This window comes from Cavia porcellus, unplaced genomic scaffold, assembly GCF_034190915.1.
Source record: "Cavia porcellus strain 051 isolate PalLab524CR breed Dunkin Hartley unplaced genomic scaffold, mCavPor4.1 scaffold_26, whole genome shotgun sequence".
Lineage (NCBI taxonomy): Eukaryota > Metazoa > Chordata > Mammalia > Rodentia > Caviidae > Cavia > Cavia porcellus.
In genome coordinates, this window is record NW_026947509.1 from 7,364,124 (window position 1) to 7,508,302 (window position 144,179).

Here is a 144,179-nt window from a genome sequence, read left to right on the forward strand (position 1 = left end):
CGAGTCCCATGCTGTGAGTTTTCATCTTAACACGTTTCTTTCTGTTGTAGGATAGACAAACTGGCTGACCACCTAAAGCCCACAGGAAAGGCTTCTGCCTCTCATGGATACCTCCACCCAATTTTTCAACTTCAATAATTTCATTGGCAGAAGAAAGCATACCACGAGTTGCCAAAATTAATATGTCAAGTAACTAATATATCAAGTGTATCTCTGGTTACAACTGGATAAGCCAACAACTGAATAGAAAAACTTGGGGTGGGGAAGACAGAGAGATGCAGAAAAAGAAAACATTGAACTTTAAAGTAATACTGTCCCCTTAAGAGTAGGTAGTGAACCAAAGAAAAACAAAATAAAACAAGACTCTCATCATGAATTAGTCACAATAAGCAAAGGATTGATTAATAAGCTATTTTGAAATCAACCCTAAAATAAATTTAAAATAAAATGCAAAAGCATCAAACTTTCCCACCACTTCTTTAAAAAACCCCAGAGGCTCTGAACTAAACTATTGGCAAAAACATGTGTCTTATGGGCATTTTGCCTAAAATATGATTTCTTCAAAACAGGATGTCCGTTATTCATCATAGAACATTAATTCTATTCCCAATATAAAAATCTCATATGGCTTTCACAACCCATCCAAAACAAAAAGCCCAAATAATATCACAAGACAATGAACATCACTAGACAACAGCGTGAAGAAACTGTGTTTTAAAAGAATATCTTACATATTGGTAAAAATCCAATAATTTAAATGCAATTTCATACTCATTTTCTACAGCACTGAAGTATTAGAAAGGAAAGAAAGAAGGCTTTGCAGGGACAGTCACAGGATTGGAAGGAAGTCCACGGAAGATGTTATTAACATGTTGAACAAATTGTGAGGCCTTCCAAGCTAGAGATAGTTTCTCACCTTATTTCTCCTTAATGGGAACAAATTAAGGAGGTGATTGTCGATGGAGGGAAGAGGTCCAAGCGAGCATCTAACTGGTGTCATTTGTTGTTTATTCTCCCCAGGGTGGGAGGCCGTCCATCCCACCTGGAGGGGCAGGTGTGGCTTGAATGTGTGTGTCCCCTTGGAATTCCTATGTTAGAACGTTAACCCGGGCTTTGCCCTCTCCACTGCAGCCAGGAACCAGCCTGAAGCAGAGAGAGAAGCCTTCCCCAGATACCAAGCCTGGATGCTTTTTCTAGAACTTGGAGACGTCTGCTTCTGATTTTTATAAAGGAGCCAGTCTGCAGTATTTTGCTATAGCAGCAGGCACAGACTGACAGATCATGCATGCACCTACTTTGAGTATTAAATTGGGGGATTCACTGTCCTGGGAAGCAGAGACCAGCAAATTATTGCACTTCTGGCTGGTTCACCGGGAAGATGAGAAGGGCAGAGTGCAGGGCACGCTGGAAGGAAAAGAGCACCAGTCCCGTGTGAGGAGGGCAGCAGAAGGACCCGGGCTTCATTTTGTTTTACGTTTCCTTGCCTGCCTTCAGGGAGTTTTGGCCATGAGAAATTTCTCTGAGTCAGACAAAGAACAGATGGGGCATCGACTAATATTCAGGCCTTTCCTGTCCTGTCTTGAGTTGCGGTGCAGATAAGGCTGGTCCTCCACACAGGGGGAAACCGGTGTCCCCCAGTCTAAATTAATTCTTGCAAGCAGCTGCCACAGAGCTCAGAAGGGCCATGTGGCTCCTGAGCCTCCCTCCCTGCCCCACACTGCACACCATCCCTTCTGCTCTCACTGGCCTTAACTGGGGTAGCTCAGGGACAGGGTAAAGCTTCCCTGCCCAGGGGGATTAAAAGCCAGCTGTCTACTGAATAACCTGGGAAGCCAGCGAAGGAAGGGATGTAACTTCTGCATCTCTGTGAGTACTGGCAGGTGTGTTACTGTCCCTCTGAGCCAGGCTCAGTGACGGTATGTCCAAATTCACCTGATAGGAGGGGGATGGAGTTTGGAGTGAGGGAGGGAGAGAACCAAGGGGACCCCCTTGCTGATTCACTGTGTTGTTGTTTTGGTTTCTACAACTGAAATTGTAAATGGTGTTGGTGCTTCACATGAGAAAGCTTGTAAATACTAAAAGGAATTTGACTGATTGGGTAAGAAACAGGTGTGGTGCTACATCTGGGGCCCCATATCTCCCATGACCCTCTTGAGCTGCACCTCTACAATGGTAGGTGGGGCTGCTGAAGGCTGGGCAGAGGTGCTGTCCACATGGAGGTGGCCCTTTACATTTGACACGGGCCCAGTTGCCTCTTCAGAAAAGCTGCTATTTGCTGCTCCTGGTGAGACAGAGTGCTTGACCCTGGGAGGAAGAACTGCGGCTCTCTAGCCTCATGCCCCGTTTGGAAGATATCAGCTCAGATTCACTGAGGAATAATTTAGAAAGTGTCCAAGAAGGCCTAACTGTCCAATGGGAATGGCAGATTTAGGGACCCGGCCAGCCTGGCCCTGGGGGCATCTTGGTGAGCTGGAAAAGGACAGATGTTCTGGACCACTTGCAGCAAAGCGGCTGGTCCATGAGATCCCTGACTCACAGAGGGTCTGTTTTGCTTGTCTTGACTTGTGGGTGGCTTGGCTAAGCTGAAGTCCCACTGGACTCCGCAGGTGGCTGCAACTGTCCAGCCTCAGGGTCAAAAGAACTGAAAATGCACACAGTCATTCCGTGGACAGGCCGCAGGGTGTTTGAAAACACAATCTTAATGAACCTACTGAATCTACTGACTCTTGAGTAGTGGCCACAACCTGGTTATTTGGATTGTCGCTTGAAAAACTAATAGTCTGGCAGATTGGAACACATGCGCCTTGGACACTGCCAACAGGAAACCAATGGTGGCTGAAGACTGGAACACCTGGGTCACGTGTGCAGAGGACGCATTCTCTGCTGACACTGATCAGAGTTAGGCAGTGGATGAAGCCCATCCTCCCCACACTGTTTCCACTGGTCACTTGGACTACCATTGTACCAGACGTGGCCACATGTCCACCTCATCTTGGTCATGGAGTAGAAGACCCTGTATTTTTGACATATAGCCTACTACTAGATGCTTGACCCTCCCGAAAATTAACTCACTTGTCTACAGCAAGGGCTATCGTATAGCACAGGACATTTCCTGTACCTGTTTTGGACACATTAATCGCACTGACCTTTTATTTCTTTTAGGCATACCAAGCATGATTAAATATATGGTAAATATTTAAGTATTTAAAAATTATTACAGTAAAAGACACATTTCCAATTAATCACCTTCAAAATCTGTCCCTTTGCTTCATACGGTCATAATACAGTTCTTGCAACCTTCTGCAGCAGTTCTGAAAGTCCTCTCTCCTATGTGTCTATCGTTCTGTTCTCATGGCTGCCCAATGTCCTGAATCAGCTGAAAGTATTTCCCTTTCTCGGTAGTCAGAAGTCGCACGGTGCCAGCTGTGGTAAGATGACTGAGGTGCACTGTGGTATTTTCATGAGCTCACCTTTCCTTTGGAGGGTGGTTGGCGGCAATATTCACTGTATTATCATGTTTCATGAATGCACTCACAAAAGAGGAGCTTGAAATCTGCTCCAGAAAGTGACAAGGATAATGAAATAAGTGTGTTTGAAATGAAAGGAAATATTCTGATGTGTCTATAACAACATTTTAAATGTAAACATTCACCATGTGTTTTGGTCATATGATCTACAGGTGTCGTAGATAGAAATATTAGGCCTATGAAGTGTTCAACTCTTACTTACCAAATATAGTATAATTTAAGAGAAAGAAATACTAATTTTTAATGAATGCTTGTTCTGCCATTTAAAAATCACATATTTGGTGATAAATCTCAACCTTCGGGGCAGTATACACTTCTGCAGAATTGCTGTTTAAGGATCTAGTTAAATACCATGTATACATAGCACATGTAAAAAGCCTTTAAGAATACGTAAAGTTAAACAAATTCAAGGTACAGCTGTATTGTTTGCCAGAGTTGGAGAAGTGTGTTTGTGTAACGGTCATAAATCTTTCTTCACAGACTTGAGTAATGGGTGGAAGACATGACCAAATATTTTATATAGATAATTCTAGCCCCTCTGTCACTTGATAGGCTGTCTACCATCAGCTTTGTAGCTCTTTTACCTCATTGCTAATCATGCCAGGTCTGGGGCCCTTGTGCAGGACACTGTGTTCAGAGTGGCCTTCAGGTATTCAGTGCTCACTGATTCAAGATGTCTGTTCGCCATGTCAGTGTGTGTGTGTGTGTGCTTGGCCTTGCAAAACCGGGTGTGTTAGCCTCAGATATCACTGCCAAGTTACAAACAGCCACACTGTACGCCTCATCCCAAAATTTCCTGTTGCTTTGCCCATAAACATATCGCAAGGCTGGGAGTCAAAACTGCCCAGTGTGAAGGAGTCTTCACAGCAAGGTGAAAGCGTACGTCAGCAGACAATAAACTGCGTACTCAAGGTCAGGGGGCAATGGAATTCCGCCAAGGAGGAGAGACAAGGTTGAGATGCTAGCAGTGGGAGGTTTTTACTTTTTATACTATATTTCTGTTTGAATTCTTATAATAAGCACTATTACTTTTTTAATCCTTAAAAATAAATGATTTGTTTATACATATTTTCCTCAACTAAAGATTGAATAGGAAAAAATCATCACCAGAGGTCAGGAACTTAAATATATTTCTTATAGGAAATAGAGAATTTAGATTGCAGTACAACAAAATGAACAGAATATCAAGTAAATTGGTTACGGCTGAGAGCTCACAGAGTTTTGAGATATAAAAGAAAATGTCCAGTTATCGAACTTTAATGAAAAATCTTGCTAATATAAAAAGAACTTGATATATGTTAAGAAAACAGAATTACCAATGTCATGCAGGCATTTCAAGAAATTGTCACAGGACACAAACGTTTCAAGAGAATTCAGACTGTATGGTTATAAACAGGTTCACCAGACGGGTAACTTTCCCTAACACGGAAGGAGGAGCTTGAGCTGTGTTTTCAGGGAGCTGCGGGTGTGTGTGCTTCCGTCCTCTGTTCCAGTGCACCCTCTGGAAGTGTTTCACTGTGTCCACTTCTCCGCAGGGGAAGAGTAGCCTTCATGTACTCCTGCACTGAGGATAGGGGTAGGCGTACACTCACCTGCGGTCTGTTTGCTAATTCTGCCATTTAGCTGCACGTGTGGTGAGCTGTGGCTGCTGAGCACCCAGAGCAGACCATCCCCTGGCCTCTGGAGCTCTCCGTGTCACACGCTTTTCCATTCCGAGAGGCCAGCTGGGGAAAGAGCTGCCTGAAAACACCAGCAGGGAGCTGCTTTGGTCTGTTCTGAAATGTCCTCCATGGTCTGTGTGTCAGCAGGTTGGCACCCAAGCTGAGGAGCCAGTGAAAGGGCCTTTAGAGCAAGGTTTAGTAGAGGGTGTTCAGGACACTGGGGACATGAACTCAGAGTGCACGCGGGACCCTAGCCCCGTCTTCTCTCAGATGTAAGGCAGCTGCTTTGCTCCACCATGTGCTCCTTCCATGAACTGCCACTTCACCACAGGTCTAAAAGACTTGGGGCAACAGTCATGACTGGAATCTCCAGACATGTGGGCCAACAGAAACTTTTTCTCTTTATAAGATGCCTATCCCAGGTGTCTATTATACAGTAAAGGAAAGTTAATACAGAATGCTAGGCACAAGAAATGTGAATATACCACAGTATGTCACGGTCAAATTGCTTTAAGTTTGGAGCAGGAACTACTAAAACAGTAAAATTATAAAAGAAACAACAGACAGGAGAGAACAGTGATAGACTATTTAGTGCATAGAATAATTCAATGGGAAGATAATGGAATAAGTTTACAACAAACAGTTAAAGAAAGAAATGTTCATCTAGAATTCTACACCCAGTGAGAGTATCTAAAACAAAAGCAAGCTACAGAGTTTATCAGACATAAAAAAGCTGAAATTCATCAGCAGCAATTTGCACTTTGGGAAATACTGAAGGATTTCCTTTAGACAGAATAGAAATTGATACCAGAAATACAGACAAATACAACACAAGATATTACCAAAAAATTGATAAGCACCAGAATGTAATTACATGAATAGGTCCTTGTATTTATTCTCCTAATTTAAATCGCTTTGCTGGAACATTAACTTTAAATAAATTAGTAACAATGTATTATAGTGTTGATGGCATATGTTCCTTATATTTGAAAGTGAAGTAATCAAAACAGCTACAGGCCAGGGAGGGGAAAACAGAAAGTTACACTACATGAGAATTGGAATGTCATCACTTAAAGGTAGGTTATGAAAAGATATCATAAAGAAATCTCCAGGCACAGGTGGCTTTTTAGAAAGTTCTGTCAAAACTTCAAGAAAAAATTAATACCAATCCTATGCAATTTTTCCCAGAAAATACTGCCCGATTCATTTTATGAAGCCAGTAGTGCCTTGATACAAAAACTAGATAAAGACAGTATGTACAAGAATATAAATGCTACAACCTAATATTGTTCATGTACACAGACAAAAGCATTCTTAATAAAACATTAATGAATACAATGCAGCAATATGCAAAAAAAAATTACACAACAAAACTAAGACAGCTTATTCCAGGAATCAAACTTAGATCATCATAGTAACAAATCAAAGAAAAACATGCTTATATAAATTATTACAGAAAAACTATTGAACAAAACTCAACAACCATTCATGATAAAAACTCTTAGGAACTAGGAATAGAGAGAAGCAATGAAGGACATGAAGAGAAAAACTGTGTCCAGCATCACAGTTCATGGTGAAGGATTAGATGTTCATCCCACGACCAGGAGAAAAGGAAGGAAGCCTGCTTTCACCATCTTACTCTGTGCAGCTCTAGGAGCTCCAATCAGTGCAATGCGCAAACAAAAGAAAACAAAAGACACACATCTATAAAGGAAGATCGAAGTGTTCCAGTTTGCAGAGGACATGATATCATTTCTACTGAAAATTAATAGCATCTCTTCTAAAATTAATAATTAAAGCCACCGAGATTAATATCAACATATAAAAACTGTACAGTGGTACCTCGGTTCACAAACAATTTTTTCATGATTTTGGTTTCAAATTGTTTCTGGATGACAACTAAACCAAATTTTCCAATAAGGGCAACACTGAACCTAAAAATTGAATTCATTTGGTTCTCATTATATTTGGTTTGTGATAAGAATCAAGGAAATAATTAAGTTTGTGAACCAAGCTATCATTGTATTTCATTAGGTTAGTGATGAACATTATCAAATACTATACAACCATTTACAAACACTCACAAAATGAAATGCAAATTATAAATCTAACATAACATCTACAGGATTTGCATGCAAAAAGATAAATAACACTGATAAACCAGAGATTTAAATAAATGAAATCTGCTAGTGAACTGGCATATTACTCAGAACAATAAAACTGTCAATTCTCAAATTGAAACCCAAATTTTACACAATTCCTACCAAAACCTAAAGATTTTTTTTGATGCTGTTGGGGAGTAAAGACAAGCTTATCCTCAAATAGGAATAGAAATGGTAGAAACAAAAGTGACTAAAACAATTTTGAAAAATAAGAATACGTTGGGTGCGTTAAACTTTGAATTTAAGAATTATATGTTATATTTTAGACCTAAAACATCTCACAAGTCTTGTTTCAGAGTTAGTCCTGGTAGGAAGAGACAGCTACGTTGGGTGTAAAGAATATACTCTTGCCCCCAGCTCTGCTTCTCTTCCCTTCGTTCCCTGACCACCAGGCAGTGAACAGCGTGCCGCTGCCTCACCCTTCTGCCTTGGAGCCAGCTCATCATGCACTGAATCACTAAAACTGTGAGCCAAAGTAATCCTTCCCTCCTAAATTGTAGGTGTTGGATATTTTGTCCTAGGTACAAGAAAGTGACTAATACAGAACATTAGTACTAGGAGTGGAGTTGTTTCAGTGATTATACTTGACTATGTGATTCAGAAAGTTTTGGAAATGGTTTGCAGGAGGAGTTTGAAAAGTTTGGAGCTGTGTGCTAGAGAAGCCTTACAATATTATGTGCAGAGATTGATGAGTAATTTTGATCAGAGCTCGGAAGCCCAGGATACTGATAGAACTGCAGGCAGTAAAGGCCAGGCTCAGGAACTTTTAGCTAGGAAGACAACTGAACTGGCAGTTGGACAAGAGGACAGTTCCAGAAAAACTGTCCTTATTTTACCCATGTCCTGAGACTTTGCAGGAGTCTGAGATTAAGGGCAGAAAACTAATTAAAGTGACAGGAAATTTCAGGGCAGCCTAATGTTCATTCAGCTGTGGCATGGGACCTGCTGACTGCTTTCAGCCTAATTTATAATGAGATGCAAGAACAAAGGGCAGAGGTGAATGGTGTGATGCTTAGACAGGAAGGACGCACTTGTAATGCTGGGGCAAAGAAGTGTGGCTGTCTTAGCACTAAAAACATATTAGCATTAAAAACAAGCCAAGTACTTTATATCAGGACAATAGACACCTCAGGAATTGTTCAAATCCAAATCTTTTCAGGCTGAAGGGTGAAAACTGTAAAGTGTTCTATTTGAGAAAACTCCATGACTCCCTGTTTGAGGGCACTGGTTCCCTCAACCATCCAGGTACTCACTGGCCGCTGCAGACTTGGCTCAGTGTGGCCTACCTATTGCTCCAGCTGGTGGGAGACTTCAGCATCATCCACACTACTGTAAGAGTTGTACAATCACAGGGGTACAATCCACCTGGATGTGAGGAGGCCTGGGCCAGGAAGTACGCCTGTGAGACACCAGCGTGTGGAGCTCTGAGAATGAAATTGAAGGTGTGGTGAAGATCCCATGAACTTGGAGATTCCAGGAACATGGAGTGTCTGCTGAGAAAAGCCACAGGCAGTGAGCTGGCAGAACGCACGGGAGAGGTGATGCAGACCATAACTGGCAAGGGCATGAGAGTGAGTATCCCCCAGCCCTTTGGAGTTGTCACTGATTCTAGGTATAGAGTTGCAGGATTTAATGTCTGCCCTGTTTGGCTGTGTTCTGATTTATTTCTGTTTCCCTGTTGCTTCCATTTAGAATAGGAATGTTTACTCTGGGCCACAGCACATTCGAAGCATTTAACTTTCTTTTTGATTTTTACAGATGCCCATAACTAAGGTTTGTCTTGAGTCTCCCGGGAGACTCTGGGTTTGAACTTCAGCACTGCCGAAACTTTAAGACTTTAGTGACTCAGTTAATGACACACTGAATTTTACATAAGGAGACAGGCATGAGCCTTTGGCAGGGAGTAAGGGTAGAATGTTATGGTTTGGATCTAAAATGTCGCCCACAAGTCTTGAGTTCAGAGGTGGAACCTGTTAGGAGGAGGCAGCTCACGGTGGTGAACTAAGTGATGTATTCTATCTCTGGCTCCACTTTCCTTCGCTCCCTGACTCCCAGCCACCATATGGTGAACAAGTTTCCACTGTTGTGCTGTTTTTGCCTTTGGGCTACATAACCATGGACTGAACTCATTAAAATTGTATGCCAGATCTGCCTCCTTTACGTTTCAGGTTTTGGACATGTGTCTAAGTTATGGGAAAGTGGCTATATAGTATTTAACTTTAGTAAATGACACAGTGGTTTTGTTGACGACTGGACCAATAAATACATTAATGTCACAGAAGAATCCAGAAATAGATCCATGCAAGTAAGATGAAGCTGATTTTTGACATATATACAAAAATAATTCAATGTATGAAGTATAGTTTTTTCAACAATACTGCTGGGGCACTATTCATAAATACATAAAATTAACATTACTGGCATTGACAAAATGTAAATTAAAGCACAATGCAATACCACTATATACCTACTAGAATAAAGTTAAAAAGACTAGATGTATCAAGTGTGGCAAGAATCTGATATACTCCTGATTAGAACCCAAAATAGCAAAACTATTTTGAGCAACAGTTGAGTAATTTTTGGTTAACAATGTATATATAAATATATTTTTAACAATATGACCTAGTCATAGCCAATTGTTTATTTCTCTAAGGAAAATTATGACACATGGATTTATAGAGACTTTTGCATGAGTATCCACAGTAGTCTTATACATGGCCCTATCTGGAAAACTACCTAATGTTAGTGGTGAATGGGTAAACATAGTGTAGAATATCCATACAATGCAATACTACTCAGAGATAAACTACTGATTCATACACTATCAATGATTCAAAATAGTATGATGTGAAAGCTGGCAGATACTGCATTTATGCAAAATTGGGATGGTGCTTGTTTTACGAGGTGTTTTTAGAAGGATAACATACTAGAAGATTAGACTATTCATGCATGAGATATTACCAAGGAATACAGGACATCATTGAAAGCATTTTCAATGAAGTCATACAATTTCATTTACCAGCCATTATTTGATTAAATATTATGAAACTAGACCATGACCATCCTTATAATTAGTGCTGAGTACTTACTACATGCTAGCCCATTGGCCCAACAAAAATAGCACCACTGAGAGTCAAAACCTTGGTTCTGGTGGCCTGAGGCTGTGGAAAAATCTTTTAAAAGGTGCTATGGTTTGGATTACTATACCCCACAGGTACATATATGACAGCTTAGTCCCAGGGTGGTGGTATTGAGGGGTGCCAAGTACCTTTAAAAGATGGGGCCCAGAGGGAAGTCCTTAGGTTATGGAATACACTTTTTTTTAAAAAAAAATAAAACCATATGAGAAAAACAAAACAAAACAAAAAACCCCAAATGGGGTCATTCAAAACAACAGAATGGACATAGTACATGATTTAAAACCACAATACGAGGTGATCTACAATGGTTATCATGACATCTCTTGTTATCTTCAATAGAATTGCCCATATCATTGGGTACAATAAAATTGAACATAGCAGTACAGAACAAAATCAATAAAAACAAAACACTGGAGACATTATAAGACTTCAAAAGAAGGTAATAGTCAAACCAGAATGGGTATCATGGTGAATCTTATTGTCGTCAGAGTGGTTGCCTATATACTCAGACTTGATACTAACAAACATAACAGATTTGAATTAAATCAGTCAAGATAAGATAGTGATCAAACAAAACAAATTCAGATAAATCAGTCAAAACAAGGCAGTGAAAGCAATACAGCATTTCAGATTAAGTTTATAGAAATTAAAAATGGTTACTCTAGTATATTCTACTATCTTTGGAATAGCTGTCTATGCCCTCAAATCCAGTATAAGTAGACAAACTGGAACAGAACATAATCAAACTAAACAGAGTGATGAAAGCAATATAGGTTTCAAATCATGATACAAGATTAACAATGTCCTCTGCCTTCCCTATTTAGACAGTTCCTCCCCTTTCAGTTTCCCAGGTACATTGTACATTTTGTACCCCACTAACTCCTTTAGTTTTTAGATTAGGGAGGCAACCCACTATTTACCTAAGTGGTTCTGAACTTTTTTACCCTTGCTTGAACCAACTGCTCTCAAGTTGTATCTACTTACCTACCGGAACCTCAAGATTTTCTTTTCTTATAGCTGAGTAGTTCTCTATTATATTAAAGTATTATGTCTTTCCAACCAATCTGCAGCTGGTAGGCGAGCTACCCCCACTTTTTTCTGGTTCCCTGTCACATACAGCATTATTTTCTCCTCTTTTTCAGTCCATAAACCTGCTTTCAGGTTAAACATATTTCTTATATATAGCATCTTGATGGACTCTATCTCCTGATCCACTCTGCCTGTGCTTCTTTATAGTAGTGTATTGAGGCCATCCATGTTGGTGATTATGGCCAACCTTCTCAGACTCATGTCTGCCATGCTATTTTTCTGCCATTGGTTGTCTACTTTTCCCCTTCATTCCACCATCTGCTGTGTTCAGTGAGCCCCTCTGTCACTGTTCTTGAAACCATGATCGTTTTTCTCTCTCTAGCATTTTCTTCAGTATTTTTTGTAGGGTTGGATTGGTGGTCATGAACTCCCCCAGATCCTCTTTGTCATGGAAGCATCTTGTTTCTCCATTAATTTTGAGAGATAGTTTTTCAGGGTACATCAATCTGGGTTGGAGGTCATTTTCTTTCAGGGTTTAGAATACTTTGTTTCAAACCCTTCTTGACTTGATAGTTTGTGTTGAGAAGTTTGTTATGATTCTGATGGGTTTTCCTTTATAGGTGATCTGTTTCTTTTCTCTGAAAGCTCTTAATATTCTGTTCTTGTATTGAATTTCTGGGATCTTGATTATTATATGTCTGGGTGTAGATCTATTTTGCTTATAGCTGTATGTTCTGTATGCCTCATGTATCTGAATATCATTTCCTTTTCCTATGCTTGGGAAGTTTTCTTTAATTATTTCTGTGAACAGCTTTTGCATTTCGTTTGTGTTTACCCCTACTTCTTCACTCACAATTTTATTAAGTTATAGATCCTCTTGTCATATTCTAGCCTTTGTATTTTTACTTCTTGTTTCCTTGTTATTTTTAAGAGATCTTTTCTTTCACAATTACACATTGCAAAACTGTTTTCAAGGTTTGCTAGTGTATCTTTGGGTTTTTTTCAAGCAGTTTTGCCAGCTTTCAATGGAGATTTTAATTTTCTGGTAAGCTCTCTGAATCTATTTTGTGTGTTTTTAAAAAAAATTTTCATCGAATGTTTCTTTCCTTTTTCTATGCTCCTCCATTCTTCCATCTGTGTCTTTTTGAAAGGTACTTAGCATTTCTTTTTTCTTATATCTTCCTTTATTTGTATTAGAATTTCTGTTTTGAGTTCTTTTATAATGCCACAAAGACATTTCTTTATGTCAGATGCTGTTGCTTCAGAAACTGTAGGTATACAACTCCCAATCTCTTCTGTGTTTACCTCTCTTGGGCCAGTACTTTTGGGCTGGAAGCTGTAGACTTCCTTTTGTTTCTGCCTCTTGTCATGTTTCTGGTTTCTTGCAGACAAGTGGACAGTGGGGTCCCTGGTACTTCCTGTATTGGCTATAATTACTCTGAAGCATGCTGGCTAGGGATTGCTCTCCAGTCTGCTGATGACAACTGAATTACAAGCACAAGTGGGGCAGGCTGGCCTCTCCCTTCTGAGCTGGTCAACCACTGGGAGACTTCACCACATTAGTGTGTGCGGATGGGGCCAGTTGGGGATAGCTTCAGGGAGAACTTATGCTTGGCTGTTGGATCGCTCACAGGGGCAGGACTCAGTTCAAGCAGTTCTCACCAATCTGCTCTGCACTAGGAGTGGCTGACTGAAGCCACTGCAGTTCTGGTTCTGAGCTTATCCTGTCCAACTCCAAAATGTCGCCTGGCTAATTGCCCACTCCCATGGGAGGACTGAGCTCCCTACACTCACCACAAGCCAGTGCAGATCTCCAAGTCAGCCCTGGTCTCCGTTCTGCTGCTCCCCTCCATGACTGAGTCCTCCTGCCAAGGCCCTTGGGTTTGCCAACTCCCAACTTCACCACAACTACACATCTTTGGATTCCAGTGGCGTTTTGTACATACTGGGACTGGCCCCAGTGAGAGCGCAACTGGCTACAGCTTTCCATCCATGTTTTTCTTTTCTTTTTTTTTCCCTTTAGTTTCTTCCTGAGAGGATCCATCTCCTTCCTTCTGGTCTTCTCCAGGATGTTTTATTCCAGCATCTGAGCTATTTCTCTCAGAGATGCTCTTTATTTTGCTGCTTATTGATCCGCCATCTTCCCAGCTTCCAGGAAAAAAATTCTTAATATCTAAATAAGTACTGACAGCTGTGGTGCCACATGCCTGCCATCCCAGCACTTGGGAAACTCAGATGAAGAGATCACCATGAACTTGAAGTGAGCCCAAATGGAGCTCCAGAAGTGAACATGGGTGTACTAGACACCTAGTGTGTTAGCTATCAATTGATCAGTGACACAGCAGCTGATGACAGCAGATAGGACTTTAAAAAGCCCAGAATACACTTTTGAAGGAGACTCTGGGACTCCAGTGCTTCTCACTCTGCTTCCATGCTCATGGTGTGAGCACTGGGAGCTCTCACTGGCACTGTTGCTGTGATGCATTAACTCACCAGAGGCCCAAGCCAGGAGCCCCCAGGACCATGAGCTATATTAAGCTTCCCTAAGTGGCCTGGCTCAAGCACTTTGTTACAGTGATGCAAAGCTGACTAATACACACTTCTAACTCTATCATAAAAGCCCGTAATTCATATTTTTTTAATATGAAACTTGATAAACTTGAATTAATGAAATTAAGTTAAAAATAATTATGTAACTATTTTGGGATTGAAATGTAAAGAAAATGGTAAGAAATATAAAGTAACATCATGTTAATTCCTTTCATGTTTTCTCATTACCTTGCAAATACTAAAGTAGAATGCTGTTATTTTTTAAGTTGGAATGCTCAACTACTCCAAAAGTCATCAAATATTTACAAAACTTTATGTGAAAATTAAGGCAGAATGCAACCTAATGTTTACCTTTAACAAGATTATGTTTCTCTCTCTTACTAAGCATTTCAATAATTAAAAAGTACCTAAGCGGGTAAATCATCTCTCAGTGTTTTATTTATCATTATAACTTGGCAGTAAGAAATCACTTTCCAAAATGACAGCACATGTGTATTAACAAGTCAGTCTGAGTTCATTCATTGTGTTTTCCCGTTTCTCCCGGCAGCTTTGTAAGAATCCATGACTTTAGTTGCTCCAGCTCTGTTTTGCTGAGTTCATGGTACATACTGGGGAAGCTATGAAACTTTGTGCTCACTCCTAAACTTTTTAACGCTGAGTTTGTCTCTTCGCCCCAGGAATGAAGAACCAACTCATCTGCAGTGCCGTGACACTGAAATAGTTCTGGAAGCACACCATCACTCTTCTGAAGGGCCTAGATCAAAAAGTAAACAGGAAAAGTGTAAGAAACTGTACTTAAAAGGTCATTCTTAGAAATCACAGAGGAAGAAAAATTCCAACTTCACCAAAGCTTCGGTAACTAACGGGCAAAAGGAATACAAGGAGCACTGTGTGAGATGTCCACAGGGGCTGAGCCGGTGGCTGGCGCAAGCCAGAGGACTTTCCCAGTGGCCAGGGCATGTCCTGAAGGCACCAAAGGACGGGGAAGATGCTGGGCAATGGGGAAGGCAGTTCCTTTACGGGGGCAGCAGGGGAGAAGTTCAGAGCTCAAGCTCACACTAGCAAAAAGATGGTATTCTAGACCACAAACTGCTACTTGCTCTACTGTTTTTACTTCTGGGAAGGAAGCTGCCACAGTACACTGTACCATCTTCGTAAACTAGGATTTTGCTGCAAAGTTAAGTACCAACTTTGTATGTGATTTTTTTGTTCTGAGTATGCTCAAGGTGGAAAGGGCAAGCCTGGCTATAGTCATCTAGATTTTTAATATGTACAAAATATACACATACTATCAGGCATACACACACTCTGATTCTTTACTCCTCAAAACTCTGCTTGAGAATATTTTCTGTACAGGGCAGTTTCTAAAAATTATCAGCTAGATCTAATTCCTATAACTCAATGGGCATAAATTCCTAGGAATGCTGAATTTGTATCAGCTGTGCATCAACTTTAATTGCTTAATTACAATTTTATTTTGGTTGTGTGTGCTTCATGGTTTTTTTGTTTGTTTGTTTTGTTTGCTTTTTAATCTGGAACTTACCTGGTAAACAGCAGATGCTTTATTCAGAAAACTAGATAGAGCAAATACCCCTGCCACATCTCGATGGTTCCTGTATGCTAAGTGCATGGCCATACATCCTCCCATGGAAAATCCTCCTAAAGAAGCAAAAATTTGGCAGAAAAAGAAAAATACAGGCATTAATTCACTACAAGATGTATCTATGCGAGTCTTCTTTAGATATTTAAAAAATATTCAAAAACCTTTAAAGACATTTGTGCTAAAAAGGAATTTAATTTTAATCCATATGAGGTATCCTAGAAAAAGACTTGGTAAGATCAGTAAGTAATACTTCCCCCATCCAGTCATCACTTCTGAAGAGATCGGTGCTGTGAAAGCAGCTAGGACTGGACAAAGAAGTCAGGCTCACCAAGTCAAAATACATCTCATAACTCAATTATGAGTTATAGTTCAGGCATTACTCATTTAAATTTCTAATGTCAACTTCTATGTCACTTATAGAAAGTCCTCACACTGCAGCCATGATTAATATTATGCACCTTTTTGTTTTATCTGCCAAGCTGTGAAGTGTGTGTGGCTTTGTGCTTCCAGTATCCACCACATCATGGATACTTAGCAATTTTTCAATTAGGAAGGATGACCGAAACTTTGGTGAGCAGGTTAGAACAGTTTTGGATTACGGTTTTATTTTGGAAATGGCTTTCTGATGTCATAAGGAAGGTCAGTGGAAACTTAACCAGCTCTTCGTGGTCTTGTATGTGCCAAATGCAGTGGCAGTTCCCAGAGACAGGGGGTGAAAGGACATGGACCCCCTTACTCAGGAGGCTTTGATGAGGAAGTACACACACCGCGGAACAGAGAGATAATGAGGTGACAGCAGCAGAGAACCAGAGACCCCATGCCTGACTGTGGGCTGGAGACGCCTGTGATATCCCCAAACCTGAATGAGACTACAAAGAAGCTGAGTTTCCACTTCACAAGAAAATGAATATTCAAAGTAACCAATGGACCACATATTCATGGGATTCTTTATAGAATTCAAGTTTTATAAAATTCAGATTTTCCAGTTTCCAGCCTACATTATTCCAATCCAGATACATGTGAATTAACTGCAATATACGTCTTTTACACATGAAGCAAACGGAACTTGCCAATCTGCCTGCCTCAGCCTCTCAGGTGCTGGGATTACAGGAGTGTACCACCACGCTCGGCAGAAGTTTAGATTTAGTAAAAGAACATAGTTTATATAATAACCAGACAGAGACAATAGGGTCTCACCAGCAGCAGGAGACCACCTCGGATGAAAACCACCTGAAAATGCTTTTCCAAAATACTCTCGCTGACACCTCTAAAGGCAGACACTTGTGAACAAAGCAGTGGAGGGATAGACATAATAAATACCCTAAAGCTGCCTGTAAAATTTGCATGTGTGAATCAGTCTGCTCACAGCTGGATTACCCACAAATCTGTGCAGTGACTAATCTTTGATGGGGAAAAGCTTACCAAGAACAGATTATCACTGCCTATTGTTAAGTCTTCATCCTAAATGTGCAGAAAGAACACCAAGCTTTATTTATATATTGTCACAATTCTAGTTACAGACTTCTCCTTGCTGCTGAAGTTTTTCTATAAAATAACATTATGTGAGGTAGAAAGCAAACACATTTTGAGGTCATTGGGATTTTCTGTTTGTTTGTTTGTTTGTTTGTTTGTTCTGATGACTTGAGAGCCCAGAGCCTTGTATTAGGTAAGTACTCTACCACTAAATCACATGTCTACCCTGCAGAAATAGTATTTTTATCGAGCCTTGATTGGCCGGCTGTTAATTAGGTGCCTGAACTTTGAAATTTTCAACAGTCAGAAGCAGCCTTTTGCATCATAGAGCTTTGCCGACTAGCTGAGCAAACAGCATCCACCCCGTGCACCCCGGGCTAGAGAGCTGGCTTCCTTCTCACAGGCTCAAAGGTGTGCCAGTGAAATAAAAGGCAAGTGACAGAGGATTTACAGATCCCGCCGCATTTATCAGAGAGACACACAGAGCATTTTCCACCCTGACATTCGGTGAAGAGGGAATTCAGCTGAAAACAGGAGCCTCCCTCCTGCCCTCCCGGGACACTCCCTGGCGGTAAGCCTTCGTGTAAATTTCTGAAACCCAGGATTTCATTTCTAGTATGATTAGTCAGCTGGCGTGATCTCTGGGGTCTCCGTCAAACTTTTACACACAAAAACTTAATAATCAGTTATTAAAGCTGAGCTCACAAAGGCTTTCAAAGCTTGGGAGTAGGAATCCATTAGCTCCCTGAGTCCCACCGAATCAGCCTTCCCCAGGCCCCGCTTCCTTGCTCTCTCCCATTTCCCCGTCTTCCTTGCGGCCTATGTGACTCACAAAACGAATTCTGTGTTGTCCACAGCAACACGCACGGTTACCAGTAAAGCTGGGCCTCTAAAACTCGGCTGAGCGCAGGAGGAGCAGATGGCGCAGGCAGGGGTGTGCGAGACTGAGGAGAGCAAAGCAAAGAGCCTGGCGAGCGCGGTCTGGACGGGAGTGGCGAACCGGCGTGAGCAGCATTGCAGGGTTTCTTTAGAGCAAGGCGGTAAAGCTTTTCCTAGCACTGAATTCCTTGGGGAGTTTAGTAAGTAGATTTTCACTAAATATAAAACCCAAAGCCAGACACTGTTTTATATTCCGCAACTTTGTCTACTGATAGTTTATTAAAATCAGGACACAAAGGCCTAATATTCACTGGAGAGTAAAGGTCCCTTGAGCCTTGAACAGTACCTGGCATACACAAGGAGCTTTATAAATATGTGCTGGCCAAATGTACTAAATTGAAGTGCAATACAGATATTTCCGCAAGGAGACAAATTTCTCACCAAGAAATGCAGCTTCTGAGTGATCTGATGAAAGCAAGCTTGGGAACTTTAGGACTCCAGCATTGGTGTGCTCTAGGCCAGCCACTCCTGGTCTGGCTTCTTAAGGACCTAGACTCGCACCCTGGCCTGCTAACAAAACGCTGCCACCTATGTCTAATTTTAAAAAGCTTTTATGCCACAGTTGGATGTGATAAATGGGCCAAGGGTGCAGCCTAAATGTTAAAATAATAATGTTTCACTGTGTTCATTTTTCTTTTCGGTAACTCATGAGGACTGAGATGCAGGTAAATGTCTGCAGGACACATTTACGTGTGGCAAAAGTTCACAATTAAGTACACTGGGTAGGAACAAACAGTGCAAATACAGTCGTAGTTGAAATCCAGACACTACGAGTACAGTTTTCTGAGACAGTCGAGTAGCCTGAATTATGGTTTTGTGCACAAACATTTGAAACATAATTACATATAATAGTGTCATTGAGAAATTAGATTTAAATTTCATTCATTTTTAACTAGTTTCAATTTGAACTTAAAAAGCCAGAGGAAAGAAGGGGCTATATTGGAAAAGGGGTATCAAACTGTAAAAACGTCAGACTTCATCAGTGGAACATAAGGAGTGTCAATATTTCATAAAAAGATAATTGTGATGGTATAATAAAAATCATTAAGGGACAATGTAAAATCAGGGCAAAATATATAAAAATGGTCCGCAAAGTACACCTGTTAAGAATGTTTTATGCATCCAGTTACTCCAAGACCTCATTCCTTTGGACCAGGGAACCTACTCACGTCAGGACCTAACTAACTGAAAGGGGAAAAGGGAATATCATAGTGAAACGCCACTGTGAGTACACAGACACAGGAGATGTGGCCTGCAGACCCTGACCAGTACATTCGACTCTCCTAAGTTACTGAAAAGAAAAATGAATGCAATGAAATTCCATTATTTTAAGATTTAAAATTTCTTTCCCCATTTATAATCTACAATCACCATGTCTTTGACAATGCAATCACCTTTACCGTGGTACACCACTGTGAAAGGGGATTTTGTGTATTTTTTTCTAAAAGAAGAAAACTCAACACAAAGGTCTAGTCATCTGAATTAAATTTTCCACCTAAGTCTAAAATCTAATATAAAATACACTGTTCAATAAGTAAACAGCAAATAGTAAATTCATTGTAGGTAATAGTTATAATGGATATTTATAGTTGCTGGTAAAGTATTTAAAATGTCAGACTTAACATTTCAACATACACTTAAGATTAACAAGCTGAGTAAAACATGTTAAAAATAATAAACTTGGCTTTATGAACTCTTTATGTAAAATAAAACAGAAACAATCTATAAAAAAACTATATTGGGAAAATTAAGAGAATCTGAAAACAAAATCCTAAGTGGGAAAAACAATTAAAATCTGCTATCAACTAAACAGGATTTAAAATTGTAATAAAGTCCACCACTGCATGAATTCAAACAGATCTTCTACTTCTTCAGATTAAGCGTGATAAAGTCACAGAAGATCTGGGGCTGTGCAACTCATGCTTAACACATGTATTTGTGTATTTCCTCTCATGCTAAACCTGTAGGAGAAACAAACTATTTATTTTCCTCTACTTAAAACTTACAACAGTCCCAAGGTTTTAAAACCTTGGAAACTGCTGCTGAAGAAACACAGGCTGTGTAATAACTAAGGTTTTATAAAGCAGAAGCCGTCACCCCCAACGTTTAGCTTCCTGAAGACACTGATAAGGTCCAGGAGGAGGCAGCCTATCAACTCAGTGTTAGGTTCCATTATGAGAGAACCAAGGATCCCTTTGTTTTATTTTAAATCCGATTATGAAATTAATAAATTAATATGATCTACTCTGTCAAGTGTCTGTACCCCACAGATGTGAATGAACAAAATAAGTCATCCAAAATCTTACCACTGGTACATAATTTGGATGTGTTCTTTTAAAATTCATTCTAGCAGTTAAATTCATTCTATGTGTACAACTTAATACATTCTTTTCCTTCATGTAATACTGGTATATAGTGACTTCCTACAGCATCATAATTTTAAAGTAAATGCAGACTCACTGAGTGCTGGTATTTGTGCAGACACACAGCGCTTCGGAGGTAAAGGCTGCCCAGTTGTAGAAGGACCCATAATCTCTCACCCAGTCCCAGGGGTGGGTGTGGAGATTCTCCATGTGACTCAAGTGTGATCCCAGAGCACTTGTTTGTCCCTGTCCCCAAATTCTGATAAAAGGCTCATACTGTCAAAATATGGGTGATCTCTTCATGTCATGTGTTAGGTTCTATACATCTAGATCAGAATTAAACCTAAATTATGGTAAATAATTTTCTCTTGATAACAAGTTATCACCACCTAGTGGCCAGAAAAGGAATTTGATCATGGTTCAAAGTTCTTAGATTAAATCAAGGGACCTGGGTTCTAGTCCCAACTCTGTATTAGCCAGAAATCTCCTTGAATTTTAGTTTTCTCTCTGGAAAGAAAGTAATTATAACTTGTTTTACCTGCTGAATTATGAAAACAATTTCTTAACTTATACAATACATAAATACAAAACATGGCATATTACAGTCAAAACTGCCAAGTGTAATAGAAATAGCAGCTAATGTTAGAGTAGTATATCTCATGTACTTTCTAAGCACAGAAATAAACACTTTTTCCTTTTTCATTTTGGTTCCTTGAATTATACCAAAAATACTAGAAGGAAATGAAGTTTCAAGATAGACTTTGAGGGAGAGAGACAGAAATAGAGAAAGGACATACTTACTATGAAATATGCTTGTATCTGTATACTGGACATTTTCAAAACGTTAATAAGCCAGGCTAATTTAATATTACTAAAAGTCTTCTTATAATACAGCATTTAATCTTGGTTTTAGCATTGACCTCCCTGACATCTGTCACAAAGCAATTTAAAAGTGCATATCTCCCTAAACTTTATCATAACATCACAGAGCCAAGAGGTACAAACACATACAACTAAACATACCTTACATCCTTAGCATCTAGATGATGACTCAGGAAAGTAACCAAGAAACATCCTCTCCTCGAACACTTTCTACGGATTAGAGATGAAACAGGAAGGGAGCCTTTGCCCAATTCCTCCTACTCTCACAGAAGTTTGTGACAAACTATTAAGAAAGCAACGCACAGCCTTTGCACAAAACTGAGATGACAAAGAACATTCATGCCACACTGTAGTCAACTCTAATTTTCTTAGTGTGGTCTGACTCATTCCTGTGTCTGAAAGTCCCACAGTAGGGTGTGTCACTTAGACTTCACTTGCTCTTGTGAACCTCCTGGGTTTGTGTCCTTCCTGGCCCCTCTCTGCAGGTCACTCGGGTCCCCTCGTCCCATCTCCATCCGTGCCAAGTGAGCTGGGGTACGTACCAGTACACCAAGCGGCCACTTCCTGGAGAACCTGGCTCCTTATTACCTTTGAGGAATGCGCTTCTCTTTGTTTAATTTATGGTTAATTGACTGACTGATTGCAGTTCTGGGGATGGAAGCCAGAGGCGCTATGTATCACTGGGTTCCACCCCAGCCCTTGTATTTTGAGACAGGGTCTCCTTAAATCACTGCGGTATTCAGGTGTTTAGTCCTTCTGCCTTGGCCTCTGGGAGCCTGGGATTGCAGGTGTGTGTGCTGCTGCTGCCTGGCTCTCTCTCCATGCATCAAACTCTTACTCATCCTTGGAGACCCAGCTGCGGGAGGGTCACCTGTTCTTCAGAGCAGCTCCAGAAAGGGCTGGGGACCTTCTCATTGCTGTGCTCGCGCCCTGTACCCTTTGCATGCGCACTATGACAGGAAACTGGCAGAGAGGTTTCTTGGCACTCCAGCACTAACACCTTGGAGATAAACCTTAGTGATGGGAAGCATCATTTCCAGGGGACCAGGTGAGCTAGGCTGCCCGTAGGCTCATGCAGGAATCAAAGAAAAGAGCAGTAATTAAACTAAAACCCCAGAGGAAAAATGGGCTCCCACCGACATCAAACACAGACGGAGCTGTCTTCACAAAACTCCCTGGCTGCAGATATGACCTCAGAGACATGGGCCATTAGCACGTACTGTCAATGGTAAACTACAGCTTTGTCCACACAGTAAGCAAAAGGCATAAAGTTGACAAGTTTTATACCAACAAATCAAGTTCTCTTTTCAACCTTACTATTTTGAAATTTTTCCCATTATAATTTTTTAAAACACATAACCTCAGTATAGAGAATGCGTATGCTTTTAATATAAAGCGTAATCTCAAATGGAACTTTCCCTTGATCCCCCATGGAATCCTTCTTTCATAACAATGTTATGAAGAGCACTTAAATCTTACCTAGCAAATTAAATTGTACTATTTAGTGTAAAAATCAGCAGAGAATACTGTGTGGTAAGTCCTGTGTAAACGGTCCACGAGCGGTGACAGAACGACACAGACACAGGCACCAGGGACAAAGCGAGCGTCCAGAAGGAGGCAGAGTAAGCCACCGCAAGCCTCCAGGGGTGGCACGGGTCCAGGTGGCCTTTCTGCCATCTGATTACTGGCATGGGGTGGATTGGAAAGTATGGGAAAGTAAGAACGCTTTTACAACATTACACAGCAGATGCATTTCTGAGTCAAGCATTTCACAGAGGTGGACTAAGTTACAAAACTCCCAAGGGGCATTAGTGTCACAGTCCCCGACCAGAAGGTGCGGGAAGCAGTGCACCTGTGAGTGGTGAGCCAGGACCAGCAGCCTGAGGCTGTGGCCTGGGTCTTCACTTCATTACCTGCTACTGCCTGCCTTCCCACGTTTGCAAGGATGCTCACAGCTCAGGAGGTGGGGGTCTACTACCTCTAAACAGCAACGTGGAATAAGTAAGTAGGCAGTAACACCTCTTGTGTCAGATCTTCAAATACAGAAGAGATTTCACTAGGCCAGGAGAACTAAAAACAACTACGACAAGAATTCCACGGGGTTGTACAGCATTCTCTATTTGTTCTATGTGTCAACAGCTAATATTGATGAAGAACCCAGCACACAAAAGGGGGGCGACACAAATCACCTTTATAGTGAAACAGCACGAGAGTCCTGCCTGCATATTCCACAGCACATGCATGACCACGGAGAACTGTTACTGCAGACGGTTTTCGCCACCCTCAAACACCTACGACCGGGAAGGCAAAGTGCACGGAGGCTGACACCTGCGCCTCTGCTGGCCCCTCTCCCATCTCAAGCTAGGACAGGGAACTGCAGAAAGGAATGATTCCCCTACAAACTCTAAAGACATGCATTTTCCTATCTCACTTTCAGACTTGACAATACTTATACATAAAGCTATATAGCAGAACTTCAAATTTTATGATTTTCTAATATAGCAGTCTGCAAGTCTTACAAAAGATTATTTTCTTATAAGTCAATGGAGCTTTGATAAAATCAACTGGGTCTGTTACTGATTGGTTTATTGTAAATAAGATTACCTTCTTACAAATTTCTCTTCATAGCTCAGAAAATAATTATTCACTATATGGAAGCAAAACATGAATAACAAAAAAACACACACACCAGAAAAAGAAAAGAAATCAGGTAATTAAATAAATAATAAAGAAAACAAATACACGTTGTAGAAAAACCAGTTAAAAAAATCCAGTTGAATATTCATCCAAGCTCTAGAGAGAGAAAAGCTTTTTAGAATTAGAGATTATTTGGATAAACAAATAAATGAAAAGACTAACAGATTGAACTTAAAAAGGCCTTCAGTGTCAGGCTATAACTGGATTAAAAATCAAAATAGCATACTAAAATTAGTTACATTTCTTGGCTCCCTATTTTTCCAAAAATTTTTTTAAGACTGTTATGCAATGCAGATGCAATTAAGGACCCTCTAACATAGGCAGGAGAAGTATCCACTGCTACAAATTGTTTTGAAAGGAACTTGACAACGCGTATTGAGAATCTTAAAAAGATTCCATTTAATGGGAAAGGCATGGAGTGTGAAAGGAAGTAGTCCTAGGTTCAAAATTTTTCTGGCTCTCTGATCTTAAGAGAACCCGTGGTCTTTTTCATAGCCAAAGATGAGTCTGATGAAGTACTGATCTTGGGGTGTGCAGGAGACCGGGGTTCCACCGGATGTGATACCTCTTTAATACAGGCTCCATAAGAGAACCAATCTGTCTGCCTTCCACAGTTTTAATTGATGAAGACTTTGTAATTTGACCTTAAAGTAATTTCTCCTCCTAATTTCTTCTTTTCCTACTTCCACCACATTTTAGTCTCTAAATCTTGTCCTGACGCATTCAGGGGCTGTTTTTCCCTTGATCAACTTTCAATCCTTCAGCCAGATTCGCTCTCCAAACTATAATTCTAATTAAATGTATGACTTAATAGCATTCTTCAGTAATCCTTCACTGATTACTTGGTACATAATTATATCACAGGATGGGAGAAAGGGGAACCAAAGAAAATAGTGTCTAGGGACCTAGAATGAAGCAAGTATTTTATAAGCATCATTTCTACTTTTAGCAAAATTGCAATGCAGGTAATTAAGTGGTGGGTCAACTGGGCCGTGGCACACTTCAGATTGGACCAGCCTTTGTGAACTCCACACCGTCTGGGTCCCCAGTCCCTCAGGCTCACCATCACAGTCCACGGAGTGCTACTCACAATGAACTTTCCGTGATATCCAAATCATGTGTAGGATTCCGTAAAACCTAGTCACCTTCTCTACTTCCAGCATGCTATTCACATCACTCTGTGTACCAGCCCTCCCTACTGCACTGTCTAACATTCTAACAACTTATGCATCTCAAAAGCCATCGCCCCTTTCTATTATACCCTACTCTAACAGCCTAAGTATCTATGACTCCTTCTTCCTCTAAACTCCTAAGGTATGTAATTACTGAAATCATCAGTTTACTCACTGGTAATGATACTCACTATGCTATTTACTGGAGATTTCCTGGCCCTAAGTTCTGTGGTGGGCACAGTGATGGATTCTGGGAGCTAAAGCAGAATACGCCTGACTGATTCTTTTGTAGATCTAGTGGCCACACCATGCTGGGACACTGCAGCCTGGCTGGGGCACAGCCCTCACCAGCCCTTGCTGCTGTCAGAAATCTGGAAACAGAACCTCTCCGATTTATCTGTGTCCCTTTGAGCACCTTGCTCAGCACAGTTAGGACTTAAAATATACTTGCTAATGAGTGCAAGATGGAATCTGACAGATACTTACACATTTATAATTCTGTCTCCTAGGCCCTGGGGAGTGTCTGGTGCCCTCTCCCTGGGCCCTTCCTAGCACTCCCAGCATGTTCCATGCTTGTACCCAGTAGAGTTAGCCCTTGATGTCAAATTTAAAAATGTAGAGCAGATGAGCAAACCAAGCCCCAGAAAGCTGACACTGCTGCACGGGAGGCTGCACTGCTCTTAATCAACTGAAGTGGAAGTCGCAGCCAGGACAGAGCAGATGGACTCTATCCCTCCTATCACGTCACCCCTTTAAATCAATGGGCAGTTAAGCACGTCAGTACACACAGAGGAATTTCATAGTCTGCCCACTAATGTATCCAAATCTTGCCTATTTAGGCCATCAATATGTATTTCCATGTTACTTAGAACATAATGCTTTAATTTGGTTTATAACTTCATCATGAAATACACTTAGGTACTTATATTTGGAAAAACATTTTTCACCCGACCATACCTTGAATCCCATATACTCACTTCACTTTTGTATATATTAGAGAAATGGAGATTTTGTTAGCTTGTGTATTTGATAAGTACAGAAAAAGCATTAAACAAGGTAAATGTCCATAAAGTGGTATTATGTTTTCCTGGCAACATGGCTCCCTGAAGACTTATTTAATTCATCCGTATGAGATTTACCCTAAAGTTTAATTTTCATCACTCTGATGCTATATTTTGATTTCTATTATGTCTCAATCACAGAAATAGTAGTTTAATCTTATGCTCATCAGACTTAAGCTAATTAAAATATTTTGAAAAGTGAAGCAAATCTGTTAATAATTAAACTGAACAAATTTAATTGTTATTAAAAATGGCAAATTATGCTACTACTCAAAAACAAAGTCAGAATTTCATGAGCAGTTATTTCTGATTCTAGTATTTCTCAAAGCCATACTACATAGTATATCTAAAACAAGGAACGAGTCAAATGATATACAAGAGATTCTTAGCAAGATTCCAAACAATGCGAAGCTGATGTGCAGCACTAGAGGGGACCGAAGACATGAGGTGCTAGATGCTACGGTCCTACCCAGCAGTATCCGCCTCTTGCTGATGCCGCCGCTGACTTCCTCATCGATGAGCTCGGTCAACTCCCGGCACATCCTGTCAATGGACTCCAAGTGCTCGGGGCAGTCATTAGAGATCTTGAGTCTGTCAAACCACACATTGGAGATCCTGCCCCTCATGGGAGTGTACGGCCTGTGACAACAGACAACAGGAAGAGGAATGAGGAACAGTATTAAAAAAGCTTCTTGAAAAACTAATGTTTCGCATGAACAATTTTAATTTTCTGAGTTTCATGTTAAAATAATTCACATAGCGCATTCACCTTCCTATACTTGATTTCATGTTTACTAAAGCTAACTGGTCAACTTAATTTTCCACCTTTCACATGCTGGCTATTAAAGGCCTAATGAATCTTAATCCATTTTGTTACAGGTTAGTGCTCTGGAATGCCACTCAAATACATAAACACATACGCATCATTCTGCTTTTAGCCAATGACAGTCGAATCCAGCAGCTCTGTGTCCCCTGTTGACAAAGGTAAATGAAAGGTGAGAGAAGCAAACCTAGAGACCCTTGTGTGTAAGCAGAGAGAGGTGCATGGGGGACACACAGGACAGACGTGAGAACAAAGGCCGCCCACAGTACGGGCTGCGGGAGCCTGACGAAGGCGCTGCCTACACTTGGGAATTCCTAACTTCTTACTGAGGGTGAGAAACTGGGTTTCTCTTATACATGAGAGCACCATGGAAAATGGCCAGGGACGAGAGCCATCATGACGGAAAGAAGTCTACATCGAGGACGGGTGACCTTCCTTCTGAGGACCAAAGACAGGTCTCTTCTCACCCCAGCACACTTCTCAGACTCTGTCGGCCCAAATCAGTGGTGTAAAAATATGAAACGTGCAGCTAGACAAAAACACCCCCCCCAAAAAAAAAAGAAAGCAAAAAGCCAACAAACAAAGCAGAGGGCTGGAAGGCCCCAGCTGAGGTCCAGACGTGATTTCCTGTCTTCTCCAGTGACAACCCGAGGAAGCTGCAGCAGAGCCACGGCGCTGGAGCGCTGGTCCTCAGGGCCACACCCCGTGGTGTGCTGGGCCACCCTTTCTCCACTGGTTGCAGGTACAAAGCAATTGGGGATCCTGCCGGGAGCTTGGGGTCAGGAGGGCTGTGTCTGCAAAGTGTCTCTCAGAAACTGAAGCAAACCTGAAAACCAAAAGGTCTCCTGACTTCAAGTGAGCAAAAACTCATACCTGGGGAATCTTCTGTGTGTTCATAAGACAAAATCACATTATAAGTAGCACTTGCAACAAGTTTTCTAAAATTTGAATATATGAGATAAATATTCACTTAAGGCAAAGCCTGAAAACCTACCGTCTCCCCAAGTCATGCAAACATTCCACAAAGATGGGGTGATATGTATGAATTTTAACTGTCATCACATGTTAGTTTGATGCTGTCCTATCCATTTAATTGTTTGCTCACCTCTGTCCTTCCTGTCCCCTCGCTCACACTTCTTATCCTCTGTACTATGGGAAGACAGCCTTGCACTGTGTAACACACACTAACATATTTAAAGGACTTTCTGGAGTACTACCCTGCCATTCTGAGATGCAAATGCACCCTCCTTACATATGTCGTGTTCTTTTCTACCAACACTGCACAGAAACTTCCCATCTCACTCAGTTCTCACCCAAGCTTTGAAATGACCCTATCACATTCTGAGATAAAGATCTGCACAATTTCATTCCCTTCCCCATATCATGGAGCTTCCTTGGTTCCCAGGTGCTGGGCCTTAAGAACAATGCTACATTAAACATACACGCATACAGGGCTTTGTGCACTGGAACTTTTGTTCTTGTGGAACAGAGAAGATGACATGGGATCACTGGATTGCAAGGTGCCATCCTCACCTTACGTTTCAAAGCTGCTGCCATAAAGCTGTAAAAACACACTTTCCAAAGCCCAGGCAGGACAACACCCCTCCGCTGCAGCACTCATGGCCAAGGCATTAACGTGCTTTGAAAGGTCTTTTAAGAGGATCAGCTAGAACTTTAAAATCAACCTTTTTGAGGTATAGTTTGCATATACAAAGGTATGTATTTTAAGTATAAAGGCAAGTATTTTTGATAATACAACCACAGTCTCCACAATAACATAAGACATGCCCCCCTGCAAAAGCCCGTCATGCCCCTTGGCAGGCAATTCCCATAGACTTCCTGGGGCTCCCCTTGCAGGCTTCCATCAATATTTAACACTCAGCTGCTCTAAAACTCCAGGAAAAGACAGATGCTGACTGACTGAGCTTTTGCTATTGGGGTTTTAACTTTTTTCTATTTAGTGCAGAGGAGCAGTTTCTCTATTACTGATGACCATCTGTCATCTATTTTTCAAGTACTGGTCTCTAAATTTATTTTTGAACACTGACATGTATTTAAGCTCCTTTTTTTTTTTAACCAGATAAGACTACATTTTATGTGATTTTTTGTTTCCAAAAATTGAATTTCTGGTTCTCCTCCTTTGTTTAGGAAGTTTTCTCCAGCCCATGGCTTTTTACATCTAGAACCCTGGATATTCTTTTTAGTTTTCTGTCTGGATTTTAAAATCGTTAACATGGGGGAAATTTTTTTTTTTTTGTCTTTTTCCTTTTTATTGGTACTGGGGATCAAACTCACAACTGCCTGCTTGCAAGGCAGGTGCTTATGCCGCTGAGCTAAATCCCCAGCCCCTGGAAATTTATTTTTATGCACAAAATGATCTAAGGATTCAAATCCATTGTACACCACCTGGACAGGCGACTGTGCTTGAGGAACGGAGACAGCCACATCCCTTCTCCGAGGGAAACCCTATCTCTCCAAAGGCTTAATTTTGTTCTCCGTAATTTGGTTTCTCTCTGCCTGGATTCTATGGGAGAGTCGACACTCACACCTAGGACATATACTACATGTAGCAGACTTGATGCATCTAGTGCTGTTAGACGGGACTGCCCTGGAAAAATGGAGTAATCTTATTCTGTGTTTTGTGATTCAGATGAGGAACTGTGACTGAGAAGACTCTGCTTTGTTCCAACCATCTGTTTATGAATTAGTGTTGTATTGACCATTGTTCTAGTATACTTCTGTTCTGAGGTTGTGAGAAGTAAATCTCTCTTCTATCATTAATAATATGTTTTTTCGTACTTGTTCTGGTTATTGTTAGGTACCCACTATCCTTCACCACTGACCTAAAAAATTAACCTGAACATTAGCAAACATTCATTTATTCATTCGGTGGTGCCAGTGATGGAACCCAGGGGCAACTGCTCTACCACTGAGTTACATCTCCAGCCTTTCTTATTTTTTTTTTTTTTGATTTTGAGACAAAGTCTCACTAGGCAGTGCAGGCTGGATTTGAACTTGTGATGCTCTTGATTCAGCCTCCCACGTAGCTGGGACTACAGGTGTGTGCCGCTACATACGTAAATCAACCTTTAAAATACTTTGAAATACTTCTCTTTTTTACAAAAATGTTTTTGGAATTCTAATTAATGTTTTATTGTAATTGGAAATTAACACTTGAGTTTTGCAGACAGAGCTCTCAGGCTTGTGTTTTCAGCGAGGCTTCCCTCTGGTGTGGCAAGGATAAAGTCGGGCACCTATCTCTAAGGCTCTAGGCCTAAACCTGCCACAGTTCCTTTTTACTCCCTGACCCCAGAAGCTGCTCAGCTCCAGGAAATAGGTAAGCTGGGAGTGGGAAGAGCCAGAAAGCATTCAAGCCTTTCCCAGGAAACATCAGGACAACTCTCTTAAACACTGAAAACCAAAGCAGGTGCTTTCCACTGTCCTTCTCAGCCCAGATAAAGCCCTAGACTGTATTCGGGTTGTCACTGAAATTGCAGTGAAGTTCTAAATCAAATCTGAATGCACAGCACTCTAAAGTTCAAATTAGATTGTTACCCTTTTGAATTATTTCTACTTCCTTTCCCATTTTGCTCTGCTCTTTCTCTAAGTGTTTATTTGTCTGTCTAAGCACTTAAATAAGGATGATATCATAGGCTAAAAAGTGAATCATTCTGGGAACCGAGCCATTAATGGGAAAAAAATGACATTCACTTTACTTCTTCCTCCCTCCCCCACAATACCTTCTTTAATTAATTAGAGATAGACGGTCTGCAGAAGTAAAGTCCTAATGTAAGCATTTTACTAATTTAGCGGTTTTTAGTTCTCTCACTTCTCCAAGAAAATTAAAATTTTCTGTTCAAAGGAGATAATTAGTAAAATTTAATGAGAAAAAAATAATTTAGAACTACTGTGCTAAGAATGATAATCAAGCATGCATAAGTCTCCTAAAATGTTAGAATAACCTTTAAATACAGCATAAAAGACAGATTTTTAAACAGCTAAAAAAAAAAAAAACCTGGCACATATGTTATACTCATTCACCTTCTTCCTCAAATAAATCACTTTATGAGCTGGTATAAAACAGCTCAGACATTACCACAATAAATAAATATGTTTGGCAAAGAACATCTGTGTGGCTCCTAAATCAATCAATCAATCAACCCATTACACATGGGTAAAATATTAAGCTAGAAAAAAAAAATGCCCAAGGTTTTCTAAAGCTAAAAGACACTTAGCTAGATAGCTATTTTTGTTTTGATCTTGGTTCTCCTAAAGGCCTAAACACAGAAGGCCATCCATTAGCCTGAGGCTAGCAGCCTGGCTCCTCTTCCTCTAGGGACTCCCCAGTGCCCGTGGGCTCTGGGTCACCACCCTCCTAACTTTCCTCTAAGGGACCAGCTCGTAATCCGTGCAGGAGCTTTGCATCAGAGGCTTCTGCACAGTGGAAGCCCAGGCCAAATGTCACCTTCACAAGCGAGCTCCTGTGGCTCTGTCCTGTGACTCCTCCCCACCCTGGGCCCTGCAGCAGTTATTCCAGTTCCCTGCCCTGCTGTTCCACCTAACTTTCTGAGAGTCAAAGTGACCAGGAAAGGTAAATGTTTCGAATCCTTTCGAGACATCAAGGCAGCCACAACAGTGTGACTGATCAGAAAGCGGCAAGACCATGGGACAGTACGTTCACAGGGAGGTAGGTATTCTGAGAGGGTTTAATGGCAATGTGTCTTTGACTGTAGTAAACTGTTTGAAAGACATCATATTTTTTTTTTATCACATTGCCCACATAGCGGATACTGCATGAGCTTTACTGAATGACAGTGTCAATCAGTGATCACTGTGTCACTTGGGAATGATTCGTATCAGCTCAAAATAGCATAATGTCTAAAATTATTTTATTTGTCTTTGAATATCTTTTGGCTTTAGCTGTGACAAAAGCCACATTGAAACTTCTAGAAAATGGTCTAATTTTTCTTTTGTTGCTTTAACATTTTTTCATAAAGAAACCACAGGTTTTTACCTAATAATAGGCACTTAAATATGTTAGTTAAAAAACTTAGCAAAGTAGTGAACTATTTCCTCAAAACAGCTGTTTTTAATAGGACTCCTGCTCCAGATCTGCTGGGACCAGGTAAAGGAATCTTCAAGTGTGCCTGAGATAAGAGAGCACGAGACAAATCCATTGTGTACTGCTTCTAAATTAGTGCCTAGGTCTGGTTTAGAGCACGCATTTAATGAAAAATAGAAACATGTACTTTATGTGGAAAAATGCCGAATCAAAAAGTAAGGGGAGCTACATAAATTCTATTAGTTTTATGATGGTTTCAAACAACAACAGAAATTATATCAACATATAAATGATGGCTAGCTTGTTAAAAAATTATTATCTTTTAAAAAATGAAAGTTGCAATAGTAAACCCAAATTAATTGTAAATATAGTAAAAATATGTCACAGAAATAAAAATGTTTATTGGGTTCCAAATTAACATAATGAGAAAATACATTTCTATGTCCCATTTTAATTAATAAAGCAAAATAATTGATTTTTTTCACTTAATATGTTCCTACTTAGCTGGTTAAAAAGATTTACTAAACATAGCTGAGGAAAAAGAGTACTTATAACCAAAATGGTCATTAAAACTTGAGTCAAAACATAACATTATGCCTTAACAAGCCACAAGTAAGGCAGGCCTGAGGGACTCCGGCTCTTCTCGTATGTGCTTTAAAATACGTGTGGCCATCAAACCAAAAGTTATAAGCCAGTTTTGTAGAGTTTTCAACATAGATAGCCGTAACACACATAATAATTATAAACTGAAAAGCTAAAAGGCCCTGCGTAATTTAAGCCTTCACAGGTCACTAAAAGTGATAAAAATCAACTCTAAGGAGAAATGCCTGCCGTACATATTGTACCACAGCAAGATCAGGAGGAAAAAGTGAAAAAATTAAAATGCAGTATTAAAATGCCCAAATAATTTAAAAGAAGGAAAAAATGAGATTAGAGGAATAAAATTATAGACTTATATTCACACATATCAATTCTATGTAAACTAAATTTATGTGGCTTAAGGAAATCACTTAAAAGACACACTGTCAGGTTAAAGGGAAAAATCAAGGGAAACTACATATTGTCTATATATTTTAAATGCCGTTTGAATACAACTGATATACATATGTTAACAGTGAAAAGAGAAAATCATGTAAAGTAAGCATAGAAAAGTTGATGAGTATTATGTTATTATTAAGCAAATTATACTTCAGGGTATTGTCAGTGACGAAAAGTGACCATTTCTAAAGATAAGAGCAGCTATTAGTGAGGAAAACGATGATCTCCCCAGGTAACCTAATCACATGGCAAAGAATGAAATGTTCTCAAAATAATAAAAAGTACCTCCAATAAAATCCTATAACCTCATACTCAATGGAGACGAACTAAACGCTTCCCTTCTGAGACTCCAGGGAGTTCGTTCCTTCTACTCAACAAGGTACTGGAAGTTCAAACAAAAGCAAGAAGACAAGACAGAAGTAAAGGGCATCAGGGCTGGAAAAGAAACAGCACCACGACTTACTCACTCACCTGTGATACAGCAGTTTACACAAAAACTGAAGAGATGTTCGTCCCTACATAACTACTAGAAACAATGCGTGAATTTAGGCAGAGACTAGGGCACCAGAACAAGACACTAAAATAAAATTTGTATCTATATACGAGCAACAAATAATTAGAAAATATTTAAGACAGCATGAGAAACATAAAGTATCCGTGAAAAAATTCAGAAAAAGTCTTCTGCTATAAGAACACTCAATTACTGCTAAGTAAAACTAATACAGATCTAAACATATAGTAAAACACATGTTTTACTATGCATCTATGGAAGACATTGGTTTTATCAAAATTAAAATTAAGATTCATATAATTCTAGCAACATCCAAATAGGTGTTTTTTAAAATTAAGAAGCACATTTTAAAATTTACATGTAAATGCAAAGAACTTAGAATGATTAAAATTTGCACCACTTGCTATCAAAACATCCTATGAGGCTATAATAACCAAAAGTTTACACTGGCATAAGATGTGAACAATGAACAGGACAGAAGTCAAGAGAGGAAGCCATGAAACTATGTTCACACAAAGGACCTGTATAAGAGTATTTACAGCATCGCTATTCACTTGATCCAAAAACTAGAAAAAACCCAGGTGTCTACCAGCAATGGAACAGACAGCTACTGTGGTACTATCTACCTAGAATTTTAAAAAGTAACTTTTGAGAAACATATACAGGTGAAACACTAAGCGCAGAGAACCAAGCCAGACACAGGGTTAAATGATTTAACAGGAATGGAAGGAACAGTGAAAACTATGCTACAGTGATAGAAATGAGGAAAACTGTATCCTGCGGTCCACTGGGTACAGGACCCAGCTACACAGAGGCAGAAAAACGCTGAGCTGACAAGAACATACTAGGCTTGCCCGAGGTTGACAGGTACACACATGTATCAATACTCCCTGAACTACACTCTTAATGATTTGGTTTGTCACTGTCAACATGTAAAAATGCTCAACAACATCGATATTAGGGAAATATAAATTAAAAGCAAAATGAGCTACTAATACGCATACACGAGTTGGACTATAAATTAAAAGCTCCACAGAGGATACTCAGGTGGATAGGAACAATCGCAACTTGTAAACAATGCTAGCAAGAGTAAATTATCGTGACCTGTCCCAAAACATGTGGCATCATGTATGTAGCCTAATAAAAAGCTTCACCTCTTTTGGCTTTCCATTTGCATTCATTTCCATAAACACTTGGCTTGAGAGAAGCTACATAATACTAAGCATCACTTCATAGACACGAGACTCAGCCCATTCTAGGCCAAAATGGGTTAAGAAACAGGATGTAGAAGCCCACATATCAATTAAATATCATCCATGGAAGAATTTAAAATGCTACATGAGAGATACCTCTAAGATGCAGCAGGTGGTAGGACAAGCATGCTTGGTCAGATGTTATGGTGTGTGTCTAGATGTCCCCCAGAGCCTCATGCAGTCTTGGGGAGGCAGGCTTTTCAGAGGCAGCTGAATCTACAGTTTGTGATTGATTCACGGTCAGTGTTGGACCATGAAGGGTGTGACTATTACACCCACCCTCCGGGACATAAGGGACAGAAAGAGGGTTGTCTTGCTGCTTTGTTACTTTTGCTGTCTTGGGTTACTATGGACAGTGGTCCCTCTGCCATGTGTCACCCTGCCTTGGAGCCAGCTGATTATGGACTGAAATCTCTACAAACTGTGAGCTACATAAACCTTTCCCTATTTAACTTTGGGTGTTGGGTACTTTGTTCCAGCAACAAGGGAAAAATGACTAAGGATTCACAGATGATGAAAGACAAAGACAGGACAATGTAAGAAAGTGTGCAGCAAAGTGTCAATGGATGAAAACTTGACACGCTTTCAAAAAGATTGTTAGAGTGCATTTGTATTAATGGATGAGTACAAAATGTGAGCCTTAGCCAGCACTGTGAGGATCAAAGGCTTGAGTTAATCTGGTCAGTTTTGTGCCTTAATGAAATCCTTTCTCACAAATAAAAAATTTCAAAAAGGGCTGGCAATGAAGCTCTGTGTAAACATCCAGGGTTCAAAGAAAAAAAAATTGAGGGGTTCAGAAGGTGCCTATCTACCTCATGCCTCTCCCAGATGCTACTGGAAAGAGAATTAAACAAGGTGCATGACATAGGAACCCTCCTGTGAGCAGCACAAAGTAGCTCACTGGCCAACAAGACTTCTTACCTGTGCCACCAAATCTCTAAAGCCTTATTAAAACAGACAAAACTGTTTTGACTCCTCCACGTTCCTTTATCATTTTGGTTTTACCTCTTGCAATTCTATCAGTTATGTAAGTAAATTCTTACTAATGAATATAATCCTTGAAGACCTGGCTCTCTCTTCTTCATCCCAAGTCAATGCAGCAAAAAAAGCAGAGCATCCATAGAAGCACACAGTGTGCTTAATAGAAACAAAGCAAGAACTGATACAAGAAATCAGATTGGGTTGCATAGCTCAGCACATTATTTTGCTTAGACAAAACTATTTGCAAACCCCAGTTTACAACGTATGTTCAGAACAAAAGACTATGTGAATGATAACTTAATATTTATAAAACGCAGCTTCTGGCTTCAAAACTGTACCAGTGTTGGCTTCTCTGTCTCTGGAGGAGCCAGCTCTCTGTGAGCGAAGTTGCAAATTTCTCTTTGTCTTGCTGATGCTGTCTGTGGGACAACTAGCTTTGTTTCTTTTCTGTAATAAAACGTTCAGTTAAAAAATAAACCTATCCAAGTGTGATTATTGCGAATTCTGCTAAACAGATCTATAGGTTACATAATTTAAATACTTATTAAGTAGTTAATTCTATATTTCTATTCTTTTTTATGGGCTCAACAAGCATTATTTCTAAACAACCTTCTAAATGCAGAAAGAACATCATAAGACACTCTTTCACAGACTATGAAGGCTGCCTTACCTAAATTGTTTAAATTTATCAAGTTTCTGCTGGGGTGAATAAGGGGAAGATAAAAGGTTTAGAAGACGTGCGAGATACAGGGAATGCTTTACAGGAGGAGAGTTGTTCACCTGGCAGAACTTAGTCCAAAATAAAGAATACATGGTAGAAAAAGATCCTAATTTACAATTTCTTACAAACAGAATTAAGCTTAAAGACTCTCTGACACATCTCTATGTATCTGCACCTTAGAGTTGAGAGGTGAGGTAATCACTGCCTACCTGGGAGGAGCAGTTGGATAGATGATTTTTATGTGCTGGAATGTTAAATCTTGACTTAAAACCTCCTTGATCCATCTCCTCAGTCCTTGTCCAGAATCGCCTGGTGAAATTACATATAAGAGATATGGCATATAAGAGATTCTATAACACCCATGCACAATAATAAGACAGTTTTGTCTAGAAACTCATTTACCAGTGAGTTAAGTGATCAGGTATCAACAGCTAGTCACAATTTGGATGATTTTACTCTTGGCTATATTACTGATCACTTTGAAGGCTCTATTTATTTAAGATTGATTTTAGTTTTCCTTGTTTGTTTAAAGAATATAATTTGAACAAAAATAGATTTTTTTAGAAAAAAATTTATTTCTGTATCTATATCCAATTTTAACAATACTATTTCTTACTCTACTCTTAAAAGTAACAAATTTCTGAAGTGACCAATAAATTCTTGTAGTTGGAACAACCTAATAAAAGTGTGTTGGTTCCCTCTACTATAACAGTAACAGCTCTCTTCCGGGAGAACATGGCGGACAGATAACAGCAACTACCGGAGGCTCTCTGAAAGACTCGGCTCAGAAGCCAGGAATGGTGCGGACTAAGGAGACATAAGTCGGTGGAGATATGCTCTGCTGACTCAGGAACGAACTGGGCTGAGAGAAGCCAACTTGGAATGCAGTCCTGCTGCTAAAACAGGAACAGAAAAGACTCGGTGTGGAGGCTGGAACCACGCCATTGTAAGCCGCGATTTGGGTTTCCCGCCGCGCGGCGGCTGGCTGCCTCTACAGGGTGCGGCAAGGAGAGAGACGCGCGGAAGCTCTGAGAACGGCAATCTGCGAACGGCAGGGAGGCGTGCACTGACTTGTGGTGAGGTGAGTGAGAGAAACTGACACACTACCACAGTTTGACTCCAGCAGAGGACTTTCTGGGCCCGAGCAGTCCTGCGGGAGCAGGGTGCGGTGGCGACTCCAGTCACACATCCCCCTCTCAGGCGGGATTGGTGAAAAGTGCCTGGCCTGCGTGACGCTGCCGGCGGACCTGGTAGACTGTCCCAACCCAGATCGCAGAGCCTGACGGTGGCCGGGAGGGGAGACGCGTAGGCTGCCTGGTCCGTAACTCCCTGGTGCACAGCGGTGAGTGGGAACACCTAACCGGCGCAATTCGATCAGGCTGTGGCTGACGGGGAGAGAAGCTGGGCCTCTTATACAAGCTTGCATATATAAGGAACAGAGAAGAAGAGGCAACATGGGAAGAGGCAGCAACAAGAAAGGCTCCTCGGCCTCCAATTCTGAGAAACAGGCAATAGCAGACACCACACCAATACACATAAGGCACCATATAGAGAGCCTCATAGACCAATTCAGGAATGAAGTTATCAATGACCTGAAGCTAGAAGTATGCAGAATAGTTAGAGAAATGCTAAGTACCACCCAAGAAAAAACAGGTGGTGGAATGGAAGAACAGAAAAAAAGGGGAGAATTGTTTGATGGAGAAAACAGAGAAAGCATAGAATACGTGAAGCAGGTTCAAAGGGACTACCAAGATACTAAGAAGTCTATAGAAGACTGGCATAACAGCTTGAAAGAAACTAAGGACAGACTATCTGAACTGGAGGGCAGACTTGTAATATGGGAGAATGAAATAAAAAACTTCTTAAAAGTAACAAAGAAACAAACAGCAATAATACAAAGACAAGAAGATGATAAGAGGATCCATAACTTAAGGATTAAGAACATAAAAGAAGAAGTAGGGACACAAACAAGTGAACTACAAAAGCTACTCACAGAAATAATCCAGGAGAATTTTCCTAATTTAGCAAAAGGTAAAGATACTCAGATGTATGAGGCATACAGGACCCCAGCTACCTACAACCCAAACAGAGCAACACCCAGGCATATAATAATAAAAATTCCAGAAATTCAATACAAGAACAGAATATTAAAAGCTGTAAGAGACAAGAAACAGACCACTTACAAGGGAACACCCATCAGAATTACAGCAGATTTCTCTGCACAAACCATCAAATCACGAAGAGCGTGGGGGGAAATAATTCAAGCATTGAAAGATAATAATCTCCAGCCAAGATTGAGATATCCTGCACAACTGTCCCTGGAAATTGATGGAAAAACAAGGTGCTTCCAGGATAAAGAGGAACTGGGGGAATTTGCAACCACCAATTCAACTCTACAGAGAGTATTGCAGGATATTCTAAAAAAAGAAAAATACAAAGAATCCAGAAATAATGGCAGAGAGGCCACAACGAATGGAGCAGAGAACAAAATGAAGAAGACAAACTGACAGCTACGGACAGAAAAAGAGCTTAACAGAATTGAGGCAGAGAAGATTAGATGATAGGAACAGCTATTTTGGAGAAAATGACATCTTAATAGGTAATACAGATTTAGTATCATCTTGTTTTGAAGTCTCATCTAGCTTTTGTCCTTCTGTCTCCAATGGTCTAAATAGGCTGTATCTTATTGGATTTTATTATGTACGATAGTATAAGCAAAAACTGGATATTATTATGTATGATAGTATAAGCAAAAACCTTTTAAAGACAAGGAGATTATACAGAAACCATTGTTCATTTTGTTAGTCGATTCTAAATACTCTGTAATGCTGTCATTCTCTTGAATGGTTTTACATTGTTTTGATATACTTAATGCTACAGTATACGAAGTTGTACTCAAGGATTTCAAAGAAAGAAACAATATGGTAACTACTTTTAGGTTAGGATTATCTGGTGGTGAAACACTATTCTGCTTAAATGGTTATGTTTTGATCTGCGCTGTTTCGTTGTTATGCCCTCTTTTATCTCAATCTCCACTCCATTATTTACTTTTTTATCTTTATCCTTTTAATTAAAGGAAAAAAAATAGCAGGATATATTATAGTAACCCACTTTGACTTTTCATTACCTTGATTTAAAGCCCTGTATTACTCTCACCATCTGGTTTTTAACTGATGTTCCCCTATTCTGTTTTGCTGGATAGTATCAGGTTCGAAAGTTTAGGCATCAGCTGTGAAGATAATGAGATTCATTATGACGCCCATTCTTGTTGACTTTTATCTACTTTTGAAGACCTACAATGTCTCCAATGTTTTGGTTTTGTCGATTTTATTCTTTACTGTTTTGTTCAATTGTATTATAACTAATGATATAGGCAATTCTATTAGAGATAGCGGGAGGCATTATGGTAACCATTGTTGATCACCTTGTATTATGTTTTTACATTATCTATTATGTCCACCCTTTTGACTTGACCGATTCTGTTCTGTTATGTCACATTTGGTTTTACTCTCTTCCAAAAAAGTAATAAGAACCGTGGGAGCAATGAAACCCAAAATGTGTAATAGTCATGGTACAAAAGAGAGGAAAAGAAAATGCTCCAAACTATATAACTGCATGTATATTTAAGTGTATAAGATAGAAAATGATATCACAGAGTTTTATTGGATCAATGAACAGAACTGTTTGCAGTATCATTGATGGAATGTCCACTTTACAAGCTTTAATTTTGTGACTTGAACAATTATTTCTAAGATGACAATATGTAATCCATTAACTAGTAATTTCCTACTGTTCATTTTTTTTCTGTAAATCTGTATAACTTGTACCCTTTCCCTGCTTTTTTTTTCTTTTCTCCTTAAATAAAATTTAAAAAAAAAAAAAAAAAAACAGTAACAGCTCTTCAAAAGGGAATTTTAATTTTTAACTTTCAGAAATTAGAAAATTTGGTAACATGTTTACATGACCCCAAATCATGATTATCTACTTCAAAGCTAAAAGAGAAAAAACAAATGCATATTTGCACAAAAAAATGAAGTACAGGTCCAAGTTACATAATCCTAAAATTAAATCTAGTTTAATGTCTTAACAATTTGCTCAGACAGCAATTCGAAAATGATCTATTATTAATGTGCCAGGCAGGCTGTTCACTGGCAGAGGGGTCATCATGAGGGGGGACATGGTGTCCCTACTGTCATGGAGCCATGGAGTCTGCAGCACACAGTGAGAAAAAAACATAGGTCCATCAGTCAGATCATTAGCAAATACATAAGGACAAAGGCAATCATGCCATAGATGAGGGGCGTGAACCACAATGTTCATGATCCTCAGACCCCATTGCCTAAGGGTGCAGGGACAAGTTCACTGGCATGGGCTTTGCAGGGCCATGAGATTCCTTCTGTTTTACCAACTGCGTTGTTCGCTCACTGGAGAACGGCACTGACCCACACTGGGCTTCCAACAGAGCTGAGAGAGATAGAAGGCGACAGCTGAGGAAAGGCGGCAGCTAAGCCTCAAGACAGATGGAGGTGTAATCATATCTGAAGCCCAGTTGCTGAGGACAGAACAGAAAGAGTGACTGCAAGGAGAGACTGGAAAGAAAGTCAGTGCAAGGTGAGGTGGGAACCATACAAATCCTAGAGAACAGAAGCGGAATAAGATGCCTAGCACAATGTTAGAGCACGCGCTGCCTGAAGATGGGACTGACTGAGGACAGGGGTAAACAGGTGCAGATGTGGGGAGCTTATGAGGAGGGTGCTGCCCAGGTGACAGATGCCTGCACTAGGAAGGCAGCAGTATAAACAGGGATCAGTACCGGAGGCACAGAGGAGGGCAAATCAGCAGGCAACAGCATTAGTTATGAGGGCCAGTGGTGACAGGGATCAGAAGGCACTGCTGGGCTCTGAGAGGGACTTGGTTCCAAGACAGGGACACAAAATATCTAAGGGTGGGCTCTCTCTGAGACCCTCTTTCTAATGGCTATAAGGTTTCTTTCTGGGATTGGTCAGGCAAAGACTGGCCCATTAGAAGAGAGGACAAAGCCAGCCTACAGGACCATAAGAGAAGAATGAACTCCAGTTTTAGAAAGTCTTTAGAAAAAAAACAATAAAACAAAACACAAGGGTGGATGGGAAGGAAAGACTAGGAGACAGAGCTCTCAAGTGGTCCCCAAAGCTTAAAGTGCTTACTATCTGGCCTTTATGAAGACCATCTGCTCCTTCCTGCCTGGATGCTATACCCCTGGACATTTCCCCAGACCCCCTTTTCTAGCTCCAGACACCCCAATCTGACTGCCATTCCTAGAGCACGTTAGGGAAACTGCTTCCGGTTTTGTTAGCTTTTCCTGGTCTGTAGTAGCCTAATCCAGTATTCATATAATTTACCCATCTAAGCCTCACTTGTCAAGCAATATTTTTACTGTGAGGCCTACTCCTGATTATGTTATTTAAAACTGTTTCTCCTCACATCTTCTACGCCCTTTATTGGGCTTCTCCTGACTCCACCTCTTGGAATACTATCTTCTACTATATTAGCTATTTCTTTACTAGAATGTAGGCTCCAGGATAACAGTGATTTTTGTTTGGTTAATTCACTGCTATGTATTCAGAGCCTAGAAAAGTCTCTTGTATACAACAGCTATTTGACATATTTTTGAATGGAAGGATTAATGAATGAAATGAGTTTGGTAAATATGTCTTGCACTCAAAGGAGGTAGAAAATGGAGACATACAATGGCATCTACTGTGTATGAGTGACAACAAATCTATGGTCTGTAATTACCCTGGGAAGAAAACGCAAAGCGACAAGCCCTAAAACCAAATTTTGAGGAAGCCCATCATTAATGGCCAGAAAGAGGAGGCTGAGTCTGCAGAAGAGCTAAAAGCAAAAGGATAGCAATTCAAGTCAAAGAGAGGGAAGTTATAGGTGACTTCATCAAGATCCAAGTTAATCAGCTCGCAGTGGCTTACCATATGGGGAACAAACCACAAATAAGACACACAATTTGGGTCTCCTAGACCCTGATACTGCTAGGTTGGACCCAGACATTAAGCTAGGTGGTCACAGTATGAGAAAAACTGTGGAAAAAGGAACCAGAGTAGGGAGCTAATAACACAATGGATTTACCTGATCTGGGAGCAGACAAAGCTTTTAACAAAGCTACCATTTACTTTCACCATCCTAAAAGAAGGTACCATTTTAGCGTTTTAGAAATAGGAAAAGCTCAAATTAAGCCAATAATGTGTAACTGACATTTCCGCGTGTTCTTCCACCTCTACTATAATTTAGCTGAGAACCCCAAGCTTTTAAGATTTTTTTTAAAAAATGAAGTCTTTAAACTTTTTCAGTCTGGAAAATTAAGATTAAATGCTACGAAAAAATACCCATCTATCCATTCAGAAGTACAGAATTAAAAAACCTAGCTCCTTATTTCCAGAGTAAAAAAACTAATACACTCATATTTGGGTTAACCAGAAAAGAAACACCTCCTGTAAAAAAATCATCAGCCTCTAACCTTGAAAAAAGCCGACCCCCATAAGGTTTATATACTTCAATGGAAATTAAGACATGTAAGACTCATATAGTACTTGCACACTCAGCAGAATTATTTAGATGATTTGTTTGTTCAGACATAAAGAGAAAAATATACAAATTTATATGCCTGGATGTCACAGACATGCATTATAGGTTATAAAAATTTCAGTAACTTTAAATTGAAGAGTAAAGATAGTTACTTTAAGCCAAGTGGTTCAGGAAAAGAACATCTAGGAGTTCTTTCTAAATATACTATGAACTAATACATTTATCTATAAGAAAGGGTATAGACTTGGGGAAATTTGTGTACTTATAAACGAATACTCTTGGAATCCAGAATGGTGCACCCCCATTTCCCAGTTGGAAAGCATTTCTGCCATCTTGAACATTGCAAAATCTAAAGCTATTTCATTGATCAGGTCTTTCCCTTTAAACACCACTGCTGTTTTTTCCTGATTTCCAATGATATTCACCTTGTTTAGGGGCTTTCACTCTGGCATACCAGAATACTGACTTTTGGTGTCTGAGAGTTTTGGGCTCAGTCCCGTTTCACCATGACTCACAGTAATAGACAAGTGACCTTGGACAGGCTGTTGGGACCTTCCCGGCCTCATTTTCAAGAAGCCAACATTCCCACTGCTGCCCACATTCAGTTTGGATCCCCCAGTCCCCTCCTGTATCTCATCACCAAGCCCTGGAAACCTACACTCTGGGCTCAAAGACTACTTTCTTAGAAAACTCTTGACACTCTTTGTCTTCCAAATGCCTTAGTAATGCCTAACCACAGCTTTTTCTTCCTTACTGTTCACTTGACAGTGAAATCATGGGCCATCTTGTGATCTCCTGTCCACTGCTGACTCAAAACTAACTGAATTGTTTTTGTTTTTAAATTTAGGCGGGCCCCCTGAGGACATGGCTGTGTCTCATTTTTTATGAAACAAAAACAAAAACATTTCCTGGGGACCCATTCTGGACCAAGTACAGCAGCAGAAAGGATTAAAACAAGTGGCCTTACCCCAGAGGCACTCAGAAGTCAGAAGTAAGCACAGACTGTGCAGGTGTGGGGCAGGCAGGGAAGGGGCATGCACCCTCCCAGGGACTCAAGAGATCTGGTGCTATATTTTGGGAGGCTTTCTGGACAGAGGGGTAAAGGCAAAGGCAGAAAGGGATGGGAGACAAGAAAAAGGAAGGCGAAGCCCTGCAGCCCTGGCCCGGGGAGATTCTCAGTGACGGGACAGCGAATCCCAGGGTGCATTGCAGGTGGGAGACAGGCAGAGAAAGCAACGGCGAATGAGGCACGGCGGCGCCAGGCGCGGATCCCAACACCCGGTGCGCCCTTAGGGCAAGGTGGCCTGGCTCACGAGCCCCACAGGAACAGAGCAAGGAGGGGACTGGCGGCCGCGCAGAGGCCTCCCACACGCACGCGGAAGGGGCGAAGGCCGCGCAGGCCGCCCGGGGGACGAGGAGGAGCAGCAGGCGCCGCCAGGCCGCGCCACCCCCAGGAACACGGGACAGCCGCGGAGGGCGCTTGCCCTGCTGCAAAAAACAGCACGTGAAACTGCGGTCCACCTGAGCCGTGCAGGAAGATCAGCGAGGCGCTGTGTCTTCCGGACGGCGACACCACGCAGCGCTGCAGGCCACCAGGACCCCACGCGGCCGCCATAGCTGGAGAGAGGCCTGGGCCCGGTGGCCCCGCCCCGCAGGGCCTTCCCGCCTCCGGCCCCACCCCGTCCATCTGGCCCCGCCCCCGACTCCACCCCCGCCTGGCCCGGGCCCGCCTCCGGCTCAATCCCTGCGCGGCCGTTCCCTCCTCAGGCTCCACCCCTGTTAGCTAGGCCCCGCCTTCTGACCCACCCCCTTCGGCTAGGCCCCGCCCCGTGCTGCGCTCTCCCCACCCTACCGATTCCGGCTCCTCTTCCACCCTTCCTAACTCCGCCCCCCGCCACAGACTCCGGCCTGCTGGCACGCAGGTGATGGCGCATGCGCAGCGGCAGCCGGTCTCTACCTGGAAAGCTTTTTACAATTTGGGGTTGTGTAAGGTATTTCTAACTGTTGTAAGAGTTCCGTTTTCCCGAGAAAGATATTCACAGGCATCATCCTCCTATAGGCGATGGTCATGAGTAAGGATCTACTTACACCCTAAGAATTTGCTGGAGCGTTTTTAAAGCAGTTTTAAAACTTAAGTTTAATTTCTTATTTGCAGAAATATCAGTGTTGTGTTTGAAACTTAGGAAATATGACCATATTTTTCTTTGCTCTTTGAGACACACAAGATATTTGCAGCTGTCCGCTTGCTAGGCAATTAGCCATGTAATAACTCCTCTTTGTAACTTTTTGTAAGAACAGTTAACAAAACAGACCTAATTCAGTGATAAAACTTAGCCATTTGGGTAGCAATTGTCAAAAAAATTGGAAAGTATCAGTGAAGATGTATAGCAGAAACTGAACGTGTTGTGCACTGCTGACAGAAACGTCAAATAATACGGCAGCAATGCAGAGTCCAGTCGCTCCACAGAAACTTAAACATGGAACTACCACACGATCAAGAAATTCTGCCTCTTGATATAGCCCCAAAGAATTGAAAGAGGGTCTCCAACAGTCTTCAAACACTGAAGTTCATAGCAGTGTTACAATACTCAAAAGATAGAAAGAACTCAGATGTCTCTCTACAGATAGATGGTAAGCAATGTGTGTGCTATGTGTCTACCATGAAATACTCAGCTTTAAAATGGAATGAAATTCTGATTCATGGTGCCATATAGATTGACCTGGAAAACGTTATGCTAAATGAAATAAGCCAGATGTAAAAAGACAAATTACTCAGCCATAGAAAATATCTGGAATAGGCAAATTCATAGAAACAGAAAGTAGAATAGTGCTTGCCAGTGTTAAGAGGAAAGGCAAGTGGAGAGTTATAAAATCTCTGAAAATTTTTTGTTTGGTATAATGAAAAATTTCTGACCATGGATAGTGATGATAGACGTGCAACATTCCTAGATTGAGCACTTAATTTCACTGAACCACATTTAAAATGATTAAAATAGTCAATTTTATATTGTGTACAGTTCGAAAAATACAAAAAGCACAGGAAAGTTGTGTTAAGACTAGTCCTAGCAGGAGACTCTTCCCTCAGGTAAACATAAAGGAAACAGCCTAGTAGAACATTAGCCTATTAAATGACCACTTTCCTTTCATTATAGCTTGCATCATATTTAAGCTATTACAAGTTAGTTTTTGTTTGTTCAAGGTATTGGCTGTGCCCCAAATGACCAAACTGCTTACTGTTAAGGGCTGAATATCAAGACAAGCTCTCATCATTATCCTGCCGATGGTGTTGGAGGGAATGATCTTACATGTCTTCAGTTGATCAGATCAGAAAGAAATGGGGGTGTTTCTTAGAAGCCCCCAGAGCTTCACCATGAGTGCAGGTGGTGAAGTCACCGTGGAGGAAAGGCTGCAGTGGACTGAGTTCCGATAGCCAGGTCTTACTGGGCACACATCTGTCTCTACATCTGCATTTCCCAGCGAGGGCTGGGTGACTTTTGGGCCTATGTGGGAAAAGAGCCCATTCCCCTAGGAGAAGCCACCTGGAGGTGGTATACACCGTGTATATACATGGGGAAGGCTTTGGGTGCTTATCATAGTCTCTCATCACTGGATACAACACCAAACACCCACAACATAAAGGAGGAGAGGTTCATTTTGACTCAGTTTTTATACTATCCAGGCATGGCTGAGTGGCCCTAAGGCAGGAAGGGCTTGGTGGGAGGATCTGGTGGAGGAAAGCCGCTGGCATTCTAACAGCCAGGAAGCAAAGAGGGAAGGGCAGAGCTGGGCTGGAGGGGCTGCATCCTTCCAGGTCACCCCTCAGTGACCCACTTCTTCCAACAAGACCTCACTTTCTAATAGTGTGTCAGCTCGGAACTCTTCTGTGGATGAATCTGCTGGTGAGTGCAGCGCTCCAGCCTGATCACCTTCCAAAAGCTCCGCCTCTGAACACATGAGGCTCTTGGGGGACCTTGTACATCTAAGCCATAACAGTGCCTCTCTTAGAGCTCCATTCTCTGTGAGAAAACCTTGCTAGAGGCCACTGTTGGTTTTGAGATAGCAAAAATCAGGCACATCATGATGTAATACTTTAGGGTGATCATTATTTTTCATAAGTATAACAACTGACCTTCACAGCACTTAACTGTTGTAAGGACCAAGTCGCCTCATAATGAAATTCCATGAAACTGGACTGTTAGGCCTCCTTTTTGCCAGTGAGGCTCTGATGGATGAGGAACTTGGTTCAAGGTCATCTTACAGGTTTGCTGTGTCAGGCCTGACTGCAAAATTCAGGTCCTTAACTGTTACCCACCTTTACATACTGGCTCTCAGAAATAAGGAAGAGCATATCCCAGCTCTTTTTGTTTTTTAAACCCTGTGGAATTTGGATTGTAGCCCTGTATAGTCTCTTTTGGAATTCCTGGGTTTCTTCAGTTATCGTGTTACTCCTGGCTTTTCTTGTCCCCAATGCACATCGCTGTGAGCATCCCAGTAGCCCTGGAAGGTTCCATGTGGAGTTTCACCTTGAACTTCCCCCTTCTAGACTTAGGATCTCTATTCCAAAGAGACAAGTTCTGCCCAACCTAACCAAAGTGCTCTTTTATTTACAGTGGTCTAAATGCTTAGCTATTGCTGCTGTTCCTTTCATCTTTACCTATTTATAGCACAAACAGAAGGTTTCAGATTACTATATTTAGAGATGCCATCTGGTAGACAAGCTACCATTTGAACAAAAATGTTTTGTTCCTTTTATGTGACTGTACTACTTTGAAATGTAATTAAGTTTCAGGATGGCGGTTTGCTTCTGTTTTGGTGGGTCTTGATCATTTGCTGTTTCATATGGGGGGAAATTATTCCTTGGCATATTTTTATTCCCACATTCCTTTACTTCTTAGTGTATCTTCTGCTTTTTTGTTTGCCATTCTTTAGCTTTCAGCCAATCTATCTGCCCATCATTGATACACCCCCTTTTGGTAACTTCAATTCTAAACTAGAAAAAAGCAACTAAATGAAGCTAAACCCTAAAACAAGACATCCTTCCTATTTTTCAGGCTTTCAGGATTTCTTGAGCTCTACAAAGATACAAATGACAAATTGAGAGTTTAGTTTGCCATTCAGCTATGTGTTTAGAAATTCTTTAGGACACATTTGTTGACTTTAAAAAAAAAAACCTTGAACGGTTAGCCATTTCCAGGCAGATATTTGCTATTTTCTAATGATGACATTTAAATAAATTGCATTAGTCATGCAGACAAACAGTTATGCGTTTGTTCTTTTCCTCTTGAACATCAAATTATATCTTCTGCACTGGTTAGTTTTTATGTGCTGCATTATTCAAAGAGACAGAGAAACACATGTATACATTAGAAACACATGTATGATACACAAAATAGCTCACTGTTAGATAATTTTAAAATGTTATAAATTAACAGGCCAGATTTTTTTTATCCAGTTTCATTTATCCATTATAAAATCTGTAAGGAACTTAAAGTCTTAAATTGGTATAAAATACTAATGCTAAACTAAGCCTTATTTTTGAAAATGAGGTTATGAACGTCAGTATAAGCATTGCCTGAGTACCAGGGACATTTAGCTTTCAGTTGTGTAACTCTAGATGCAGAGGTAGGGAGCTCTCTTACCCTGCTCCATTCTCCCCTTTCAGGCAGATGGGTCACCTGGCCCATGGAAAGATGGCCTGAGGGTGGGGGAGAGTAGACACCTGAGTCCCTCAAACAACAAACAAGTGGTTTTGGAGCATTTGCTGATGGCAGTTGCTCTGCTGGATTAGTAGCAGTCAGTTGGATCCACCCCTGAGCAGGCTAAGACCCTGGACGTTTGTCTCTTGAGTGTTGTTATACCTCATGTACTTTGATGGGTGTTCAGAGGTGGCTGCATCTAGGGTGTGAGATGCTAGGATTAAACTGTGTGATGGTAGGTTTGAATTGTAGAAGGCTAAAATTGAGTTCATGATTACTAAATTAGTCCACTTATTGGTTAAGTATCATTCTGGGTGTGGATGACAGGAAGACCCACCGCTGTTATGGATGACGCCACCCAAAGGCAGGCAGGCAGTCTGGAAGTGTTAAAGGGGAGAATCTCCTGCCTCACTGCATACTGCTGGCTTCTGGTTGCTTCCTCATTACTTGGCTATTGTGCTGCCTTCCTGCCTGCCAGCCATGAACTCCTTCTCCTCTGTGATGCCCTCTGCCATGCCATCCTACCTTGGAGCCAGCCAACCATAAATCGAACTTCTACAAACTGTGAACCAAAATAAACCTTTCCTCTTTCAATTTTCAGTGTCAGGTATTTTGTCTCAGAAACAAGAAAAGTAACTAAGACAAACGGGTAGACCAGATGGTCAGGTAATGTGCTCAGGTACCTAAACAGTGCTCTCTCTTCTCTTCCCAAGGAAAAAAAAGATCTCCACTTCAGCATCTCTATGGCCAGTTCTCAGATTCCCAAGTCACTCTGGAAATATTTAATTTCCTGCAAGTCCTTGTGTTAGTACCAGAAATCCATCCTTCCATCTTCTTTGCCTGTGTGCCTTTGGTGGGGGGTGGTGCTGAAGATTTAACTCAGGGCTATACCCTAGTAGGCAGTCACCATATCATTGAGGTACACTGCCAGCCCTTGTCTACATGTTTTAAAGCTTGGTTTGTTCTTCTTCATTGATACATCTTGATGACTTTTCAAACCCAAAGCAAGAATCAGTAGTGGCTCCTGAACAGGTCCTCTTCTGGAGCACCCCTCTGCCTTACCTCCCAGATTGCCTCCTGCAGACCCCAGTCTTGTCCCAGCCCTTTGCCCTGCATGCCAGGGTGACCCACAGGAGCTGCGCTCCTGTCCCTCCCCTTGTCCCTGTCCCCTTCACCCAGGCGTAGTTCTCCCTGCTTCCTCTTTCTGTACACTCTTCAAAATTCAAGTGTGTCTCTTTTTCTTCCCTTTTTTTCAGTCAGCGCTCCACTTGCTCCCTGATGGACAGCTACTGTTTACATAGTATCTGCACATTTGTCCACTCTCATAGCTTTCCCTCCTCCTGCCCATGCTGGGACTTGATAAATAATCATAACATAAATATGGAAAGTTTTCCTCTGGTGTTGCACTGTTTTTAAATTCTTCAGCACTATTCTCTCTCTCTCTCTTTCTCTTAGAAGTTTTGTTTCATTTCTGTCATGTATTTCCCACTAATTCATAGCTGCATTCAGACAGAGTCTAACCACAGGGCTGTCCTGAGAAATGCACTCAGAGGTGATTCTGTCATTGTGTGACATCGCATAGAGTGTATCTGCACAAATTACGTCTGTCACAGTGTACCTTACTAGGCTGTCTGACCTTATGGGACCCTTGTGGGTAGTGGACCAACATGTCATTCCTGTGACTTCACATGGTCACTGTAGAATGCATAATACACTAAAGGCATTCAAAAATACTATTAACTACAGCTGTGTCAGCAGAAAAAATATATGTGATGAGCAATTTACTCAGTGATTACATTAAAAATCCAAAAACCCTGAACATGCCATCAGTTTTGGAACCTTAACTGATGCTCTCACTTGATTGCTTCAATTAGCATACTGATGATCTTTGATAAATTATTTATCCAGGTATTTTCTTTCTGCTGATGATTTTTATATTCTTCTTCTTAGCATTAAAGTCTAAGTGGAAAAGCATTAATAATATTTTACTAATGATAACAAATGAATTGACACTAATACAAATATTGATTCATGTCTTACTTCTTAGAAAGGCCACCCAAGGAGTACGCTGGTGTTTGCTGCTAATCATAATACAATTACAGGAAAGCTGGAAAAGCTGTGTGCCTTCTCTGACAAGAGTATGAATTGTTTGTTTGTCTTAATAGAATATGTAACTTTATCTGAAAACAACTTAGTATCTTATTTTTATCTATGATTATATGAAAACATCAAAAGTTAATATAACCTATAAGAATGTACATTTCTGCATATAGATCACAGAATAAGTTATAAAACATCAAAGCTTTAAAGGATAAGTGATAGTCAGCTTTCATTAATTTAGTTATTTTCAATAAAAGAGAAGTTCATGTATGTTATATAGGCTCCCCTTCCCCAAAAGAAAGGCTCCTGTTCCCCTGGGTGTTTTTACATCATGCAGGTGGAGTTGAGAGATAATAAAGTGGTTTGCATGATTATTAAAATCATCATATGTGGTGAGAACAGTCTTCTGTAACTCCCATCAGATAGTTCTGTTCATCGCATGGTTAACATCTGGAAGTCACTCAAGGTAAAACCGCCACCAGTTTGCTGCCTATTCGCAGACAATGGAGGTACTGAGGGAAAATTCCAAGTCTCCTTTGTCCTTCATTTGTAGACTAAAATCTCACCCTCGCCTTTGAAAGCCATGCAGTGAGCCAAGAAAGAGAATGTTTCCTCTGTCTTTAAACAGACTTCCACAGAACATGACACTGCATGGCAACCGAGATCCCTCGATTATCTCAGTTCACACAGAGTGTGATTTTCATGGTGACCCCACGGCCCTGGCCATAAACACAGGATGCTGAGTTCTCTTCCTACTAATTGTGCTTTGTGTGAAGCACTGTTTCTCTCACAGTGTGGTTAAGTAGACTTGTTCACTTCTGATCACGGAACAAAGGAAGGAAATAGCGTGGTATAAAGTGTTTAGTTGTTTTGTCTGAATTCAAGTGCGATCCTTTCTGACTTGTGTTCCGCAGGTCTCCAAGACATTCTCAAGTAGCACCACGCCAAGACGCACCTCCACTGAGTTCTTTAAGCCAGAGTTTGGTAATAATGCCGTGTTTTCATCTTGGCCCTGTGAATATTTCTATAGAGTGTGTGACATTTAAAATATTCATATGAACACACATACACATAAACACAAGTACCATGGAGAACCACTTTGTCTTTTATGTAGTGATCTTTATTACAGATTAGAAGAAAAATGATTGTTCTTTACAAAGATTATGCTAATCATGGCAGTTACACTGGTAGACCTTTGAGAGTGCTTTCTTCATGTTGTGCTCTTTGCCCTTGACACCAGGAGCTCACAAATGGGTAATTTGTGCCTTTTTCTGTCATGTTGTGGGTGATGAGCATAATATAAGTTTTTTCTTTTTTGGTACCAGGAATCAAACTCAGGGTGTCACGCCTGCCAGGGAGGCACTGCACCACCGAGCTACAATTCTTGGCCCCATAATTTAATTTCAAAGGGATGAAAAATCTCATTTTAATTTCTACAAAATCAGTGACTATTAATGTACACAGGTATCTCATATGAATGCAGAATTGACCACTAGCCAAATGGGAAGTGTTCAGATCTTAAAAACTGTGTAATTATTCCCTCCGGAGTAAAATCAGGAATTCACATCCATTTCTTGAGATGCTGTGGGTGAGCTAGGCTGGACTTTGTGATGAATTTTAGTCCCTTCCAAAGTTCAAAGTGGATACCAAAGATTTAGTGATTTTGCCCCAAAGATTGGTAGTTGCTACCTGAGGACTAGTAGTAGTAACTTTTCACTAAACTTGAGTCAAAATAGTTAAAATATTGGTGGTTTCCAGTCATGTTCCGAGCACTGTGACAGAAAATATCTAACAAAGAACATGAGAGGTCCCCCGCCCCAACTTTGGAGTCTAAAAGCAGAATTATGAGAAAAGGATACAGTATATTTTAAAATTATCCTTTCCATATTTAAAATCTACTACAATTAACAAGAACTTTTGTTTTTACCATTTTTATGAAGTTTGAGAATTAATAACATTAAAAGCATTAATAGTCACTGGTGGCTTTTTCCTGGAAATCATGTGATCCTTGGATAACTTATGTTTGTTTGTGAGGAAAAAAGCTTTGTGATGCATTTTATTCAATTATGGAACATAAAAATGATAACATTACACAGCTCATGTAATTGTATTCTTTAATTGTAATCCATAAAGTATACTCAGATAACTTTGGGACTTTGGAAAAGATTGCTTTTCAATGACTTCTTTATGTAATTCCCCAATTAAAAAGCTGAAACCAGAATTTATTTTACTCCATTGTTTAATCTGCACATGATTTAGACCACCCCAATGGTACTGCTCCCAGATGTGAGTCATGTGTTTTGGATTTCTCATTTGGTACTTGTGTTTTGTCATTGTTTACCACTGTAATAAGTACTATTGTGAAGCTATGAGTATTTGCTTATGTAATGGTTAAATTCATTGAGAACTTATTCAATTGAATAATAATAAAAGATAAATCAGACTTTGGTCTTAATCTTAAAGAGTTTTTATCAAGCAAGGAGAAAAGTGGTGTACATACTTATAACAATAATGAGTATTAAATAAAGTTACTTTATGTATACTTAAGTATACTTAAATAAAATACTTTGCCAATTCAGAGGGGAAAGAATATATTTCTAACTGTGAAAAACCAAGGAAGGCTAAGACAGAATAGATAATCACAGCTGGCTAAAAACTGTGATTAGAAATCTCATGTACTAGGGTCTCATAGCATTTAGGACCCTTGGGGTAGTGCCCAGCTGCATCCTCTCTTACTTGTGAGGCACCAATTTTGCTTGCAGGGAAGACATGCACCCCAATAATGTACCCACTTTTCTCTTTTTCCTGACTTTATCACATTTATGTCAAGCCCCTGCACAAAAGGATTTCTCCTCTGATGAACTCCCAATTTCTCTTGCTGTGGTTTCTGAGATTTGGATACGGATATGTGATTTAGATATAGTAAACCTGGGATTTTGTTTACTGATTGAATGTCGATTAAATAATGGGTAGGTAAGTGAATGGTCATTGTCTGTGAAACAAACAAACCCAAGGAAACAGCTGTCATGATTATGTTTTTCATGCAAATTACACATCCTTCTCTGAACCCTATTATAGTTATTGGGTAAATATTTGTTGAACAAGATGTTCCTCAAGAACCTCAAGTTGTGCACTTTTGCTGCGGTATTTATATTGTAAGGGAGAGTGCAGCCTCCTCGTAAAAGGGGTAATCCTCTTTCACTACTGGGTAAATAGATCATTATGTAGTGTTTCCAACAGTTTTTCCAGAAATGACCCCTCTGAGGTTCAAAAAGGAACCAAAAGTGATTAGATTTTACAAATGTTATGCCACTTCTTATTATATGAAGTATTCAATAAAAAGAAAATCCCATAAGACAGTTCTGCTCGCCCCTTGAGTCTCATACCACGAAATCTCATGCTTACAGCATGGTCATTCTGGCATTTGTTTGTCAAAAATGGGGTGGAGTTAAAAGTATTCTTTTTGCCAGTTTATGTGATGCCATAAAGCAGCATTTTTCATTTTTCAACACTTATTAGCTCAGCTCCCCAGCTGTGTAGCACCACGCCCTGGTGTGAAATCGAGAGGGAGAAGTCTGACAAGTTTATATTGGCTTGAATTTATAGCTTTTCTTTCGAATGGGGGAGGGGCTTTGCTTTTACTTTCAGAGGACATAGTGATTTTGTACTACAGTATCTCTTTACCAAGGACTAACAGCTTGTAGGAACGATTAGCAATGTGTGTTTGACTCTTCTAAAGGGAAACTAAAGCAGTCAACGAGCTAATTAGTCAACGAGCTAATTAACCCACAGAACCTGAGTGCTTTAATATTCTGCAAAATACATAGCTGAGGACCTTGCATGAAAAATACATTTGAAAGTGTGAGCCAGGAGAGAAAAACACAAGCTCAGCTTCCACTAAAATAAAGAGGTTCTGACAGGATTATTCATATAATTGTTTCCAAACACAATTCCCATGATTTTGCGAAGAGCAGTTTCAAGAAGACAAGATTAAACTGATTTCACAGAGGCTTAAAATGCCCACCAAGAAATGGCTGAAACACTTCCTGTAGCACAATATAGCAGCTGAAGAGAAATGGTTCCTACAAGCCAAACGTTTTAGGCTAAACAATTTTGAAACTTGCCTTCTTTTCTGCTGTCGTGTACACCCTGACATGACAAAGAAGAGGGAGATTCTTGTGGCATTTTGTCAACTCTCTCCAGAGAGATAGTATACACAACCTCAGATACAGTTTCTTATATTTATGTTGTATGAAAGGCTTATGCATTAACACGCAATCAGGTTTTTGGATTTCTATTAAGTAATGATTTACATTGAAAGGCAGAGTGGAAGACGAGCTTTTATAAATCCTAAACAAAGCTTAAAACCATAGTTTAGAGGACCCATGACTCAATACTTGCAGGATGCCTGGGCTGACTCTGACAAGGAATTAGCCTCTTTAGGCACTGCCAATAAACTGAGACTTTGCTTTGATAACTTGATTTGCACATGTGACATGCAAAACACAATTGTTAATCTTCTAAAATAATCCTGAAAATCCAGGGTCACCTTCAATTAGGTAAATTTTAAAAATTCCTATAATCATCGTCTTGCAGGCAGAAAGCAAAGGCACTAAATGTCATTATAGCTGACATTTAGAACAGTAACAACGATGATCTTAAAGCCAAATGAAAAGACTGATTGTTAGGAATAAGTGGGACGTCTTTATAAATCTCACAGAAGCCCAGATGCTCTTTCTTAGCCATGGCTGTGAGGTGCAAAGATCAAGTCAAAGCAGGCAGACAAGGCCGGCATTTGGCCCATTTTTGCACAGCAGGAGCTGCAGATGGAAAGATGAAGATTGGTGTTGGAGAGCATGTGGCACTGTGTGTCACAGAGGGAAAAGGGGACATGTCCCAAATGGAAACCGCGTGGACTGATGTTAGCGATAGTGTGTCTTCTTGACGTTCCTTTCCATCCAGACCATACTCCCAACTTGGGAAGACATAAAATTATTTGCACACTAGCTCTTAGAAACTTTGATCCGATGAGAGGCTTCTGTTTTGTTTTTGTTTGACATAGGAGAGACGTGTTCATGTGCATAACAAGCTCACTCTGCCAAACTGAAATAACTTGAAGGGCAACACGCAGGGCCACTGAAAGAGGCTCTCACGGAGGCACTCGTTGGACCCTTGTCGGATGGACTAAGGGAGCAAGCGGGGGACACTGGCAAGGCGGAATGGGTTGGGACCTGGTTAGTCCCTGCACTTGGCAGTGAGGTTAGGAAATAGTTGAGATAAAACAAGTGTTCCAACGTGAAGCTATTAACAAAGACAAAGCATTGAGAGGGAGGGGAACGTGTAAAGATAATCCGTTTGGTGTCTGATGGGTTGTTTGAGTGTCACTGGAAATTGCACAACAGCTGGAAGTTCTGGGTTAAAGCTTAGACTAGAGTGGGAAGTTAATTTTAGAGTCCTTAACATAAATGTGCTAAATAAAACTGCAGGAATTGAAATCATTTTGAGATAAAATTAATTTCTTAGGAGGAGAAAAGAAGACCTAGTAATGCTTTTTTAGAAGACTTATGTAAAGGTTGTTATACCAGGAGAAGTCAGGGGTGTAGAAAGGAATAGGGAAATGGAAAAAAAAAATACAGACGATTGTTAGGATAGTTATACTGCTAGTTTCTCTTAGTTCATTGAAAAGAAAGGCTTGTGCTAATAGTGTTTGGACAGTATTTCATGCCTGTATCTTGTACTCTGAAGATAACAATACACAATGTGTTAATTATTGTTGCTCTCCTACTGGCCTGTTTTGAAACTGTTTATTTTTATTTTTCTCTTTAAAATAAAGTAATTAAATTTTAAAGAAGAAAGGAATAGGGTTGTGTCACAAGAGCAAAGAAGGGGATGGAACGGAAGTGACTGAAGCATTGGAGAGTAGGGCTTGCTCTGAGATAGGAAAAGGAGACCCAAGGATAAAACTGCAAGCGGATTTCAAGAGGACAGCTTATTCCGCACAAGGGATTTAAGCATTTAAAGGGTTTAATCTACATTGGCATCAAATCTGTATTTAAAAAAGAAGCAGAACAAAAGCAATTCACGGATCTTGTATTGCCAGAGCGAGACTGAAGGTCAAGGTGAGTGGAGCCACGACCTGGCCTGGGGAGATTATAGTACCATTTGGGCTATGCTAGGAAATATTTCAGTAATTAAAAGCCAGTAGAACTACCCAGGGAAATTCGTAATGAGCTACAGCTTATGGGTCTCCAGTGCAGTCTCTGAGCCAGAGGAAGTGAGAGAAAGAGGGACAGGATGTTCTACCGAATAAAATTTCCCTGTAAATCAACATTGGATTTAATCACTGAATTTGATTCAGTTCTCAGCCAACTCAGGTTGCCACCAGAATTGTGGAATCAGTTAAATTCATGAACCCAGGTGCCACTATGTAAAGAGGACACTGAGAGTGAGTTATCTCAGAGGCAGGGTATCAGACAGTGTGAGTGAGAAAACCCTTGGGCCAGTTGGACTGAGCTGGATCTTTAAGAGCAGGTGAAGTTTTAACAGTAGAGAAGAGGATATTTTACAGCCAAAGTCAGGGAAGAATCAGGGACAGGCTGAAAGAGTATTCATGAGCCCCAGAGGAAGGGGAGGCCCAGCTGGTGAGGAAGAAAGAGGTGTGAACAGTGATCTGTCCAGAGCCACAGCTGTGCGCTATGGTGTAAAAGACACAGATCCATAGACAGAGCTCATTATAGAGGGTCACAAGGGCAAAGAAGGAGGTGGGAATATATGAAGTCCAGTTGTGGGAAGAGAGTTTTAATCCAGTGGACAACTGGGGATCACACATAATTAAATACCAAGAGAGGAACATGTGAGGTCGAAGATGTTTGTGACACATTTACCTGGACAGAAACCATGGAGGAGCTTGCAGTGAGGAAGGATCTGGGTCCAGGCTATCATCAAAGAGGCTCTAAGATGGAAGACTTGAAGCCAGAGTTTTGGCGCAGTGACCTGAATAGAGAAGGCTTCAGCTGGGAGAGGGCGGCATTTGATGCCAGAGTGGCTGCGGGAAGACAGGAAGGTAGAGGTCAGTGGTTCTGTCTCAGCAACCAAGCAGTCCTGCACTGAGCCATGAGAAGGATCTCGAAAGGAGGAGAGTGTGGGTTGGGGATCGGGAACAGAGGAGCCACCTGAGCTTCTTGTTTGTACTGTGGAAAAAAATAAGTCTTTTATGAAGCCACAGAATGTCAAAAGCACCTAAGCAGAATAATGATCAAGCTTTCTTACATTAAAATGGACCTGAACCAGAGCTGTGCCCTGCGAAAGAGAGTCAGTAGCAGACATTGGCCTGGCAGGCAGAAGTCAGATGTTGGGTGGCTCATTTGGCTGCTTGGACAGAAAACTCCTGGTGAGCAGGCACTGTTAATGATGGCTGTGGTCCAATTAAAAAGCCTTGAAGAGAGGATAATATGAAAAAGACCACTTAATCACACCTTGATTTTTTTCACTCCCAGCTGCTCATGGGTAGCCAGCACCATGCTGGGAACACTAGCTTTGATTGCAAAGCATAAAATTTTTACAGGCTCTTTTTTTTCTACTAAGTTAAAATTGGGGTCTTTTCTATGTTGCATTTGGGTAATAATCCAGGAGAATATAGTTGAAAGTGCATAATTGGATCCAGTTAAAATATTTTTTAAAAAACCATTTTTGATGGTTCCTACTTACTTAGGTTGTGGAAAAAACGCAGATTAATGAATATTTTAAATGAAATTTACTGTGTAATAGATTTAAAGCTGGGCTAGATAGATCAGTAGTAGCTAGAAGTAATGAAAATAATTCTTGAAATGGTTGTTTCATGGCAGAAATGCAACAGTCTTTTATTATATTTTTGGAATTATTTTTTTCTAAAGTATTTCCTTTAACTTTATTTTTGTGGAACTGGAGCATGCCTTTGAGAGTGTGCTGCTTTATAATTATATGGAAATATGCTGCACAGAGGGAAAAGGGCTCTTACTATAAGTAGCTTTTGCTCTAATTATTGGACCATCAAAATGCGAATAAACGTTGCCAGTCGTGGCTTGTGTCTTCCTGTGTGGAATGTGATTCACAGACTCCTTTTACCACGTCGAGTGTGATTTTACCGAAATTTTTATTTTACTTCTATATTTAGAATCTTGATTGCTTGGTGGACTCCAATGTCACTGCAATCCCTTTTCCTCATTCTTAATGTGCTCAGCAGTAGCTGTAGTATATCCGTTTCCTCTAACTGCCTTAACAAATTACCAAAAACTCCGTGGCTTAGGCAGATGAAAACATATTCCTTCATAGTTCTAAAAGGTAAAAACGTGAAAACAAAGTGTTGGAGAGCCACGCTGCCTCCTGAGCTCCAGGGAGAATTCATCCTTGCCATTTGCAGCTGCCCTTAGCTCCTGGCAATCCTTGGTGTTCTTTGGTTTGTAACTGCATCTCTGGTTCCTGTCTCTATCTTCATGGGGTCTTCTTTCATCTCTGTTTCCTCTGTTTCCATAACCAAATTTCCCTTTCTTTTCCTTTGGAAGGACACCTGCTCCTGAATTCAGTGCTCACCCTAAATCCAGGGTAATTTCAACTTCAAATCCTGAACTGATCACATCTACAAAGATACTATTTTAAGGTACAGAGACATTGTAAAGCTTAGGGCTGACATAAATGGGAGGGGGGCAATATTCAACACAGGGCAAGTGGCACTAATAATACCTCAGGCTTATATTATTTTACATCTTGAAAACTGTCAGCCAGGCCAGCTGTGGAGGGGAGGTTCTGCTGGCGTGAGTGGCCAAAAATGTGGAGACCTCAGGACAGCACAGGAAGTGGTCTGGCAGTTGAGGTGTCCCTCCGGCTCCTGAGTGCCATGGAGGATTTGCTGGATAGCCTTGCAGCAAGATCCTTGGCCTTGTGTGTGTCTCCAAGGCCTCCTGGTTTTGCTATAAATGAGAACATAATAATCCCTCCAGTTAGCTAACCCCAGTTCACCACATAGCATGCGGCTGAAGGAGAGAAAGGATGAAATGAATGTGAAGCTTGGAAGCCAAGCAATTTAGCTTTCCGTTCAAATGCGGTTACACGGTCATTAACAGATATTGTGAGTAGCACCTCACACTTGCATGGTCTGTGTTTTCTCGCAGAGCCTCACGCGTGACAGTTAAGTAGGCAGGTGAACCGGGATTCACACGCACGTGAAGAAACACGAGGCTCATCAGAGAATGCAATGTTTTTTGAACATGTGCTTGATTCCAGGTTCTGGCTAGATGGTCCATGAGCCAGAAACAAAGCCAAGGCCTTGCTGACCGCTGGCCCAGTGGCCATCGATGACATCAGCCACCATATGTGGTAGTGACCACGAACAGCTTTTCCATTTACCGTTCAGTGCCTCAAACAGTTCACGTGTATGTTGGAAATAATAATAGTAACTGCTCTGGTGGTTTGTGGGAAAGATTGAGTCAGTTGATGTAAGGAAAGCATTTAGAACAGGGCCTGGCATACAGCGAGTCTCCGACAATACTCAGTCATTACCACTGCACTCAAGGCCCTGCGGCTGAGTCCAACCTCGGGAGGTGGTTAGGGTTAGCAATAATATACTTCCTTCATGCTTCCCAATCTTCTTCTTCTCAGAGCCCGTTTAATTTAGTCAACAGAAAACTAGAGTTGAGAGAAGCTAAGAGACTTGATCAGGCACAAGTGGCAGAGTTGTGCACTTGACTCTCATTTTTCTGTCTCACATTCCATGCTTTATACCGAAGAGGGGAGGGGAAAATCTGGAGGATTTGCCATAACTTTATCAAAGGCTTCAGGGATAGGAAAAACTGAGGCTTTGTGTGCAGACTGGAAAATGCGCTGATTTTGAAGCTCAGAATCTTCTGTTCTAGCCTCTTGTCTGCCATTTGAGCTGGCAAACACGGCAGATGCCTCTGCAGTCAGCTGACTATTCGTGAGAGGACTCCTCACTCCTCACGGCCACGTGATATGTTTCAAGTGGCAGAACTCTGGGTTGTAACATGCACTTTTTTCCTTCACTCGCTGGCTTTGTGTCTTTTGGAAACTGTGGAGTCTGGCCTGTGGGGCAAATGTGTTTGTGTAACATGCTGGTTGCCGTGTGTCAGAGAGATGTCCCCATATGCTGTGCTGGGGATAGGGCTTTTAAATGTTGATACCTGGAACTTGCTTTCTAGTGAATAATTCACATTTCATTTAAATGCAGGCTGAGTTGTATCACAGTGTCCATCCTGGAGGCCACTTTGTTGGTACACAGTTTTTCAAAGACCTTTGTCTATTGTTTTTTGAGGATTTGCTTTATTAGAAAAATCATCACTAAATTGTTGAGAGAAAAGAGAATATTTTTTAAAGTTCTCTATGAGACTTTAATCAGTGTTCAGAATTCATCGCCCAGAAGAATGATCAATTCTGTACCTTTTCTTGAGTCTGTCTTCTGGATCCAGTGACTGAAATCTGCGTTATATCTATACCCTTTGCCCTACTAGATATCCAACACATGCTCCAACAGTGTGTGGTGACTTGGGCTGTATATCCTGCATCAGTGACACAGGCACACATGGCTCTTACCTCCTCTCCTAACTGATCCTCTCCTGGACTCCTGAGATAGAGGTTTCTGGGACCTCAGGTCTCACTGAGATCAAGTAGAGGAACAGGAAACTGACTCAGAAGGACAATTCTGGTATTACTCTTTCTTGCCGATGATAATTAGGTGTCACAATGAGAGCTAGTGTGTTAGTCAGCTCACCATCACCGTAACACACTAGAAATACCTAACTTAAAAAGAAAAAAGATTTATCTTGGCTGACAAGTTTTGGAGGTTTCTATAAAGAAATGTGAGATGATAACCATGGAAGGTTAGCAGAAACCGCTGGCTGGCTGTTAGGGTAACTATTTTCTGACTTCATTTTAACAGTTGAGCCTTTATTTGCTCTCAGTGCGCAGCTGCTAAGATCTTTTCTTCCTCCTTATGCATAAGCTATTCGGCCCCTGCACCCACCAGCAGGAAATCCCAGGCACAGGGAGTTAGTTGCATTGAACATGTACTTCAGTCTCGTGCTGTGGACTTGTGTTCTCCTGGTGGCCTCATTGTTATAAACATAGAAGTAGAAGAAGACTTTCTATTTCTTCTTCCTCTGTTAGACTCCTGGCTTTTGTATGAAAGTTGCATTCATCTTTATTCCCTGCTTCATGGTGCAATTCAAGTTGAGGAGTCTGGCATGCAGCTGTGAAGAGTGTGGTTGGCATTTTCCTGACAGGGACCTCAGGCAGGATCTAATGCAACCTTGAATTGGAAATAGAAATTCAGGTACCTAAGGGAGCTGTGGTCCAGCAAGCATAGGATGGCAGCAGGTCTCAAGTGCCTCAGGGTGATCCGCCCAGGACTTTCTGACAGTGCATTACAGATACCGTTAGTCGTGTTTCCCTCTTAGCAAAGCAATACTAAACCAAAGGTGTTTTGAGCCTGTCCTCCTGGTGTCCTGGGACTGTCTGTGCAAATGTTCACACGTGCAACTGCATTCCTGAATTAGTCATGTTATATCATCTATTTTTAAAGTAAGCCTTTAAAAGATGAAGTTAAAAATAAACAATGGATAGAAGTCCGGACATTTCTTCCGCTCCTCACTTTAGAGTGAGGCCCCTTTGAATTTTACTTAATAGGGTGGAATGATTTGTGTAAAAAGGGGAAGAAAAAGCCCTTAATGGTTACAGGTGAAGGGTAACACACTTCCATCCCAAGTGCCTTATTTTCCACAACACCTTGGCCCAGGAATGTTTATGAAGCGAGGAACTTGGGACCCAGTTCTGCATAGTTTTCGTTCATTCTGGTTTGTGTCCTCAGTTGTATCACCGTAGTTGGGTAAGGAAAAGATCAGAACCTTCATTTATGGAGCTAAGAAGGTAGATTTTATCCCCTGGATTGAAAAGTGCATTTTCCCCCTCTAAATACCATGCATATCTGTTTCATCTCTCTTTAATTCCTGAGAGAGTTGATGAAAGAGAGCTGTTTTTCTCCGTAGGAATTTCCTTTGGATTATTCTTATTTCAGGATGCTAATCCTCTGTTTTTACGTTTCTTCTACAGAAATTACATATATCTCAAAGCCAGAGGATTTTTATTTCTCATTTGCAATGGATAGCACAGGGAAAGGAATGCTTTTAGAGCTTGGATTGTGTTTCCAAAAAAGTCCTTGAAAGGGAGGCTTGGAGTTTGGTGATGATGGAGGCAGTGGGGATGGGTGGAGGAAAGTGGACGTCAGTGTGCGCAGATTATGCCTCGTGTGTTACGGAGTGGAAAGGGTCTGTATAAACATGAACCACGCAGAAACCAGGATCTGACAGCTGTTGGAGGAATGCCTTTGAGGAAGAAGCTGAAATAGAAGCTCTGGTTATTCATTTTTTAAAAAAACAAAATGCCAGCCATTCTGATGAGAAAAATAAACCTCTACGGGATGTTCCATGGCAGACAGCAACTAGCCAGTGGGCATAATGAAGACTCTAACATCTTCCACCCACTGCTCAGACACAGATCTTTGGTGTATGTTTTCCCAAGATGGCAAAGCAAGGAAATGGATGGGTCCCATGTTTTATCAAGAGTTTCAGGGTTAGACCAGACAATTAAGGAATAATTAGCTCTTGAAAATAGTCATTAAATAATTTTCTACTTGTTAACTCAGACCCCAGAGAAACCCATGTAACAATTCTTGTGTCTTTCTCTCTATATAAACAAACTACATTGCGCAGGTCAGGGAAAGATTACTCAATTACACCACTCAGTTCTCTTTGTGTACACAGAGAGAGCTCAGCCTTTCTTACAAGCTCCTTTGATGAGCAGAATTGTGGCAGGTACAGTACTTCACTGGACGTGCAAAAGCAAACAGCACTGATGGCATGCCCCCTGGCCCTGACTCATTCGAGTTCTGCACCACTGAAGGCTTATGTCCTCTAAAATAAAAGTGACACGGAATAAAGAGAACTATCAAAATAATTCCTCCCAGCTGTAAGATTTGGAGCAAGGCACCGTCAAAGGCAAAGTGTGCCCGATCCAGTTAAGAACTCTCATTCTTTATGGAATTTGAGTATTAAGTGAAGGCCCAAGATTTCTGGGTTCAGGTTCCAGTTGTTTACCAACTAAAATAAAAGAGCCCACAAAAACTGTTCATGAGGCTTTGTGCTTCAAATCATTCTTACCAAACATGTTGATGAGTTAAGTATAAATGAATCAGAAACATACGGTTCAAATTTCTGTGGAAATCCACAGGGTATATTAAGGGAATTAAAGGGAAATGTGTGAGGCCAAACATATTTAAGAATTTTACAAAACCAAAATCCACCAGAATAGTTTAACATTTTCTGGTGAGTCTGTTCCAGCTTATTCTTCTTTAGTAGTGTTTTCTCAATTGCTTTGAACTTACATTTTTATATGATGTGATAGATTCACAAATAGTTATAGAATGTAACAGTGAAATTACCAATGTAGCCCCAAGTAATCAAATTTATCACAGCTAATGATGCTAAACTTATAATTCACATGTATTAAAAACCCTAAGGAATTTGTACTACAAAGATACGAAAATTGAAGTGATAAAGTCATGCAGTATATTGAATTGAAATTACGTCAAGTGCATTCGTTTTTGATGGTACTTTGAAATATTTATTCTGATTAGTCCAATCCAGTCCCTTTGAAGAGATGACCAGGTGTTTGTGATGGTTAATCTTCATTATTTAGTTCATAGGCTTGAGAGACACCCATGAGAGGAGTTAAATCACAATTCTGGAGAGGGATATCTAGGTAGGTCATGGGTGTGCCCTTGGGGACTAAATCTGGTCCTCAGCCCCTTTCTCTCTTGCTTTTTTTCCTCTCTCCCTGCTCCTCTGTGCCATGAAGAAGCCTGCCTTCCTCCACTACACCCCTACACTATGATGTCCCTGCCTCATTACAGGCTTACAAGTCATGGCATCCAGCTGACCATGGACTGGGACCTCTGACACCATGAGCCAAAATAAATATCTCCTCCTCTAAGCTGTTTTTTCCGAGGTATTTGGTCACAGTGGCAGAAAGTTGTTTAATACGTGATGCAAATCTCTTTGTTGCTCTTGGAGCTTGAAGAATAGATATACGGCAGCTTTGCAGCCTGGATAAGTGGAGCCCTAGAGTTTCCAATCTGAGTAAAGGGAGTCAGGATGATGCTTCACTCATTATTATTATGGGCACAACTATGAAATGGGTCACTTGGAGGCCCTTTGGAGGGGACATTGAGCGGTGGCTGGGGAGGTAAGTGCACATCAGCAGCTGGTGACTCTCTGAAGGGTGCAGCGCCTCCACTTCTGGCTCATTCGTCCTCAGGACCTGAGAACTTTTTGGTGCATGAGCAAGGGCAAGAGCATAGTCTTCAAGGAACTCTGCTCCGAGGAGGGGTGTGGTGTAGTGTGGTGGGGGAGGGGGAGTGGAAAGTAGTGGGAAGAGTGGCACAAGCTAAATCAAGGTGTCGGATACCCAGTCCCAGGTTCAAAGTGAAGGTCTGCATTCATTCCAGGAGCACGGCAATGAATTACATAGGGGTGAGGTAGGAAGCAAATACTGGGCTAGCAGTGAGAGGTGGCAGGGCAGCTTGGTAGATCTTAGCATCAGTTCTCTAATTCAGTTAATTTATGACACCTACTGTACACATGATTATTAAACAGTAGGTTAGAAGAAGTTCCAAGGCTCTCAGCAAACTATCCCATTAAGACTATATTCTGACATTTGAAATATTAAAAAATGCTGTGAAATCTTTAAGTATGAAAGAAACTGATGGAAAGATTTTTAGTGTCTGTGGTCTAATGTTTCTTAATGTGGAACCATTTCATTATAGTGTTATTTGTATTTCAACTTTATATAATGATTCTGTCAAAAATAGGCTATGTATTGTGGTATTTCAAAACTTTCTAAAATAATTTAAAAACACAGACTGTAAAACAGAGATGTTATATCTGTTGTAACATCAGAGAAAATATAGTATTTTTAAGATTGAATTTCATAGACAGGATGTAAAAAACTGCTTTTCTTGAACTGTCTTTGCACAATCGAGAATAAACACTTAATTGAATCAGATACATTATCTATTTTGCTTTTTGATAGTCGAACACCTGGAATATGAAATGATCAGGATGGAACATTAGCTCTCAGAATGAAATCTATCTCTAGCACACTGATTGAGTGCTCATTTCTTGCCTTCTAAAGTTAATACAAATGTGTACTTGAGGCAGAGTAGACTTTTTAGCTTCAGATTATGGAAGCCATCTTGACTGGATGAACACACATTTCATGCAGAGTAGGTTAACAAGTGTCTGTGACTGTCTATGCTGGGCTGTGTCTGCTGCAACTTGTGTCACGGAGACACTCACTTCCTTTCAAATGCCTGCTTTCTCGCTCCACCATAGATTCATCTCTCTGCAAGAGACATCCTTGCCCTGCTTCCTACCTCAGTAAGTTCCTCCCCATCCTGTAAATTAGCTTTGCTGTGCTTCCCTCCCACCACGAGGAGTAGGACGTTCTCTTTTGCTGTCATATTTTTAACAAGGGGTTTATGTGATGGTGCACAGCACGGTGGTGAAGAGACCGTGGGCAGACAGAGCACTTGGCTTCAACTGAGAGCAGCTTACTCTGTCACTGGACAGGGGACCCAATTCTCGAGGTCACCGCATTTGCACTTATCCGATGGGGCTGATTCCGGTGCAGCCCTGTTATAGGGAATGAATAAAGTATGCAAAGGATTACATTTGTCCTTATTTCTCTTATCATCATTGAATCAGTAGAATTATACACATACAGTATTTACAGATTATATATGTTTATTACATAGTTTGTTGGTATAATATTGCTAACTTTTTTTTTCTTGGTACTGGGGATTGAACTCACGTCCTTGTGCTTGCCAGGTAGGCACTTACACTGATGAGCTAAAACCCCGGCCCAATATTGCTAACATCTTAAATTATTCACCCATATTATTTTATCTTTCTGAAACATGAAGTAATTGCAATACATAATTAATATTATAGGGAGTTAATTTCAATAGTACAAGTTGAACATTATATATATATATATATATATATATATATATATATATTCTGAGGCTATGTTCATTAATCAGATTAAGCAGAAGAATACCAGATCTTAAGTCAATACTGCCTGCCCTTGTATTCTGATTTTTAAATTCTAAACCTTACTTTAAAAAGTAATATTTAAGTCTGTTTTGAAGTTTTATTAATCAAGCCCAGCATAAATGACCTAAACAGGCTATGTCTTAACTACCTTGTCCTTCTTTCCTCTATAACATGTGGAATATGTTTGCTGTACTGATGTAAAGGGTTGTTTTATTGATCCTGTCAATACACAAGGCTCTGATACACAGGAACCGTCTGCTATAAACCTAGCAGCGATGAAGACCTGGTGCGTATCCCCATCAGCTCCAGCCGTCTCCCTGCACTTTCTTTTCTACCATCCCTCTCTCGGACCTTGTCCAGTTGCCCCAGGAAGTGGGCTCCCAGCGTGGTCAACTTTCCTCTCAGTCCGGCTTCTCCAGGAAGTCACAGTCTTGAGGTCATTATCCATGTTGATTCTTCTCCCTCAATGCTAACATAAAATACTACATTTCTAATTAGCATTTTTCAGCTGAATAGCTTTCACCTTTGCTCCTTTACTCTGGGAATGTATTTCAAGGGCCCATTATTTCCAGCTGAAACACTTTCCTGTGGCTTGGCATGGAACCCTCTCACTCATTGCTGAAGCTAAAACCCTTCCCTCGCTTCTCCTTATTTTTACATATGGCACCTTCAGGTCCACTGCACTCAACTGCTTTATATTTTTGAAGGCTTTCTGCATATAAAAGTTTTATATCCCATTTCCCACTTTAGTGTGGAGATCTGTATAAGCCTTTCCCAGGTTGGTTTTAATGTGAAACATTTTCACTTGCTGTATCTTTAGCATTATCTTAAGTGTATTTCATCTACAGTAGGTTTCTTGTAAGCCTTCAAAAAACCAAAATCAGGTACCTTAAAAAGTTAGACCTTCATACATTCCTACCGTGTTCTCAGGTGGCTATTGTGCTATTATTTAGTTAGTTATGGATTTCTTTAAAAGTTAAAGATAAAATGATTTATGTTTCTGCTTTTTGTTATAGTTTTGCAGCCTTACACATTTCTAACATAATATAAAGTGGAGCTCATGAAACCAAGATGTATTTTCTCAACCTAGTTCCCACAGCTATCTTCCTGAACTGTCCTTCCATTGTACAAAAGGATGTGGGCTTATCTCTTGCTCCAGAGATATTTTGAAGTGAAAAATTGCAATCACATGCTGAAAGAAAATGTCATCTTGCACTGAAGGGGCTGAAGGGAACACAGAACACCGAAAGTCGGCTGTAGGTAAGAGAGCAGAGAATCAGGTAGGAACCTAGAAAAGAACTTGAAAATACAGAAAAGATTTTCACACCTCAATAAAAAAGGTCTCCAAGGTTAAAGAGGAAGCAAAATGACAAGCACAACCAAACTCTGTTTCTTCCAGAAAGTCGCATACTCTTTCTGGATTAGTCATGGAGGTTTCTCTGCTACCTCTGTATCTTCACGCCTACAAAAATCTCAGGGCATCATTTCTTTCGCCTTCTTCTTCCCCCTCTACTGCCTTTTTAGTGTCTACCACATGCGGTCGTGCACACATCATTTCACTCAGTCTTCCCATCTCCAACTGAGACATCATTTGTCCCACTTCTCAGATGAGGAAACTGAGGCTTGGAAGATTAATTTCGTAAAGTGTTTCAGCTGGAAACTGGTTTGAAACAAAGACCAAGATGTAGACATCATAGCTATCCTCCGTCTTCTCCCTGGCCTACAAACAAAAATGTATTAGTGCAAAATCCTGCAAGACAGTCAGAGAGACAGAGGCTTTCAACTGATAAACCCCTCAAGTATTGTTGTAGTTCAGTATCAAAAGGCTTTTTATTAAGATTCAAGGATTTAGGACTCCAGAGTTGCTTTTCGTAAACCTACATGAACATAAATTGTCATTAAAAAGTGGTACCAAGTCTTAGGAAAATGACCTTAGGTTGTCCTAGAATCAACTACTCTCTCATCCTGTTTTGAACACGTTCGCTGATGCCACCCAGTACCGACTGTGGAGCCAGGGCCTAGGACTGCCCTGCGGCACCTGCTGTCTTCATGACTAAGGCGGCCTGGATCCATAATGTAGACCAGCAGTGCCTGACTCAGGTGTGCACGCTCACAACCGGTGACTGAGCCTTTGCTGTCTCAGGGCTGAGCCCTGGCGCAGGCAGCTGTGGACCCGCCATCCAGAATGCTGAGTGACCTCAACAGAGCCGCTCGGCACCTCACGTCTTCTTCTGTCCATGAATGTCACCTCGCCACACTGCAGGTTTTTAACCCTGCTGTGATGCCAGATGCTCCCATTCTTAGGGAATACGTGAATACGTAGGAACTAAGATCTTTACATTTGTTGTCAGTCTGTCTTTTGACAATTTTGGACCCCCATGCGGAATTCTAGAGACACTGCTGGTGATTCTGGGACCTTTGAGCACAGGAAATCTGCATCTGTTCTTGAGGTTCCCTGCCTGGCTCACACACCTCTCCTCCTAGCAGGTAGATCAGCTGCTCTTAGTCAGACTCTTCTCTGAGTGAAGGCTCTCTGTGTAAAGGATTCAGCTTCTGAATCCAGGGTTGGTTTTACTCCTTGTGCGAGAGGACCATCTTTTGGAGTTTGGAGTGGCTGATGAATTTCTTGCGGTGGTAGACATCAGGATCAAATGGAAGTATAGAACCTGAACATCACTGCTGATCAAGGGAGCCTCAGCCACAGCTTGGCTGGTGGGCATGGTTTAACGCTCTTTAGTTACTACAGTGACCTGCCACCAAGGAATAAGAGTACTGTGAGAAGCTAATCCGGACACTGCTGAAGTTAGTGCTTACCAACCTCAAGGTGACTCTGTGCAGTGCGGTCCCCTGTTTCAGCCTGGAGGGACCAGGCAGGGAAAGTGGGGAGGGATAAGGAAAAATAATTAAAACGTGTGATACGGATGCACCAGCTCCTCACGATGAATGGATTATGTCCTGCAAATGCGCACTGACACAATTTTAAAAATGAAAAAAGAACCAATGAAGAGGGATCCTTAATTTTTAAAAGGACCAGTAGTAGTCCACCTCCTAAAGATACCTACCTTTTATATCTCCTGGTAGCCCCCACCTTGCCATGCTTTGATTTATGACTTGTCTTGTTCTTTACCATGGCATGAAAGAATGCATTCAGTAGAAACCATACTTGGAGTTTGGAAGTTTGGTCTCCTTCTGGGCTAGCAATTTGCAGTCATGTCCAGTACTCTCTGTGGGTGCTGGGCAGTGGCAGAACCTGCACCTCCCACCAGGCAGCAAGGAGGAGAATCCATACCCTGTGACACTGTGTGTGTCAGTGGTGTATGGATGCAAGAAGTTACACGAGGAGTCAATACTTTATTTACAGGACAAACTGTGTATTGTGAGTGAGCTTGAGGTGGGTGAGGCCAAGTTGCAATGTTTGGTAAGTAGTTAGAGTTTGTGAGTGCATTTTCATCACGGTATTTTCAGCTTAAAATCGGTTTATTAGGAGGTGACCTCATGTATAAAGTGGCTCAAGCAGCGCCTGGCACTTACTAAGCTCTGATGAAGTAGCTATTATTATTACTACCATAACACAGCCACTTGTATAACGAGGAGAAGGAAACCAGTGTGATCAGGGGGTAAGAGCCAGGCGGGATGGGAAAGTGTGTAAGGCAGGAGAGGCTGTGGAGCGCACCGAGGTGCACAGAAGTGTCTTTGTTCCTAACACTGTCCGCACTGCCAGGCTAACTTTTGTGTGTGTTAATTGCACAGCAGTGGTGGATGGGAGGGTGCCTGGTTTATAGGGGAAGGAAGGTGAAGGCAGAGGGTCAAGAGCAGGGAGAAGAGAGCTCACTCAGAACGTGTGCTGGGCTCTGACTTTCCGTACAGGTCTGCTCAGAGTTTGATAGAAGGATAGCTGGTACGTTTCCAGATGTGTGTCAGGAAGAGGAGGAAGGAAAGTAATGACCTAGAAACTGACATCAGGATCACGACAGGGACATGAACTCTGATTTTAAAAAGCTGAACGAGTCTACAAAATAATAATAAACAGTCCTGCACCACTTGGCCTTAACCCTGGGCCCTGGGCCATATTTCTGGTGAAACAAGCTGTTAAGAGAAGATGCTGAGAATTTAAACATGGGAAACTCCATGGCCAGTTTAATCCCATTAGGAGTTTTAAAAGCTGCCTTTATACATTTGAACTGTATCTACTCAGTGCAAACAAAAGAGAAATTTTGCAAACACTTGGTTGGCTTGATTGATTTAGACAGCCAGACTGGATTACTCATTTTTGTATGATTACTTGATCCAAAAAAATCCACTTGGAGGCTTGAATTATCTAGTTTAGCTGTCTAAATCGATCAGATTAATCAAATTTCACTGAAACTTTGGATTTAATTTCATGCAATTCTGATTTTTATAGTCACTCATTTTTGCTCTGTCCAATTGTAAATAACAGTATAATCAAAGAAAGCAAAAAGAATCTGAGACAACTTTGTGCTATTAAGCATTGTATCTTTTTCTTAAGCATTTTATCTTTATTCACCTATTACAAAAAAAAGTAGCAATGATCGTATTTGAAATGTACCCAAATGGTCTTTCCCCGAGATTCTCAAATTGAATCAAGTCGCTATAGGTGGAAATGTTTTCACCCCGGCTGTCTGTCCTCTTTGGCTCCAAGCTTGCTGTGGCATTGATTTTGATGCCCCTGAAACATTTTTCACACACATCTTCATTTTCTTCTGGGGAATCACTTCCTTTCTTGCTCTCACATCTACCCATTTCTGCTCCCAGATTTCTTTCTCTCTCTGCTCATCCCTCGTCCTCTCGCACATCAAGAAGGCCGCTGGCATTCAGAGGCAGGGTAAATACCTAGAGTTCCAGCCAGTACTGCACTCACAAAGCCTCTAGGAAAAACACAAAGCAACTAGCTATTTACTAAGTTTATTGTGGTAAAATGCACATGACATTCACCATCTTCGCCATGTTTGAATACGTAGCTTGAAGGCATGGAAGTATCTTTAGAATGTGCAGCTATCACAGCCGTGCATCCTTCATCTTGTAAAACTGATGTAAGTAAAACTTACTATACCATGTAAGATAGTTTTCCTTCCCTTTCCCCCCATCTTCTGGAAACCACCATTCTATTTTTTGCATCTGTGATTTTAGCATATATCAGGATTTTCCTAAATTTTAAGGCTCAGTGATATCCCATGGTACTTATCTGTCACATTTGTTTATTTACCCATAGGTAGATATTGGAGTTGCTTTTGTGTTTTAGCTATTGGATACTGCCTTGAATACAGACACACAAGTAGCTCTTTAAAATTCTGGCTTCTATTTGGAGAAATTTCTGGATCTGATAGAAATTTTATAACAGTTTTTGAGGACATATCATACATATCATACATATCATACATATCATACATATCATACATATCCTGCAGCATCTGCACCGTTCTACCTTCTCACTAACAATTCACAGGGGTGCTGATTTCTCCACACTCTTGCAGACACTTGTTATTTTCTGGTTTCCAATGTTTTTGTTTTTGATTCGAGCCATCTGTTTTAGTCAGCAGTTCCCAGATAAACAGCCCTAATGGGAGGCAGACAAACAGACAGATAGGAATAGAGGGACAGGCAGGTAAGAGGAGACTGATGATGGAACTTAGCTTTTGTGATTCTGGAAGCTGAGGATCCCACATTATGGTGCCTGTAAGCTCGAGCATCCCAGGATCCAAAGGCCTGAGGACAGAGGTGGCCACTTTTCGTAGGCAGTGTGGCCAGACACAGGACCCGGGGTTACCAGGCATTTGCTTCCACTGATCTCTGACCTGCAGATCTTTGGGCTGAGAATGTTACTGAGCACTGGTCTGTGGTAAGCCACCACTTTGCTGTTGATTCTACTTTACCTTTCTTTTCCTGTGGTTCGATTGTAACGTGTCCCAGCCAACAGCCTCTCTGAGTCTGTTGATTTTCCTGGATGTTTGCATCTTTTGTCAGATTCAGGGACTTTTCAGACACCATTCCTTCCTATCTTCTCTCTGCCCCTTGTTCTTTCTTTTCTCTGAGATTTGCAGAATGCAGGTGTGGATCAACTCGCCGTGGTCACCTCGGCTCTGTTCGGTTTTCCTCTGTCTTGTTTATTTCTGTTCTGCAGACTCAGTAATTTCCACTTTTTGGTCTTCAAGTTCACGGAATACTTTTTCTGTCTTCTCGTGTCTGTCTTTAGGTCATTTCAGTTACTATACTTTTTTCATCTCAGAGCTTTACTTTGTTTTCTTTTAGGTTTGCTGTCTCCTTGTTGATATTTTCATTTATTCATATTGTTTCTTCCTTGACATCCTCCTGTGGTTCTTTAAGTATCCATCATACAGTCTTTTAAAAGTCATTGCCTCACAGATCTTTCCTGAAGTCTTTTTCTAGCATGATTTTTCTTGGTGTACATATTTTTCCCTTTGGATAAGCTATAGCCTCTAGTTTTTTGGTAAGTTTTGTGATTTTTTAAAAAAATTAAACTATATATTTAACTCTAATGAAGCATTAAGAGAATATGACATTCCTCTCCCCGAGCTGTGTGTTGCTGGGGGTGATCACTTTGTAATTTTTCCTGTCTGTGTCACAATTCTTTTTCAACATTCTAGTCCTTAATTTCTGACTCCAAAACGTAGGAAAAGGAAGATTAAAAGAGATAAACAGTAATATTCTGAGAATACAGTTTTTAAGTCACATTTTAAAAGAAGTACCTTTTACGCCACTAAGTACGCACCCAGTGAAAGAGAGAACGCTGTAAACTGTGCCCGGAATATTCACCTTGGGAGCTGGAGTTCCTACTTTCTGTACTTGAATGTTAAAATGTACATATGATTAGCTTTGTTTGTTCATATTGCTTCATCAAAGGAAAACTCGCAAAACATGAATGTGCTACAAAGGCAGCCGATTAAAATCAAAACAATAACAACAAGATTAAAAAAAAAAACCCTATTGTATCCTTTTCCTTTAGCCAAGCAGGGCAAAGTCAAAATAAGTTCTCACCCGGTGTAGACTCTTCTTCCAAAAGGGAGATCTGAGCACTGGGAAACCGACTGAAAACAGCAATCAGACATGAGAACGTGAGTGGGCAGCAGCTGGACCCTCGCTGCTGGTCTGCTTTGCCTCCGTCCTGGAGGAAAATTCCTTTTTGATTCACACAATAAAAATGTCTGCCCGGGTACCAGTTCCTGCTAGAGTAATAAAGTGAATAAGAGTTAAGAAGCTCAAAGTTCATGATAAATTAAAGGAGGGTGTTATAATAGCCCAAGAGAAGTCAAGGGCCTCCACCACAGCTGTTTTATGTATTTACCCCATTTACCAATTTTATTTTGCTTACTTTTTTTTTTTTGCTTTCTACCCCTCTCTGCTTTTTCTGACCACTTGTGAGTACACTGCATATACCATCATCTTTTACTCTTCAGTACCGTGTGCATTTCCTAAAAACAAAGACGTTTCTCACGGAACCATACTAAAGTGATCAAACTCAGAAAGTGTGCCATTAACGCAATTTCTGCTTTTTCACTGTGCTCTTTTGCACGAGCTGTGTTCTGGAGCAGCTCCCTGAGCTCCCTGAGGGTCCCCTCACCCTCTGTTTACAGTGGCCTCACCCTATACTGTGTGCACCCAGGGGTACATCCCACCTCTCAGGCTTGGACAGTTGTGGAGTTTTCAATATTTTGCAATTATGAATGAGTCAATAAAAACATTTACATCCGTTTTTATATTATTCAGTGGTAAATTCTAAGAAGGGAGATTGTTGTGTCAAAAGATGGTTATTGCCAAGCCCTCCCTTCCCGGTAAAAGTCAAGCCATTGTACCCTCCTCTTGGTCATGGATGAAATGGCTTTGCAAACAGTGTGTTGAAGATTTTCAGGTTTGCCAAATGGTGGACTGGAAAAGCTATGTTGGTGAGTTTTAATGTGCAGCTCCTGGTAGGAGGAAAGTAGCACATCTTTTTACACTTTGACATTTCTTGGTTAATTATATGTTTATGCTTTTGTCCGTTTCATACAGGATTTAAATTTTTTCCTCAGTTTTCAAAGTTTTATTTTCATGCATGATGGATATGAATACTTTTTTCATAATTCTTGTACTTTTTTCCTATCATTTATCTTCACATTTACTTGTATCTTATTGTTTTTGTCACTTAACGTATTTATTTTCCTGCAATCAAACCTACTAGTCTTTTCCTTCATTAAGTTTTTTTCTAGTCAAGGTGACGGAGGAAGAATCTGCCCAAGTATTTAGGTGGCAATTGTGTGATTTTATGTATTACATTTCGATTGCTGATTGAGAGCGGTGTGAATAGTGAACCTACTTGATCTTTTATTGAATGACTATCCAACCATCTCACTCATCACATATTAAAATTCCTTTGCACCGCTGATTCTAATGTCTTTCACATAGCAAACAGTCACATGGAGGATACATGGCGGGAATTTATTTCTGCACATGGTGGAGTGGTGAGGGTGGAGGGTCAATTTGATTAGCTTTGCAGTCTGCCCCAGGATCAGGGAAGGATACTTCTAGGTGACACCGAGTGGCCAGGCAGGCGTGGTCCTGAGGTCTCTGCCTGGTCCCTGGCTGCTTGCTGACCAGGGCTGTTCCTCGGCTCTGCTTCCTGCTCCCCATAAACTCAGCACCTTTGGTCCAACTCACCGTGCTGGAATGAAGTTTCTCCAGGGGGTCATGGACAGAATCACGAGCAGCTTAAAGCACTCCTTTGAATTGTGGGCATCATAAACCAAGGAATGGGCAAAAACCATATGCTCTCCTATACAATGGAGTACTACTCTGCTATGAAGAAGGCTACGCTGGAGACCTTTATAGGTAAATGGATGCAACTTGAGACCCTACGCCTAAGTGAAATAAACCAGACCTCCATGTGTAAGCACTGAATTGTCTCCCTAGTGTGAGAAGCTGAAGGAGTAAGATTCAATGTATTGCTAATTTCCCTGCTTTATTGAAAAGAAAGATTTGTGCTCATATTATTTGGTCAATTTTCCATGCCTGTATCTTGTACACTGAGCAACTACTTCAAAGATAACAATATGCATTGTATTAGCTATTGTTGCTGCTGTATTACCTTGTTTTGAAATTTTGTTTTGGTTTTTATTGTTTTTTTTTCTCTTTAAAATAATAATTCTTTAAATTCTTGGTGTTGAACTTACCGTCTCAGGGATGCAAAGGCTGAATCCACACATGCTACTCTGTTGAATGATCTCCTTATGCATGCACGCTTACCACTCCTGTTTAATCTAAAGCTATGCCTATTTAACACAGTAGTCATTACCCATATGTGACTGTGTAAAATCACTGTAACTAAGTAATGTTAAATAAAAAGTCTAGTTCTTTAGTTGCACGAGCTGCATTTTAAGTGTTCGTTTCACTCCTCGGGGCTTGCGGCTATTCCACTGGTGTAGGGGTCAGCGTTCCTTCCTGTGGCTGGACAAAATACCTGGTCCGGATGACCTAAAGGAGGAGGGCTTCAGTGTGACTGGGGCTGCAGAGGTTCCAGGTGATGCTGGGCTAGTTCCGAGGCGGGAACGCCGCGGAAGAGGGGCTTGGAGGGGCAGGGCTGACCTTACTTCCTTGTGCCCAGAAGCAGAGCACGGCAGGACTGGGCCAGCACGGAAAGACCCCAGGGCCAGGTAGAGGACCAAGGTCACACCTGCGTGTCCCATCCGGACACCTCCAGAAGCACATTCTTCTAGTCTCCTAGGCAGCTCAAAGGGCAGCCAACTTCCCCATTTCACCTCACAATTAAAGCGAGCAGATACTAAAAATTTCCATTATCGCAAAAATTTCTGCCAGACAATGCAGCTGAAGAGGCGTGGTGGTATATTCCAGTGTGGCGAGTCCCCACCCCCCCCCCTTCTTCCTTTTTAATGTTTTCTTGACTTTTTCTTTGTCCGTCTTGTTGTATGAATTTTAGTATCATCTAGCTCATGGGAGAAGCTGATTGGTGCTCTACTGAGATCGCATTTCATTTAGAAGTTAACTCCTTGATAACTGATACAACTCGATCAAGCCATGTTCTTACCTGCCTAGGCCTATTTCCGGTCTTGAGATGCATGTATTTTGATGTACACTTTGCACAGTTTTTGTAAGTTCATTCCTATTTTAATCATTTTGTAAAGCTGTCAGTGGTGCTTCTTCTATGTCATCTACCGGGTTATTGGTGTAGACAGGCTTTAACATTTGTATTAGTGATTGATTTTGTTCTCTGACTGCTTTTTGTCACTATTTTAATTTTAGTGTCCGTTTTCTGGCTATATTCTTGTATTACTTGCAAATAGTTCTCCCAATTTCTAGGCTTGTGGTTGTTGACCTAGTTATACTGACTGATCCCTCTGGGATTTACTTTTTACTTCTAAGTTTACATTTCTTTGTGATTGCAGTGTTCATAGTGATATTTTACTTTATCAATGTTCAGGGGTTTTCTTCAGGCATAATAGTAATAGGAATTTGATTTATTCATTGAGAAATAGCTCAAGCTTTCATGTCCAGCACCCATTTATCAAGTACAAACCAAAGCAGAAAGATGGGGATTTTTGTTGACACTTCCTTAGCGGGGCTTTTGGGTACTAGGAGTTGAGTCAGGCATTTCACACCAAGCTCCATCTCCAGACCGTTTTTATTTTTCATTTTGAGATCACGTCCCGTTAAATCACTCAGTTGCTCATGCTGGGCTTGAACTTGCGATCTTCCTGGCACCTCCCCGAGTGGTGGGGAGGAAAGCAGGGGTGACCAGGCCCCGTGAAAAGCAGAATTCACAGACACTGCTAACAGGACTTTCAAAACGTTTCTGAGATGGACTACCTGGCAATATAGGTTTTCGTTTTCACTGTTATAGTTGGTGAAACATATGAATGGGCTTAGTTTTGTTGGATTTTGTCATTTCTACTTTATCTCCCCTCTTTCCCCGCCTCCTCCAGTTTCACATTGAGGGGTTCAGTGTGTATATTGTACTTATATCCACCATCCTCACTACCCTTGTTTGCTCTTTCTCTCTCTCTTTCCCTTTCTCTTCTCTAGTAATAGTTTCCCTTCTATTTTCTTATCATCTTTTCACAAATAAAGGAGAATTTGTGTAACCTGATTCTTTTATTTATTTTAAAAAAAGATTAAGATAAAAGAGGACATAACAAAACAGGTCAGAACAGTACAATTTAAGCAACATAGTGTTTCACCACATGACAACCCGACATAACAGTAGCTGCCATAGTGTCTCTTTCCTTGAAATATTTGAGTATACCTTCATACACTATAGTATCAAACATAACAAGGCAGTGTAAAACCATTCAAGAGAATGAAAGTATTACAGGGTATTCAGAACCAACTAACAGAAAACAAACAATGGTTACTATATTATCTCCTTGTCCATAAAAATTTTGTTTACACTATCACATATAACAAAATCCAGTAAGATACAACATGATAAAACTGATGGAGACAGAAGAACAAAAGTGTGATGGGGCTTCAAAACAAGACGACATTAAATCATTATAATGTCTTATTTTCTTCAAAATAGCTGTTCATACCATCACAGACAATAAAATCAAACAACCCAGAATAAATCATTCCAACTAATGAATGAAAACATTATAAGGCTTCAAAGCAATATCATGATTATCACATACTTTTATGTATTCTTACCATTTCTTACACTAAGGAAACTATTTGGTATTCATACATGTGAATTTGATTTATTTTGCTTATGAATATGGTCTCAAGCTGCATCCATTTATTTATGAATATCTCAATGTGATCTTATTTATAGCTGAGTAGTACTCCATTGTACAAAAATGTCACATCTTTTTTTATCCATTCCAATGCTGGAGAGACTGTGGGGAAAAAGGAACTCTCCTGCACTGTTGGTGGGAGTCTAGACTGGTGCAACCATTGTGGAGGTCAGTCTGGAGATTTCTCAAAAAGCTTGGATTGGAAATCCCATTTGTTCCAGCTATTCCACTTCTAGGCATATTCCCAGAAGAACTGAAAACATCATAGCACAGTGATATATGTGCACCCATGTTTACAGCAGCACAATTTGTAATCGCCAGATCTTGGTAACCTGATTCTGTAACTATTCACCTTTGCCCCACCCAGGACTGTTCCCAGGTCCCGCTCTCTGTGCTGCCTCTGAGCTTTCGGGTGCCCTGTGGGTGCCCTGAGGTGCTTGAACTGCTGTCCTAACATTCCACTGCCTTCTTTGGTGTGATTCGTGACATGCAGTGATTGCGTTGGCTCCAGGGGTTGATACACATCACATGTGGACCATCTCCACTCCTCTTGCTGCTCCCATTCCCAGGCAGTCTCTACAGTCTGCCTCCCTGTTTATCTCTTTTATTTCCCCTTTAAGTTACTTATGCTTCAGTTATCTCATACGTGAGAAACCGTGCAATAGTCTCCTGCATCTGACTTTTTCCACTTAGTATTATGGTCTTGGGATACATCCATTTTCCTACAGATGACGCAAATTTCTTTATTGCTGAGTACTATGCCATTGTATACATGTACTGTAGTTATTTGTATTTATCTGTCTGTTTCATGGGCATATGGACCACCTCTATGATTTAGCTATTGGGAGTGTGCTGCTATAAAAGTGAGTATGCCTGTGCCATTGTACTAGATGACCTTCGGCTTTTCTGAGGAGACACTCAGAAGAGGCACAGCTTGTCAAATGGCATTTCTACTTTTAGTTTTTTAATGAATTTCCATACTTTTCCCACAGCAGTTGTACAGGTGTGCATCCCCGCCAGCAATGTAGAAGTGTTTCTTTTACTCCACAACCTCATCAGAGTGTACTGTTTTTATTTTTATTTTTTTTTATTTTGAGTCCTTCATAATAGCCATTCTTACTGGAGTAAGTTGGAATCTCAGTTTTGTTTTACTTTGTATTTTCTTTTTTTTTAATTTAAGGAGAAAAGAAAAAAAACAGTGAAAGGGTACAAGTTATACAGATTTACAGAAGAAAAAAATGAACAGTAGGAAATCACTAGTTAATGGATTACATATCGCCATCTTAGAAATAATTGTTCAAGTCACAAAATTAAAGCTTGTAGAGTGGACATTCCAACAATGATACTGCAAACAGTTCTGTTCAATGATCCAATAAAACTCTGTGATATCATTTTCTATCTTATACACTTAAATATACATGCAGTTATATAGTTTAGAGCACTTTCTTTTCCTCTCTTTTGTACAATGACTATTACACATTTTGGGTTTCATTGCTCCCACGGTTCTTATTGCTTTTTTGGAAGAGAGTAAAACCAAATGAGACATAACAGAACAGAATCGGTCAAGTCAAAAGGGTGGACATAATAGATAATATAAAAACATAATACAAGGTGATCAACAATGGTTACCATAATGCCTCCCGCTACCTCTAATAGAATTACCTATATCATTAGTTATAATACAATTGAACAAAATAGTAAAGAACAAAACCGACAAAACCAAAACATTGGAGACATTGTAGGTCTTCAAAAATAGATAAAAGTCAATGAGAATGGGCGTTATAATGAATCTCATTATCTTCACAGCTGATGCCTAAACTTTCGAACCTGATACTATCCAGCAAAACAGAATAGGGGAACATCACTCAAAAACAAGATGGTGAGAGTAATACAGGGCTTCAAATCAAGATAATAGAAAGTCAAAGTGGGTTACTATATTATATCCTGCTATTTTTTCCCTTTAATTAAATGGATAAAAAAATAAAAAAGTAAATAATGGAGTGGAGATTGAAAAAAAAGAGGGCATAACAGCAAAACAGCGCAGATCAAAACATAACCATTTAAGCAGAATAGTGTTTCACCACTAGATAATTCCGACCCAAAAGTAGTTACCATATTGACTCTTTCCTTGAAGTCCTTGAGTACAACTTCGTATACTGTAGCATTAAGTATATCAAAACAATGTAAAACCATTTAAGAGAATGACAGCATTACAGAGTATTTAGAATCGACTAACAGAAAATGAACAATGGTTTCTGTATAATCTCCTTGTCTTTAAAAGGTTTTTGCTTATACTATCGTACATAATAAAATCCAATAAGATACAACCTGTTTAGACCATTGGAGACAGAAGAACAAAAGCTAGATGAGACTTCAAAACAAGATGATACTAAATCAGTATTACCTATTAAGATGTCATTTTCTCTAAAATAGCTGTTCCTATCATCCAATCTTCTCTGTCTCACTTCTGTTGAGCTCTTTTTCTGTCAGTAGCTGTCAGTTTGTCTTCTTCATTTTGTTCTCTGCTCCATTCGTTGTGGCCTCCCCGCCACTATTTCTGGGTTCTTTGTATTTTTCTTTTTTTAGAATATCCTGCAATACTTTCTGTAGGGTTGAATTGGTGGTTGCAAATTCCCCCAGTTCCTCTATATCCTGGAAGCACCTTGTTTTTCCATCAATTTCCAGGGACAATTGTGCAGGATATCTCAATCTTGGCTGGAGATTATTATCTTTCAAAGCTTGAATTATTTCCCCCCATGCTCTTCGTGAGTTGATGGTTTGTGCAGAGAAATCTGCTGTAATTCTGATGGGTGTTCCCTTGTAAGTGGTCTGTTTCTTGTCTCTTACAGCTTTTAATATTCTGTTCTTGTATTGAATTTCTGGAATTTTTATTATTATATGCCTGGGTGTTTCTCTGTTAGGGTTGTAGGTAGCTGGGGTCCTGTATGCCTCATACATCTGAGTATCTTTACCTTTTGCTAAATTAGGAAAATTCTCCTGGATTATTTCTGTGAGTAGCTTTTGTAGTTCACTTGTTTGTGTCCCTACTTCTTCTTTTATGTTCTTAATCCTTAAGTTATGGCTCTTCTTATCATCTTCTTGTCTTTGTATTATTGCTGTTTGTTTCTTTGTTATTTTTAAGAAGTTTTTCATTTCATTCTCCCATATTACAAGTCTGCCCTCCAGCTCAGATAGTCTGTCCTTAGTTTCTTTCAAGCTGTTATGCCAGTCTTGGATAGACTTCTTAATTTCTTGATAGTCCCTTTGAACCTGCTTCACGTACTCTATGCTTTCTCTGTTTTCTCCATCAAACAATTCTCCCCTCTTTTTCTGTTCTTCCATTCCACCATCTGTTTTTTCCTGGGTGGTGCTTAGCATTTCTCTAACTATTCTGCATACTTCTAGCTTCAGGTCATTGATAACTTCATTCCTGAACTGATCTATGAGGCTCTCTATATGGAGCTTTATGTCTATTGGTGCGGTGTCCGCTATTGCCTGTTTCTCAGAATTGGGGGCCGAGGAGCCTTTCTTGTTGCTTCCCTTCCCCATTTTCTCCGTTCCTTATAAAATGCAAGCTTACATAGGAGGCCCAGCTTCCCTGCCTGTCAGCCACAGCCTGATCAAATTGCGCTGGCTAGGTGTTCCCGCCCACCACTGCGCATCAGGGAGTTATGGACTAGGCAGCCTACGCGGCAGTCACCCCTCCGGGCCACTGTCAGGCTCTGGGATCTGGGTTGGGCTAGCCTACCGAGTCCGCCAGCAGCGTCTCGCAGGCCAGGCACTTTTCACCAATCCCGTCCGAGAGGGGAATGTGTGGCTGGAGTCGCCACCACGCCCTGCTCTTACAGGACTGCCCGAGCCCAGAAAGTCCTCCACTGGAGTCAAACTGTGGTAGGGGGTCAGTTTCTCTCACTCACCTCGCCACCAGTCAGTGTACGCCTCCTTGTCCGTCCTGTTTTCGACTCCGTTCGCAGACTCCCGTTCCCAGAGCTTCTGTGCGTCTCTCCTTGCCGAGCTGCTGTGGAGGCAGCCAGCCGCCGAGCGGCGGGAAATCCAAACCACGGTTTCCAATGGCGCGGGGTCCAGCCTCCACACCGAGACTTTTCTGTTCCTATTTTAGCGCCAGGACTGCATTCCAAGTTGGTTTCTCTCAGCCCAGTTCGTTCCTGAGTCAGCAGAGCATATCTCTACCGGCTCATGTCTCCTTAGTCCACATCATTCCTGACTTCTGAGCCGAGCCTTTCAGAGAGCCTCCGGTAGTTGCTGTTATCTATCCACCATGTTCTCCTGGAAACTACTTTGTATTTTCTAATGACTAAATTAATGAGCACATTTCAAGTATTTATTGATCATTTGGACTCCTGAGAAATATCTATTCATTTCACTTGCCCATTTTTAGTGGATTTTTCATTTTGGGGACAGTCCTTTCTTTAGTTATTCTATTCTAGATATTAGTCCTCTGAAGAGTAGCTAGAAAAAATTTTTTTCCTATTCTGTGGGTTGTTTCTTCACTTTGTTGGTTGTTTCCATTGCTATGAAGAAGCTTTTTAATTTGGTGCAATTCCTTTTTTGACTGTATAAAGATTTTATGCATAGTCAAAACACTATTAGTTTGTTTCACAGCACTAGAAAAATAGACCTATAAAAATTTATATCTAGAATCTAAGAAGAGACTTAGACTAGCCAAAGCAATCTTAAGTAACAAGAGCAAAGCAGGAGGCATCACAATACCAGATTTCAAGTTATACCATGAAGCTATAGTAATAAAAAACAGCATGGTCCTGCCACAAAAACACACATGTTGACTAATGAAATGAATTAGGGGATACAAGAGCAACCCTAAGCGCCTTCAACCATAAAATTTCTGACAAAGGGGTCAATGATATTTGCTGGAGAAGATATAGCCTCTTTTTCAAAAAGTGCTAGGAAAACTGGTTATTCACATGCAGAAGAATTAATCAAGATCTACACTTCCCCCTTTACTAAAATGAAATCAAAATGGACCACAGATCTATAGTTAGGAACAGAAACAATGAATCTGCTGGAAGAAAAAATTGGTAAAATTCTTGAAGATGTAGGTAGAGGTAAAAGCTTCCCGAAGGGGATTGCATTTCCACCGCAGTTCCATTTCTGTCCCTCTTTTGGCTTTCTCAGTGATAACTCTGAGCTGACCCACTGGCCAGGACCAAGGAACTTTATCTGATCTGAGGCTTCTTGTTTCCATGTCTCCTTCAGCCTCTGAGCTATCTTCCATTATCTCTGCTACAGTTTTTGATAATAAACCTTCCTTCTGGCCATGAAACCTTCTGCCATTGGTCACAGCCTGTACTCAGGTCCTCCACGGGCTCAGTGGCCTTTCTACCCCACGTCTCCACCATCCCGTGTTCTCAGGTAGTCTGTGCCAGCTCCATTTGTGTACCAACTGTCAGTCTTTTTGTGAGAAAACATAGTTCGCTGGGTACAGACACTGTTACTCATCCCCTCACTCGCCACATATCTGATGAGCGCGGACTGGATGTCAGCTGCCGTAGGAAATACTCATCTGACCGGATTTCCAACCCAGTCCCTTCCCAAATAGCTTTTAATGTCTGGTGGGGATTGCAAGACAATTAAATATAAGCAATGCCTTCAGTGAGAGGAGCCATATATGCAATTATGACATACAAATAATTCCAAGAGTGAATGGCATTTATCAGAAACCTGAAAGAAGAAAGCAACATGATCAGCAGAAAAAAGTCACAACTCAGCGAGTTGCAGTCAAGAATTGTATACAGGAAACCACACCACGCTTGTGGGACTCCCAGGAGGCCAGTGTGGAGGGCGGAAGGGTGCAAAGTGAACTGAGGAATCGAGGGATAGAGAATGTCCATGAGTCTTCCTGTTATTTTCCTCTTTCTCGCTGAGTACTTATCTGCCGAGGTCCTCATTCTTACACATTGTCACTCTGAGTATCTTCTGGGAACCTCCTGCCTCGCCTGAAATTGTGAGCTGAAGAGCAGCTGTCTTTATTGGTTACAAACCAGTAAACTGCTTCTCATGAAGAGGAAGCCATTGTTCTCTTTCATGAGGAAAAAAATCTTCACAAACCTCAAATATGTTTGTTTATTTTGTCAAGACTCCCTCCCTTGACAAACAGGACCTCAGTTAGAGTCCCCCGAGGCTGGGCTGGGTGTTTCTGGCCAGAGAATGTGAAAGCGAGGATCTCAAGCAGATCCAAGAATGGGATCAAAACCAACAGCCATGAAAACACTCTAAGGGGTCACCATAGGCAGCAGAACAGGGAGGCGGGAGCCTCCAGTTTACCCAGTGCTAGGCTTAGCACGTAAGGCAAGTGATTGGGAGACTGGGGCAAGGGGTTTGGACACGAGCGTGGGAGTGGAGTCTGTATTCACTCCCTGAAATGTTGGAGGCGCCCCAGGGACATTTTTATAGGGCACAGATGGTCTCAGCTGGAGTGAAGAAGGAGCTGTTAAGGGTTAAGCTAGTTTTTGAGGCTGTCTCCATCTTTTGGAGTAAACATATGTGAGAACAAAAGGAATACATTACAATCTTCAGAGTTCTGTACTCCAGCATATGCCAAGTGGGAGAAGACTGCATAGAAGTGGCATTTGAAAGACACGAAGACCGAGACAGGCAGATCTAAGAAGAGCCAGCAATGAGGGTCAGGCTGGAGGCAGGCAAAGCCTCCAAGCACAGAGCTGTAATGTGTTTGGAGGGTGCCAAGAGCATGCTGGGACTAACTGGGAAAGACATAGGGAATCCTACAACAGGGCAGGCCAGTCCTGGGGAGATGGACCACATTCTGACTTCAGAGGGTTCTGCTGGTGCTGTCTAGTGTGGCACTGATATGCACAGGGTGTGAGTTAGTCTCCATGTGGTGATGATAACCAGGTCTGTCGGAGGTGACTGACCAGTGTGGTCTGAGCCACAATGAAGGACAGGCACCTGGCTCTTGCCATAGCCTTACGGGTGGTACAGAGCTAACCATATGATTTAGCCTTCAGGACCAGTCTGGAGCCCTGAAGAAGCAGAAGACAAATGGAGTCTAGTGGGAGTTGGATGAGAATCAGAGTCAGGGGTAAAGCTGAGCCTCAGTGGGCTTGTGTATGCAAAGGGTGAGTCTCAGACATGCCAGTTACTAATCTAGGGCAGTAAGACCATTTTCAAACTGATTTTCCAGGGCTCAGCAGACTCAGATCAACAGCTCAGCAAACTCAGACAGGACCAGCACCTTGGGAAGGATGATTTCTGAGTGAAAACTTTTAGGATCCATTGTTGAATAGGATTAAATAGCTTGTACTTGTATTAATCAATTTTCTATGCTATGAAGGGCTTTATCCTTCAGGTGACAAGGAATCTTTGGGGAAACTCTGAAGCGTTGCCAAACTCAATTTTTGTTTCTGGAAGGAGATTTTGCTGGTGGCACAGTGTGCCTGGGAATTCAAGGTCCCATCAAGACTTTGTGCCCTATGATAGGGTATTCAATAATTGTGCAGAACAAGTCAATGGCATGAGGTTTGGGGTGGACATAGAAGAAAATCAACTTACTCCTTTGTGAGATGTTTGTTTCAAAAGTCAGTTTCAATACCTGTCTTCTTTTATGAGTGTATCTAGTTCACTGTGAAATTGGAGAGATGTCTTCTTTGTATGCATATACACCTTTCTCCTACGCCCTCATTCAAGTTCTTTTAGTTATTGGATAGTACCCTAGACTATGATTGTAACATGTCTTTTAAGTGTAATATTTGACTTTGTTTGCTGCTGAAGAGTAATAGAACCTCAAGCTATCATTTTTTTCTGAGTGTGAACGAAATCAGGGAAAAAATGTGGAATGAAAGCAAGGTGGGTATATAAACATTTCTGTCCAGTAGAGGAGAGCGGATGGACTCTGCCAACAGGGAGCCTGGCTCACCAAGGATACGGAGATGGACCAGGTGATGCAGTCAAGAAAGAGAAGCATTATTCCACCAGCAGTGAAATTGGAGCAGACTGGGTTGTCTGAGAGCACTTGGAAAGTTTTCACCAAGTGCACATGGCGGAGATTCCAAAAGCAAGCAGTAATGGGCTCTGAAAAGCTCATCAGATGCATTGTGTGTGTACTAGATAATTCACACCAGAGAGCGCAATGAGCTAAGTCCAGGACGGATTTCAAGCCACCTCCCTACTTGTTTAAAGGAAACCAGGCTGAATTACAAAATTGTCATAGTTGGCTAACTTTTGTCTATTTCTTTGTCATCCACCCCAAGTATCAGGTGGCTTCATCTAAACTAAACTAAAGCTTTCTCTCTTTTTCTCTCTCTCTCTTTCTATTTATTTCTAAATTCTTTCTCTTTCTTTTCCTTGTTTTATTTTTCCTTCTTTCTCTCCTTTTTGCCTCCTTCCTTCTTTTCTTTCTTTCTAATTATGGATCACAGTTGTGTGCTGATAATCACAGGCGAATGTTGGTAAGTATGTAGCATTAGTTATCTATTTGCCATGTTGCTATAGAAACATACTATTAAATTAAAGAACAAAGACTTCATTGGTTATTCTATCTCTGGGCCACTCTAGTCAATTTTGCTATCCCTTCCTTTCTCCAAAGAATTGAGTATTTTAATATATTCTCAACTTCCAACATGAGAAAAAATTCTATTTACTTTCAAAAATGAAGCGCTAATGTAAACTGCACCTTTCAGTCATTTGTATCAGTTTTGTTATCTATTCAAAACCAGGATAAACACATCTTCAGAAGTGAAATCTGCAACAGTGTAGGTGAAATTTAAACTTTTGTTGTTATGGATTAAAAACTAGTGGTCAATTTAACACCAACGGAATTAAATCACCATGGTGCTGAGTGCTGATGTTCCACCTGAGGAACGTTGCCAGCATAGAGACGTGGAAAAGGAAAAATGAAGCATTAAGGCATTGTGGGTTCTCCTATGTGTTGCTGTTTGAGCCATTGGTTCTCCTGGAGGAGCCTTGATCCTCACATCGAGCATCGCTTCCTGGCTCCAGAGGGGAAGATGTGTGCTGCTTAATCTCCAGGATGAACTCATCATGCTGGCTTCCTGGCATGTACTCAGCTGTGCTTATCATGGGAGGAGCTCTGGGCTTCCATGTTGCTGAGGATGGCTGTGATGCTTTTCAGGACAGTTCTGGTCTTTGTTGTGAGTGTGACTTCTTGGCTCCAATATAGAACCCTCAACCTAACAGGACAGCTCCTTTACCCTGCTGGCACAGACTTTCTAGCTACCACTGCTGACCTTTGGGCCTTCCCAGCACAGATCCCTAAAAGAGACTGGAGGCTCTTGTGGGCTCTAAACTTACAGTTGGACTCATGGGAGGCATTGTCATGAGCTCTGGATCTTTATCTGGACTCATGTAGGACATTATTGTGGGATCCAGGCCCTTGGTGGAATATTCAGAGTCTTTAGTGTTGTGGACAGATTTCCTGCACTTTCTTTCATTAACTCTGGGTGACCACCATAAAATAATATTATAAATTCTGGGCCCTGATTCTAATTATTCTCTGCACAACCCCTGACTACAAAATTGACAATGGTGGATTCTGATGTAGCCATGATGCTTAGTGGAGTACCTAGGTATTCCTATGTTTTATTCCTGGATACTAAGCAGGAAACAGGGAGCACTGAAGTGTGTTTCAGGGTGCAAAATATTGTAATGAATTACTAACACAGTGGGTGTCAGCTACCTGGAATTTTTCAGATACCTTTCTGCGTTTGTGTACAGGTCACATTCTGAGATGGAATCTGTGTCTACTGAGGACATTTTACTTGGTTTCTATAAATCAAATGAGTCTGGAAAGACATTGCTTTGGAATAGAACCACGCAGAGAAAACTGATGAATGCTCAGACCTCCTTTTTCAGAGTGGGGTGTGGTGGCAGTGGTCCCCACTTCCTGGACTTTAGCTTCCTTGTCCTGGCGCATGCATCCACTTCCTTGGTGAGCCATTTGCGAGTGTGATTCTATAGTTATCCTGGAACTCTGCCTTAGTCTGCTTCCTCAGCCTCCTCAGGATTCTGTGAGCCCCCCAAACCTCTTAGCAAAGCCCTTTCTTCTTAGAGTAGGAGGAGTGGACTTACTTATTGCTACTAAGAAAGCTGGTAGAGCTGATCATTGGTCTTGCAGGGTAGAAGATCCTGGTAACTGGTTTGAGCTGGGTATAAATCAGATTGGAAAGTAGCAAGAGTCTTGATATTAACTGTGTGTATGTGTATGTGAAATAGATGGAGAGATTTGACTTATTAGTTTAAACTGTATAGCAAACCCAAGCAAAAGTGAAGACAGAATTTCAGGTCTCGAAGACAAGATTGCAGCTAATGAACAGCAAAGGAAAGATCTTTTACAAATAACAAAGAATCAGGAAATAACAATTCAACAGCTGCAAGATGATGCAAAGTAAAACAACATAAGATTGATAGGTATAAATAAAAAAGAAGGTGACAACAAAAATGATATCAAGAGACTGTTAAAGAGATAATAGCTGAAAATTTCCTAACTATAATAATGGAAACTGATGTACAGATCCGTGAAGCATATAGAACTCCAAATAACTGTAACCAAAAGAAAACTATATCCGGACATATCCCAGAAATCCAACATAAGAACAGAATATTAAAAGCTTCTAGAAAGAAGAGACAGATCACCTATAAAGGAAAGCCTATCAGATTCACAGCAGACTTCTCAACACAAACAATGAAGTCAATAAGCGCATGGAGTGAAGTATTTCAGATCCTAAAGGAAAGCAATTTCCAACCCAGACTGATGTACCCTGCAAAACTGTCCTTCAACTGTCTTCATGGATAGAGAAATAAGATACTTCCATGCCAAAGAACAGCTGATAAACTTCATGTCCACCAAACCAACTCTGCAAAGAATACTGAAAGACATTCTAGATAGCCATAGGAAGAAACCACTAAACAAGGCAGACAATTAAGCAGAATGGAAAAGTAAAGAATCAACAACAGAAAGATAACATGTCAAAAGTAAACCAATATATATCAGTTATAATAATTAATGTAAATGGCCTCAATTCACCAATTAAAAGAAACAGACTGGCAGAATGAATCAAGAAGCAACATCCAACCGTATTCTGTATACAAGAAACCCATCTAACCCCAAAGTCAAAGGATGGAAAACAATACTCCAGGCAACAGGATCCTCCCAGCAAAAAAGCAGGAGATATTCTGCTATTCTGTTGGCAGACAATGTAAACTTCAAACCAAGAATGATCCAGAGATAAAGAAGGGAAAACTTCAAGAGGAAGAGATAACAATCTTAAATATATGTGCACCAAATTTGGGAGCACCCAGCTATACAAAACAAATATTAACAGAAATGAAAAATCAAATAAGCAATCACACAATTATAACAGGAGACCTCAACACATCATTGACACAAAGAGACAGATCAACTAGACAGAAAATCAGCAAAGAAATAGTAGAATTGAATCACACCTGTGAACAAATGGACTTAGTAGACATATGCAGAGCAATTCACCCAACAACATCAGAATATACATTTTTCTCAGCAGCATATGGAATGTTCTCTAAACTAGACCATATGGAAGCCCACAGAACATACTTAAGTAAGTGCAAAAGAATTGAAATTATCCCATGCATATTATCAGATCATAGAGCCATAAAACAAGAAATTGACAAAAGAAACTACAAAACCCTACAAACACATGGAAATTGAATAATACACTCCTGAGCAATCAGTGGGTCACAGAAGAAATTAAAGAAGAAATTAAACAATATTTACAGGAAAATGAAAATGCAGATACATCTTATCAGAAACTGTGGGATGCAATGAAAGCAGTCATCAGAAGAAAATTTATTGTGGGGAACCCCCACATCAGGAAAAAGAATGAACACAAATAAACAACCTGATGTTATCCCTAAAACATCTAAAAAAAAGAAGAGCAAGTCAAGCCCAAAGCCAAAAATAGGGAGGAAATTATAAAGGTCAGAGGAGAAATCAATGCAATAGAGACTAAGAAAACAATACAAAGAATCAATGAATCAAAATGGTGGTTCTTTGAAAGAATAAATAAAATTGACAGGCCTCTAGCCAACTTAATTTTAAAAAAGGAAAGAAAAACTCAAATTCATGCAATAATGAATGAAATGGGTGAAATCACTACAGATTCTGTGGAAATACAGAAGATCATCAAAAACTATTTTTAAAGCCTCTATTCTCATAGGCTTGATAACACAGAAGAAATGGACAAATTCTTAGAAACATGTGAATTACCAAAGCTGGGTCAAGAAGGGATGTAATACTGCTGAAGAACCCAATTTCAATTAATGAAATTGAAAATGTAATTAGATCCCTACCAACAAAGAAAAGTCTAGATCCAGATGGATTCACTGCAGAATTCTACAAGATATTCAAAGATTTCATGCTGACACTCCTCAAACTCTAGAAATTGAAAGGGGAAAAAAAATTCTCCCTAACTCATTCTTGGAAGCAAATATTACTATAGTATGAAAACCTGAGAAAGACCCAACTAAAAAAGAGAACTACAGGCTTAGATTAGCCTGTAGTTGAACATAGATGCAAAAATTCTCAATAAAATATTGGCAAAAAGAATGCAGCAAATCATCAAGAAGATTATACACCATAACCAAGTGGAATTCACCCCAGGAATGCAGGGGTAGTTCAATATATGCAAAACAATAAATGTAATGCATCATATCAATAGAGTAAAAAATAAGAATTACATGATCATTTCTATAGATGCAGACAAAGCTTTTGATAAGGTCCGACCCTTATTCATGATGAGAACCTTACAGAAAGTTGAAATAGATGGTCTTTACCTCAATATGATAACCCAACAACCCAACAGCCAGCATCATACTAAATGGCCAAAAACTGAAAGATTTTACCCTAAAATCAGGCACAAGATGAAAATGTCCATTATCACCACTCGTATTCAATATAGTGCTGGAAATACTAGCCAAAGCAATGAGGCAAGAGAGAGAAATAAAAGGAGTAAGGATAGGAAAAGAAGAAGTTAAATTATCATTATTTTCAGATGACATGATGATCTACATAGAAGACCCCCAAAACTCCACTGGAGGACTCCTAGGTATAGTAACTAAATTCAGTAATGTAGCTAATTACAAAGTCAACACTCAAAAATCAATAGCATTCCTATACACAAACAACAAAATCACTGACAGAGAAATCAGAGAAGCCACACCCTTCACAATAACATCCAACAAAATGAAATATTTAGGAATTAATCTAACAAAAGAAGCAAAAGATCTATCTATTCAGGGAAAATTATAATATCCTGAAAAAAGAAATGAAGAGGATCTCAGAAAATGGAAAGACATTCTTTGTTCATGGATAGGAAGAACAAATATTGTGAAAATGGCCATTCTCTCAAAGCTGTTATACAGATTCAATGCAATTCCAATGAAAGTACCACTAACATACCTCATAGATCTAGAGAAATCACTCCTAAAATTCTTCTGGAACCAGAAGAGACCTATAATAGCAAAGGCAGTTTTAATCAACAAAGGTAAGGCAGGAGGCATCACAATCCCTGACTTGAAGTTATACTACAAAGCTACTGTAATAAAATCAGCATGGTACTGGAATAAAAACAGACCTGAAGATCAATGGAATAGATTAGAAGATACAACTACAACTACAAACACACTCAGCCACCTTATCTTTGATAAAGGGGACAAACACATCCCCTGGAAGAAAGGTAGTCTCTTCAATAAATGGTGCTTGAAAAACTGGCTTTCCACATGCCAAAAACTAAAACTAGACCCATGCCTATCAGCATGTACTAAACTAAAGTCTATATGGAGCAAAGATATAAATAATAAAACAGAACCACTAAATCTGTTGGAAGACAAAGTAGGTAGAAATCTTGAAGACAAAGGGAACCCACAAACTGGGAAAAAATCTTTGTGAACTGTCCCCAGACAAAGGACTTCTGTCTGAAACATATAAAGAATTAAAAAAAATCAGACCCCCAACATTCAAAGACCCAATCCAAAAATGGGCATCTGAGATGAAGCACAGTTCTCAGATGAAGAAATACAAGTGTCGAATAAATACATGAAAAAATGTTCATCATCATTAGTCATTAGAGAAATGCAAATTAAAACAACACTGAGGTTCCATATCACTCCAGAAAGAATGGCCAGGATAAAGAAAACTATCAACAACAAATGCTGGAGAGGCTGTGGGGAAAAAGGAACTCTTTTTCACTGTTGGTGGGAATGCAGACTGGTGCTACCACTATAGAGGTCGGTCTGGAGATTCCTAAAAAAGCTGGGTTTGGAAGTCCCACTTGACCCAGACATATTCCCAGAAGAACTGGAAACATCATACCACAATGATATATGTACACCCATGTTTATAACAGCACAATTTGTAATAGCCAGATCTTGGAAACAACCTAAGTGCCCATCAACTGAGGAATGGATAAAAAAGTGGTATTTTTATACAATGGAGTACTACTCTGCTACAAATAATGATCACATTGAGATATTTATAAGTAAATGATGCAATTCAAGATCATACTCATAAGTGAAATAAATCAAACTCATATATGTATATACTGTATAGTCTCCCTAATGTAAGAAATGGTAAGAGTACATAAGATACAAAAAAACTCAATAATTACAAGGATAATATTGATTTGCATATATTGAAAGGATAAGGATCTAATTAATGGGGAAAAATAATACCTCAGGAAAAATGAGAAAAAAGAAAAAGGAAGGGAAAAGAAAAAAGTGTCTAAAATTACATACACACACAGGATAGCTAAGATGATTGTGCTACAAACTCTACAAGTTCTTGGAACAAAATAGTTAACACTCATAGGATTGGAACAATTGTGCATAGTATTGTATGGTGATCTGAGGAACTCTTGAAAACCATTATGTAAAATAACAACCCTAGTTATGTTCACACCACCTTGTTTTGAAGGCCTGTACTGTCAGTGTTCTGGGCTATTGTTGTTTATATGTCTTTTTCATTTTGTGCTTTTCTAGGAATTTGTTTTATTTTATTTTGTTTTTCCCTCTAATACAGAAATGATAGATAAACATGTAGAGACTCAAGCATGCATACAACTTCTAAAAAAGTTTATAAGAATCAATAATATAATGCGCAATGAAATGAAAAGCTACTTTCAAGAAAAAAGAGTCAACAAGGTATGCAGTACTGATTTTGTAGTGTCATGATGTGAAATCCAGCAATACTATTATTCTTTGTTCAGAATGATTTTGATCTGTTTTGTTTAATTTCAACATACATGAAGCTATGGACAGCTATTTTGAAGAGACACTATGGCAGCCATTGTTGACTTCCTTATTGTCTGGTCTTGAAGACCTAAAATGCCTTCATCATCCTGTTCTGATCAGTTCTATACTATTTTTTTCTTGTATGAATTCGTTGTATGTGAAGATATGGACAACTATTTGGAAGAAAACAAGAAAACAAGGAACAATATGATCTCCAGTTGTCTTGCTTTGAAATCTGTGTCTCTTACATTGTTATCTTATGATCTGTTTTGTTGTTTTATGTTTTTAATTTTACCTCTTTAAAAATAAAATTTTTAAAAAATTTAAACTGTATAGTCAACAAAATTATTGAACATTTGAATGACCGTGCCTTTTATTTATTTCATATAAAGTCCTTAATACAATTTGAAATATTGATACTGGAAAGTGTGTATACTAGAAATATTGTACTATTTGTCTAGTATTTTAAGGGTAGTGTTCTTTTTTTAATAGTAATAGTACTGCTTTTCTAATATATTACTTAGAACCTGATATAATATAAATTTCTGTAGAGAACAAAACTTTCTTCAGGTATTAAAGAAAAAAAAAGCTATTTACACAAATGTCTTTATTCCTCCCAGACCTCCTGAATCTGAAATTCTGGGACTATTGCCTGGAACCATGCACTATGAAAAAATTTGCAAGATCATTTTTAAGCATACCAAAGTACAAGGCTCAGTTTTTTAGAATACTGAAAAAAAGTTATCTTTTAAGAATTCTAATAAAAAAATTTTAAAGTTGGTACAATTTGTTTACAAGTTTGCTACCCGGTTTTAAGTTTAATAATCTTAACTTTGAAAATTAAGCACGGCATACCTAAAAGAGGTTTCCAACTGTTAAAATTCACAACCAATAGTTTAGATATTTGTAAAAAAAACAAAATTCAACTTTTACCCAATGATCTTTTCCAAATCAATTTTTTGGGGTTCTTTTCTGATTGGAATAATAAGGAAAATCACTCAGCAGAATCCAGAGCAATTTCTCATCATTACATCCATTAATCCAACGTTAATTGAATGGTTACTGTGTGGCTATAACATTGACATGAAATGAAGTAAAATATGTCAAAGGGTGTGATTCTTGTGTCTGGGAAGTCTGTAATCCCCAAGGAGGGATGAACACCAGTCCAGGTGGCTTTCACATAACCTGCTGAGCACTGTGACAGCGGTCTGCATGGGCTCTTAGGCATACAGATGTGACTTTCTTCTCGGTCATTCACTGGAATCACGTGAGATGCTTTCAAAATACTGATTCGTGGCTCCAACTTCTGGAATTTTTAACGCCCTGCTCTGCGGTGTTTAGACGGCATCAAGATCTTTAAAAACAGTCTGCTGATTCTAATGTGCAGCGTTGTTGAGAACAAGATTGAGTTTTGCAGAGATGATGCTAACACAAGCCTGGAAAAAGACAAATCAGAGGTTATGTCTGTCTGTCTGTCACTCTATACCATCATCCAACAGGCCATTTGTCCAATTTATTGTTTACCAAATTAACAAAGACGAGTCAAACAAATTTGAAAACTATAATATACTTATCCCTGTAGTATTTTATATCTGCATTTTTTATATCTCATTTGATTTTCTTAAGAACATCGTAGGGAGTCCCTGGCATTCGGGGGAGCTGTCTTCAGAAAATACCAGTGAGGCTGAATGCATGTGATGGAGCTGCTACCTAGATTTTGCTATGTGAGATTGGGCTTGCATCCAGCAGCCGTTCTTATTCTTGAGAGAAGTCAAGAAATTCAAGTTAAAGTACCTTGGACTTGCACCAAAAAAGGGGGAAGGAAAGGAGAGACATCTGGTAGAAGGAATGATGCAAGCCTGTACACTTGGGTGGAGGTCAAAGGAAAGGCAAAGCCTTCAGTGGCCAAAAGCAAGCGAGTGGGGTTGATGGGCCATGCTACCATGACTCCACCATAACAGTGAACACTTGGGAAAATCAGCAGGTCGTGTTGAAAACAACACATTCTGAGAAATGATGACAGATCCATTTATTTGCAACTTGGATCGAATTCACAAAAATGAACAAAGGAGGCTGCTGAAAGAAAATGATCTGCAGAAAGGGCCTCCAAAAGGCACGCTCAGACCTTGCTTGTCAAAGAGCTTACTCTCAGCTTAAAAATAAGCTTAAAAACCCCAAACCTACCTCTTGCATATACTTTGCACAAGTCATTTGCACTTTCTCTCCCTGGGTGAAGAAATATATTGTTTTGCTCAGCAAAGTATGAATCAGGTCTATTTTTCAGAACACATTTGTATCATAAACTAACCAGGCTCCTCCAGAAAGCAAGCAAGCTGCAGCCTCATGCTAAGTCGTGCGTGCAGGCAGAGCCCTGATGAGGCGCAGATGGCGAGGCCGGGGCTAGGAGCACACACTGCCCTGCACACGCTTCTATGTTCACACGGAGATGGATGGAACGCTCAATCTGGGACAAACCTATACGTCAGGAAAACAAAATAATTCAGAGTAGAAAACAGTTCTGTCACTCGCCAGGTTTTAGGGTGAGACGATAATAAACGCTCCAACTGCCCTCCTTCCCTATTATCTCAATAACTCATTTAAGATGAATTGCTCCTTGAAATTGCTTCTGCCATTTCACCTGCCTTCCCCACCCCTAAACTTACAAGAATTGGGTAATGCTATGTAATCATTCTCATAGCAGTTTTTATAGAGCTATATTGTTTCCTTCTTTCTTTTTGGTTAAATACCACAGACATAGATTTTAGGGTACTTAAGACACTGCTGAATTGCCATCCAAAACGATTGTACCACTTTTCTATTCCTATGAGTTTTTCCATTTGCTTACCCTGGACTGTCTTTCTAATGTGAGTCATTCTAGGAAGTGCGCAGTGATATTTCATGGGGCTTTACCACTTTCCTAATGATTACTCCATGGAGCGTAGTGATTTTCTCGTTATTGACAAGTGTATGTCTTCTCTAGTGGGATGCTTATTAAAATATTTTTGCTCAAGCAAAATTTTAAAAAATTGAGTTGTTTTCTTGTTTGAGATATCTTTGGATGGTCTGGAAAAACATTCTTTGTCAGATATTTGATTTACAAATATTTCCTTGTAGCTTGTCCTCTTGTGCACAAATTTCTGTCTTTTGAGAAGCAGAAAATTTAAATTCTGATGAAATCTACATTGCTGTATTTTCCTCTCGTGGATTATGTTTTTATTTCACATTCAGGAACCTTCCTATTGATCAAACTTCATCAGAGCAGCGATGTTTAGGGGCAGTTTATACGGGTTTCAAAAAGACAATGATAATTAAGTCAGGCTAGGTTACAACCCTTAGATATATAAAGGCATGAAAAACTCAATAGTCTTCAGTCTCGAGGTTTTCAAAGGGATTGAGATTTCAGTAATGACATTAGTTATTACCAATGACTACTCACTAGAAATACCTAGGGATTCTTAGCCAATCCCAATGCCTAGCATTCACCCCAGGTAAATTAAATCATAACCTCTTGGGATGCAAAACAGACAGTAGTATTTTAAACTTCTCTAGATAATTCATCTAGAATAATTAAGGCAAAGAGATAAAGGCACATTCTGGAGTTACATCAACGAGATGGTGAAATAGGAAGTCTCAGTCCTTGTGCTGCCACAGAAACACCATGTTACCAATGATATGCTGACCAAAGCACTTTTATGAGAAGTTTATAGTCAAATTTAGAGGCTACAGTACTCAGTTCAGGAAGAACACAGCACACAGAAGAGCTGCGATCATCAGGTCAGACTACAAGTTCCTCAAACAGCGGCATGGCTCAGATGGAGAGAGACCACCACATCCGGTGCAGGAAAATGGGCAGTGCACAGAGCCTCCATCATCCCTCCTCTGCCAGGGTCCATCCAAGGCTCTGGGTCCTGTTTTACCCCACCTGGAACTCTTATGGACATGTTGCATTTCAGATGCTCAAAGAAAGGTAAAAACGGGGACTGGGGAGAATTACCGGTATGGCCTGTGGGGATCGGTGGGTAAAGGTTCACTACAAAGGGGAGGTGGAGGCACGGATCCCACACATTCACAGGAAAACTCTGAGAGACACTGAAAATTTGTGACAGTTAGAGCCGGCTGCTGAAGTCTTTCAAACCCATCCATAAAAATTGGCAGAGGCAACTGGTAATCTCCATGTGCAAACATGAAAGCATAGCTACAGGAATCAGAAATACAACACAACCAAAGGGCAAAGAAGATCTCTAGTAACTGTACTTAAAAAAGGGGAGATCTATCAACAGGGTGGCAAAGACTCCCGTAATTTTGTTTTGAGCTTGCTATGTAGTTCAGGCTGTCCTTGAACTCACAGACTTAACTGACTTCAAATTTGTAGTAGCCCTTTCACCTCAGCCTTCCTAGTACTGTGAGCATACCATGCACCACCACACCTGGCAAAATTACATACTTCTCTTAAAGAATTTCAAAAGTTTACAGGACAACACAGACGACTAAACAAAATCAGGAAATCTCAACTTCTAGAACACAATAATACTAACAAAGAGATAGAAACCATTAAAAAAATGACAATTCAGGATCTAAAGAATGCAATAACTGAATTTAAAACTTCAATAGAGAGCTCCACAAACAGATTTGATTAAGCAGAGGACATGCCAGCAAACTTGAAGATGAGGAATCTTAAATTATCCTTTAAAAAAGAAAAAATGAAATACAAAAAATAAAGAAAGCCCAAGGGACTTACTGAACAGTATAAAGCAAACTAATGTGTATTATGAGAGCTCCAGAAAGAGAAGAAAAAATGACATAAAGTTTATTTAATTAAATAATTTCTGAAATTCTGGGAAGGGAAATGAACGTCCAGGTTCACATCACCTCCATCTCCCACACTCACCTGCTAAAATGCCAAGTCGACCAAACCCAAAGAAATACACACTGAGACACCCTTGTAGCTGTGTCAATTGCCAAAGTTAACGACAATAATTTTGAAATGAGTAAGAGCAAAGTGACTTGACACAAATGTGTGGTCATCCCTAGGGTGACAAGGGGACTCCCGGATTCCCAACACACATCTCATAGGACAGGAAGGAGTGTGATGACACATAGCTGAAAGAAAAAAAAATCTAAGAGTACTGTGCTCAAGAAAATAGTCCTCCAAGGTGAAGAAATGTAGAGAGTTTCCAGGACAAACAAAAGCTGAAAGCATTCATCCCCAGTGGACCTACTCTGCAAGAAGTGAGAAAGGGAGTTCTGCAAGCTGAAACACAAGGACATAAATAGCAATGCAAAACAAAAGCTGATAGTAAATGTACACAGACATATATACTGTAATGTTTTCATGGTGCGCTGTAACTCACTTTTGACTTCAGTATTAGAAACGAAAAGACAAAAGTATTAAGAGTAGCCAATAATACAACATTTGTTAATGAACACATGAATATACGAATTGTACCATCGATAAAATAAATTGTTAATATGAGGGGTAGAAAGAGTATAGAATTTCTGTATGTGATTGAATTTAAATGATTAACCCTCTAAAGTAGATTGTTACATCTTTAACATCTTGCTTAAGTCTTTATGATAACCAGAAAATGAAATAAATGTTAAAATAGAAAAAACATCACAAAGTACAATTACAAAAATATCAAAGAAACACAAAGAAAGGCCGCAAGAGAGAAAAAGAAATAGAAAACATTAACAAAACAAGTAACAAAAAGGCCAAAGCAAGTTCCTATCAATAATTACTTGGAGCACAGAGATGAAATTATCAAATCAAGCAGCATTGATTAACTGAATGAGGAAAAGGAAGACCCAGGTATCTGCTGTCCATTAGAATATGTAGAGTTGTCCTCCATTATCCACGGAGGACTCCATGATCCACAGAGGATGTGTTCTACCCTCTTTAGGAGATGCTTGAGTCTGTGACTAAGCCTGGTGTGGTGGTGCAGGTCTGTAATCCCAGCACTCAGCAGGCTGAGGCAGGAGGATGGCTGTGAGTTCAAGGCCAGCCTGGGCTACAAAATGAATTCAAGGCCAGCCTGAACTGCATAGTTAAACCCTGTCTCAAAGCAAAACAAAACATCAAAGAGAACTGTGACTATATTAGAACTCATATAATATTTTTGTTTCCTTATATATACTATGTTTTTGCCTAACATACTCATGGTAAACTTTAAACTATAAATAGACACAGCTTAGCAGCAAGTACTAAGTACTAACATAACATAGTGAAGTTATGGCAATATAACAATACACTGTAATAAACATGCCAACCTTGTGTCTCTCTCTTCCTCTGTCTCTCTGTCTCTTTCCTCTCTCTCTCTCTCTCTCTCTCTCTCTCTCTCTCTCTCTCTCTCATCTCAAAATCTCACTGAGCTGTACTCACCCCTTTCTTGGGATGCTGTGACTGTTGTGTTGTCTCTGTGGTGAGAGGAAGTGAGGTGAACTGACACAGGTGTGCTGGTGTAGTGTAGGCTTTCATGTGAGGATTACTTGAGCACAAATACCACCGCTCCACCACAGTTGCTCTGATGACTGAGACAGCTCCTAGGTGACTCACAAGCCAGTAGCATATGCAACCTGGATACACTGAGCAGAGTTGATTTTGTCCTGGACAGGAAGGAGCTACCAAGAACAATGCACAGCTTAAAATGATGAATCATTTGTTTCTGGAATTGTTTTGTGTAACATTCCAGACTGCGGCTGATGACAGATAACTGAACCCATGGAGAGCTAAGCAAGCGAGACAGAGTGCTGTCCACCTAGGGCTTGGTGCTATCTGCAGTTTCAGGCATCCCAGGAGTCAGATAAGCAGGAGCCCGTCTCGCCAGTGCACATGGGATTTTCTCCAAGAGAGATTCACTTTTGGTCACAATACAATTTTTGCAAATTTAAAAAGTTTCAAATAATATTAACTAACCTTTCCAACCCCAGTGGGATGAAACTGGAAATCAATAGCAGAAAGAACATTGGAAAATTCACAAATATGTCAACAAGTGAAAAGAATACTTCTGAAAAAAATCAATGAATCAGACAAGAAAAAAGCAGGAATTATAAAATATATTGAGCCAAGAAAAAATAAAACATAACTCACCAAATCTGTGGTTGATAGCAAAAAAAAAAAAAAAAATGCTTTCATGCAAAACAAAGCCTGGCAGGATGGCACATTCCTGTAATCCCGTCACTTCGGAAGCTGAGACAGGAGGATTGCCATGAGTTTGAGGTCAGCCTGGAGTCCGTAGTGGGTTTAAGGCCATCTTGCACTGTATAGTGAGATCCTGAGTGAAAAACAAACAAACAAATGAAACTCAAATGAATAACCTAAACTTACTTTAAGTGAACAGAAAAAACAAAATCAAGCTAAGTCAAACTACATGACAAGGAAGGAAATAATGCAGGTGATGGACTCAATAATGCACAGACAGCAATAGAAAAATGTAATAGTTTTCTTTAGAAAAAGACAAAATTTTCAAAGCTTTGGACTATAAAAATAGTGGGCTCAAATAAGATCATAAAGGAAAGAAGAAATATCATAGCTTATATAGAAATAGAACTGCAAGAGACTAACTCTCAGGGGCTAGGGATTTAGCTCAGTGGCATAAGCACCTGCCTTGCAAGCAGGCGGTCATGAGTTCAATCCCCGGTACCGATAAAAGAGAGAGAGAGAGAGAGAGATCTCCTCAGGACTCATCTCTGCCTTGCACTGAAACCTCTACAAACTGAGTCAAAATAAACCTTTGATCCTTTAAAAAAAGAATGTGTCTTTTGAAAAATGTCTATTTGGTCTATTGTGCACTTTTACATTGTTATTTGATTTTTTGATATTGGAGTTTTGGAGTTCCTTATATAGCCCTGATAATATTTTCTTGTTAGAAGTATGGTTTGCAAATGCTTCTTCCCAATATGTAGGATGTCTTTTCACTGTTGGTTGTTTTCTTTAGTGAGTGAGTTTTGCTTGATATAATTTCAATGGCTTATTTTTTGCTTTTTTCTTGTGCTCTTGAAGAATACCGCCATACACATTTTTCATAGTTTGAGCAATTGCCTGGTGAACATAAATAACAGTTTTTCTAGGGTATCTGGCATGGAGCGGAATTTCTGGCTTACTGATACACAGTGCTCAACTTTGAAAGGGAATGTTAGACAATGTACCAAAGTATTTGTACAAATTTGTACCCTCAAACCAAAGTACATAAATATTGATCCCAGAATGTGACATGGTCAGACTCCTTAACTTTTGGCAATCTATTGAATGTAAAATACACTGTTGTATTTTTCTCTGATTGCTAATAAGATTAAGCACTTTTAAAATCACGGGACATGCCTTTCTGGGAGACATAGGTTTATGTTCATTTTTCTACTTATGTGATTTTGTTTGTATTATTAACTTTCATAGTTCTTTATGGATTATGTTCTATAATTCTTTGTTAAGAAATGTATGTACTGAGACTATCTTCTCTTAGTTTATGGCTAGTTCTTTCTTCATGATGTCTCTTGATGAACAAATATCTTTACTGTTAATGTAATTAATTCTTTCTCATTTAAAATTGGTGATCTTATATAAAACACACCAAAAAACTTTCCTTTGTTAAATGTCACCAAGATATCTTTCTATGTTTTCAATATCTCTATCTTTCACATTAAGTTTCCCCTACATCAAATGATTACCATTTCCCCCTCTATAGGTGATTGTATTAGTATCATACTGAAAAGTCCTTTTAAAAACTGATCTAAAGCATTGGTACCTGCCACAGGGTGTATTAATGATGTATTAATGCTTCATACATATCGGGTTTACTTTGTGTCTTTCATGTAATTGATAATTGTGTCTCCTAAAGCTTGTAATAATTTATCCAGCTATCTAATAGACTAATTTGTTTGATTTCTTCTTTGTTTCAGAATATCCTGGCTTTTGACTATCCTTTGGTTTTCCACCTGGAGTTTATGACTAGCTTGTTAAATTCCATTTGAGGAATTCCAAGGTTGGTTGTTATATCCAGTTATTTCTGTTAGATTTCTTTAGAGTATTTTTTCTACTTTTCTATATGCAAGCTCAAATAGTTTTCATTAGATTTATTCTCAAGTATTACCTAGCTTTTATTATTGTTATGGAAAATGTCACCTTTTAAGATTATACCTTTTGTTAATACTATGCAGAAAGATAATTGATTTTTGCCATATTGATTTTATAGTTAGCTCTCTTTCCAAAATCCAAAATCTCTAATCATTGATCTTCAAATTCTTTGAGATTTTGAAAACCCTAAACAAAATCATCTGAAAATCACAATTTTAAAATCTTTCTTTATAGTTATTATATATTTATTTATATACCAACCTTATATGTTTCTTTACATTTTTTTAAAGTTGACTCTGACTGGGCCTCCAAGACAATACTGTATGAAGAAGAAGACATATAGAATAGACTTGTCTTGAGATTAAAGATAATTCCTCCCATGATTCCCGGTACTGAATGATGCCTTATTTTTAAGTGCAGGAATCCAATAGCAATGAACCATTTGCTGTGTCCTTAGGACATGACAAGGTTATCACCTGCTTACTTTGATTTCCTGCCGGGAATCTCATCCTTCACTTTAGTTGATTCTCTAACGTCACTGATATGTGCTCTGTGTGCGTGCGTGCGTGTGTTGCTGGCGATGGGACTGCCGCTTCTTGACCAGCTGCTCCTTCACCCCTGTGTGTGTCCAAAAGGCCATTTTAAACCTTTTTTCTACCTCTACTACTCTGCGAGCTGAATCCAGACAGATTGCTAAGTACAATTAAGGGACAGCTGAGCTAATGAGCAGCCACGCTTCAGATGCTGTGGATACTCGTTCCTTCTTAAATTTTAACAGGGATGAAGTGTGTCTCCCAGTCTTTTAGCTGATGCATATTATGAGATGACTTTTTGGAATGTATCACTCTCCTCTTCACTCCCTAACTCTGCCGATTGGCCACCCTTGCCTGGGCAGCCGGTCTCCCGTCACATCGAGGGGCTGTGACTTCACATACTTCATCATCTCCCTGGTCTAACAGAGAGGTTCTTTTAGGTCATGGGCCACTTTTCCGCCTGCAGGGTTACTGGAAGTTTGTGTGTTCACGCTCATTAAGTCATTTCTAGCAACCTTGGCTAACTAATTCAGTAAGGCTGAATTTACAGTCAGCATTGCTTCATAATACGTGCATGCAGACCTCATAATATATGTGACAGTTGCCTCACTAAGTCACCCAATTAATTTTTTGTAACCTTGTATAAATATAATAAAGTAGCTATAGAAATGAAAGATGTTTTCAGGTTCAATTTGACTCCACTGAACACACAGAACCAGAGTTCACTTACATTTCACTCTAGATGATTTTACAGAAAGTTATTTTAAAGGCAAAATGTTCTTAAAAGATTGGATTTGCTTCTGCTTCGTTTTTCTTAATTACTTTCACGAAAAGCCTGCTGATTTTAGAATCTATTAACTTGCAGTAGAAAAACTGTACTCTTTTTGTCAACACAGAAAGTTTATCCTGCCAATAACATGTATGTGTATTTATAACTCTTAACTTCATTTTAAATATCTTTGGTTTCAAATCACAGGTAACCAACATCTTAGGAGATTTCTTCACTTCTCTCACTGGCAATACTTGCATGCAGTGAGTGGTACCTTCACATTTGGGGCAGTGTAGCCTTGAGGACTTGTGAGGATGAGCGACCCAGGCAAGTAGGAGCTCTTGCCTTTAGTCTCTTTCTGATGGTGCTATCAGCTGTGCCACGGCAGTGCACTTGACAGGAATAAAGAATAACTCAGTTTTCACGAATGGCAGCCAGGTGTGCAAATCAAAACAAGCTCTTCTCTATAAGGAGTAATGATGAATTTGTAAATAAGTGGGTGAGTATAAACATGCATCACTCTAAAACAGTTAAATTTATACTGTTTAATTTGAAGAGGTTTTTAAAAGCAAGTTAGAAAACAATTGACAAAATTCAGCATCCTTTCATGATAAAAATATTCATCAAACTTGGAGCAGAAGACAATTTCACAATTTCATAAAACCTGTTATATAAAATCTCAACATTGGGTGTGGTGGTACGTGTCTGCAATCCCAGCACTTGAGAGGCTGAGCCAGGAGGGTCTCTGTGAGTTTGAGGTCATCCTAGGCTACACAATTTGAGGCCAGTCAAACGTGTATAACAAGACTCTCTCTAAAAGCAAAACAAAACAAACAAAATTTCATTCTAGTTGCAGGCATATTCAGACATCTGATCTTTCACCAAAGGAGTAAAAGTATACACTGGAAAAAAGCCAGCCTCTTCACCAAATGATGCTGGAGAAATTGGCTATGTTCATACAAAATTATTGAAGCCAGAACCATATCTTTCACCATGAGCTAAAGTCCAATCACAATGGATCAAAGACCTAGATTTTTCTTTTATTGTACTGGGAATCAAACTCATGACCTTGTGCTTGCCTGACAGGGCTGGGCTGTTGAGCTGTATCCCTAGCAAGACCTAGATATTAAGCCAGAAACAGTCAATCTTCTAGATGGTAAAGTAGGTAAAACTCTGGAAGACAGATGCGTAGGCAAAGACTTTCTGAGCAGATTCTAATGGCATAAAAAGAAACACAAAAATCGGTGAACATCTGATTCTATCATATTAAAAAGCTTCTTATAGCAAAGAAAATAGCAAACAGCATGAAGAGACAGCCTACAAAATGGTGGTGGGGGGGAGATTGTCAGCTCCTCCTTGGACAGAGAACTAATATGTGGAATACATAAAGAACTCAAAAAGTTAGACCTCATCCCAAAAAAAGACCCAATCAAAATGAATGGACACTTTTCAGAAGAACTACAAATGGCCAATAAGTACCTGAAAAATGTTGATTATCTTTAAATCAAATTGAAACACTGCTGAGATTCCATCTTACTCCATCATCAAAACATCAAAAAACAACAAATTCTGATAAGGCTGCAGTTGGAAAACCCTTAAACATTGTTGGTAGAAGTGTAAACTGGAACAAACACTATGGAACATAGCTAAAGGTTGGAAGTGGTCCCATATGTTCACGTTTACACACAATAAAGTGCTATTCTGCCACAAAGAAGAATAAATTTGAATTGTTTGTGTGAAATTAATGCACCTTGAGCCCATAATGTTAAATGAAGCAAATCAGACCCACAGATGAGACATCCCGTGGTTTGTCTTTTATGAGATACTCATTATACTGAGTCCCTAACTTGGGAACATTCGAGTTGTGGACGTTCACAGATAGAAGGGGACTTCTCATCACAAACATTCGTAGATGCCAACAAATCCTGGAAGTAGCTCCCGTGTCTGCTGGACACTGTCACAGCTGAGCTGTCGTGTGCTCACTGAGCCGGGTGACAGGGTGCAGCGGGGCAGTGCTCAGTCAGAGCCCAGAGCCCTGGAAAGCGAGAGAAGAGGCAGTGACTAGCATTTCAAAACAGTAAGCACGGAGACAAAAGTAAAAATAATTGGGAGATTGGCCCGAGGCGGGAGGGTGGCAGACATCACTCATTCTTATAATGTGAATCATTCCATTCGTTTTATCTGACTGATCAACAAATTGAATTACAAACATCCTCCCAGAGCAGAATTCATTTGTAAATTGAGAAATTATTGTATATAGATAAAGCCCAAAAGTCCCAGAAAATAGGAGAGATGAGAAATGTGTGAGAGAGAGAGAGGGAGAGAGAGAGAGAGAGGGAGAGAGAGAGAGAGAGAGAAGTTAAGATAATGCAGCATGGACAATGTATCAAAAAGTACTCCTTGTTTTCAGTATAATTGTCGTATGGTAGCCAAAGTAAATTTTTAAAGGGCAGGAGGGAAAAGGAAAAAAAGAATGAAGATCTTATGCACGTGAACCCATTTCCCACACCGAATGCAAACATTATGTATTGCAGACATGCACTAGTAAAATTTTTTGAAAAATTAAGTAGGACACTTGCATCCTAGTTCTGTGATCCTGTAAAAGATAGACTGGGGAATCATTGTTTACCAGTGAGAGAAGAGAAAAGCCCCACAGGATTCCGAGTGGGGTGAGGTCAGGTGACACACACGAGAGTGCTGTCGTGTTCTGTGCCCCTGGTTACCTCGAGGCTTCATTACCCGGACAGTCTTGCTTTTGCCTCTGTGTCACGCACTGACCTGCAGTGTAGTTCAACAGTCCCCCAAACCAAAAGGCTACGGAAATCTCAGGACAGAAAGTCAAGCAGCTTATTTTGGATCCTTTGATCACAGCTTCATGCTGTGATTTCAAAAAAAAGTTGGAGGGAAAATTCCAGAAACAGATCCATAAATGTCCCAGGAGACTTGCTATAAACATGGAGGACCCCGTGCTATGCCACAGCGATGACTGGAAAACCGGAGGAGCTGAGTGTGGAAAACCCTGCAGTGCCAGATGGACCTCGTCTGCGGAGAGTTGTGCAAGGTGGATAAGTGACTCGGGAACATGTGGGGACATGTGTGAGCCATCTCTGCAACCTGAGGACACACAGATGGCTGGATCTGGACTGAGCCCACACCTGTCCTTGTAATAACCTTGCTGGGCTGTGCTGCCTTACAGCAGGCTTCCTGGCTGGCTGCCATGTACCACGTGGCTTCCAGAAGGACCCTAAACCCTTTGCAGAGGGAAGCCTTAGACTCTTGTGATAAAGTCAGCGTTTGAGGGTGGCAGACTGGCTAGTGTGGAACAAAGAAATCCTCTTAGCTCTTTTTAATGCATGTGTTATATCATGTGTTTTTGCTAAAGCCAATCTGTGGTTTACCCATGCGCAGAAATTAAGTATTTTCAAAACACCTAGTATGTGTGTGAGGCAATACGCACATATGAAGCACAAGCAGTCTACAAACATGAGTGGAGCCCCTGCACACCAGTTACATGTATTTCGGGAGTGAGAGAAGCATTCATACGTAAGGTTTGTAAAGGTAGAAAGCATGTCTTAGCAATGGTATACCAACTGTTACATAAGCATCCGAGGAAAATGGTTTCAGTGGAGTAATTCTGGCCAGCGTCCTGGGGAAATGGCAGCAGAATAGGTAAGTGGATTTTTTAGAAGTTTAACAAAGAGAAGCTGAGATAGAAGGAGGAATTTCTCTTTTCTTCAGCTATGGTAGTCACCTAGGCTACCCAGGCCAAAAAACAGTTAACACACATAAGAGTAAAGACACACAGCCCTTCTGGGGCATCTCTGGACCCTGGGGTACACGGCCAGCATTAGGAGTGTAGTGTCAAGTTCTGGAAGCCACTCAGACCATAGCAACAGACTCAGCCAGAGTTAAATCAGGAACTCTAGGGTCCTGAATACCCAGACCATGATCTAGAAAGGATGGTGGAGATGCCAGGTGGCCATCTCCTAGGAGGGCAGGGAGAGAAGAACAAGGCAGGTGTTTAAAATGTGACTTCCAGAAGAGCGCTCCTGCCTTCCTAGTCTACAAGCATTGCTGAGAAAACCCTCCCAGAGCAGGAGATTTGAGAGCCAAACCCATTCGTGAAAGTGGATACAAGACAGTGCTGAATGATTGTGGAGGAAAGAGAGAGAGAAAGAGAAAAAGAGAGAGACCACTGAAGAAGCAGACCGCACAGACTCTGAGCATGGAGCCCCACAGGCAAAAACCCAGGCAGCCAGCACAGTACAGCACTGCATCCCAAGGCTCCCAGTCCAAATACAGCTGGAGAGGAGCTCATGGAAAATCCAGGGTTAAAGAGTTGTTTGTTTTTCTAAAATAAGACTCGAGGCTCAGTTTTTCTTGCAAACATGTCCTGTGGCAATAGTGAACATGCCTCACACATGGAGTGCAAGGGTTAAAAACAGAATGTCACGTAGAACAAAGAGTTAAACTAACGGATGAAGCCTAAATTTGTAAACATGAAGAGTGTAGAAATACAAATGAGGGCAGAAAGATTGATTTGTTTTTCTGTGAAAATATGGCTAAACTGACTAACCTCTGTGTGAAATTTAGTAAAGAATTTCTACAAAGGATGAGATTTACAGTACTCGGGTCCACATCAAGAGTGGGTTTTCTAAGTGCTATTTTCTCTGTTGCCCTATGAATCAGAAAGGTTTGTCCTACAAAACCTTTGTAGGGAAGTGGAACGGTGTGATGCATGCTTTGGCCTGGAACACCTATAGACATATTCATTCTGGAAGGGTGGGATCCAGTGGCCCATGCCCAGAACCCTGACTGTACACAGGAAATGGTAAGGATTTCAATGGTGAGCACATCAGAGAGGTCGATGGAGCTGGCTGGGAGTTCAGAGAGCTAGGAGCTTCGCCTAATTCTGCCCCTAGATTGTTTCACAGAGCAGTGAAGTTAGTCCACTTCCTGAGCCTTCCTTTCTTCGCTGACCATGTTTAGCTATAGGTTTCCCCTCCCCGCAGCTCTGCAAACCATGGCTGCCCGTGTCTCCAGGAAGGATAAATAATTCGATTGTGAAAGCAGTGCTGGGCGGAAGAAGGTGAGCGCCCCAGGATGCTGCAGCTCATTTTTCCTTCCCTCCCCACTTCCAACCGACTTTCAAAAGGCTCCTAAGTGTCTCTGTGCGGTGTGGTTGGAAAATATTTGCACTAGATAATCTCCAAGATCCATTCCAAATCCAGAATCCCGGGACTGCAAGGGCAGGTACACGTCTGCGGGCACAGCAGAGCTTGAGTGGGCCTTTGAAAGAGACTGTGTATTTGGATTAGTGGGTAGGAAGAAGGGAGATATTTCAAACAGGAAGAGGCGCATAATAAAAGGATAGGAGTACCACTGGTTTCCTTGGCAGAGGATGTGTGGAATAATAAGGAGACTTTTCTAGCTGAACTGCGGGGATTGTAAGGTAGAGCTGTGGGAAATAAAATTTAAGTACAGGGCCCTTGCATTTCACATGAGACAAGTGTTATTCCTGGAGACATCACATAACTCGAAACTCAAATAATTCAAAACAAATTTTCCTGAAGGGAGAATGCACTTTTGGAACTTTCAAATTTACAATTTTGTTAACCATATATTTGCTTTGAAGTTGCTTTATGCGTTTTCTTTATTATTTTGCTGAGGGCTCTTTCCGACGGGAGTGTTAGTGGTTGGTCTCCTTCACAGGCTCTGGCTCTCCTTCCACATACTCCAAAGCTAGCCCATTTGGGCTTTGTTTCTTACCATGAGCTTTAGCAGCTCACTTAGTAAATTTGAATTGCATCGTAGAAGAATATGAAAAATAAAGATCTGAAAGGATAATAACAGTGCTTGCTTAGATTATAAAACTAAAACCACTTTCAGAAATCCCATGTGAAAAGTCATCAAGAGGGGTCTTATAGTGCCCACAAAGGGGCTTGTGTTTCATTTCGCTGGTGTCTCAGGCGATGCCAATAGCATAAACACAGCTTGCAGTGCATTCGGTTTTCAAATTATGCTGCTTTGCAAATTGGATTTCTCACCCATTCCAATTAGGCACAAACATCTCTTTAATCTTACAGTTTCTAGTCTTCACATAAGAATCCTACTTTTATGTATCAGGAGGTGGAGGGCAGGGAGTGAATCTTATTTACCTTTGTAACCCCCAGTGCATCTTAGCTCTGTGTGGTTCAGTAAATACAGCATTTCTAAATGGAATTGAATTGTTCCTTGGATGGTTCGGTGGGGAGGAGGTAAGATGAGAGCGCGGAATTTCGTAATTTAGAAGTTTGGGAGCCCGTTGCATGCTAAACATAAAGCAAGCATTCAGTAAACACATACTGACTTCGGGACTGGGGCCGGGATTTTCTAACCACTCAACCTCACGGCAGTTCCCTGCTGAGGCTCGAAAGGCGTGAACACACACAGACTTGTGCCTGAGCAGGACTCAGGTCTGAGCTGGGGAGCAGAGCGAAGCTAGATCTCAAGGTGGCCAGGAGGACAGGTAGGGAAAGACACACTGAGTCTGGAAGGGGCAGAGCTGAGAAGAATGGCAAGCAGGGTGGAGTACAGAGAGCAGGGCTGGACTCTGGAGCCCATTGGCCAAACCCAGAGCCCAGGGAGCAGTGCAAATCCACTCAATCATCAGAGCATCTGGACCATCACTCTTGTGTGGGGCAGATAGCAGTCTTCTCTCAGTCCCCCAAATGTTTTTATTCACTTGAAATCATGGCGAAATAAAGGTTTAAATCCAAGGAAGTCATGAAGGCGCTCTGCAGGGTCAACCTAAGGAACCTTGCTACAGGTGGAGAGAGCTTTTTCCTCTTGGCCTCCAGGGTCCAGAGAGTGACCTCAGGGCTTTGAGGCCATTAGCGTCTAGTGAGAGAATCAGATACGTCTATTAGAAATGATTAAATATTTTTAAAAATAAACTTCATTGGTGCTTTTACTCCTGCTGTAGGAATGACGTAATGGCAGCAGAAATCTAGGAAAGCAACTACAGATAAATTGAGTGATCTGGACTAATTCAACATAAGCCTGTAAAGAGTAATACTAAAAATAAGTCTTAAAATCAAACTTCAGGCTGAGTGAGCGTACTGCAGGAATGGGGCCGTGGAGTCCTGTTCTGGACAGGATCCATTGGACTAGTGGACCTTTATCCAAAGGCCACAGCCTGTGACTTACATATGCCTTACCACATATGATAGACTGTTTTGTTTGGCCAAAACACGCATTTCCGATGAGCAGTAGTAGAACAAATAAAAGACCTCTGGCCTTTGTTTTGGCCACTGTAATGCAAGTGATTAGAGTTTATCTCCCACTCAGAGCCAAACTCCCCAGCACACAGTTTAATTGGGAGTAAGTGTTAGGTTTCTAAACTGGACTTCCCCAGACCTTTGAGTAAAGCAGAGGCACGAAACGGAAAAGGAGGACAGGAAAACTCAGAGGGCACAGGCAGGGTGTGACACTCTTGACTCCAGTTATTAGATAACCTGTTAGTTCATTTTTTTATTCACTTTCATCAAAGAAAAGAGCTTGTTCCATATTTGTTACTCCACAAATATCTTCAGTGTCTACTTTGCCTGCCGGGCACTGCTGAAGTGGTGATCAAACTCAGCTTCTGCCCTGCTGGGGCTGGGGCTGGTGTCCAAGAGAAGATGGAGCAGCACGCAAAGGAGCACCAACCCACGCAGAGTACGTCCTTCTCTTACACACTGTCCAAAGGGAAATCAAGGGGGCTCAGCGGATGTCAAGTGCCAGGGTACGCTCCCAGAAAAGTGCTCACACGACTGAAAGAAGCTGCACACTGGTGCCAACCACTCAGTCCTTTTTCTGGAAACTTGTAGCAACCTCATTCCTAAAAGTGTGAGGCATCTTGAGGCTCAGGCAGAGGGAAGGGTCGTGCTTGATAACAGATACTGTACTCAAACACAGATCGCCACTCTAGTGATCTACAGGGGGAGCTGTTGTTCACATAACCTATTACTGTATGGATTTTGTGAGTCACAGAAGAAAAACGTTCAAAGTTTCCAACCAAACTAAGGATAAGCAAATGTAAACTTGAAATATTCTGGCTTGATCAAATGTCATATTCGTGTACTAAACTGTCCTATTGTGCATGATAGACGTATCTGGTTATTATGTGTCCCCCAAAGAATTTTAAAAGGATGCTGGAGGAGAAAGAAATGTGAACTCTGTCTCTTTGATCATAAAACACACTATACATGTATTGTTATATAGGTAGCCTGTACATTTTCACAATTAACATAATAGTGTAAAGGATATTTATGGACTTTAAAAATACTAAATACTGTAAGTGCCTGCCTTGCAAGCAGGCAGTCGTGAGTTCTATCCCCGGTACCGATAAAAAGGAAAAAGACAAAAACAAAAAACAACAACAACAAAAAACCCCTACTAAATACTGTCAATCTTGAAAAAAATTAAAAGAATTTTGTCTAACATTGAATTAAAGCTGGAAGAAAAGGAAATTGCCAGCTTTTGTGTCTACAGACAGGGTGAGATATATGAATGGCAACTGGTATTTTTACTGTACTTTAGAAATTGAGATATAGTTTATATATCATAAAACTTACCCTTTCACATACATGTTTCATTAATTCTCAGCATAGTTACAGGGTTGCACAAATATCACATTGTCTCCAATCCAGAACACTTTCTTTACCCCAAAATGAGATTCTGTACTATTAGTAATCATATCTTATTATATCTTCTCTCAGTCTCCTCAAAATTACTTATCTATTTTCTGTTTATATGGATTTTTTCTTTTGGATGTTTCACATAAATTCAATAATACATCATTTGGTTTCCTGAGTTTGTACTTAGCATGGTCTCCAGAGTTCACCATGTACCAGTGTATTACATCTCACGATAGATTTTATTCTAGTGTGTAGATATAGCATATTCTGTCTATCAGTTGGTCAGTGCTGGACAGCTGAACTGTCTTCACTTCTTGGCCCTCATGAGGAAGGCCAGTCTGGTAGTTTGTGTGGTTTTCTTGGACATATGTTTCCATTCTTATGGGTGTGTACCTGGGAGTAGGATATCTGGGTCATATGGAAACTTTATGTTTAATGCTCTATGGAACCACCCAACTGTCTTGCAAGACACTTACACATTTATGCTCCCACCAGCACTGAATGGAAGCTGTATTTCCTCCACACCTTCCTCAGTGCTTTCTGTGGCTTTTGTTTCTCATTACAGTCTTCCTTGCAGGCGTAGCGGCATCTTTCTTTGGGTTTTGACTTGCATTCTCTTAATGATTCATGATGCTGAGCATTTTTTCATGTGTCTGTCGGTCATTTATACATCTTCCTGGGAGGGGTATCTGTTCAAATCCTTGGGCCAGTTTTGAATGGGATTCTTCATCTTTTTTGTTTTAATGCATTATAAACTTCCTTTGTATACTTTTACATTAAATTCATCTAGATGATGTGAAATATGCGCGGGCATTCTACAGATACAGCCGGTGAGTCTGGGTGAACATTCAAGCTGGGGGAGCCTCGTGGCCCGTTAGAGCAGGACACCGCGGTCCTTCCTCATGACTTCACTTAGCCCAACACTGAAGTATCACCTTCCCTCCTATTATTATCGGACCTGGCCTAGTCACAAGTATGGGGAACACTCAGAACCCACCAAGACGAAATATAAATGATGGCATTCATTAATCCCCAGGGCTCTTGAAGAGCTAATACAGAGCCAGAAGAGTGAAGGCGAGTGAGACTGGGGGAAGGATGGGGAGAAGGGAGAGAGGAGTAGCAACTCAAACAGACCGCGTCTCCTTAGCTTTCCTCGGGATCTGCCTTTAACCCCTCGCCAGCCTTGGGCAGCATGCACTGGTGGCTGTTTATTCACAAGGTATCTTCAATCACACTTAGAACGCACAGCACAAAGTGTAGACTACACGAGGAGTGAAAGCTGGAATCACTTAAGATACAGAGAAATGTCTTCCTGAGGCTGCAGAGAAGTCACCTTTCCATTCTATTTTTGATTTTGGATTGGTAAAAGGATCATAGAGAGTCAGAGAAAGAAACTGATTGCACCTGGGATTCAACCAGCTAAGTAAGCAAAGGCACTGAATTTTTAAAGACAATTTTGTTTGAAGTATGGTTGGTAACAAAGCAAAAATTGGGGAAAATGATACTCGTTGATTAATTGTTCACGTGACTAAATTGCCTGTCCTATGAAAGTGTCTCTATATGTCCTACATAAACTGTGCCCACACCCCTTCAAATCAAATTACCTCAGTCCACTAAATAAGACATGCAAGCTGGTAGCTAGCTTCAGGTAGACAATACCACTTTTTCTTGACTCAATCTTGTAATTTTTAGACCAAAAATATTACAGGGAGATAAAGCTTCCCATAATAGATATTCGCAAATCATGCAGAATACTGTTAAAATGCTCTTTAAATAAGTGATAATATTAAGAAAAAATTTTTAAACTACTGTGTCCATTTATAAATTGTTTTGTTTTGTTTTAGTTTCCTTTGGTCTTTCTGAGATAGGATTTCACTACATAAGTCAGGCTGGCTTTGAACTATGTCACCCAGGCTGGTCTCAAACTGATGGTGAGCCTCTTGAGTGTTGGGATTACAGGTGTGCACCACCAACATCTTTCTTGTTTATACATAATGATTAGACTACATCTCTTTCACAGTGAAAAATGCAGGCTTTGTCGTAATGCCTTGGTATCAAGATGGTCTCCTAGAAGTCCTTCTGTCTGATAACGTCTAATAACCAAGCATATTTATCCATATGAACAAATTAGTATCTAGGTTTCTTTTCAATGGACTTTGGCACTGACAAAATTCACAGGGCAGACACATGGCTGGGTCTTATGGCCCAGCTCAGAGCTATAAAATGTCATTGGCTTGTTGATCACCTATCTTGAAGGTCCCTGGAGAAGAGCTGTGTCCTCTCCAACCTGCGCTGGGCCCTGCACTCTCCTGGCTGTCTCTCAGCCTATGAGTGAGCTCTGCTTATACAGCAGAGAGAGAGAGAGAGAGACACTTGTCATCTTCTGGATTGTCATATGTCATTGCTATCATGTTCTCCCTTTGGGCCACCCTGCTCTCGGGAGGCACAGGGAAAACTCCTATGAGCTTGTTATAGCCTGGACAGGGGTGTTTGAAGACAGTGTTTCTCTGTCTCCAAAAAGGTACCCAGCAATGAGGGTTCTACAGTCACTGACTGAACTTCAACCTTCAGCTATGTCCTGATACAATAATGCCTTCACTTGGTTAGATCTTTTTTCTCTTAGCATTACAGTACTTCATTATTGCCATAGGGGGAACTGTTGGCTTAATTTTGCTTTGGAGACGCTGCTGCTGAAATTATTAAACTAATGATTTATGCTCTGTGTGATACAGCAATCTCTTGTGCTTAGAATGGTTACTATGTTTTGTTTACTGTTTATGACTACCAGCGGTTGTACCGTGAAACATTCCTGCCAGCTTGCAGGGTTTATTTATCCCTGTGGATATGTAGAAACCACTGATTAATATAGAAAAAAATTTGAATGGTTTATATTTTTTAAAAGTCCCATCAGCTATGAATCAAGGCACTGTGCCCTGGTGTGGGAAGCTGCGTCCTGTCCGTGCAGAGGAAGGGACAGTGGCTGTCAGACCTGCTGACTCTCCGGCTCGCCTCTGCTTCTATCAGAACGGAAAGTCTGATTCTGTGAATCAGGGCAGCCCTGGGACTCGGTGACTTCTGGGCCATGAGATCCCCAGCATTTCGCCCTCTGTGCCACCCATTTCGCCACATTAAGGGACCAATCTGCTTAGTGAAATGTTGCTGGTGTTTAAAGGCTGCTAATTTAGATGGCTGGTGGTAGTCCCGGGGGCTGGGCCTGGTGGAGGAGACTCCACAGCCTTGTGAGGTTTGTATTCAAAGACCTGCACCAGGCAGAGGGGATAGCTGATCCAGCTGGTGGTGGGGGAGCCAGAGCCAGTACTCCCATGTTCAGGGATAATTCTCACACCGGGACGCACTTCTTCCCCAAAAAAGGAAAGAAAACATCAACCCCACTGCTGCTTTGTGCAGCTTCCCCTGGATGCAGGCCTTCATTCTCAGGCCTCACCTGACTGCTGGCTCCGGAGCCCCCGGGGTCCATGTGGCTTAGTTTAGACCCTGGAATGGTTCTCTGCAGCTGCACATCTATGAGTCTTGTTCAGCTGGTTGTGACGGCTGACAAGGGCCAAGGCGGCACAGTCTAGCGTCGGTATTCTGCTCCAAGTGGACCTCAGGCCTCCCCACGTCCATCCAGACCCAGGCGCCAAGCGCAGGACTGGGCTGAGGCTCCTGCGCCAGGACCGGTGCAGGATAAGGTGGTCCTCGGTCAGGGGCCCATAAATGTGCTGCATGTGGACACTTCAGCCTGGGAGGGAGGACGTGACAAGTCCGTTTCTCAGCAGCAAAGCCAGGTCTGGGCCCCAGAGATGAGAACAAAACTGTTCCCATGTTTTCACATTGTAATTTGAACATCTGTGTTCAGCTCTGGCCTCATATTCCCCTGATACCAGGCCTTCTATACCAAAATGCAGTCAGACATTTAAAAGGAAGATACAGAGAGTGAAACACCACACCCAGGAGTAATAACATATGTTTTATTCTTTTTTGTAACCCCTGATTTCTCTTCCCCACAGATGCAAACTTGCATATAAAGATTATTTGCAATGTGTGGGAGTACAGAAAACATACTATTCTAGTAGTGATTTTAATTGGAAATATGGCCTAATTTCATAGATATTTTCATTCAGATGAATTTTTATTACAGCCATAGAATTCCTTCCCTTTTCATATTAGAAAAGGAAAAATTTTTAAAAATTCTGAAGTAATATACACTAAATTTTTAATAAACTCCATGTTGGAATTTTATTATAATGTTTAAGAAACTAAATCCTACAGAACTTATCTTAAATCTCTATCTTGTATTTTTTCAAAATTCATAGTGTAATTCAATTAGTAATCATTTTAAAATCACAGGAATTTGAAACCAGTGTGATATGTTATCAGAAATTTTACACGAAGCACAAAGCAGATGAAAGCATAATGCTTAATAAACATGACCAGCAAAATATCTGTGAAGTCTAAAATTTTCTAACATGAGAAACTGTAGACTTTTGAAGGTAGATAGAGAGTTCATCAACCGAATAACTTTCAGATTCTTCCCAGTGAAAACAAGTGCAAGTGGCTTGAAAAGCAAATGTGATTTCAGGGAAACAATTATGTCAACAGAAAATAACCGACGCTGGATCTTTAACCACTAACTATTATGATACAGTTGCTGTCTGTAGAACTATAATATTGGGGGCCATCTCAAAACATTATCCTTAATATAATAAGCATTCTAGTAATTGTCCCTAGCCCCTTCAACAGCTCCTTTGGTCTCCTAAACACGTAGAGGGTTAAAGATAACAGTTCCATCAAAAGACGGCAGGGACATCTCAAGGACACATACATGGAGCTTCATTTACACAGGAACAGAGGGCAGAGGAGCCCTTTCACTTTATTGCCTTTGAGGTTTTAAAATAAATGGGGTGCAGTGGAGTTGTGCCCTTATTCTGTTTCCATTTAATTGCCTTTTTCAAAGTATAACATGCATACGGAACATCTCCAACTTTATAATTTGATGAATCTGATAAAGCAGGGGTGTAGCCATTGCCAACATTGTGACATAAAATGTTTCCATCACACAGCATCATTCTGCATGCCCTTTGCCACCAAGTGTTGAGCCCCAAACCCCCAGAAAACTCTGATCTCTTTTTATGACTACAGTTTTGCTATTTATGCAATTTTTATTTAAGTGGAAGCATAAGGGTACCATGGTATATCACCATAAATCTTTGTAGTTGGAATCTTTCATTTAGCACAGTGTTTTTGAGAGTCATGTATTAGTAGTTCAACCTTTATTTTTTTTAAGAATTGTGTAGTAGTTAGTCTGCTATATGGATGTAACAGAATGTGTTGTTCTGTTTACTGTATGATGGGTGTCTCAGTGGTTCCCAGTTTTGGGCTGTATTAACATTCTAGGAATCCAAGCATATTTTCATTTCTTGTAAGTAATACCCAAGAGAAGAATTATTAGAGCATATCTTTCTCAGGTGCTGGTGTATTGTTTTATTATATGCATGCAATGCTTTGTATTTGAAGGGAAGACATATTCAATTTTCAGTTGTTTCATACCCTGAAACTCTTAGTATTGTCAGTCATTTGAAATTTTAGGTAAGATTCCAATGCATGTAGGCATTCAGTTTCCCAGAACCATGTGATGAAGAAAAGCTTTCATTTCTTCATTTGTTGTGCTGGCATTCTTATCAAAGATTGTTTGATTCTGTGTGTGAGTTTGTCTCTGAGTGTTCTATTCCACTTCATTGACTCATGGGTCTGTCTTTGCATTTGTTCCTTAGTTCTCACAAGGCTTGTTTTTGTTGGTGTTTGTATGTGGGCTCCAGGAGTTGCATACATGTGATCATGCCATGTGTTCATAAAAAAATACTTTCACTTTTTCCTTTCCAGTTTGGATGCTTTTGGTTTTTTCAGGCCTAATTACTCAGACTTCCAGTAGTATTGAATGGAAGTAGTATGGGTGAGCATCGTGGCCTTGTTCTTGAGCTTTGGAAAAGCTTCCACTAGTTAAGCTATAGACCATTGCATGTGAGGTTAGCTTTGAGCTCCCACTGCATTCCCAGTTTGTGTAAATTTCCTTGCATCATAGTTTGTTTAGTGTTTCAAAGGATTTTAGATTTTGTTTAATGCTTTTAGTGGATTTATTGAGATGATCAACTGATTTAGAGCATTTCTTCAGTTTGGTGGTATTTCAGATGTTTGGTTGGTTTTCAGATGTCAAACTATCCTTGCATTACAGGGAGAGGTTGTATTTAGTCTTAGTGTATTATATCCCTTTAAAATTACATTGAATTATAGTGTATTGTTGATTATTTTTACATCTTTATTCAACAGGGAGCTTGGTCTACATTATTCTCTTGTAATATTTATTTGTCTGGCTTGGTATCAAAATGATGCTGATCTCAATAAAATGTATCAATAAAATTATTTTGGAGATAGTGCTGCCTCTTCAGTTTGTTGGAAGAGTTGAAGAACAGTTGATGTTAATTCTTCTCAAAACAGCTGGCAGAATTCTTTAGTGATTTATTTATAGTATTCTGTAAGTCTGTTAGGTTTTCTTCATCATTTTTTTATTCCTCTAACTGGACAATTTCAAAGAAATCTACTGTGTTTTTTTTATTTTGCATGATTAACAGTTTTAAATTACTATAGTGAATCTTTCCATTCAACTTTTGTATTTCATTATTTAATTACAAAATTTTTTAGCTTTTTGTTAATATCCTAATTTTCCCAATTCATCATTTTTCTGCAGTCATCAAATATGTTTATTTTGAATTTTTGTCATGTAGTTGATATTTCTGTTTCTTAGAATCATTACCATATATGGATTGAATCAATTTAGAGAACTAATTCCATAGAGTCCAAAACCAATTCAGAAAAGTCATCCTTAAAATTCTATTCCTTTAGGAGCAATTTTGGGAATCTGCCATGCCGGGTTTTGGGGGTCCAACCAAGAAATCAGTGATCCAGCCTTCCTAGTAAGCAGCACCAGCCTACCGACGGGCGGCTGATAATCACCCCCCTCCTTAGCAACCGGATGGTTCTGAGGACAGCCTGAGTTGACAGCAACTAAGGTACATACAGTGACTAAATGCTTGTATTGTTTGGTTGATTATCCAGTCATGGGACCAGCAGTCTGAGCATCTCTTGGGAGGATGACAAGTATGCAGTATAGCAAATTTGGGGGGTTTCCTTCTATTTGGTCTTTGAAGTCCAATACTGTTTTCACTGTTTTCCTTTGTTCTGATTAATCATTTTGCTTTATTCAGTATTCTGTTTGATTCGTTTTACTGTGTTTTGCTTTTGGTTTGATTTTGCTAGACCTGATGGAATGGACAACTATTGTGAAGATAATGAGATATACTGTGGTAACTATTATTGTTTTCCGGCATCCTGCTCTGAAGTTCTGTACCAATCTTGCTGCATTGCCTTGACTGGCTTTGTTCTGTCTTGCTTTGTTGTATTTTACTATCTTAAAAAACAAACAGAAACAATTTTGGTACCAAAGTTGATATTAGTTAGGATTTTCCAAAGAAACAGAATCCTTACAAAATACATGTGCATGCAGAATTGGGTCATGCAGTTTCTGAGAAGCCCCACTCTCGGCCTTCTGTGTCTGGAGAAAGATGGAGATTGATGGATGATTCAGTCCAAGGCCACAGGACTGAGGTCTTTGGTGGTGATGGATGCGATGGTGGATTTTCTGCTGCACCAGTAGCAGAGGATGGAGGTTCCATCAAACAGACAGAAAATTCCCCTGCACCACCTTTTCATTCTATTTGAGTCTTTCCTCCCCAGTTGGATGACAGCTAGTCAAACGAGGCATTTGCCAAGTGTTCATTTGCCTATAAAAAATAATTGGGATAAGCTGAAATTTTTTAAACAGAAAATTCTTACAAAGATTTAGCCGGCTATTGCTAGATCTCTTAAAATGAGTTTAAACCATATTACTCGCCAATGAAATCAGAATTTAATTACCTCCCCATACAAGCAAACACACACACATCTCAGGAATCAGTAAACAATTGCCTAAGTGAAACTTTCACAGAACATTTGGGGTGCTTCTCCCTGTGACTTCTGGCTCATTCAGATAGAATTACTGAATATGTACTGCAGGCATTTGAGGCTTTAATATTTGCCTAAAATCTATGCTCCCAGACCCCTCCTTTGGATTTCCTCTTTCTCCCTGCTTTGTCTCCCTCTAATGTTATTCCCTCTCAGTTCTTCTTAATGGCTTAATTTCTTGTTCTTTTAAGAAACAAAAACTCAGGCTTTAAAAACACATCAGTCATTCTCGTTCTTATTTATGAATCTAAATAAAACGTGTGCCCTGGAAGGTGTAGATGGAGCAGGAGTAGTGACTGAGAATATTCTGGGGTTCAGATGAGAAGAAAGCACACCTGTGTTGCCTAACACCAGGTCTGTCAATCTAAGATCAAAATTGCTATATCCTATTATTTATCACAGGGCTTGACACATGTTTAATAAAGTCTATTGAAGGAATGAATATATCTTTTACCTCCATGATTCATCTTCCATTTCCAGCTTATTTAATTACCCCATACATTCCACCTCATGCCCTAAAGATTTTGTTTATTGGCTTGCATCCCATCTTTGAAATATTTTGTGGGTTGGCATTCTGAAACTGTTCAAGATAACTGGGTCTATCACCCGTCCGTGATTCTCTAAGTGTTTACAGTGTTCCTTCAACTAAAAGCATGGCTTAGACTTCTGTCTCCTGTCTCTTTCTGAAAAATATCCTTGCAAAAGAGGGAATGTGTGATGTTACAATGTTGGTTGTATTCCTTTTTGCTCCAATTTCACTTCTTTAGGAGCATCTTTCTGGGGAGGAACTGCACTCATGCGATTGCGAATGAGGATCATTTCCAAAACAGCTAAACAAATTCAGATTTAGCTTCCAGGAGTTTATCCTCTGAGGGTTGATCAGAAATTTAGAATGGAAACTTATTTCTCTACCATTTTCATAAGGATTTGAGAAAGAAGAAAAATAAGGAATTGCTCTCCATGGTTATAAGAAAACATAATTTAAGGCACCTTGAGAGAAGACACCATAACATTGTTAAAAAATAAAATAAGAAAAAAGACCATTTAAGCTGCCTGATTTTTCTTGTATAAATAAAGATGTCCTGAGGACGCTACCGGCATAATTCATGCTACGTTGCGTTGCCGTGTTGACACGATCCCATCACAGGGTAAATGGAATAATGGATCTTATGTTTCCGCTTAGTACCTCTATTAGTCAGAATTCGCCAACAAAACTGAACCAACGGGAGGTTATGTTTAGCGTTTACACCCCAGAGTGTATTTTGTTCAATCCTGGGCTACATACTCTATGGTGGTCCTATAGGATTTCAATGAAGCTGGAGCTGTCATATCCACTAATGAATGCACAACTGAAGAGGCAAGAGAAAGGGAAACTGCAGGATAAGAAAAAGGTTGCAGGAAACGCACAGTGAGGGAGCAGCAACTCTTTGCTGGCCTCGAGTTCTGTGGAAAGTTTGAGACATGGAGCCCAGCACTGTAAAGCTCTCATTAGCAGAGATGGATGCTCGGGCTGCATTGTCCGCTCACAGGCTGATCTGTGCTGGAAAGAAAGGAGCAAACACGGTGGACATGTTTCCACAAGGAGGGGCCTCCTTAGGAAGAGCCTTGCCAGGCATAGGATGGCAGAAGGAAGCCTGGTTTCCACAGAGCTGGGGCTCTGGGGCCTTCCTGCAGAACAGGACAAGGTGGCAGGCAGTGACACCAACAGTCCTGACCTCGTGCAGGCCCAGGCTCAGGCATCTGCGTATGTCTTAGCTTTTAATAAAAGCATTAAAATATATATTAACTAACTAATGGATTAATATTAATTAATTAATATTAATTAAATTTTAAGTAAAATATTTTTAGAGCAGCTGTGCATGTGTTTGCATTTTAAGCCATGTTTTATCACAAGATTCAAAAGGTTTAAGCACTAAAAAGCTGTTAGCTTATGTGCATAGTGTGTATAAAGTCTCCAGCCCGGGGCAGCCATAGCCTGGGCTGTCACCTGTGCCCCACTGCTCACAGCCCTGTGCCCGGGAAGCACCACGACAGGTGCCTCTTTCTGTCTTTTCTTCATGTTTTATGTGGTGCCCTTTCACTTGGAGATATTTCAGTGCGCACCCTGGCTGTTGTGTTGAAGTGGTATACCACATGTATTTAAGGAGTTGGCTTGCTGTGAACAGAGGCAAGTCCAAACTGCAGGTGAGCCCACAGTCTGGGGCTTCTGGCTGACCCAGGACAGCCAGTACTCTGGGGGTCTCCAAGGTGAGTTGCTAAGAAGTCTTGCTGGTTTAGGAAAGGCTGGTCTTTTTGTTCTATGAAGGCTTTTGACTGGAAGCCCACCCACAGTGTGGGAGCCAATCTTCTTTTCTGCAATTTTACTGACTGAAGCGTGAATCTTATCCACATGTGCTTACGAAAAATCCAGAATAGTGTGCAGCCAAAGATCTGGCCACTGTAGGCCCAGACAAATTGACACCTAAAATGAATCAGGACCATGCTCAGACAAGCCTCTAGGTGATTTTCCTCACCAGATAAACACACAGAAAACAGGCAAGTATGAAATGGGTTACAGGGTTCTGCAAGGGATGCTCTAGGCTGGACTCTTCGGGGCCGACGAAGAATCACTAGTTCCTAAGCAGAAGAGCTTAGAGTGCATAGGTCCTCTGGAGTAAATCACAGGGGTTAGACAGTCCCCAAACCCTGAATTTCCTGTGCCTTTGGCCCCTTTGAGCCAGGTCAGCAGGCCACTGAGATAATTTATTCGGGCAACAACAAAAACAATGGCAACTTTTATCGTGAATTTTCTGGTAGCTTGCGCTAAAGATCTTTTCTGTCCAGGTTACAGCTAAATTTAGCTCTGCAGTTCATTTTGCATAGATTTTTAAAAAGGTTTTAGACTGAATTATGTTAATATTTTACATCAAAACAGTTACTATACAAACATATCTGCACAAGCATTCAAGGTTCAATGTTATTCACTAAGAGATTTCTCATTGATAATTCATCAAAGTGAATTTATCTTTACACAAACAAGCAATTCTTTTTACTTGCATTTTTACTAAGCTATTGTTATCCAAGTAGAAAGGACCATAAAAATTTCCTAGTGGCATGTTTTCCTATTTCTGTTAAGCAGTATAAGTAGAGGCTGGGAAAAAACAGTTAGAGTATGTTTTGTATTTCTGCCTATAAAATCCATGAAAGAGTTTCTGGGGCCAGGGATTTAATTTAGTGGCACAAGTGCCTGCTTGGCAAGTGCAATGTCATGAGTTCAATGCCTGGTACCAAAACGAGTTCCTGTACTTGAAATTGTAGGACTGTTATTGTCTCCAAGGCAAATGTCCAACCTAACAATGTCTGCTCTTAGAAACCTCAGGACATACAAATCAATGGATACGTTATGCTAATTACTTTAGTAGTCCTTGGCTATTCCTTTTCTAATTCATTTGTCTTGTTTTATTGTGAAATGTGAGTTCAGGATTTGGGGTAGAGCAAGGGTGATTTTTGGCCTTTTCGATAATTTTTTATTTGGATCTATTGCTACCTTTAGAACACTGAGGTGCAAAACATCCTCAGAGAAATTTTCAAATGAACTTGATGAGTTAGCGTTATCCCAGGGCTGCCATCTTTTCACTCGATGCACGTCCACTAGTGACTCAAACACAGGAAATACTGGGTTAGTATCTTGCCTGGGGATTGTAAAAAGAAGAAATACTGAGCTAAATGTCACTGGTGCCACAACCCCGGAGTTGGAGACCCTTCAATCATGCATGGTCTACACGGTGACACTGACATTCACACCTGAACCACGGCCAGCAGCTCAAATGTTCTCCATTCGCCAGCAAAAAGAATCTGCAGAATCTCATGCACTGTATTCATCTCTAATTGCCTATCTCTGAAAAAGAGACCAGAGTAATCTGTAGTAAATTTTCCCTTCAGATTAGAATAAAGAATACCAGCCAAGTTGGACAGGCTGATGGTGTGGAGCAGGATGAGTCTCTGTCCCGGGCTGGGAAATTGAGAACAGAGGCGTGGAATCCTCCTTCCCTGAGATAGTAGACTTCACTGCCCATTACTAAGGGATTAGGATAATATTATTTTGATTAATTCCTTTGTGAAGGAGATATGAATCATTTTGAACATGCAGTAAGGAGGACCATTCCAGATGTTACAGTGGCAGGCTACAAACTCTCAGTGGCTTCACATAAGAGAGATTTATTTATCATTCGCGAAGAGCCTGAAGCGGGGTGGGCTGGGCTCCAGCGACTACTAAGGTCATCACCCAGATGAAGTGCGCGGCCTCCACGGCTACTGTGGCTGAGAACCCAGTGGCTGCAGTGTTCCAGGAGATCTGAAACGTGCTCTGTCAATTTCTTGCATTCACTGCCCAGGCCAGAAGAGATCCATGGTCCCAGTTTAACTAGAATGGAGGCTGGGGAATCTGGGGTGTGCCTTTGTTCTACAGTACTAGCAATTTGATGAGGACTAAATGTCTCTGGATTAGAGAACAGGACATTGTGGTGAGTATGGGGAGTTGGATTCAAAGTTTACCTATTAATATTTGTTCTCTGATCAGGTCCATAGCATAAGATAGTCAGAGTCACAGCTATGACTTTCCAGTCATTTACTGCTCACTTATTAGTCTTACGGTAGGGAATACTCTTATCACCTGTATTTTACAGATGGGGAAAGTGATGTTAAATGACCTTCCCCAAGGTCACATGGGACCAAAGGGGAACAGAGTCATTTTGCACTAAGAAAGTAGGGCTCCAGAGCTGGAGTGCTGCTACTGCTATGTTTTGTGTGTGTGTGTGTGTGTGTGTGTGTGTGTGTGTGTGTGCATGAGCACACATGTGTGCATGTGTATGGTTTGGTTTTCTTTTTCTTTTCTTTTTTTTTTTTTTTTTTTTTTTTTTTTTGGTAGTACTTGGGTTTGAACCCAGGGCTTTCATACTGAGCTACTTCCCCAGACCTTTAAAAAGTATTTTAAAATTTTGAGACAGAATCACAATTACTCAGTAGGCAGGCTGGACTTCACTGTGAGATCTTCCTGATTCACCCTCCCAGAATACCAGGATTATAAACATGTGCTGCCACCGCAACCCGCTTTTTGTGTTTTAATGTGAAGTGCAACAGAGAACTACCAGCAAACAAATCAGCCGGGCGCTCTTGTTTATTCTCATTGACACCTTGCATTCCTGCAGTTACTATCATCGTGCTGAAACGGCAGTGGAGTAGTGGACAGACTCGTGCCGGACGTGAACAGGTGGAGCATGGGAACATAACGGATATTCCCACCACCACCTGCGAATCTCAGAACACAGACACAACCGGGAACTCAGGCCTGCTTTCTCACTGGAACCAGCAGTTTTGTTTGAAACTTGACCTGTGTGCTTTGCATCTCCCATTCTTAGCAGCGTTACCAGAGAATAAACTTCAATGTTAGACTTTGCATCCTGACACTCTCAGTTATTATTGGACAGAACAAACAAATAAAAATTTTAAAATCTCCCTCTCCTTGGCTCCTACATTTCTCCCCTGATTAAGTGGTTCATTTACTGTTTTTTGCTTGACTTCTTCATTTCTAACACCATTTCCTAAGCTCTACCAAATGCTAGTTTATGATCTAGTATCAGTTGAGTAGTTTCTGACTTTTAAAACCTAAATTTGCTCAAGACAGAGCTCAGTGATTCAGTACCTGCCTGGCAAGTGCAAGGTCATGAGTTTGATTCCTGGTACCAGAAAAAAAGTCCCTAATCTTTAATACTTTTTAAAATCAATATACTTGTAGTGTCCTTTATTGTGCTTCTTTTATTCATACAGAAGTAAAAATGTGATCAGGGTCACTAGTGTTCTACGAATTAAAACTTCCTTTTAAAAAGCCATGGGGTCCATGAACATCGATTCTGACTTAAATGCTTTCTGAGAAAAGTATATTTTCTTGCAACACATCCTAAGGATAAGTTGGATAATAGCAGATACAATATTTTCTGCAAAAATGAAGCTTTCTGCCTTTCCTCTGGCTCATTTCAATCTCTTCTGCGACTTCAGCCCTGTTTCACAAGCGTGGCTTTGTGCAGTCCACAATGTTTACCTCCCTCCTTCAGCATCACACTCCATCATGCTTAAATGTAAACAACTGAGATTTGTTTCCCTCTGTTAGAATTTCTAAATAACAGCTCTGCATGTTATAACTTTAAAGATGTGTCATGGCAGCTGCAAATAAGTTTTTAAAAGAAACTTTGTGCAGCAAACTATCGCATTTCATCTACCCTCTGGCAAATGACTCTGGCTTTTTTGGCCTCAGCTCAGCCTTCGTTTTGCAAACCAACTTCCTGCGGCATGAGAATATACATTTTCCTAGGCCAAATATTGCAAAGTGGACACCAATTTGGGACCCCTAGTGTTTTCCAGCTCTCCAGCTTTTGGACATGTGAGCATTAAAAATGCCAGATTTCTGTGTTTCATGCCAAACATTTATGCTGTGGAGGCTGAAAAGCTGAGCATCTCAGTTTTAGCACAGACTGCCAGAAGTTAGCTGTCCTTATGGAACAGAGACTCCCTGCAAACAACACCAAGTGTTGAGCCAATCTCTATAGGTCTGCTCAAAACCCAGGAATGGTCAGGTCCTTCCTTAAGGGCTTTAGGAGGATGGGCAGGGGAGGTAGGCAGGCGAATGGACATTGGCAGGCTAGAACTCAGATGAAAAGGGAAGCCCAGCCTTTTGGATTTTCACTGGGCTTTATTTTACCAGGTAGCTTATGATTTCCCTTCTGTGTGTCTCTGCCTTTGCAGGACTGGGTGTAGTTGGTGCCACTCTCACCTCCTCCTCAGTCTCATCGAGTGCCGTGCCTCCCTGCTCACCTCTGCCAGGACCTAAACAACTGACCTAATTGAACTTCCACCTGGACCGCGGTGCTCGTAGGGTTGCATGTAAGAAGGTTTGTGGAAGGGTGTTCAGCTGCTGAGGGAGGATATTTGCTAATGCAGACTGGGTTCCAGTCTCTTCCCGGGCACTTGCACCCAGATAATCTTTCTCTGACAGCTGCAGCCATCACTCCTTTCCAGTTCGCCGTCTGTCAACTGTGAGGCTCTCAGGCCCAAAGGGAAAAGGGAAGGTGTCTTGGTATAATCTACCCACCTTTCCTGCAAAAGGAAAGCAAAAGGCTCTGTGCTTTCGATTTAGTGAACACTGGAGACAGTCCAGGGAAAAGATGAGAGAGAAGTGCATCACAGTGATGGCGATGGAGACTGAGAAGAATATGCTTTCAGTGTGTACCACGCAGGTGGAGACAGTGGGTTTTCTCTGGCATGCCATACAGGAAGCAAGGGAGGGACAGTGATCAGGAGAAACTCCTACACTTTCCACCTGAGGACTGGTGTACAGAAGTACCACCCTCTGGAGTGGAGTAACTGAGGAGAGGAGTGAATCGAGGGGTGGTTCTTACAGTTTGGATCCTAACTGTTCCCTAAAGACCCAAAATGGCCCGAAAGAAATGTGGTGCGATGTTTAACAGGTAGGGATTAGTTGGATAAATAGTCTTGAATGGCATTGTGGGAACCCGTTTTTCTCCTCCTTTCCTTTTGCTTCCCCACCATGAGATGAGTGATTTTTCTCTGCCATGTGTTGCTATCATAATGTTCTACCTATCACAGACCCAGGGCAACAAGGCCAACTGACCATGGACTGGACACTCCAAAACTGTGAGCCAAAAGAAACATTTTTTCTTTGTAAGTCATTTACTCAAGTAATTTGTTGTAGTAACAGGAAACTGACCAGCACAGAGGTGCAAGGAGAGTGCAGACTTACATAGGATACACAGTTTGAGGTGCTTAGTAGATAGCAGAAAGGAGCTTAGTAGATAGAAAGAATTTATGGGATGATGACATACTTAGGAATTTGTAACCTTGACTTTTTTGTTTTCAATGTATAATCAGGAAAAATGACTTATAAGTATTTTTATGATCACCGTAGACCTTCAATAAATTCCTAAATAGTGTTTAAAGGAGAAATGTGAATTGCATTTTCCCTGGACTTTCCTAACCTTTCAGCATTTCTCCTCTGTGTAAAATTTTTGGTAATTGTACCAAACTATTGAAGTGGAAATGCTTTTTTGTTTGTTTGTTTGTTTGTTTTTTGCTTAAAGCTGTAACCCATTGCTGGGGTCTTCAAGTTGACAAGTAGAATGGTATTGTAGAATTTCTTAGTTGACATAGGCATTTAACCACTCAAAGCTAGTGATTTTGGGGATTTTGTGATTTTTTTCTATGTTACTTCTCTAAACTTATTGTGATTTTGTATCACAGGACATTCTGGAACATTTCTAAAATAGGTAAATTATAATTATAAAATATATACTATAAAGCTAAAAAATAGCTATAGAAGTTTTTACTTTCTACAAATGAGACTGCACTGAATTTCATAGAATATATTCCTTAGTCTAAAGGTGAATGTTGGTGCTATTTATCAGTATCTTTGGACTAAAATATCCCGTTTCATCTACTACTACACAGAAAACCTATTTTTCCTCTGGGGTTAACAGTAAGATTCTCCTCTGTTGAAAATTAGAAAAGGTATTTCCAGGTAGAATCCAGTCCAATCTGTTCACCCGGAAAACAAGATTTACAAAGAGGCAAGTTGTTTGTCTACAATCACAGACCTAGTGAGAGTTCCTCGCTGCTTGTCCTTGAATGTGTCTTTTGTAGCTGGTACTTTTCTGGGGAAACTTTTGCTTTCTATGTAAATGTTAAAATGGAATTGTTTTCTAGACAGCAAAACCCAAGAATTTCTGTGCTCCATTTTTCTAGATTGCGTATACTTTGAGAGTTTTAAAAGGATGGCTGAGAGCAGAGCAGAGGGCCCAGGGATGGAAGGGTGAGATACAAGCTGGGGCCGTCACTGTGACCTAACTGAGGTTCTTAGGTTGTGGCAGTGAAAATGGAGACAAATATAAAGCAAAACACACTGAGAGGCCACCAAGGTGGTGATTCACTTTCAACCACAGTGCGCAGCACTGAGGCAGGCACAAATCAGTTTCTCAATAATTAATGTTAAATGGAGAAGCAAATTAGATGTGGGGAGAAAGGAAAGGAAGAAAGACATCAGATCTGCTGGGTTTCTGGCTTGGGTTGTAAGGGGTGTTTGTGTCATGCCACAGTGAGAAGCACAGAAAGAAATGTACTTCTGAAAGGAAGAAACAGGTTTGGGTTCTACTGAGTTTGAGATGCTCATGAGATATTCAGGTAGAGATGCCAGGGAGTTAGAGATATGACTCCCCAAGAGGGGATTTGGCGTGATTAGGGTGTTTGTTGATAACTCACAGGGATGAACAGTCTTCAGAGGGAGAAGAAATGTAGGTCAACAGGTAGACCTGGCATGAATCAGTCTCCAAGCTTTTTTTTTTTTAATCGGTACCAGGGATCGAACTCATGACTGTGTGCTTGCAAGGCAGGTGCTTATGCTGCTGAGCTGAATCCCCAGCCCCAGTCTCCAAGCTTTTCCAGATGTTCTCACTCTTTCCTGGAGCAGCCTTTTTCCAGCCAGCTCACGATCAAACCCTCACCTCCCTGGGTCATTGTTCAACTGTCATCGTCTCACCAGCTCTCTCCTGCTCCCCTGTCTATGCCAGGTCCCCTCCCAGAGCTTCCTATCCCTCTGCTTTAATTTTCCCCACAGTACCAACAGGCTTCTAACACATACTTCCATTCCTTGCTTTGTTTTCCTGCTTATCCCCAGCAGAAACTGTAGCCCATGAGTGCAGGGGTTTGTGTTTCCTGCTTTGTTCATTGTTTTAAGCTCAGCGCCTGTAGCAGTGTCAGGCGCGTAAGTGCTCAGTGCTTGCTTGTGGAAGAGAAAGCCTGGAAAACACAAGCAATGAAGGGGTGCACAGAGCAAGCAAAGGTCAAAAGCAGAAATTGAGAAAGTGCGGCCAGGAAGGCAGCCAGACATATCAGCGTCACAAGGACCTGTAAGCGGGGCCCGCAAATGCCCTGTGTGTAACTGAAAGCTCCCGGAAGCTGGGGTGGCCTCAAACTTTGAATGAGATCCCTGCTCTCCTCTGCTCAGGAGCATGTGGGTCACTAAGGAAGGTCTGTCATGCAAGGCTTGTTAGCCTGCTTCAGGGCTGAGGATACCAGGGAAAGGGTCACTTTCAAGGACCCCTAATTGCCAGCGGTTACTATGCCCCATTCCACATCCCCTAGAAGAGAGTTTTGAAGTTCTCAGTCATTGGCCTGAAACTAAAGGCTTGGATTCCAGGAAAAGCCAAGCCTCACAGACCACTCTATGGTGAGGTCACCTCCCCAAGTGGGAGCAATTACTTCTTGGTGGAAACTGAGGCTGCCCCGCCCTGGTCCAAATAACAGTCACTTATGGGAATCTACCTTCCCTCCAACTCATGAGGAGTCCTCTGAGACTATGACAACAGAACCAGAATAATGCTCAGTAAACCTCTAGTCCACCCACCAAATCCAGCTCATCCTTTCGTGAGCAGGCTCATCGGATCCTCTAGCAAACCTGTGTCTCCTCCGTTTGTCATGCTGGAATCCTTTTCCTATTCTCCTTTATTTTCAATTCTGCCCACTGAGCCTGCCTACCCCTCATGTGGACACAGTCTGAAATGCTTTTCTATGATGAGAACCGGTATGTCAGCTCCACAGCTGATATGAGTTGAGGTCCCCCTCTCTCTTTGGGGGACCCCATTGGGCCCTGCTAGTGACACAAATAGCATGGATGGGGGTGAGAAGAGCTTCAGGATGAAAACAGTGGTCAAAACTACCACATCCTGCCCCCACTGTTCTGTTTTTAGATAAGAAGCTAAGTTCTATTGGGTAAGAGCTGAAATGTCCACAGAACAAAAACAATGACAAATTTTAATTTAAATGAGGGAAAAGCCTACGATCATCATATACACGCAGACTTCTTGTATGTGTGAGAGTTTCTGCAGAAACCTGGTTTTCACAATGGAAGCAGGAAGTTAAGAAAAGCTACAAGGGCATCTGTTGTTGAGAGATTTTTTCAGACTCAAATCTTACACTAAAGGAAGTTTGGATAGTTCGGATAAAGTTCAGATACTTATCTGAATGTCAGGGTGATTATTTAAATGAAACCAAGTACAATATACTGTATTCATCACTTATAGACAAAAAAATTGTTTAAAAGACAAAAAAATTTATTTGAGAACACCATAATGACACACCCAATATTTAGTTACTAACCTCTGGTAGTCTTTCAGACAGAGAGGCTATATAGGATTTTTGCTATCCTTGTGTTTGTTAGTGGTAAAATTCAATAAGTAACATAAATCTGTGTTTGTCATTTAACAAATCAAAATACCTGGGCACTTTTAAGAGGATTATTCCATTAGCCCTAGTATCTGTGAAATTTGAAAGGAAAACTAAAGACTTAAATGCAGAAGACAGAGTAATGTTAAAATCTATCTCAGGTGCACATCAGTTATGTTTTGATCATAATACAAATAATGGCTCATCACTGCTTTTTACGTACTTAGCAGGCATTTAGCTTTGACCTATAGTGAAACAAACCCAATGATATAGGATAGAAATTTTATATTGGGTTGCATTACAGTACAATGCATGAGAATGAAATGATTCCTTTCTGTTTATATAATGTTTGCTGAACTTGGTCTACATTTTAAAGCAATCAGCAGATAATTCATACTCTGGGAAGCAACCCAGTACGAAGGGCTTAACTACATGGCATAAATCAGAATTGGGTGCATTTAACTGCATTTATGGTTTGGCTAACACCTTAAACCAGTTTTCATACATTTAGATTCAGCAGAATTCGAAATGTGCATTGTGCAGCCCAGTTCCTCTCTGCCTGCTAAAGAGTGTGCATTAATAGGAAAAAGAATCTGTGAGTCTTTATGCTTTTTATAGCTCACTCATTATCACGCCTCGTGAAATGTTGCTATCCTCCAGGAAGTCAACAGGATCAATTTTCTTTAAAAAGTAGCTTTCATGGGGTCTACCCAGAACTGTAACCTTATTTTATTCTGGATTTGTGATTGAGTCCTAGGGTGCTGAGATCTAAGCAATATTCTCTTGTATCTTGAATTGAAATGTATAATGTCAGGAAGACTAACAGAAACTGAAATCAGAAAGAGATTTCCTTTAAAACATGGCTACACTTTTATTTCCACAAGACGCTAGGAAGATTTTTCTCCCCTTGTGGTTGTTTTTGTTCTTTTCTGCTTATCAAATAAACATTTGCATTTTATTTTTATATTAAAGTGATTTTTAACTGGTAGAAACCGAAAATGTGTACATGCTTTTGGGTTCCACATCATATTTCAGTGTGTAAATATACTGTACAGTATTTAAATCAGATTAAACGTACCTATTCCCTTGCAAATTCAGCGAGTTTTCTAGCTCTGTAAAATGTGCTGTACTTTGCTTCTGTTTGTGGTGCCCTGCAGTGCTGTTCACACCAGGACTTCCTTTTCTTGTAACCCAGGACCCACCAATGGCTTCTCCCCATTCTGTGCTTTCTCTTCTTCTAGGGAGGTTTCTTCCTGATTCTCAAAAGCCTGGCATCTCCGAAAATTTTGTGGCCATCAGTAGAGCAAATTAAGAATCCAGCCAGTGGCATCGTTTTGATCTAGGGAAGAGCCATCAGTATGTTTTAGTTTGTCCATGAGAGGTCAGGGAAGGACCACACTCTGCATCCTCTTTGGCCCAGTGATTTTACACTGCCAAGGATCTCGGTGAACAGCATCACAACAGGATAGGTTAAGCGAAGCTAAGGAGAATAAAAGGATTGCAAAGAAGCAGCTTTGGAAATCTGCGAAAGAAAATAAAACAGAAGGTCACAGATTCATCTAGTTAACGACTCTTTTCTAGGATTCTTTTAAAAAGCATTTGTTAGGATGTGAGCATTGAAGAAATGCGAGAGCTTTAGGGATTCAGTAAAGGGATTTAGGACACTACAAATAGTTAATTTGTAAGCTTTTGTGCTGAGGTTATAGGATGTCTTTGAGCTATGCTAAGAAGATTCTGTTAACCTGCCCTTGGAGTGGTGATTCAGCTGTATTTAATCATGGCACAGTTCTTTGCTACAGACCTGTGGATTAAAAGTCAGGAGAATGTCACTAATCCAAATAGTCCACAGAGCTTTAGTGTTAGTCACAGGTCTGAGCTTCATATTTCTCCTAAATGATGGAAAATGACACAATAGCTTTGTTTCTAAACTACATAGTACTTTAACAAGCACCAGCCAAGGTGGGTGGCTACTGGTCATATGTTTGGAGATATTCAACTGTATGACCACCAGACCCTATCAACTTCTCTGTAAAATAACTCTGATCTACTTGATCATCCTTTTTATAATCTGATGTTTTACATGTAGCCAGAAAATGTTAAAAATGAGAAAAGAAAATTGCATGGTCCATAAAATGAAGAGAGACTAACAGAGATCATTAGAAGGAGACACAGTAACTCAGAAAATAAAATATTTGAAATAGCTGAATGGTAAACTCTCATGCCTGCTTGCTCTGTAGGCTAACAACTTTTTCAAAAATTTTCAGACAATATGTTGCTCTATTTTTTAGTTGTGTATCTACATAATAATGTGTGCATTGCATATTTTGCTGTTTTATTTTCTTCAGGTTTTATTTTTGTTAGTTAGACATTCCCAATAATACGTGAAATAGTTTCACTAGTTTTAAAAAAACTATTTACTAGTGTTTTACTAATAAAGGGTCAATTGTACTATTATCTTAAAAATCATTTCCCCAAATACCTTTCTATGGTTCCATTTTTCACTTTCTAAAGTGAAACATTAATGTCTTTCAGATATGATTTTGTCATTTGGCCTGATGTCTTTGTTAAATATACATACTCTTGATTTTTAAAAAATTAATCACCTACTGTGTTTCATGATGAAAAATTTAAAAGTCAAGGGGCTGGATTTGGGTGATTACATATAGGTTTTCAGTTTGCTGTAATAATACTATATAACAAAGAACCCCAATATATCAGTCATTATTAAAAACAACCAATGTTTTTTCCTCAATTACAAACCCATAGGTTGGCTGGTACTGACTACTGGCTTCAGGATATGAGGTTAATCTTAGCCCAGCTGCCTGGGCCATGAAGAGGCCAGTGGTGGCCAGCGATTGCTCCTTTCTGTGAGGAAACAGATGTGAGAGGCCACCATGAACAGCGAGGCTCATGCAGAGCCTCCACTCACACTGTTCACAAGTAGCAAAAGCCAGAGCACATCATGTGTTTGGGTCCACACCACAGGGGCCAGGACACAAGAAGAGTCTTGCTGTGCATTAAGATATTCCACTAACAAGTCCTTCCCTTGGCAAAACCCTTGCGCACTGAGCTTAGCATGCAGGCTTCCTACCCCTCCCATTGTAATGATGCGTGTGAGATCAACATCACTTCCATTTTGCTGACTATTTCTGTGTGCCCTGCCTGTACCATCCAGTCTACAGAATGCACTTGAAACAGAGAGTTACAAGTTACTTTTGATAAAAAGTACTCATCCTTCCCTTGGGCTTGCAGATAACTAGTTGGTAACTAAAAGCAAAATTAAGTGTGGGAGGCTGAGGTAGGAGGACTGGCCCAGGAATTCAAGAACCACGTGGGCTCACACACAGTGAGACCCTGTGCTCAGAAACAAAACATATAAAAACGTCAAACAACAAAGCTTGGCTCTGACTTGTTTTGTATCTGTATTTCCAATTTCCTTAAACTTTGGGTCCAGTTCCTGGTCACCTCTATGCACAGGCATGCTGATCAGGTAAGGAAAGGCTGTCTAAAAACCACTTGATTAGCCCTGAACTTACTTACCCTGTCTTAACTCTTTCAAGATTTAGTTAACCACGATAAAAGGGACTAAGGTATTCTCAAGATACCCCGGGACATTCAAACACCCACTTTTATGGTGTCCTATTCCCGACCCTCTGGGCTGTGCCTAGAAATCTCCAGTTACTGCCATAAACCTGCAGTCACCTTGGGTTCCTGTAGGACCTCGGCAGACAGATCACCCCAGCTGGAAATACTAGGCGGAAGCCATCCTCTCGAGGGGGCCAGCCTGCCACCTGATGGGATGAGGACTTCTCCAGAGCCACCGCAGATCTAGAACCCAGATAACGGTCTGCCAAGCTCTCCCCACCACCAGCAACCCACAGGAGCCTGACCCTCCCCTGCTCCCTATGGTGGCCCTCCTCTTCTCCCCCTAGTGTCCCTTCAGCTTTTCTTCTCCTCAAGCTGAAGTCACCTCCTCATTTTCCCTTGGTGCTGGAAAGGCGGAGTATGTTTTCAAGGTAACTGAGCGGGTAGAAGAGGAGTTTGTCTGGATCAGATACAACCACACAAACCTTGATGTTCTCTTTGGGACGTAGCCTTTCTGGTTTTATTAACCAGATTTTAGTGTACATTTTAGATATACATAACGATCACAGGCATCACAGTAACCTTGCTTCTCAAGTGAATGCTCTCCAGGATGTTACCATCCTTGAAATCTTTGGTCAATTTTCACCGTTCCGAAAAAGCCGGCTCCAGGGATTTCCTCGGGTGCTGTGTTACTGCTTCTGTGGAATGGTAAACTTTGGAGGTTCTTACTCCATGACTCGCAATAATGCGTTATTTTGGGATCTTTTTATTCCTTCATATTCTTTTCCTCTAAGCTGTCATTTTCCTCAATTCTCTGTTACTACTTGGTACATATGATCTTATAACCTCCAACTCTTAGTGATTTCTTTAATAAGATGATGCTTAAGAATTATATACTATGTGTTGATTTGAAATACATAAATGCATGCATGTATTTTCTTTTAAGTATTTGTAATATTTGCTTCCTAGTGAGTTCATCATTCCCAGCTTGCTGAACCCGTGTGCTCTGACCACCATTTCATAAATTTTCCTTCATCTGTTCCAGTTTTAGCTTCCTAATGTTTAATCTTCCAATACAGACTTTCAGAGCAGTTTTTGATTTACAGGAAAATTGAGAAGAACCTCAAGAGAGCTGCTATGTGACCCTAAATCACACGTAGCAGTCCCATTCCACATCAGGGTCCTGCCTACACGCACCGTAACCGAGGAATCTGCTTGGTGTCTCAGTCCTAATGTTCCACTCGTGCTCAGGTCCACGCTAGATGCTGTACGTGTCTGAACAAGTTTATAGTTACTTGTATCCACTATAATAACAATAATTCCTTCCTTAAAAATTCTCAGTGGTTCACCTATTTGTTTCTTCTTTACTCTTGGAAACCACGAGTCCTCTTCGTGCCTCCATGATTTCACATTTTGTAGAATGTCATATGGTTAGAATCAGACATTACATGTCCTTCTCAGATCGGTTTTTTTACATATGTGTTTCATATGCCTTCATGTTTTTCTATGACTTGGTACCTCATGTACCAGTTTGTTTAACCACTAATTTACCAAGGGACACCTTACTTCCAAATTTTGATAATTATGAATTCAGATGATGTATACATCTGGGTGCAGATTTTCATGTGACACGTTTTGGCTTCCTTGGGTAAATACCAGAGTACGCTTACTGGATTGGATGCACAGAGTACAATTTATAAGGAACTTGCAAACTGCCTTCCTATGTGGCCGTGTCATTTTGCATTTCATCCAGTGGTGAAGGACACTCCTCGAGTTCCCCACCATCCTTTGGTGTCAGCATGGCGGCTTCTGACTGCCATCACAGGGGGGTAGTGGTACCCACTGCCTTAGAAATGCCTTAGTTTGCATTTCTCTCATGGCGTCGATTACACAGCGTTTCCCATCGGCTTGTCATCTGTCTCCTTCAGGTAGTGACTGTTGAACTCCCAGTCTCATCTTAATGAGTTTTTTAAAGATATCTTGAGTCTGAGAATTCTTTGTTTACTTTGCACAGCAGTGCTTGATGTGCAGTTTGTAAATATCTCATCTGGTGTGTGGCTTGTCTTTTTCCCTTTGGTATTGTCTTTTGAAGAACAGAAGTGTGAAGTTTTAATGAAGGGGAGGTATTACTGACTTATTACATGGACTGTATTTCTGAGGTTGTATTTAGTCTCCTAGTTTCTCTCTCATATTACCTTATGAAGAGTTTTTATTATTTTACACGTTATGTTTATTCTGTATTGCATTTTGAGTTAATTTCTGTAAAAGCTGTAAAGTCCATGCCTTGATTAGCCTTTTTTTTTTTTTGGTATATGAATGTCTGATTATTCCAGTATCATTTATGGAAAACTTCTCCATTTCATTACATTTCTTTAGCAAATTTTATTTTAAAAAATCAGTTGGCTATTTACATTAGTACATTTCTGGCTTCTCTATACTCCTCCATTGATCCAACTGTCTAATCCTTCTCCAGTAATATACTTTTTCAATTACTGAACCTCTGCAGCCAATCCTGAAATTGGGTAGTGTCAGCCTTTTCAATTTGTTCCTCTCCATCAAACTTGTATTAGTATTTTGAATCTTTTTGACTACCCAGGAACATTCTAGAGTAAGAAAAATAGCCAGCTAACATTTTGATTGGAATTCCATTGAGTTTGCACATTAAATTTGGAAGAAGTAACTTTGGAAAACATCGAGTCATTCTATCTTGAACAAAGAAAATGTATCCTTCTTAGTTCCTCCACTTCACTTAGTAGAATTTTGTAGTTTTCCTCCTGTTAGTTTAGCACATATTTTGTTACCTTTATACATAAGTATTTCAATTTTGTGGGGTGCTAATATAAACAGTGTTACACTTGTAATTTTGAATTCTAGTATTTCATTGTGGATATACACTGAAGCAAATAACTTTCGTACATCAACTTTATATTTTGCAATAGTGCTATAATTAATTTAATACTTATTGGAGTTTTTGGTTGTTAATGATTTAAGATTTTCTATGTAATTAAATCATCTATGAACAAAGATGTATTTCAACTAATCTAATCTTATCTAATTTACCTATTACTCTTCTTTGTTATATTATAATTACTGTTTCAGTTCAGTGACAAGAGGGAGGCAAGAGAGAGCAGTTTTCTCATCTTAGTAGGAAGTTTCAAGTTTCCATTCATTTCAAATGAGAATGTTCCAAGTTTCTTATTGTACATATTTTTTGTAGGTATTTTTTATCAAATTGAGGAAGTTCCATGTTCTAAGTTTATTCAGAGATTTTATCACGATGGTTGTTGGACTTCATCACATGGTTTTTCTGTGGCTTTTGATGTGACCATGTGATGTGAACTTGCTGATGTGATGGATTACACTCATTATTTTTATAATGTTGAACTAACATTACATGTCTGGGACACATCACACTTTGTCATGGTGCATAATTATTTTATACATTGTTGGATTGAATTTGCTAATATTCTGCTGAGTGTATTTTCATCTATGTAGGAGGTGGTAGATGGTTATTTTCATGTGCAATATAAAATGAATATATTTTTCTTGTAATGTCTGGTTTTGTTCCTGTGCGCTTGATAAGAATGTGTATTATGCTGCTGTTGAATAAAGTAGGCTATTCATGTCCAATAATATCCAGTTGACTAATGGTTTTGTTGAGTTCAACTGTGTCTCTACTGACTCTCTGCTGTTGATATAGGGGAATGAAACTCCCAGCCTACTATGTCCAGTACAAGTTTGTGTTCTCTAAAATCAAACAATGAATTTTAGGAACAATGGAGGTTAAGAGCAGAATATATTTATTGAGGGAAAGAAAGCTTCTGTCTGAGGGAGACAGAAGGGGTCCCGAGTGGTTTGCCAAAGACTGTGTCTTTTCTAGGGACTTTTATAGAGCAAAATCAAGGGGTGAGATGCGTCCAAGGTGGGGAACAATGGGAACTCACAAGATGGGCATAAGGCGGAACAGAACCGTAGTCAACCAATAAGATGAATTGCTCAGGTACAAATTGGGGAGCCAGTCACATAGCAAGCAGGCATGCTTAACAGCAGTGACCCTTCCTGTAGGGGGTGGGGTGCTGACTCCTGGCCTTCTCAGGGTGACAGAGGACTATTTGGACTGTGGATCCTTAGGCTGTGGTTGTATTTGCTTTGCCTTTTGTCTTGAGATCTGGCCCACAGCAAGAGGTGATCCTCTGTTCCAAGCTGCAAGGTATCTGAACTTCTGCTCTGGCTCCTTTGAGGGCCTAGTTCCATCTGACTGCCTATAATTTTTCTAGTTAACTCAGCTACCTATAACACTGTGACTGTCATTTCTGCTTGGAAGGTACTGATGGCCCCATGTATGATTCTGTGCTCATTTATTTCCCCACGGTTTCTATCAGTGTGTGCCACGTGGAGTTTGATGATGTGTTGTTAAACCTACTGATATCAAGAATTGTTATCTTCTTGGAAAATTGACTCTTTTATCACTATGAAATATCTGTATTTCTTATAATTTTCTTAGCTGTGCAGTCTGATCTGTCTGAAAATTAGTAATTTTGTTTTCTTTTGATGTGCTTTTCCATCTACTCACTGATTTTTAAACTCCGTGTGCCTTTAGTTGCAATGAGTTTCTTATAGACAGCATATAGTTGGATCTTGTGTTTTGATCCACTCTGATCATTTTATCATTTAATTGGTATTTTTAGGTCGTTGGTATTTACCTTGGTTCTGGTATATTTGCATTCTTATCTACTATAATTGTTATTGTTTTCTATTTGGCACCGTATTTTCTATTCCTATTTTTGTCTTCTACTTTTTTGTGCCTTTAATTGAACAGTTGATGTATTCATTTTCTCTCCTTTCTTGGCATATCAGTTTTACTTTCTTTAGGGCTGTCTTAGAGTTTGTAGAATGCCTTGACAACTAACCGACATCCACTCTACAACACTGTATCATTCACAGATAGAATGAATGTCTTATAATAGCAAAACAAACCTAGTTCTTCCCTCTTGTCTATTGTATCATTACTTTTATTTATTTCACTTATATATAAACACACAGCACCATATATATATATGTATGTAGTATACACACAAGCATATGTACACAAACATACTACATTTTTATTATTTTGAACAAAATGTTACCTGTTAAACTAATTTAAAAAGAAAAGTTTTTTATTTGACATTCACATCTTCAATGCTCTTTTTTTCTTATGTAGCCTACTTCAGATCTGTACCACTTTTATTTTCTACACTGTATTTTTAAATAAAGAGTCAAGAAGATATTTCACTTTCTTCTTGCTAAAAAATTCATTTAGCATCTCTTGTAAGGCAGGTATGCTTACAGTATGTTACCTCAGTATTGCTTGTCTAAGAGAGCCTTTATCTCTGTCACTTTTGGCAGACACTTTCGCAAACTATGAAATTTTAGATTTGTGATTTTCCTCTTCACCACTTTCGAATGTTTCATTGTTATTTTTGTTTCATTGTTATTTTTGCAGAAGTCTTCACTTGCATGATGAATTCTATTAAAAACTCAGTTGCCAAACCAGTGTGGCACTGTTGAGTTCCTAAGCTGGATTCATTGTGTATCTCCTGGGATCCTAGAGATAACAGTCTACCAAAACTAGTTGTCACTACCTTTTACTGTTAGTGGTAGTCACTCCTGACTTCCATATCCAGTGTTTATCATAAGTATAACTTCATCCCATGCAATTTTATTTTATTTCACTTTTTGCAGTTGTATTGTTAAACCCAGAGCCTTGTTGTACCACTGAACTACAACCTCAAGCTTAAAGACATGGATTTCTGAGAGCCACCTTCTCTTGTATCATTTCTACCATTAACTATTATGTTATATTTCTGATGAAAAAGGTGATTCAAAAATATGCATTTAAGATAACATCTTTACAAGATATCTTTTGACTATTTAAAAAATTGTATACGCTTTAACCTCCATATTTTCCTTAATTTTTCCTATTTCCTTCAATATGTCCAGCAGCTTTGTACCTCAAAGTCTGAATATATAGTTTTTCCTACTTAAAATATATTTCTGCTCAACCCATTTCCACGGATAGCATTACACCTTCTAGTCCATAGCATGTGTCTCCCCACCAAGAGAAGACACTTCTGATCAATGAACAGAAGTAGATCTTCCTTTCTTCCTATTATTTGTGTTATTTGAGAGTTTTGTTAGTTTCCCTTAGAGCATTTTTTAAGAAGAGTAATTAATTTATTTGCTGGTTCATTGTCTGGCTGTGTGACACTATTAGAATGTAAGTTCCACAAAGGACATTTCTGTGAAAGTTCTATAGTGAAACCACTGTCAATTTGTAGAATGAATGGACAATTTTTTAATGAGTAAAGTATATCACTGCTAACCAGGAATCTACTGATGCAAAATTCATAAGACTCAAAGCAGTCAAAAATCTTGTATTCTCCTTTTAGACTTCCTGTGCTGTGCTGACATACTAAATTCTAAATCAATAAAGTATATAAATGGTATCTAGTAAGATGATACACATTTACAGATTGAAAGTCAAGCACCTTATATTGAACATTTATATAGAATTATCATAAGAAAGCTTTGCATCCACACTTATTCTTTGAGTTATTTATGCTATAGTTCTATTTTTTAGTTTAGGTTCTCAAATACACCTTATTTTTCTCAATTTAAAGTTTATAAAATTTGAGAGTTTATAGTAGAAAATTGTTTTAAGATTTGCTATAAGCTCTAATGCAAAACTTCATATTGGTCTTTTGTTTATACTTGACTAAAAGCCTCCATGTGGATGATAGAATCTATTCTTTTATTTCAGAAATATCTTAGAATCTCTTACAGGTGTATACGAGATGAAAAATGAAAAATTAATTAAAACCTTAGTTTCTAAGACATTCCTCAGAATAAATTTGATTTTCAAGTTCAACACGTGAACACTTGACTGTTATTCAATCCCAACTTTTCCTATTGACAAAAAAAGTTGATTCACAATATTCTTGTAGCTCAGTATTCTACTTTCTTACCAAAATATGTGAATTATAACTGGAATTCTATGGTTTGGAACAAAGATGAATTTGAATTAGAAAATGCAATTGAATGTAGAGCATTTGGGAAATTGTGTCTGGGATGATAAGGGAACCAAAATTCTTTGCTCTTGTCATACGTACAGTGTTTATTCAAATCTGCCAGTTAGAATTCCTGTATATTTTCGTGTGATGAAGCAATGTGAAAACTCAGCTTCTATCTCAGCCTTCTATTCATGTACACAGTATTAGCTGGAGACGTTAAAGAAATATTTTAGTAGCACCGCAAGAATTGCAGCCAACAATCTTTTCCGGGTTATGTGCAAAATAAACAGTGACTAGAAGGAAAACTTATCCAGCCAGAGAACTTTTAAATTTTATAACTATAGCTTCTGATATAAGGGGAGGAAATAAAATTAAGTTACTGGGCTCCTAATGAATTCTGGTTTTGTTTAGGTACTGTGTTCTTTCACCAACGGGATATGCTGCATATACTTTAGAATGATAAGTTCCAGAAAAATAAGGTTATTTTAATTGGGCACTAGCACCAGAAGTATTTGCGGACTGGCAAAGAAAGTATTTGCAGGCGGGAGAGAGGCGTCCTTTCCAGCAAGGTGATGTCAGCTCCTTCCTACTCTAAAGAAGGACCAGGAGGTAGGATTTGGACCCTGAGGTATTGCCAGAGAACTGAGTTTTTAATATTCCATATTATTCTGCTGGTATCTTTCCAAAATATTTTATATCATAATGCTCTTTCAGTAGGTCAGAAGCCATAGAAGCTTCATTTATTTTCCTTAGGAAAGCAGTCAATGTGTTGTCATCTAAATTTCATAGTTTTTAACTTGTGAAATTTAAAAAACAAGAGGATGATTCATACATTGTATAGTTTCATTAAATCTTCAAAGTGCTAGTTGCGTTTCTTCAGGCTGATCCTAGCTCAGTACTGCTGAGAATGTTCACTGTCACAGTTATTAGCCGTCATTTTGCAAGTGCTTGGATTTTACTGAAACTTTCCCCCAGTGG

The 144,179-nt window shown here is 40.3% G+C and overlaps 1 protein-coding gene and 1 long non-coding RNA gene across 2 annotated transcripts; one reads left to right on the plus strand and one right to left on the minus strand.

Moving 5' to 3' along the window:
- Nucleotides 1-14,489: 14,489 nt before the first annotated feature.
- On the minus strand, nt 14,490-44,899 carry Lyplal1 (lysophospholipase like 1). Its single transcript, XM_003474229.5, has 5 exons — nt 44,749-44,899; nt 36,858-36,957; nt 26,729-26,898; nt 15,613-15,728; nt 14,490-14,823 (listed from the first exon to the last, which is right to left on the minus strand). Exons 1-5 carry the CDS (start codon nt 44,840-44,842, stop codon nt 14,584-14,586), a joined length of 720 nt encoding a protein of 239 aa, XP_003474277.1. The 5' UTR covers nt 44,843-44,899; the 3' UTR covers nt 14,490-14,583.
- A 12,151-nt stretch (nt 44,900-57,050) lies between these two features.
- On the plus strand, nt 57,051-120,416 carry LOC134473106 (uncharacterized). Its single transcript, XR_010043218.1, has 3 exons — nt 57,051-57,142; nt 103,105-103,187; nt 120,142-120,416. It is a non-coding gene; the product is annotated as an uncharacterized LOC134473106 (long non-coding RNA).
- The last annotated feature ends 23,763 nt before the right edge of the window (nt 120,417-144,179 follow it).

Excerpts from the sequence above, each read along its gene's own strand:
- Lyplal1 (XM_003474229.5), bottom strand. The coding sequence starts at position 44,842 with ATGGCGGCCGCGTGGGGTCCTGGTGGCCTGCAGCGCTGCGTGGTGTCG. Across the intron at positions 36,958-44,748 it reads GATCTTCCTGCACGGCTCAG|GCGATTCTGGACAAGGACTG; the intron begins GTGGACCGCAGT and ends TAATTTCACCAG. Across the intron at positions 14,824-15,612 it reads AAGCATCTGCTGTTTACCAG|GCCCTTCAGAAGAGTGATGG; the intron begins GTAAGTTCCAGA and ends TTTTTGATCTAG.